The 139,508-nt window shown below is 58.2% G+C and overlaps 1 protein-coding gene across 2 annotated transcripts; it reads left to right on the plus strand.

Annotated features, from left to right (window-relative positions):
* The first annotated feature begins 16,738 nt into the window (after positions 1-16,738).
* Positions 16,739-81,799, plus strand: FBLN2 (fibulin 2). Of its 2 annotated transcripts, XM_043442657.1 has the most exons (18): positions 16,739-16,848; positions 36,742-38,036; positions 59,761-59,872; positions 61,241-61,370; positions 62,651-62,831; positions 63,808-64,017; positions 64,581-64,694; positions 65,401-65,502; positions 67,543-67,683; positions 71,843-71,977; positions 73,842-73,979; positions 74,431-74,574; positions 74,751-74,879; positions 75,188-75,313; positions 76,993-77,109; positions 77,791-77,919; positions 78,706-78,829; positions 80,950-81,799. In XM_043442657.1, the coding sequence occupies exons 2-18, from the start codon at positions 36,797-36,799 to the stop codon at positions 81,305-81,307; spliced, it is 3,630 nt and encodes a 1,209-aa protein (XP_043298592.1). In that variant the 5' UTR covers positions 16,739-16,848; positions 36,742-36,796; the 3' UTR covers positions 81,308-81,799. The 2 variants fall into 2 exon arrangements, with proteins under 2 accessions (XP_043298592.1, XP_043298593.1); XM_043442658.1 differs by lacking the exon at positions 67,543-67,683.
* Positions 81,800-139,508: the final 57,709 nt, after the last annotated feature.

A 139,508-nucleotide genomic window follows, 5' to 3' on the forward strand; every position in this document is an offset into this window, starting at 1 on the left:
CTGTGGGATGAAAAATGCAGATTCTTGGGTACTCTTTTGCCCCCTTCTGATGCCTATGTCAGAAGCTTTCTCTATCTCCTTTATACTTTAATAAAACTTTATTACACACAAAAAAAAAAAGAAAAGAAAAATGCAGATTCTTAGAGAAATGCTTGCACTTGGCGGGTGCACATTTTTGTTCAGACATTAAATATTTCCATTTCATGATTAAGAGTGAGGTGTTCAGCAGATATCGGCACACCCACGTCTACAGCGGTATTCTTCACAGCGTGTTGTTTTCAGTCGCTCAGTCGTGTCCAGCTCTTTGTGACCCCAGGGACTGCAGCACGCCAGGCCTCCCTGTCCATCACCAACTCCCGGAGTTTACTCAAACTCAGGTGCATTGAGTCGGTGATGCCATCCAGCCTTCTCATCCTCTGTCGTCCCCTTCTCCTCCTGCCCCCAATCCTTCCCAGCATCAGGATCTTTTCCAATGAGTCAACTCTTCGCATGAGGTGGCCAAAGTACTGGAGTTCCAGCTTCAGCATCAGTCCTTCCAATGAACACCCAGGACTGATCTCCTTTAGGATGGACTGGTTGGATCTCCTTGCAGTCTGAGGGACTCTCAAGAGCCTTCTCCAACACCACAGTTCAAAAGCATCAATTCTTCGGCACTCAGCTTTCTTCACAGTCCAACTCTCACATCCATACATGACCACTGGAATAACCGTAGCCTTGACTAGACGGACCTTTGTTACGTGTATTTTACTACAATTATGTGTTATGTGTAAAATGACTACAAGTTAAAGGCAGTGGCCATGAAGTTCCCCACGGGCGCCGGGGCCAGTGCTGCCTGCTCCCAAAGCCCCGGGGCGCCCAGCGCTGCAGCGGGACTCGGGCTCTGCACTCACGGCCCAGCTGCCGGGGACCCAGGGCTGCTCTGGGAGGTCTGTACGGTGATGGACCCGGCCGGGAGGTGCCCAGTGAGCTGCTGTCTGGGAGGGCGATCGGGGTTGGGGGTGACCCTAGACACTGGCGTGGGCTTGTCCAACAGCTCTGCCTTCAACCTGCCGCAGTGGAATCGATACATTCCTGCACTTTGGTCACTCTCCACGTCAGTCTGCGCGAGGACATTGCCTTCGTTAAGCCCTGTTCTCGGCGCCCCCTGAGACGACGGCATGGCCTCCCGTGTCTCTGTCGCCTCGGTAACGGGTCCTCCTGCCCTCCAGGCTTGTGGTCCTGCTTGGGACACTCTCACACGCGATGCTTCTCTCTGCGGAGGCGGCTGGGTTTGCTTTGCTCGCCTTCGTTCGGGACCTTCGCGTCCGTGTCTCTGGATGAGGCTGGCCTGTGCTTGTCCTTCCTCCTAGCTGGGGGTCTTCCATTTCTCAGCCCCCTCCCTTGCCCCGGCCCCGGCCACGCTCTCACAGCTCGTCGGGGCTCCAGGACTGAGGTGCAGGCCATGGCTGGGGGTGCTGCTCCCGGGGTCTGGGGGGCCTGAGCCCCTCTGTGTAGCCTGGGGGTCCTGGGGTGGTGGTCCTGTTGTCTGAGGATGGTGCCCACCAGCAAAGTCACCAAGCGGGCAGAGGCTTCCTCAGTTTGCCGGGCATGTGGGGGTTTAATGGGGGGCTCCTGCAGCTGAGCTGCAGCCTGGCGCCCCACGAATCCCCGGTCTCTTCCTTCACGAGGCCCAGCTTCCTAATTCACCGCCACTGGCTCAACGAGCAGCCTGCACTCCTGGGCGGACAAGGCAGAAAGTTCTTTTCCTTCCATCCTGGCTCTGCTGGCCGGCTGTTCCCTGATCCCCACCTCCGGCAGAACCCAGAGGGGTCAGCCGAGGAAGGCAGGTTCAGGACAGCGAATCTCCTCCGTCGTGTGCCCTCCCAGGTGGGACATGGCCTGTGGCCTGTGGCCTGTGGCCTGGGACAGGGTGGGGCGGGTGCGGCGGCCTCCCCCTGTCCCCACCTCCTCTGCGTCCAGCCCGCGGAGGCTGGAGGTTGCAGGGAGCAGGCCAGTGCCTGCCTCTGCTGGCCGCTTACTGCCGTCTCCGCAGCCCCCTGGGCTGCCCTGAGTGGCCGTCAGGGTCCCTGGCATGGCCTCCGTCCCCACCATCACATTCGTGGGCACGTGAGAACCTTCCAGAAGCACTGTTGGGGAGAGGCCCCATCTGCGGAGAGCGCTGACCCGAGGGCAGCTTCCCCATCCTCTCCGATGCTGCCCCAGCAGGGTGCCCCGGGCCAGGCGTCCCTCCAGCGTGGGGAGCTGACCTGACGGCCCGGGCCTGGCCCCCTCTAGCGCTGACCATCGCGGGCACCAGGACTGCTCTCTGCCCGCCTCTCCCCTGCACACCTGGGCCCGGGACCCGGGGCTGCCGGGATCCAAACGAGAGTGACAGGCCTGCGTCCTGGCAGGCCCACACGGTCTGGAGATCTGGCTCTGGGGGCAGGTTTGGGGGTTGCCTTGACTTCTGGGGGAGGGAAGTGCGGCTCATGTCCTAACAGCAGAGCCCTCCCTGGTTGTTGAGCCCCCAGCCCCGCCATCCTCCCGCTCCACTACGGATTCAGATGCGTGGTGGGTGCTCCTGTGCGGATGGCGGGGCTGCGGCTTTCCGGCTCTCTTTAGAATGGGGGTTTGGGACTTCCCTGGGGGCCCAGTGGCTAGGATTCTGCGCTCACTCAGCCGAGGGCTTGAGTTCAATTCCCGGTCGGGGAACGAAGACCCCACATGCTGAGTAGTGCGGCCAGTATAAAAAAAGAAAGAAAAATATGCAAGAAATTCATAATCTGAATTTATCATAGAACGTGGGCTTCGGCGGGCTTCTTTGTCCTTCACTCTGGGTCCTGGTTACTAGTTTCTGCAAAAGCCGCTGTCAAAAAGCAAAAGCGGCTCAGATAAGGCAGTGACTCAGCCCTGGCACATGCGGTCTCCTGATTAGATCTGAGGGGCCGCCTGCCTCCAGATTCCCAGATAGGGTAATCCCTCCAGCCGCCCTTTGGTTCCACATCTAAGGACATAAAAGATGACTTGGAGCAAGGATTCAGGCAGGAGGGGTGACCCAGAAAGCTCAGAGGGGGAGGGGAGGGGGAAAGTCACCAGCAGGGGCGCGAGTCACCCCGGGGTAACTGGGGCACAGCCAGCCGGGGCCCCCGACGTGACTGCGCAGGGCACTCCTGAGAACTGCTCCGGTGGGCACCGAGGAAGCTGGGTGTGTGCCCAGCCATCCTGCCCCTTGCTGGCTGAGGTTAACGCCGCAGCACTGGGGCGGCCCTGCACACACACACGGGCCAGGTGCAGCCCTGAAGCCAGAAGCCACACGTGTGTGCAAGGCTGACCAGGAGGGCTGCCGTGACCTCCTGCATGGGCTGAGGGCAGAAGGCAGGGTGTTGTCTGCCATTGGGCCACTCCGCTACCCTCTGGAGACCTCATCAAAACTCACATAAACAGAGCTGGGGGGACATCCCAGCTCCCACGTGATCCTGTCTTGGGGTAACTTCTTACGCCCCCCACATCAGGCTGAGCTTGCTGGATTTTCATGAATCACCGGCCCCCAGGTTAAGATTCAGAACCCAGGGACTTCCCCGGCGGTCCATTGGCTGTGACTCTGTGCCTCCAACACAGGGGACACAGGTTCAATTCCTGGTCAGGGAACTAAGATCCCACATGCCATGCGTGTGACCAAAAAAAAAAAAAAAAAAATCCAGAACCCAAGAACCCTTCAGAAATCGCCTCCGTGCCACCTCCCAGTCCTAACTACCCTGAGGGTCCCGCTCCCAACTTCTAGCCGCAGAGATTACTTTTGCCTGTTCCCGAACCTCATAAAAGGGGCCTCCTCTGCATGGTGTTTGCGCCTGACTTCTGGGGCCGCGTTCCTGAGCGATGTCCATGTTGTCCCATGTGTCTGGGAACTGTTTGTTTTCACCATGATACCGTCTGCAGCTGTGCGGAGGCGCCCTGACCCCCGTATCCATCCCTCTGCGGTGGGCATGCAAGTGACTTCCAGTTTGGGGAAACAAGGGCGGCGCTGGTGGGGACCGTCTTGTCCGGCCGCTGGCGGACACACGCCCACCTCCTCCACAGGGGAGTTTCGGGTCATCCAAGTTCAAGTGCTCAGCTGTAGCCAATTCTTCCAAATGGTTTCTGAGATGACCGTACCGCGTCAAGCTCCCACCCGCGGCGGACAAGGATTCCAGCTGCGGCTCCTCCCGCCCACACTGCAGACTTACGTCTTTGTCCTTCTACCAACCTAGTGGGCGTGGGGCTCATCCACAGGCACCACGTCCTCCTGACCCCTGCCTGCCTCCTCCACGCTTCAGAGACGAGACGGAGCAGAGGCCCAGAGAGGGAGGCCCCGGCCCCACGTCACACAGCGTGCGGGCAGCCGGCCGGGGCTTGAGCCAGGCTCTCGTGGGACGCCTTCTGCCAGCCGGCAGGAGGCGGGTGGAGGGGACGTGGGTGGAGGGGACAGATCCACATGGGTGGATGCTCGGCAGATTTCCGGACGTGAGGTGGTTATCGGCACCGAGGCCCACTCCTCCCCCAGAATCCGTGCAGCCAGCCGGGTGATGACAGCTGCCCCTGCCCGTCCTCTGGTCAGCCGACAGGAGGGCACTGTGCCCCATCTTCCCAGGGCAGGACCAGGGGAGGTTGGGTGGACGACACCCCCGCCCTGGCTGCTGAGACCCCAGCAGGGAGCCTCCGGGCAGTGCAATGGTTTGCAGTCCAGCCTCTGCCCCTCCCAGCAGCATCCCAGGACCTCTGACCACGACCTCCAAGCCTCTCTAGTTCCCTGTCCGCTCAGCAGGCCATGGGCACGAGCCCTGCATGTGTCAAGGTGGACAGCGCGCCTCCTCCAGCGCCCTCGGGCCCACGGGAGCCTCGGACAGCGGGGCCTGGAGGCCGAGGGGGGCTGGGGTGCTGCCCGCCAGCAGCCCCTCCGGCCGCGTGTTGGCACGTGGCTTTGTTCAGCTGCAGCCAAGCTGCTGAAAGAGCCCAGAACACGGCCTCTGTGTTTGATCCCAGGTCTGCCTGCCCCCCGAGACTGAAGTTGTGGGCCCGACCTCGGGCTGGCCACCCACGGCATGACCTGTGATGAGAGGAGAGCCGGGACACCCCTCTGTGAGACGGGGAGACACAGAAGACAGGAGGGCGCCTGCAGAGCTCCACCCGGGAGAAGCGGAACCCAGCCCAGTGCCCTCCCCTCGTCCAGCCTGGCGGCCCCTGGGTCTCTCCCGGGGTCGCCATCAGTGCCGCCGCCTCCTTAGACGTCCCCAAGCTGCCCCTGTCCATCTGAGTCTTCCACGGAGTTTTGCTGATCTGCTTCTGTGCAGCTATGTTCCCGCTTAGGAGGCATACACTTGTGAGCAAAGCGGTCATGCTCTTGACCCTCGGGGAGGCTCATGAGCCTGTTGACAGTTATGGCACAAGAACAGTGCCTGGAGACAGGCCCAGCGGCCCCACCGTCTGGGTAGGGGTGGGCGGAAGCCAGGAGGGCTCCCTGGAGGAAGTGATGTCTCAGCTGAGACGCGAAGGCCGAGAAAGAAGCAAGCAGGTGAGGTGGGGCCGGTGGGGAGCGGGAGGGTGTTTCTGGCCAGTGTCACAGCACAAGCAGGAGCTGGGAGGTTGCAGAGAGCAGGGTGTGGACAAGCAAGTGGACACAGCCCCACAGGCGCAGAGAGGAGGGGGAACTGGGAGAGGAGAGTGAGAAATGCTCGGCTCCTACTGAGGGTAGACGCTGATCAGAGCCCAACCGCTCGAGAGCCTTGCCGGCCTGGCCTCGGGCGTGGGCTTTGCTCCAGGGCCCCCAGGGAGCCATGGAAGGGCTTAAAGGCGGGGAGTCACATGGCCAGACTGCGCTTTACAAATCAGTGATTGCGGAGAAGAAAACAATATTTTGGGGTGGGGGGGGCGAAAGGCCTGAGCGGAAACTTCACTGAAGAGGAGATGCAGACGCCTGGCAAACACGTCAGAATCCTCATCCTCATTAGTGACCAGGGACATGTAAATTAGAACCACGCTGAGACACCATTTCACACCTGCTACACGGGCCAGCGTTAGCAAGGGTAGGCCAGGGGATGCGGCGCCCCCGCCGCGGCAGCAGCTGGCGGGAGCCTCTGTGGGTGCAAACACTTGGAAACAGCAGTTTGGCTTGAGCTGGTGGACTTGCAAACGTGCACACCCGTGACCCGGGCTGGACGCTGGCCCTGGAGGACTAGTACAGATGTCACTGGAGCTGCCAGAGCCCCGTCACGCGTAGCAGGGAAACCAGACCACAGCCTGGGACCTCCAGACAGCAGATTCAGCCTGTGTGCTCAGCCAGGGGTGGTGGAATATTACACAGCGCTGAAAGGAAGCGCAGACCTCCTGTGGACTAACATGCGTGTGCTAACTGATGCAAATAGGGACGTTCACAGGGTGTCTGTTTAGGTCCAGTTCAAAAACAACCCAAACGGCATAACCATTTAGGGATGTACCCAGAGCTGGCCACTGCGTTTAAGGAAACCCAGGGAGATGCTGCAACCGGGGAGGGGCCTGGGAGAGGCTTTCTGGATCTGGTAGACCCCGTCGTCCACAATCCCCCCCTTCTGGTATTTTCACAAAGTGGGAATCAGCCACTGGGCTCGTGTCACATTCCCTCCTGCTGGCTTCACATTTTTGCAATGGGTGTAACCTGCTTGTTTTATTATTAGTCACCAGCCGCAGGCGACGGCATTCCTATCAGGCCCACGTTTGTTTCCACGGGGCTGCCGGGGATCCTGGTACCCAGTCCAGCCGCAGTCAGCGACCACGTGAGAGGCAGGAATCTCTGCGCTCTCATCGGCTGGTGGCTCAGGGCTTCGTTGGCTGAGAGCCAATTGCTGATGAGCTTGATGAAGTCCCCAAAGTGTCTGCTGGGGATTTTACAGAGAACACGCTTCAGAAATGTGTGCTATTATCTGACAGCGTCTGAATCGAATGCAGAAGAAATCAAGTTCAAACCCAAAAATGCAAATGCAGTCACCCTGTCAGGGTCATTCACGGATTCCTCTCCAGGATCTGGCAACGGCCCCCAGTTTCCATTGAGAGGCTCACTCCCACACCCAGGCTTTTGGGAGAGCATGATCGGGGCTGAGCCAATCACCACAGCCTGTTCCTCTGGCTGCAGTGATTGGTCCAGGGCTGAGCATCCGACTTAAGCCCCTCCATCGGGAGGGAACCTTAAGGCCAGTGGACTATTGCTTCATTTCGTCTAGACGTGAAAGGTTGTGGGCTGGAAATTCTGGGAATCTTGGTCAGCAGGAGAGATGCTTTGGGTGGAAAGTGGAGGAGAGGAGGGAAGAGCTGAGAGACGAGGGGGAGAAACTTGTTCCTGGAGACATTTGGGCACCTGGATCCAGCGATGCCTGAAGTCCTCCTCTCTATATTGTTCCATTATGGAATTCGCTACCTCCCTTTTTTCCCCTCTTTTTGGCTTCAGGCCCCTGTGAGTCAAGTGTTCTGTGACTTGCAGCAGAAAGTGCGGACCAGCACCCCTCCCAGCTCATCAGTGACACCTCTGGGACCAGAAACCCGGGAGTCGCCCCACCCCTCCCTCTCCCCAGCTCCCAGCGTCACACTAGCCGGGGTCGTCTCTCTCCTCCGTCTCTCTCCAGTCCTCCCACGTCCTCACGCCACACCCCTCATCCGAACTGCATCATCTCCCACCTGAGCTCTGGCACCCAGCTTCTCAGAGTTTGCGTGCTCGGCTGCTTCACTCCTGTCTGACTCTGTGAGACCCCCTGGGCTGCAGCCCACCAGGCTCCTCTGTCCACGGGATTCTCCAGGCAAGAACACTGGAGTGGGCTGCCATGCCCTCCTCCAGGGGATCTTCCCAACCCAGGGATCGAACCCACGTCTCCTGCATCCCCTGAATTGCAAGAGGATTCTTTTAACTGCTGAGACATCAGGGAAGCCCCAACCTTCTCAGGATCTCCCATGAAAATCCTCTGGCAGTTCCTCATAGCTCTCTGAATAAACACCACATTCTTCTGACAGCCCCCTGGGCCTGTCACCACCCTCTCCTCTCACCACCCTTGCTTCAGAGGACTCCTCGGCTTTGTATGGTCAGCCAGGCAGCTGAGGGACACTGCGGTCACTGTGTTGGTGCTTCAATATGGTCACCCTAAATAACTGCCTCCAGCGTGGGTCACATCACCTGAGGTCTAAAGGTTGGAATGTGGAAGGTGAAAATTCTCTTTGGACCGTGTAGACAGCCTCTGGCCCAGCCCTGGGAGAGGGCCAGGCTGAGTTGGTCACAGGGTACTGGAGAAGGTGGGGTCGGTCAGCTTGGAGAACAGGCTCCTTGGAGCTCTGACTGAGGAGTAGCAGAGAGGTCTGCAGGGACCGGAGGGCAGGGCTGGAACCCAAGAAGGAGTTGCCTTCCCGCTCTCCACACCTAACAGCCCAGTTTCTGGCTCCTTCTTTCGGATTCAGCTGGGACAGGAGGATCTGGGCTCCTCTACTCAGGGAAGGACGTTCTGGGCCCTTTCCCCCGGCATCGCTATAACCACCTGGGGTCCAGGGGTCTCAGAGCTGGAAGAGGAAACCCAGAGCCTGCTGGGTTGTGTCTCTGGACTGGGAGACCTAGACTCAAGGGCTTGGGACTCCGGGGTGCGGATGGGGTGGGCACAGAGCTCACATGAGCTTCCTGATGGGAAAGAGAGAGGCGGGTTTGCATCCAAGCTCAGGTCTGAGTCTCAGCCGTGTGGTGGAGAAGGCCGCAAGAGAGGTGGTTGTATCAGAGGTTCATAAGCTACATGAGCTGTGGACTGTGTTTTTTGTTGTTTGGTCACTAGGTCGTGTCCGACTCTGCAACACCACAGACTGTAGTCCACCAGGCTCCTCTGTTCATGAGATTTCCCAGGCAGGAATACTGGAGTGGGCTGCCGTTTCCTTCTCCAGGGAATCGTCCCGGCCCAGGGGTCGAATCCACGTCTTCTGCTTTGTAGGTGGATTCTTTATCGCTGAGCCAGCAGGGAAGCCCGTGACTATCTTAATTACTATCTTTACCATTGTTCCCAAAAGCTTCAGCCAGGACGAGGGAGCCCTCAGCCACTTTCTGCTGGGGGAATCCTGGGTCTTGCTGGAGTTATCCTGTGTGAGGCGTTGCCAGGGCCACTGAGAGCATCACCTCCCTAAACTCCTCGGTACCCACGGACGGGTCGGGTGGGTGGAGCCCTGCTGGGTAACTGTAAGTTATTTGGAGCCTCAGAGGCCAAACTTAATGATTTAAATAGAGATGTGTTTTCCCTCCCACGATCCCAGAAGGGGAGGCTTCAAGTAATTACTGGAAATTCCTGTCCCTCAACAAGTCATTGTGCTGAGGGCCCAGCCACCAGGGATGTGGGCTAGGGCGGCCAGAGACCCAGGGGTTAGATACGAGAGTAACAGTGGATGAAGCCTGGATGAATGAAAAAAGAGCGGGAAGAAAGCACAGATTGCTTGCTAGTCCCTCTTAGAATGGAGAAATCCTTCCGAAGCACAAAGGAAAATACTGGAAAGTTGTTCTACATCAAACTTTACAAGTTAAAAAAAACTTGACAAGTTCTATGTGTTAAAAAAGAAACAAGCTTAAAACAAAGGTGTCTGCAGCAGGTACTCGGCAGACAAACGGCCAGCACTCCCACTATACAGAAAACTCTCAAAAATTATTAAGATGAACACCTCAATGGTGAAAGCGAATGAAGAACAGGTTCATGGAGTTCTCAGAAGATGCACAATCATTTACAAAGGCGATCAACTTCAGACAGTGGGAGAACGCCTACGCCTGGCAGAGGGCCTAGGACCTCAGAAGACGGGTGGTCCCCAGACGTGGTGACTGGGTGAGAAGCAAGCGTCCTCACGCGACTGGGGGGAGGAAATCTGTGTGACTTTCCAGGGATCCTTTGGCAGGATATATCGCAAGCATGTACATGTCTGCACACCCTTGCAACTTCTGGATGGTGGACGAGTGCCCCAAAATATAGGTTTGAAGATATTCTTCAAATCATTTTTCATGATAAAAAAGTTGGAAATGATGAATGGAGGATCAGATCAACCACGGTAACAGTAGACAGCGGAATACTGGGAAGCTCTTGACTGTAGTTCAATAACCTCAGATATGCAGATGACACCACCCTTAGGGCAGAAAGTGAAGAGGAACTAAAAACCCTCTTGATGAAAGTGAAAGAGGAGAGTGAAAAAGTTGGCTTAAAGCTTAACATTCAGAAAACTAAGATCATGGCATCTGGTCCCATCACTTCATGGGAAATAGATGGAGAGACAGTGGAAACACTGTCAGACTTTATTTTTTTGGGCTCCAAAATGACTGCAGATGGTGACTGCAGCCATGAAAATAAAAGACGCTTACTCCTTGGAAGGAAAGTTATGACCAACCAATACAGGATATTAAAAAGCAGAGACATTACTTTGCCAACAAAGGTCCGTCTGGTCAAGGCTATGGTTTTTCCAGTGGTCATGTATGGATGTGAGAGTTGGACTGTGAAGAAAGCTGAGCGCTGAAGAATTGATGCTTTTGAACTGTGGTGTTGGAGAAGACTCTTGAGAGTCCCTTGGACTGCAAGGAGATCCAACCAGTCCATCCTAAAGGAGATCAGTCCTGGGTGTTCATTGGAAGGACTGATGCTGAAGCTGGAACTCCAGTACTTTGGCCACCTCATGCGAAGAGTTGACTCATTGGAAAAGATCCTGATGCTGGGAGGGATTGGGGGCAGGAAGAGAAGGGGATGATAGAGGATGAGATGGCTGGATGGCATCACTGACTCGATGGGCATGAGTTTGAGTAAACTCCGGGAGTTGGTGATGGACAGGGAAGCCTGGCATGCTGCAGTCCATGGGGTCGCAGAGTCGGACACGACTGAGCGACTGAACTGGACTGAACTTGACTGTAGTTATGTAGATACATGTTTTGATGTAGGAAATGGCCACAGAAGAAAGTGTGTGTTAGAATTTGAGTGTGGGCGTACATATGGACTGGCTTCCCAGGTGGCCCTAGTGATAAAGAACCCGCCTGCCAATGCAGGAGACACAGGAAACCTGAGTTCGATCTCTGGGTCGGGAAGATCCCCTGGAGGAGGAAATGGCAACCCACTCCAGGATTCTTGCCTAGAGAATCCCCGGGACAGAGGAGCCCGTGGGGTCTAAAGTCCACAGGGTCACAGAGTCGGACATCACTGAAGCGACTTAGCATGCATGTATGTGTACATACGTACACTCATTCACGCAACTACTAGTATATATAAAACAAAAGGGGTTGGAAGAGTTTCTCTTGTGAAGGTAGATTTGCTAGTGTTGAGTGTTTTACTATGCATTTCCTAACTTAGTAAAATCAGAACCAGCCTCTCCCATTTCACAGATGGGAAAACAGGCTCAGAGCAGACAGGAGACTTGCTGGGAGCAGCCTCCCGTCTCTGGGCTGCCCCAGTAGGGAAGGGGTGCTGAGACCTAGCTTTCCAGCCCTCCAAGGAGGTCCTAGCGCCCCGAGCAGAGCACCCCTGGCCCCTTCCCTCCCCTTCCCCCTCCCAGGAAAGCTGGCCTGATGGGGAGACTGGGCCAAGTCTTGTCTAGGGTGACCAGAACTTTTCAGAAGTGCCAGAAATTTCATCACAGCAGGCAGAGGGATGGGCGGGGGTGAGTCATGAATGAGCTAGGCCACAGGAGGTAGGGTCTGGCCATTCCCAGATGGGAGGCGTCAGGCCGGGCCGCTTTCCTGGAATCAGCAGACGGCTTGGGAAAGGGGAGAGAAATCCTAGAGTGGGAGAGGGATTGTGAAGTCTTCCTCCAGCTCCTCTCTCCACACAGCCTGCTCCACACAATCCAGCGCCTCCAACCACTCTGCCAAGGGGTCCCCCGGCCCCTGCTCATGCCCCGTGGGTGGGGAACCTACTGCCTGACCACTGGGTGCTCCCCTCCTGCCTCTGAGAGGGCAGGGAGAGCGTGCGGACGCTGGCTTAGACCGCGCTGGGCTGGGGCCTCAGCTGTGCCATCAGGCCTCGGTTTCTTTGTCTGTGAAACGGGGGTGATGACACCTAGTCCTTCAAAGACGACTTTGAGGATCAAATGAATTAATCAGTGTAGGGTTCCTGTTAAAGGCCTGCCGCTGCTGTTCAGTTACTAGGTTGTGTCCGACTCCTTGTGACCACATGGACCGCAGCATGCCAGGCCTCCCTATCCTTCACCAACTCCCGGAGTTTGCTCAGACTCATGTCCATCGAGTCGGTGATGCCATCCAACCATCTCATCCTCTGTCGTCCCCTTCTCCTCCTGCCCTCCATCTTTCCCAGTTATCAGGGTCTTTTCAGATGAGTCAGCTCTTCACATCAGGTGACCAAACTATTGGGAGTTTCAGCTTCAACATCAGTCCTTCCGGTGAATATTCAGGGTTGATTTCCTTTAGGATGGACTGGTTGGATCTCCTTGCTGTCCAAGGGACTCTCAAGAGTCTTCTCCAGCACCACAGTTCGAACTATTAAAGTATATGATTAACAGATTAATAAACAGAGTTTATTTTTCATTCCAATCAGTATCACCTTCATTTAAGGCAGAGCATCCTTGGAGATCATGAAAAACAGATTCCTGATGGCTAACTAATCCGGTGTCCTAAGTGGGCCTGGCCACTGCTGGGAGGTAATGCTGCCACAGTGAAACACAGGCTATCAGCTGAGGCTCTTGGGTGCAACTAATAAAGCCCCAGTTCAGATTGGCTGAAGCCCCAAAAGGCATTTAGTACGCCCGGGAACAGGGACTGGGCTGGCTTCAGGGCTACAGACCCAGGGCTCAGCGTATCTGAGAGCTCATTTCTCTTGCAGGTGAAGGGCCAGGCCAGGTTCGGTGACTCCACGAGGCTCAGGGATGCTTCCACCCCAGCGTGACGTCCCCTGATAGACAAGGGGCCGCTCCAGCTCTGTGCCCAATCCCAGGCCCTCGCTTCAGCCAGCAGGAAGGGGAGAGGGTTCTTGACCTTCTTCAGCTAGAAGAGTGGGGCCACACAGAGGCCGCGCACGATCAGCTTTCACTGGGTTGACGAGTAGGATGCTGGGGACACAGAAAGGAGCACAGACGGGCAAAGGGGCTGGAGGGACAGGTGGAGTCCAGAGCAGAGAGGGCTTGAGCGGGGCTCCAGGCCTGACTCTGAGCCCAGACCTGAGCTCCGTCCAAGCTACCTGCCAGCAGCGGCCCTCGGCCACCCCCTGGGACTGGTGTGTGTCCACCGCGGCCACTCCTAGGGGCAGACCGTGGGACTCGGCAGCTGTTTCAGCAGGGGATTCCAGGGCTTGGGGTGAGGCACGGTGGGCTCCAGGCGGCAGGGACACAGTTCTGCCAGAAGGCTACAGGGAGCCTGTGTTTCCCCCACTTGGCAGCACCTCCAGGCAACTGGGACTTAAAAAAAAACAACCCTAGCACCTGGCTGCACCCTCCGGAGACTCAGATTTAATCATTCCAGAGTGGGGTGATTCTAGACAGCAGCTTTGTCCTAGAGCTGAGTTCCCAGGGGTGGGGCCACCCTGGGTCTGTCGGACAGAAGTCTGGCAGGCAGCGCCACTCTGGGGAGGGCCTCTGTCTGAAAATCACTGTCCGTCCACTTTGAATATCTTTCCCGTCTGTAGGAAATATTCTGGCTGGGCCCGGACTCTTCAGTGTCTGTGCTGCCCAGTCACTGCGAACGTGAGGCCAGAGCGCTGAGAAAGCTGGCCCAGGGCAGAGCTCAGGCTTGGGAAAAGGAGTGGGCTCCCCGTGACCCCCAGAGGCAGCAGCAGGTGGATCCTGGGGGGAGTGAGCAGCCCCTGCACCGCCGGCACACAGGGGTGCAGGGGGATGGCGGCCGGCTCAAGCTGGTGCAGACTGCGTGCAGCTAGTAACAGCGGACATTTAATTGAAGGCTCATTCACGTGCCAGACACACCGTAGGCATCTTCAAAACAATCCCACGGGGCAGGAACTATTTTCCAGACGAGTCCATCAAGGGCAGAGGGCTGAAGCCACCACGAATGTCACGCAGGCAGACGTGGCTTTAAACCTACCCTCTGGCTGCAGACCCCGTGCGTCCAGACCTACGTGACTGTTGTCTAAGGTTATCACTGTGGGCACTCTCGTCTCTCACGCACCAGGAGAGTCACGGGACCTCCTCCTGCCTACGCAGCAAGGATATAGACCCAGCAAGCTCAGTAGGCTTTCTCCGCCCCACCGGGGCTGGCAGAGGGGTTCAGGTGAGCCCCCACACCCGCCAGCCCTGGCGCCTTGACGCCCGGGAGATTGTCACTGATGTGAGCCCCCTGCGCACTCTGAGCATTCTGTCTCAGCCTTATCAGCCCAGAACTTCCTCCAATCCTGTCTTGGCCGGGCCCCGGGCCCCAGATTCCTGGTGGGTGATGTGCACTCTGTTTGCGATAACGGCCCTGGCAGGACTCTGAGGGGCCGGCTGCCTTGGCTCATCTCCAGCTCAGATAACAGGGAGGTATCTCTGCTTTATCTTCTGGAAAGCTGGCCAGGCCTTGGGGGCGGGTTGGAAGGTGAGGCCCAACCTCACTGCCGCCCCTCCTGGCCTGGACACCTGGGGAGGAAAGGGAGTGCATTGGAGTGCAGAGAGCCGCCCAGTGCCTTCCATGGCTGTCTGCCGACAGAAGGAAGGATTCAGTTCACCACTGACCCGATCAATGGATCACCAGATATTTACTGAGCTCCCCCCTGGGGCCAAGCCCTGTTCAAAGTGCTCTTGGATTTCAACTCTAATCCTCCCCAGAAATCCCATGAGATTGGCCCTGATGTCATTTGGCTCTTTTGACAGTTGAGACAATCAAGGCCCAGGGAGGTCAAGCAACTTGCCCAAGGTCACACAGCCGGTGGATGGTGGAGTCCTTACCAGGCTAGCTTACCTAGAGTTACTTATAAACGGACTTTAAAAAGGCATCCAGGGACAAGAACTCTGAGGAATAGAGCAGGCAGAGAGGGACGGAGGGAGGGGCAGTTGCTAACTCTGCTGGGGTTTCAGGGAGGGCTCCCTGGAGGTGGGGGGGGGGTGACATCCCATTGTATGGGGATCTGGGGGAAGGGCATTCCAGGCGGAGGGAACAGCAAGTGCAGAGGCCCCAGGCAAGAACACGCTCCAGGGGAAAAGGGCCTGCAGAGAAATGGCCTGGCGGGGTTATGTGGGAAGCCACCGGCCTGGCCCCAGGCTCTCAGCACAGATCTGGCCCCTCCATCCGGCTCTGGCTCCTCTGCAGCCGGTCCTGTCTGAGTCCCTCGGCACTCTCTGGCTTCACCCCCTCCCAGCTGGGTGACCCTGGGCAGGCAGCTTCCCTTCTCTCTGCCTTCGCCCTTGGCTGCCTCACCCCAGTCTGGGCTCTGCAGGCCCCTGGGGTGGGGGCAGGGCCCACGGCTGCTGCTCAGATGTGAGGCGGCGAGACCGCTGGACCACACGTCTCCTGGCAGGGACGGAAGGTGCTCCCAGAGGTCGCTGGGCTGAGAGAGCCACAGAGATGAAGGACAGAGTCAGAGGGAGATGCAGAGACCGAGAAGGATAGAGAAAGACAGAGACACAGGCGGAGACGCAGAGAGGAAGAGACAGGGTCGGTGGGGAGGGGGAGACGCCCCCAGAGAGCCTGGGAGACCTGGACCATCTGCAGAAGACACCCAGAGACACAGGGAGACGCTGACCCACAGCAGCAAAGAGAGATGGAGACGGGTGCGCTAGCAGATAATGAGAGAGAAAGCAGTGACTGTCTGGTCGCCACTGAATGGTACTTGCCATGGTGAAATTTCATGCTCTGTAAATTTTATAGTGAAAAGGGAGACAGTGATGGAAGGACAGAGTTCTGGGATCCTGACTCTCTCTGGGCCCTAAGTTGGTGGTGGGGAAGGGACCGGGGGTGGGTCCCTGCGCCAGAGTCTAGGCCTCCAGGGTCGGGGATTTGGGGGCCAGTCCCCCTTTCACCGGGCTGCCCTGTATCTGGCAGTGGCTGGTTTTGCTTATGTGGGCTTTGGGACGGGGTTCTGAGCCTTTGGCCAGGAGACAGGGCCTGGGAGGTCTTGGGAAGGCAGCCTGTCCCTGTAGGTCCTCTCACCAGGCTCCAAGGCTGCCAATCCCAGTGAGTGGGGGGCCAGACGATGCGCCCTGCCTCGGCTGTGGGGGTCGGCATCAGGGCACTCAACCTTCTGACAGCTGGAGTGCTCACTGCCTGTTGCACCCAGCCAGGAGGGCATAAATTGGGGTTCTCCGTGGCTCCCCACCAACAGCCTAGGATATGACTGCTCAAGAGATGAGAAGCCTCGGCTCAGAGAGGTCAAGGGCCTTGGCTGAGGTCACACAGTGGCCACAGGCAGCCGTGTGGGCTGGGGGCTGGGACCGGGGGCCAGCAGGCCAGGGGTGGTGTGGGAGCCCCCAGGACGGGTAGCCAGCGGGTGAGAGGCGGCCAGGCCCCTCGGGCCCTTTCAACGTGCTCTGGGAGGCCGGCCCATCTTCCCGGCGGGGACACTGAGGCCCAGCTGGCCGAGGTGGCCAGGCCAAAGCCCCCTGAGGGCTGCAGGGCCAGGGCGGGGACTCCGCGCCGAGACGGGGCGCGCCCAGGGCGCTCGGGGCTCCAGGCGCACGCGCGGCGCGGCCACGTCCGGCCCCGGGGGCGCGGCGGGGCGGGGAGCGGCGGCGCGCGCTCGGCCCCCTCCCCGGCCGCGGCCGAGACCCCGCCCCGGAGGCGGAGGGGGCAGGGCGGCCCGGGGGCCCGGCGCCCGCTCGGCCCGCCCCCCGGCCCGCCCTCCGGCCCGCCCCTCGCCGCCGCCGGGCTCTCCCAGCTCTCGACGCGCCGACGGCTGGACGGACAGACGGGCGGACGCGCCGGCGGCCGGGCGAGCGGAGCGCAGCGCGGTGAGTGCACGCGGACCCCGGCCCGCGCCCCCGGGCCCCCCGGCTCCCCCTCTGCCGCGCTCCCCCGCCTAGTCCCGCCCCCGGTCCCGGTCCCCGGAGGGAACGGGCCCAGGTCGGTCGGCACCGCTCTCCTCCTCCGCGCGTCTCTCCACCGCGGGCGGCCCAAGTTCCCCTGCTTCCGCGCACGCCCACCCCGGACCCCCTGCGCACGCCCGGCCCCTCACACTCTCTCACGTCTCTTGTGTGCGCGCAGGCTTCACCCACACGTGCCTTGCACACGGGCGGCCCCGGACACGCACGCCCGCCTCCACCCCGCTGCCTGTGAAGCGCGTGTGCCCCGCCGCCGTGCATGCGGGTGTGCCACACACGTGGGTCTGTCCCACACGCCTCTCCCGTGTGTCAAATGCATACCTGCGGTGGTCAGCAGATCCCCCCTCCCACACACGCTCCATGAATGCCTGCACAGAACAACAGCTTCCTCCTCGGGGGACCCCGGCCACCCCATGGGCACCCTGCTTCATGCCCTCCTGACCCGGTGGGGGCCCAGGCAAGCCCTCAGAAGCTTTGTCGCTTGTGGGGTAGCCTGGGTGGCTCCCGGGAGCGCAGGCCGGGGTGACTGACCCTGCCGACCTCCCCCTCCTCTTCACCCGCTCCCCCCATCCTCTCCTCCTGCCCACTCTCTGGGCAGGGGTGCCCGCTTGCCCTTTGCGGTCACAGGGTCTCATTCCCACCTCAGTGTGTGCCCACCACTCGGGCTGGTCCAAAGCTGGCCTGAGCCAGCAGGTGTCGCCGTGACCGGCCAGACTTGGAAAAACGGAAAGAACGTTTGGGTGCTGGCCGTCACCCCGAGCCCCTCGGATCAAGGTGCTGCTGCAGGGCCCTCCTGGAGCCAGCCGGTGCCTGGGCCTGGCCCGAGTCTGTGGCTGAGTGATTGGGACTCTGGGCGTCTCCGTCCCCATGTGCAAACAGGGGTGAAGATCCCTGTCCCCCCTGCCCCCCCAGGAGGAAGGGAGGGCCTGGGAACTACTGCTGGATTGACTGCCCACCCCCACCGGGTCCAGAGCCTTGGGAAGGGCAGTGGGCAGGGCGTGGATGGAGTCAGAGGCTCGTACGCAGGAGGCGCGGACTTGCCAGCCCCCACCGAGCCTGGCCCTGGCTGTTTGGTTTGGCGCTCACCATGTTAGTATTATTTTTAAAAATTTAATTAGCTGTCAGCATTTACAGATCGGTGAGCTTCACAGAAAAGTCCGGATTTCCGTCTTGTGAGAAATCGCAGGGTTCCGGAGGCTTGGGACCCATGTCGCCGGGGGGTTGGTGCCCCTGGGTAGTTTGGCTAGCCTGCCGCCCCTGGAGTCGGGGCTGGGGCCCGCTTGGCCGTAGTCCCCAGCTGGCCACTTTCACATTTGCGGCTGCCCCTCGATCTGCTGTATAATCTGAGGTGTCCTTGCAGCAGCAGCGCCCACCCCAAGCGGGCCTGGGCCGGTGGACACGCTTCCTGCTATGGCCTTGCCGTCACTGTGACCCCGGGACCGCCAGGCTGAAGACCCCGAGTCCCCCAAGGCTGCAGGGCCTCCGGAGGACCGCGGTGTGTCCTGCTGGGCATCAGGATTCCGTGTCTGCCTTGCACTCGGCCGTGGCGGGGAGCAGTTTTTTCCCTTCCCCACCGTTGGCCGGCCTTGGAGGAGGAGGGCACGCTCTGCAGGGCGGGGCTCGGGCCTGGGGACAGGCTCCCAGCTCCCACTCCTTGGCGGCCTCTCCCTGGGTGGCGTGGGGCGGGGCGGTGGCTGCATTAAGGCCTGGTTGCTGTGACTCTCTGCTCTCTTTCTGCCACATGGATGCAACTCAATTCCTGCGAGCCAAGTGTGCCTGGGATGGGTGGCCTCCTGGACGTTTGCTGACTGACTGACTGAGGGCCGGCCCTGTGGGCGGCACGCGGGACTTGGGGGTGGAGGGCAGCCCCGGCCCTGTCCCTGCACCTCCCGAGGTTCCCGTTCCTGCTACGGAGGAGGGTGCCAAGGGCCTGTTCCGCCCTTCCGTGGCCCTGTGTCTTCTCTTCTGTAAAGCGGGTTCTGGCTGATGGCTTCCCAGGGCTCATGGTCCTGAAATGGGGTGTTGGGGAGGGGAACCTGCAGCCCACTGCCCAGGAGGTGGCTGGGTGTCTCCCCTCTCTGGCTTCTTGAACCCTGATGTCCCACCTCTCATCGCCTGCCCCCGCACCAACCTGAAGGCCTGGCCCTGGGATGTAGTTCCAGCCTACCAGGTGGGCTGACTCAGGCAACAGAATTGAATTGGGTTGACTTCAGACAGGGGTAGTTGCTGTGAGGCGCTGCAGCCGGCAGCCCAGTCGGCTGGGAGGAGAGGGTCCTTGGAGGGGGGGGTCTCTGAGCTGAGGTGGGAGCGTGCAGGCGAGGGCGCAGCTGGTGCAAATGGCCTTTGGTGGGGTCTGCGAGGCTTGGTGTCCAGGGCGGAGGCTGGAGCCGGAGGAGGGGCAGGGCAGGGAGTTGGAAAGCTGCAGGGACGTGTTTATCCAGGGAGCCACGAACTCTAATTGCCATTTTAAGGCAGCCTTCTAGGTGGCGCGATCTGGAGGCTGTGTGCCCCCACCAAGAGGATGCTGGCAGGAGCGGGGAGGCCCTGTCCCGGCCTGGGCCCGAGGGCAGGTCTCCCCCTTGAGAAGCTACCGGGTAGGTGAGGAGACAGGGCCGTCGACAGACCTTTGAGATCCAGGGTGATACGTGCTAGTGAAATAGGTGTTGGTGCAGCCTTCCGATGGAATCCTATGAGGCTGTAAAAAAGAGGCTGTGATCCTCGAGATGTGTTGAGAGAAGAGAAGAAGGTGCTGAAGTGTGTAAAATGCAGTTTCTTGTGTCAACTAAGAGCTGTGAATCCGCATTTGCTTACATGCTCGTAGGCAAACGCTGGGAGGAAGCCCTGGGGTGAGTTACCTGTGCTTTACCTGGAGGGCGTGTGCAGGTGGGGGCCCAGGGTGTAAGATCAGGTGGCACTCCCACCGCATGCCTTGTGTTTCTGGATTTCGAGCCATACCACTGTGTTCACTGTTTAAGCATCACATTAGAGTCAGACGCAGCTGAGCAGTTGGTGGGTGAGTGAGCATTTGTGAGTTTTAAGTTCAGTGTTTAGGGACGGTTTCTAAGTTCCTTGCTTTACCGAACAGACTGACTTCTTCCTGGCACAGTATACAAAGGTTTCCACTGCAATTAAAATTAGATGCGAGCAAAGTCACGTTTTGCAAAGTTTGGCAATTGGACAAAAGAAAAAATGCCCCCCTTTTCTCTGCCCCTTTTCCTGTAAGAGTTTTCGTCTCCAGATTTGACTGCTGGCTCTTCCTGGGGTGGGCACCATGGCGCTTAGCGCCCCATCCTCAGCCTGCTTCCGCAGTCTGCCTGCCAGCCGGGCCAGAGCTCAGCAACAGGTCCAGACCACAGGGGCCTGCTGGGCCCAGGGAAGTCCCCGCCTTGGCGATGTGCAAGGCTCAGATCCCACCAGGCTATGCTTCCTTCGGGACAGGACCCCCTCTTGTCAAATGGTGTCATAACCCATCTCTTAGGGTTGTTGGAAGGAGGAAGGAAGTGATACCCAGTGGGTGCTGGTTGCTGTCCTTGGGGAAAGCAGTGCCAGGACCAGCTCCTTTGCCCCCCAGAGAGCTCGCTGTCTCAGGGAGACAGATGGATGCTCACTGTGAAGTCCCGAGCTGGCCGGGTGCACCCGGGACCGGGCTGGGGGTGGGGCTGCGTAGGTGGGACGTCAGCGGAGGCCAGTGGGGCTCGGGGCAGGGGGCACAGCAGGGACACATAACCCGGAGCAGCTGGAGGAAGGACCCCCGTGAGCATGGGGGTGGTCAGATCTGGGGATACAGGAGGGCTTTCAGTTTTACCCTGGCTGTGATGAGAAATCAGGGTCAAATCCCGATCTGATTGGGATTTTCAGGGTTTTTTTTAACCTGGCTGCTGGGAGTGGGGTCGTAGCCTGCCCCCGGGAAGGTTGGGAACCCAGGGTGGGGATTGTGTGGGAGCATCTGGGAGAGGCTGGCCGGACTCGGGGTTCCTTTGTATGAGGGACCTTGAGTCCCCTCCTCACACAGCACTCAGGACGGCCTCTGGTGTGGGCCGGCCCGTGGCCGCTCCTGTAGCCATCCTGAGGGCCCCAGGGACCCACGAAGGCAGTTCTGAAATGCTTCTGTCAGAGCAGTCCTGGGGGGAGCCCGGGGCCTCTGGGAGTCTGGGCCTGGTCAGGGAGGGCTTCCTGGAGGGGGCGATACTTTCTCTGTACTGTGGAGGCTGATGGGTGGACGGGAGAACACTGGTCCCTCTCGGATGAGTTGGAGGGGAGGCGGGATGTGAGGCTGGCCTCACGCCCTGGACCAGAGAGGGAGGACCTTGAGTCCTGCTCCGAGGGTGGCGGGTGGGCAGCCTCGGGCGTTTCTGAGCGGAGCGGCGGGGCCCTCTGGCAGCGCAGGGGTGGGACTGGGGGCGGGGGTCCGCCGGCCAGCAGGAGGCCTGGGCGGGCGACAGGGCAGGGCAGCAGGCTCAGTGTAGGTGGGAGGCTGGCTGCAGTCATGCAGTAAGTGAGGACCAGGGCTGGGCGGGGGCCAGGTCTGTCCACCTCGCGTCCTGCCCCGGGCGGGCTGGCCCTGGGTTATGGGGTACCGTGGCGCACACGAACCACTGATTCCTTTCCTTCGGGCTGGTCCCTTCCCGGGGCCCCTGTGGGGTCAAATCATGCGTCATTTTGTACCATTGTCCTCGGGGTTGTTGGAATCTGGAAGCATTGCAAAAATGCCCGTCTTCTCATATATGGAGATTATTGCAGAGAAAGTCCTGCTTTGGGGAAAGGTTATTTCCTTCCTCCAGGGTGGGGAGCCTGGCTTTTTGGGGGGGGGTGCTGTAATGTGGGCGGCCGGGGCGCCCCCACCTGGGTCAGCGTCGGCAAGGAAATGCTCTGCCTGCCCGCCGGGGGTGGGGGGCGGTGGTAGTTGGCAGGGAGCGTCAGGAGCCTCTGTGTGGCCAAGAGGGTGGGGGCCAGCAGCCCCCATGTGCCCAGGCGTGGATGCCTGCCTGTGGCCATGGAGGCCCTTGCCTTTGAGCAGACCCTGCTGGCCTCAGGCCGTCTCGCCTCCTAGGGCCTCAGTTTCCTCATCTGCAAACTGCAGACAGCCCTCCTGGCTCTGCTGACACCGGTGCCCAGGCACGGCCTGCAGTGTGAGAAGAGGGGTCTGAGGTGCTGGGTGATGGTGGGGGTGAGGACCCTGCCCGGCCAGGGTGCCGATGCATCAGCCTGGGCCTGGAAAGTGGGGAGTTGGAGATTGGGGGTGAGGCTGCAGGGTCCTGACCTCCAGCCCAGACTTCCTTACTCCACGTGGTCAGGACTCCATGCACAGGGCACAGGGCGGGCAAAAAAGGCAGCTGTCACCGCCCAGGAAAGATTTCCTGGCAGAGGGCATGCTGAGCTGGGTCTTGAGGGTTGAATAGGAGTTTGCTCAGGCCAGAAGGGTGTGCCTGGCAGCGGGCCCAGAGCAATGGGCAGACCTGAGGAGCTGTGAGCTTGAGAGGAGCTGAGGCAGGTCCTTTATTGAACGCCTGTTGTTTGCCTGGCGCTGTGCTGCGGTCTTTATATCGCCTCTGGAGCCTGCCCTTGTTGCTGGGAGGCTGTTGTGTTTGGGCTCCTGAACAGACAGGAGCGGGTCTGCTCTGGGAGCACATGCTCTGAGCCGCCCACAGCCTCTGGGGAGCTGGGCTCACATTTGAACCCTGACCTCCAGGGTCCAGGGCTTGATCCTACTTGCTGCCCATCTCTGCTCCAGTAGAGTTGGCTGACAGCCTTGGGGGCCCTTTGGGGATAGCTGTAAGAAGTTTCTAAATTTCAGGGCTGTGCAAGTAGACAGCGGTGCTGGCCTGGCAGAGGCCCCAGACGGTCACAGAGCCTCCCTGGCTGCCCCACCTTCCGGACGCTGATGCTTCGGAGGGTGGTCCAGGAGCCCGGGTCTGCTGGGCTGGCCCCCTGCCCGTCCGCTTCATCGTACCTCCTGCCCATCCCTGTCTGTCTGTCTGTCTGCCTGCCGCTGCTCCCCTCTCTGTCTCTGTGTCTCTCTCTGTCCCCGCCCCCCACCCCCAACCCCAGAGTCCGTCCCTGGCCTCCGAGAGGCTCAGAGGAGGACCCAGGAGACGGGGCTTCTGTGTGAAGGGTGGACACTCACCGGTGGTGGTTACGGTATGACCTCCCACTTAGCCAGTGACTTGCCAGGTGACATCAGGTGAGTTTTCCTCCATTGCTGGAGGCCCTTCTGGGATGAGTGTAGGTGACACTCCCATTGAGGACGCATCTCATATCCTGAGCTGGGGCTGGTCAAATGAATCGGGCCACCCGTCCCCACTATCCTGCCCACCAGCAGCATCAGGGCTGAGCAGGAGAGCCGGGTCCCTGCCTCCGGCACATCCATGGGAGAGGTCAGCTCCCAGCACAGGGAGGCAACCTGCCCGCCTTGGCCCCGTGAGCATCTGGCCCGTCTGGGTAGAGGGGAGGTGGTAGCAGAACCAGCCTGCCCTGGGCACCACGGGAGCCCGGAGCGCGGCGATGTGGGCAGAGCTGCCCGCGCTGAGGTCAGACAGGACGCGGGGTGTGGTAGGCGCTGACACCCCGGTCACACGAGTGCAGCTGGGAGCCCAGTGGGCAGGGGTTCACGGGCTCACACTCACTCACACGTACTCCTGCATGCTTAAACGTGCCTCGGGGCACACACCTGCCCACACGCGTACTCACTCAGATTTCACGTGCACGCGGATGCTCTTCCCTCACGCCCCTCTGCCCCAACACTCCTGCTCACACAGACCCTCAGGTAATGGACATGCATCTCTCGTGGAGGGACCCTTGGTCTTTCAGCTTCCCTTGTAGATATATGTCGCATCCGAAGGAGAAGAAAAACAGGAAGCCGGAGGCGGTCTGCGTGAGCCCAGAGGTAGGGGGAGAACCGGGTCCCGGCCCCCTCGGGGACTCCCCTCTCCTCCTCCAGAGGTTTCTCAGCGTGCATGGACCCCCGGAGTCCAGGGCCTGGAGGAGGGCCCGTGCCTGGTTTGGGAGGCTCTGGAGGAACGGCGGGCCCCAGAGTCGATCTCCTACCTCTGCGTCCCTTTCAGGGGAGAGACACTGGGCTCCCAGGTGGCTCAGTGGCTGAAGAGTCCGCCTGCCGTGCAGGAGACACAGGAGACGTGGGTTCGATCCCTGGGTCAGGAAGATCCCCTGGAGGAGGGCATGGTAACCCCACTCCAGTATCCATGCCTGGAGGATCCCATGGACGGAGGAGCCTGGAGGGCTGCAGTCCGTGGGGTCACATAGAGTCATATATAACTGGGCATACACGCGCACAGGGGAGGAATTAAATCCCTGTAAAGGCCAGTTTATTCTGTGTGTGTGTGTGTGGGGTGATGGGTGGACCCATTCTCGATGCCTGGCACGGAGGGTCCCCTCCAGTGGGGACCGAGTAGATGATCTGCTGTACCAGCAGCCGCTGACTTCTCTCAGGGCTTTTAATCACGAAATGTTGAAGATTGAGTACCATCCATTGAAAGGATCACATAGAATTTGTCTTTTAGGGAATTGCCTTGATTTTTCAGTGTTGTACGGCGCTTGCATTCCTGAGGTAAACCCTGTTTGGACACGATGTATTATTAGCCCTGTAATATGCTGCTGGATTCAATTTTCTGATATTTTACTTAGGGCTTGGCAGCTGGATTCATAAGTGAGGCTGGCCGGTACCTCGCTCTTGTCGTGTCCACGTCTGCTTTTGGTATCAGGACTTTTCCTAGTCTCATAAAACGGGAGGAGGAGGCCCCATTCTTATTGTAGGCGCTGGAACAGTTTTTAATAGAGTGGGAATTATCGTCAGCTCTGACTGAACCAGGCCTTGGGCTGGCCTCTGCAGCTACGTTTAAATTTCATTCCACAGCGCCCTGCGAGGGTAGCGTGTTCTCCTCACTGGATGGATGGGGAAAAGGAAGCTCAGAGAGTTGGAGCCTCTGGTCTGTGGTCAGACGGCAGGAGGTGGCTCCGCTGGGCTGTGAACGTGAGCCAGTCTGACGCCCGCCCCGAGCTTTGCACGCTGTTCACCGCAGTGCAGGGGAGCCGTGGGCCTCGTTCTGGGTCTCCCAGGGAGGCTGGGAGGAGCGCTGATGGAGCGAGAACTCCCCTCACTTGCTCACGGTGAGCGCCCGCCACCACTTGCTCACTTGCTGGCCCACCCGCCATCCAAGCATCCGCTTGTCTGCTGACCCGTTCCCTGCCCAGCCAGCCCGTTGTCCTTCAGCCGTTCGTCCCTGTGATGCCCCCACTGTTAACCCACCCTCCCATCCACACTGCCTGCATCTCCTCACCCATCTTTCCACCCACCCGCTTGCCCATCCATCAGACATTTATCCACAGGCTGGTTACTCCTCCATCCACTGATCCATCTTCACATCCATCTGTCTTCTATCTGCCACTCATTCACCCAGCATCCCTGATCGGACCACCATCCATCAGACACCCGTCCATCTCTTCATCAGCTGTCCATCCACGTGCCAATTCACTTACCATCTGCTGGTCCACCTTCTCATCCCCCTTCCAGCTGGTGCCCACCCAATCATCCATCCACTGATTCATGCATCCATCTGTGCCTTCATCCATGCATCCATTCATCCATCCACCGCCCTTGGTCTTGGCCTTAAGGTTAGATTTGGGTGTGCAGAGATTCAGGAGGGAGTTTGGGGTAATGATTTGTTTGGCGTAATGATACGCGCCAAAAGGAGCGGTTGGGAACCAGAGTCTTAGAATTTAACGGGAATTACGTATGTGGAGGGCGACTGAGAGAAATGCAGTAGGAAAGATAGGTGGGAGTTGGACGGTGAAGGACTTTGAAAGCTAACCTTAGGAGTTTTCACTTTATCCTTGCACCAGGGATATTCAACCCTGGTTCCATGAGTCTCAGAGAGTCTCTGAGACTCCTAAAATGATAGGCATCAGGTGTTTTTTTTTTTTTTTTTTTTTTATATATAAGCCTATATATCTGTTAAGACTTTTGGTTGCAAGTGATGGAAAGCTTAAACAAAATGGGTTCATGACATTGCAAAGTTCAGCTTATTGGTTAGCTTCAGGTATGGCTGGATCCAGGAGCTCACCAGCTGTCACTGTGACTCTTTCTCTTTTTTCTGTATCTTGGCTTTTCATTTTTTGTTTTTTTTGAGTTGACTCCAGCCTCAGACAGTCTCCATCTGATGACAAGATGGCTTCAGGGACCCTCAGTGTTAAATCAGTTCATATCTAATATGGTGGGAACAAGAGAGGCCGTTTGCCCAATGTCTCACCTGAATTGGGCCTCATGGGCTCAGGTTGGCCTGGTGTCCATCCCTGGGCCAGGCATTGTTGCAAGAGGAATGAGAAGCACTGGTTGGCATGACAGTTGAGTGCTGTGGACCTCGGAATGAAATCCAGGGGCCCTTCTTGGAAGGAGGGTGAGTGTACGATGGGTGATGAGAAGCCGTCCCATGTCCAGTGAGTGCTCATCTCTGCTCACATTTTGCTTCTGTGGTGGAGATGGGTGGATTAACCAAGAGACTGGGGGTGGTAGAGAGCCATCAGAATTTCTAGCAGCTGGGAGGCAGTCTGGCAAGAAGTCCTCGGCGGGTAGGACCACGGGCAAGCTGGATGCCTGTCTGTCTGCCTGGGGCCGGGTGGAGGGCGTGGGGACGCAGGTGGGGAGGGTGATGAGCTCAGCCTTGGCCGCGGGCAGGGCCATTTCTCACCGCTCCGCCCAGTGTGTTTCCTCTCTCCAGAGTCGTGACTCCTGGGGAAGGAAAATATCAGCTCCGTCCTGTGCCAAAAGCAGCATTTTCTTTTCTTGAGGGTTGATTGTAAGTCACGGGTGTTCATCTTTGTCATTTTTTACCTACTTATGTTGATAATGAGATTAGCGATTATATATGAAGGCTCAACTCTCACTCCGGATTTAAGGAGGTTTTAATCATTTTACTTCCTTTTTTTTTTTCTCTTTATGAGCAAAGAGAGGGAAGGGAGGGGAAAAAGTCTGGCTGTTAAACTGGAAGGAGGATCTTCCCGGTGTTTGCACAAGCTCACCCGTGGAGGGTCTCCAGGGCCATGAGTGTGAGCACATGGACCCCAACACCCACTGTGCCTTCCACCTGGGCCCCCCTGCCGTCAGCACGTTGCACCCCGGGTTGGCCCGAGACCCGGGGTCCCCTGCACTCTCCCTCTAGTCCCCCTCCACCTTGGGGGTGTCAGGCGAGTCCCCTGTGCCCTCAGCCTTGCCCACTCTCCCCTGGCCAGACTTGTCTTTTTGCAGATGACGGCATCAATTACTGAGATATCTTCCCATGAGAAAGGGAAGGAATATCAGCCTTTAAAGATGGAAGCCAGGCCTAATCACTTTTCTTTGGGTGATTTGTGACTATTTCTCATATCTGTCCACTTCGGTCCATTTCTCCTGCCAATAGCTCTCTGCTTCCTTTTTCTGGACTGTTACAATAGGCTCTTTTCTTTTAAAAGTCTCTTCCCTTGTGAAAAAACACACATACCAAAATGTACCAAAAAGTCCATGAAAGCCAGCATACAAGTGAATAAACGCTCCTGTGACCACCGCCACCTCTGGCCCCGGAGGACAGCCCTTCCTTCCGTGGTCCTTCGCCCACCCCCGCCCGGCACCCAGGTACCCACCGGCCTCACTGGGCCTGGCTGTCTAGCCGTGCCCCCTGTGCTTGCTCTCCCTCCTTGATGAGGACACAGTTTGACCCGGCTCCCTGCTTCCTGTGGCTGGAATCTTCCTCCGGCTTCCTGACGACTTCCTAACGTGCTGGGACCCGCCACCCTGTTGGAACAGTGTCCACGAAGACACTTTGCCACGTTCTCTGGGGCCCTGGGCATGGGTGACTGACTGGTCTCCTCTCTGACCTTCTCTCCGTCCTCAATTTTCACACCCCCACCTCTTTTCCATCTTGCTGTTCCCGTCACATCCTCTCCTTTGGTTCTTTGTTTCCCTGCATGCCGGCCACAAGGAGTGTAGCTGGCTCAGGCCACGGGGCCTTTGCACATGCTGTTACCACCTCCTGGCTCGCGTCTCCCGCATCTTAGCCAGGAGACTGGCACTTGTGCCAGGCGACTCTCAGCCCAAGCATCGCCTTCTCAGTGAGGCTGTGCAGCCCCGTCTTGCCAGGGTCATCCCTCACAACCTAGCATCGCCTTCTCGGTGAGGCCCGTGCGGCCCCGTCTTGCCAGGGTCATCCCTCACAACCTCCTTGTTCCCGCCTTACACGTTACTTGTCTCTTCCATCCACCAGGATGTTGGCCACACAAGGTCTTGGCCGCTGGGGTTCTTGTTCATGTCCGCGTCCCAGTACCTGTTGTGGGGGCTGGCAGGTGGCAGGTGGGCAATGAATTCCTGCAAAGTGGAGGACCCAGGCTGTGCTCCCTGGCCAGGTGGATCTGCCTTCCGATATCTGAACCACCTTTTCCTGTTGGTGTCACTGTGGGCCCGTGTGGGCCCGCGTTTCCTTATCTGTCAAGCATGGTTAAATAAGATCAACACGCTGGAAGTTCTCAGGCCAGTGCTGGGCATTCTGTCGGTGCTGAGGAAGTAAAGGTTAATACGAACCTGATCAACAGCTAAAATCCCTCCTGACTTTCTGTGCCAAGAGCACGTTTATTTTTCCCAGAGAATTAGATGACTTCCTCTTATCAGACAAGGAGCACCGGGTCATCCTCCAATTTCCCTTTTGGCCTTGGCTGCCAGGAAGCTTACTACAACGGGGAGGTCTCGGGGGCACCCTGGCTTCCTGTGGGTCTTCAGCACAGCACTTCTTTTCCTCTGCTCTCTCTGCTCCTTGACTCTGCACTTTGGCTCCATAGCGCACATGTTTTATTACTTCTGACTGTAGAAGACATATATAAAACTGGCCCACTGAGCCATTTTTGAATGGACACCTCTGTAGCGGTAAGTCCCTTCCCACTGTTGTGTGACCGTCCCCACCATCCTCTCCAAAACCTTCCATCTTCTCAAACCGACACTCTGCCCGCTTAGACACGCGCCCCTCCCACCCCCGGCACCCCCGTCTTGCTTTCCGTCTCTGGAGCTGACTTCTGTAAGGACCGCACGTGAGCGGGTCGTGCCGTCCTCGTTCGTGCGTCTGACTTGTTCACTGAGCGCAGTGTCCTCCGGGTTAATCCGTGTTGTCACAGGTTTCAGAACTTCCCTTTTACGGCTGGACAATACTCCGTTGTGTGTAGGGAACCATACAGTGTTGATCCATCTGTCTGTTGATGGATGCCTGGGTTACTTTTGCCTAGTGTGAATAATGCTCCTGTGAACATCGGTGTGCAAACACTATTTTCAGGACACGTGGTTGTTCAGTCGCTCAGTCGTGTCCGACTCTTTGGGACCCCGTGGACTGCAGCACGCCAGGCTTCCCTGTCTTTCACCGTCTCCCGGAGTTTGCTCAAACTCGTGTCCATCGAGTTGACATTTTAGGACATTACTTCTTACCTTTCTGAGCCTGGGGTGATCCCAGCCCAAATTATATAGAAATTGAAGCTAGGTTTGGGGGTGGTTTCTTGGATTAGGCTCCCTGACCTGCTCTTGTGCGCACGCACGCGCGTGTGTGTGTCTGTGTGTGCGCGGCAGAGCCTGTGGTCCCCGCTGGTGCCCAGGCTGCTCCTGCTCCTGGCTCACGCCTGCACCCTCTCCAGACGCTCACCCTTGGCCGACAGTGTCGCCCGCCCCCGCCCCATCCGCAGGCCCAGGAGGTGATCTCCGCTATCCTCCCTCCGCCATCGTCAGCCCATGACCCTCTGACGCGCCTGACGGGGGTGAGCCCTGGATGCTCCCCGTGGAGTCAGGCAGATGTCAGACTTGGGCCGAGACGACTCCATTGCCATCGTGTCTCCTTTGCCCTTCTCCCCAGGGTTCTTCCAGTGACCCCGGGCTCAGAACCCCACCTCAGGCTCTGCTTCTGGGAGGCGCCCGCGCGTCACTCCTGCCTTCCCTCCCACGCTCGTGTGTCTCGTGTGGCTGCGCGGGTGATGTCGGATTCTCACACCACTGACCTTCCAGGCCGCCTGGGTAGGAGCGGGCTCCTTGGTTGTTGTTTAGTTGCTCAGCCGTGTCCGACTCCCTGCAGCCCCATGGACTGCAGCACGCCAGGCCTCCCAGTCCTTCAGTGTCTCCTGGAGCTTCCTCAAACTCACGTCCCTTGAGTCGGTGACACCATCTGACCATCTCATCCTCTGTCGTCCCCTTCTCCTCCTGCCCTCAGTCTTTCCTAGCATCAGGGTCTCTTCCAGTGAGTCGGCTCTTTGCATCAGGTGCCCAAAATATTGGACCTTCAGCATCAGTCCTTCCAATGAATATTCACAGTTGATCTCCTTTGGAATGGACTGGTTGGATCTCCTTGTAGTCCAAGGGACTCTCAAGTCTTCTCCAACACCACAGTTTGAAAGCATCATTTCTTCAGCACTCAGCCTTCTTTGTGGGCCACCTCTCACATCTGTACCTGACTGCTGGAAACACCATAGCTTTGACGATACAGACCTTTGTCGGCAAAGTGACGTCACTGGTTTTTAATATGCTCTCTAGGTTTGGAGGCTCCTTGGAGTGGACTTCTTGGAGTGGGCACGATTCCCTAGCTTCCACTTAGAGAAGAGACAGTTCCTAGCCCAGAACACTAGGCGGTTCAGGTAGAGACTCTGGGCCGGAAGAAGCAGGGACCCCCACCTCCCCCGGGAGGAGGAGCCTGTGTGTAGACAGGAGAGGCCCGGGAGGGTTCCAGGGGATAGAGATGGGGCGCCGGGAGGAGCCCCATGATGTCAGTGGACAGTGAGCGTGGACCCACCGTGGACCACTGAGGCCCCGCTGTCAGGCCCAGCTTCAGGTTTTCCTAGAGAAATTGGAAATCCAGGTTGAGTGTAAAATGTTCTGATTTTATGTGTCGTAACATTAAATCAATTATGTAAATTAGTAACACTGCAGTGTTAATAACAACAACTAATTTCAGAAGCACCATGTGGGTTCCAAACACACTCCGTGGACGGACGGTGGGGTGACTGGTTGGCACTCACCCTCTGCTTGGACTCAGGGGCAACGGGCCGTGGTCTGGACAGGCTTCTGGGAGACGCTGGGGCCAGCGCTGCTCTGGGAGGGGGCGGCCGGCAGGCCAGGTGGTCCCGATGACTCGCGTGCCTATAACTGGTGTGTCTACACGGGTCCTGAGTGTTTATTTCCCTTCTGTCATCCCCAGCTGCTTGAGAGCCTCAGTGTTTGGCTGTGTCTGCCTCGGGTTTAAAAGAAAGATGCCCCACAGATATTTTTAAAGTTTTGAAGCCACACCAGCATCAACCTGAGACTTTGTTCTCGTCTGGGGTTGCCTGGTAAAGATGTAGGATGCCCGGTTACGTTGGAATTTCAGAGAAAGGATGGAATAAGTATCTCCCAAATATCGCACAGGACTGACTTAGTCCCAAACAATGATGCCTTGTTTATCCGAAATTCCTCTGTAACTGCATGTCTTGTATTTTTATTGGCTCGCTCTGGCAAGCCTGTTCTTGTCAGAATCGGAAGGCTCAGCGAACTGGAGAAAGGAAGAATTCCCTTATCTGTGATTCACTGTCTGTCACGTGAAGCCAGACCCCACGCTCGGTAGTGGTGATGAGTTGATGCCCCGCGTGGGGGCATCCGGGTGGCCTTGCCAGCTCAGGGAGTGTGAGTCCGGGGCTTCTGTGGACGGGTGCGCTGTGGTCCATTTATGGGGGTGGGGGTCATCTGAATGGAGGAACGTGTGTCTGTGTTTGGGGCGGCGGGTAGCAGTGAGGGTGGCACAGACAGGAGCTCGCAGCCGGGCAGTGAGGGCAGCGGGGGTGTGGTCAGCGTCACCAGCCCCGTGTTCCCCGGGCGCCCTGTGGATGCGGGGCTGTGGGACGGTAGGCACGTCTCCCTGGACACCCTTGGACGAGAGCCTTGCTGAGTGAGCCCCGGCTCCACCCTGCCCACACCCCGCTTGTGAGACCCTGACCCCGAGGCTGCATCAGAACCCCTCCCTGGCAGAGCTGTGGTCAGCCCCGGGCCACCCCACCTCCCTGCTGCTGCCCCGAGCCTGTCCTGGGCCCGCAGGGTGGGATGCCCCCAGCCGAAGGCGCCTCCCATCTTCCCTCCATTCCCTGTCTTGCTGATGGAGCGTGAGGCCCCGAGAGGACGCCCAGATGCCCATCACCGGCCATCGCCGCGGGCTACAGATCCCTCGGGGGGGGGGGACCCCACGGGTCAGGAGAGCCCGGCGCCCGCCCCGCACGCACGAGTGCCCCTTTCGCGGTGCCCGCTCCAGGGCTCACGTAGGCTGGCTGGCACTGTGACAGTCGTAGTCTTATCATCACCGTGCGTGCGTTGCCCAGCTAGGCTCATCTGCGGGTGTTGGGAGAGCCTGGGGGAGCCTCACCCTGCGTCTGCCTGGTGCCCGATGAGCACCTACCTCGGGCCCGGCGCCCCCCAACCCCAGCCCAGCCACAGGCTCTCCGTGTGTCCCCCCACTCTCTGGCTGCAGGAGGTGAGGAACCCTTTCTCAGCCCCTCCCCTCGTGATTCCTCTTTTTAGGTTGGAAGGGGGCGCCTCTCTGCAGAAGTCAGACATTTGGGAGAACAGCAGCAGGCACCCCCTGGAACGGCACGTTTGGATCCGAGAACCAGCCGTGTAGAGATTGTGCCCTCCCAGGCCTCTCTCGCGTGTGGGTTCCCGGTCGGCGTGCTCATCTCTGGGGGGAGCTCCCTCTGCTCCCTGCAGCCCGGTCTGTCTCTGACCCGGAGGGGCTGCCTTTGTCTCCCCATCTCTGTGGTTTGTCCTGGGGATCTCGGGCCTCCATGCTGTGGGGTCTTCCGCCCTCCTGAGGGGACGTGGGGGTCAGCCCTCGCCCAGGGGCTCCCTGGCTTCTGGCCCCACCCAGCCATGCTCCTGTCCTCGGCTGCATCCTTCCCATCCTCCCCTGGACCATCTCCGGGCTTCTCAAACTCAGCCTGGCCCAGTCTGCCCTGCACGTCCATGGCCCTCCTCCATGATCTTCCCTGCCCGAGGAGGCCCCAGCTCCATCCATCCTTCCTGACTCTCAGGCCCAGACCTCCGCTTCTCCTGGACTCCTTACCCCCAGCCCAGGCTGTCAGCCAGTCCCGCCCCGTCCTCTCCCCCGCCGCCCATCATTTGCCCAGTTTCCTGCTCTCAGCGCTGCAGCAGAGGAACGCTTTAAGTCGAGCATCCCGTCGGGTCTTTCTGGGCTCCGGGGCTCATTGGCCGTTAGCACCCTGGCCCTGGTCGCTGGGCTCCACCGTGGTGGGTGGACCCTGCGGGTGGGGGGGAACCCCTCCCCCGCCCCGGTCCCGCCTCAGGCCCTTTGCACTCGCTGTCTCTGCGTCTGCCGAGCTTTGCCTCCGGAGAGGGACGGGGCTCAGGCCTCCGCTCAAATGTCACTTCCTCAGAGAAGCCTTGCTCGACTTCCCTGGCCGACACAGCCTCTCCCCCGCCCCGGCCTCTTCCTGTCCCATTTCCTGGCTTTCATTCATTTATGTCTCCATTGTCCTCACGGCTGCCTGGCGTTCAGTAACCTCCAGAGTTCCTGTGGGCTGGCACCTGCCTCCCCACACTGGGGCCACAGCGCTGGCGGAACAGGCCCTGTCCTGGAGGGCGCCGGCTTGGGGGCCTGTGCCCTCAGCCCTGGCTGACCGGCCGCGGACGCAGGCTGCTGCTCCTGCTGTGTGGCCGCCGCGCCGCTCTGCTGCCGCCCCGCTGGACGGGCCCCTGTGCCACCGTCGTGTTCTCCTGTGTGGTCATGGCGTTCTCCCGTCTTCTCTCGTGGGTTTCTCTCATGGTGTTCTCTTACCGTGTTCTCCCGTGTTCTCTCATCTGTTCTCCCGTGTTCTCTCACGGTGTTCTCCCGTGTTCTCTCATGGGTTTCTCTCATGGTGTTCTCTTACCGTGTTCTCCCGTGTTCTCTCATCTGTTCTCCCGTGTTCTCTCACGGTGTTCTCCCGTGTCCTCTCATGGGTTTCTCTCATGGTGTTCTCTTACCATGTTCTCCCGTGTTCTCTCATCTGTTCTCCCGTGTTCTCTCACGGTGTTCTCCCATGTTCTCTCATGGTGTTCTCCCATGTTCTCATCTGTTCACCCATGTTCTCTCACAGTGTTCTCCCATGTTCTCTCATCTGTTCTCCCATGTTCTCTCATGGTGTTCTCCCATGTTCTCATCTGTTCACCCATGTTCTATCATGGTGTTCTCCCATGTTCTCTCATGGTGTTCTCCCATGTTCTCTCATCTGTTCTCCCATGTTCTCTCATGGTGTTCTCTCATGGTGTTCTCTCATGGTGTTCTCCCGTGTTCTCTCATCGTTTCTCCCGTGTTCTCTCATCTGTTCTCCCATGTTCTCTCATGGTGTTCTCCCATGTTCTCATCTGTTCACCCATGTTCTCTCATGGTGTTGTCCCATGTTCTCTCATGGTGTTCTCCCATGTTCTCATCTGTTCACCCATGTTCTCTCATGGTGTTCTCCCATGTTCTCATCTGTTCTCCCATGTTCTCTCATGGTGTTCTCTCATGGTGTTCTCTCATCGTTTCTCCCGTGTTCTCTCATCTGTTCTCCCGTGTTCTCTCATCATTTCTCCCGTGTTCTCTCATGGTGTTCTCCCATGTTCTCTCATGGTGTTCTCTCATGGTGTTCTCCCGTGTTCTCTCATCTGTTCTCCCATGTTCTCTCATGGTGTTCTCCCATGTTCTCATCTGTTCACCCATGTTCTCTCATGGTGTTCTCCCATGTTCTCTCATCTGTTCTCCCATGTTCTCTCATGGTGTTCTCTCATGGTGTTCTCTCATTGTTTCTCCCGTGTTCTCTCATCTGTTCTCCCGTGTTCTCTCATCGTTTCTCCCGTGTTCTCTCATCTGTTCTCCCGTGTTCTCTCATCGTTTCTCCCGTGTTCTCTCATCTGTTCTCCCATGTTCTCTCATGGTGTTCTCCCATGTTCTCATCTGTTCACCCATGTTCTCTCATGGTGTTCTCCCATGTTCTCTCATCTGTTCTCCCATGTTCTCTCATGGTGTTCTCTCATGGTGTTCTCTCATTGTTTCTCCCGTGTTCTCTCATCTGTTCTCCCGTGTTCTCTCATCGGTTCTCCCATGTTCTCTCATCTGTTCTCCCATGTTCTCTCATGGTGTTCTCTCATCATGTTTTCTCATGGTGTTCTCCTGTGTTCTCTCATCTGTTCTCCCGTGTTCTGTCATCTGTTCTCCCATGTTCTCTCACGGTGTTCTCCCGTGTTCTCTCATGGTGTTCTCTCATCATGTTCTGTGTTCTTTCGTGTTCTCCCACATTCTTTCGTTGTGCTCTCCCCAGCTCAGCCAGGAGGCGGGCAGCATGAAGGCTGTTTCCTTTCTCTGTTAAAAACTTAATAAAGTGAAGTCCATATCATTATATTTTTTAGGTGTGAAATTTACAAACTTAAAATACTAACGATGTCACTTCATTGTGTGTTTCTAAATCGGAGAACTTTAGCAGTGACTGACGGCACAGCTTCAGGGCGGGGAGTGGGTGGAAGGGGACCCCTTGTTTCTGACCAGGAGCATGTGCCCCCGAGTTGCGGCAGGTCCCAGGGCTGTGGGACCAGTGACCTTTGTGAGGATGGAGGTGAGGGGACGAGTGAGGACCCCTGAGAAGGTGACATTCAAGTAGCTTGTAGAGGAGGCTGAGGAGGGGCTGTGGGGGTCACGTGAGGGCCCTGGAGGGAAGGTAGGGGCGGCTCCCACAGGGAATCCAGGCCGCTCCTTGCTGGCCAGGAAGCCGTGGGGTCAGCTGCTCTCAGAGCACACTGGCTTTGCAGAGAAAGGGATGAGGGGAGGGAGGCGGCAGGCGGCTTCCAGGGTAGCTGGTGGGGGAGGGGGGTGCGAGCAGGGCTGTGATGGTGGAGGGGGGCGGGGAGGGGTGGGTGCAGAGGGCGGCGGGCAGAGGCGGGTGGAGGGGCTGGGCAGGGGCGGGTGGAGAGGGGCAGGTAGGGGCAGGGAGCTGTTCACAGGGCCCCGTGAATGGACAGCATTGACATGCGTGTGCGTGTGTGCGGGACAGTGTGCGTGCAAGGTGAATTCTGCGAACGGCGGTAATGTCTGCTGAGGAAGTTGGCAGAAGGCTGCCCTGCAGCTAAGCTTGCAGTCGTGGGGGGTCTGTTGGGGGTTGTTCCCGAGCCCTGGGGTCTGAGGGCCGCAGTGATGGGGGGCTTGGCTGCTGAGTGAGACCTGGGAGGGCCTGGTTCCTGCCCCACGTCCACCTGGCCAGGTCCTCTGGCTGGCCGCCCCAGGCCTGTGGGTGCGTGGCTGGGGATCAGCCTGGATTTCGGGGGGAGATAAACTGGGTGCTGCGTGTGCACGTGCCTGGGACCATGTGTGCAAGGCCGCCCACGGTGTCCCGGCTCACGGGCGAGGCTGTGGTGGGGCCTCTGCCTGCCCGTCACACGCGTGCCTGCAGCTGTGTGCCCGGTGAACACGTGTGACGTGTGTGTGTGCGTGCGTGCATGTGGGACTGGGGGCAGAGGGTCCCACTCAGGGACGTGTCAGGAAGGAGGTGAGGGTGGGGGCCACGGCCCTGAGTTGGGTGCTGGCGACCCTGTACGTCACCCACGTGAGAACCACGGTGACCTGTCCGTGCAGCGTCCAAGCAGGCGGGAGTGTGTGTGAGGGGACGTGGGGCGAGTTGCGCGTGTGAACAGACGGTGAGGCTGCCCAGCCATGCCCCCGTGCTGGAGGTGTGTGTGCTGGGCGTGCACGCGAGTCCCCCTCCCCGCCACCGTGCGGTGCTGATCGCTGTCCTTTCTGATTCCCCCAGGGCCTCGCGGGAGAGGACAGTCCGTCTGGAGGCTGCACGTGGCCGGCTGCGGGGCATGGCACGGCGTGGGGAGCCCGTGGGAGCCTGGCTGGCGCTGGCCCTGGGCCTGGCCCTGGGCCTGAGTCCCGGCGGCGCAGCGGCCCCGGGGCAGGACTGCACGGGCGTCGAGTGCCCCCCGCTGGAGAACTGCATCGAGGACGCGCTGGAGCCGGGGGCCTGCTGCGCCACGTGCGTGCAGCGGGGCTGCGCCTGCGAGGGCTACCAGTACTACGACTGCCTGCAGGGCGGCTTCGTGCGCGGCCGCGTGCCCGCCGGCCAGTCCTACTTCGTGGACTTCGGCAGCACCGAGTGCTCCTGCCCGCCGGGCGGTGGCAAGATCAGCTGCCAGTTCATGCCCTGCCCGGAGCTGCCCCCCAACTGCATCGAGGCCGTGGTGGTGGCCGACAGCTGCCCGCAGTGCGGCCAGGTGGGCTGCGTCCGCTCTGGTCGCAAGTACGCCGCCGGCCACACCGTCCGCCTGGCGCCTTGCCGGGCCTGCCACTGCCCCGACACGGGCGGCGAGCTCATCTGCTACCCGCTGCCCGACTGCCATGGAGACGCCGCCCCCGGAAACGCCTCGGACGCCGAGGAGGCGGACCCTGAGCGGCACTACGAGGACCCCTACAGCTACGACCAGGAGGTGGCCGAGGCGGAGGCCCTGGCGGGCGAGCTCCAGGCGGGCGCTGGGGGCCCGGCCGCTCTGGGAGGCGGGGGTCAGCCGCCTTCGGCCCTCCAGGCCACCCCCTGGACGGCCGCCCTCCCCAGGCCCACGGCGGCCGCCGCCCTGGGTCCCCCGGCCCCCGTGCAGGCCAAAGCCAGGAGAGTGACGGAGGATGGGCAGGAAGACAGGGAGGCACCGGCCGTCTGGGAGCAGCTGGCTGCAGGCGGCCCCCGGGGGCTGGACGAACGGCCCACGGCAGGCCCGATCCCGGGTCACCCTGTCCGGGAGGAGGGGGCCGAGGCCAGGGCCGGGGTGGAAGAGAACCTCATCCCCGACGTGCAGGTCACGCACCGCAGCGCCGGGCCCCCTCCCACGCTCAGCGTGCCTGACATCCTCCCGACCGAGACCACGCAGGGCCCCCCCGAGGGCCCCACGGAGCCCAGTGCCCGTGCCGCCCTGACCACACATCACCAGGAGACAGCCCGCACCCTGCCCACCCAGGAAGTGCCCAAGCAGCCGGCCGGGCCCCGGTCCCGGCTGGAGGAGGAGGAGGACCCCAACTCTGTGCACTCTGTCCCGAGAGGTGGTCTGGAAGGTAAGACTCTTCCCTGGCGCCCCCAGGGGCGCTCGGCCAGCGGAGGGCGTCCTCGGGGCCTGGTGCTGGCCCAGGTCTGTTCTCAGCTAGAGAGGAGGATGGGGGGCGGTGGTCTGTGGCCGAGGCCCACCCCTCTGAGGGAGCCATGGGGACCTGTTGTCTGGAGACCTCTCTCCACGGCAGGGAGTCCATGTCCTGTCCCATCCTGGGTCGTTCTCTCTGAAGACTCTCACTGGGCATCAACTGTGGGCAGGCCCTGCGGGACCCTGGGGAGGCAGGCATGGGCCCGGCTGACCCTGGTCCATGGGCTGTGAGCAGGCCACCCCTGGGTGGGGTCCAGGAGGGTTTCCTGGGGATGGGGGGCCCGTCTCTCCAAAGCTGTGGTCCTTGCTGGGCGTCCACGCTGTGCTAAGGCTGAGACTGCAGACCTCCCCGGCCTGACAGCTCCTTCCCTCCATCCTGCTCCCAGTGGACGGACACAGAGCTCGCCCTCACCGAGTGCCCACCCCATCTGTGGCTCGATCCCCCCGCAAGTTGGGCACTGGGCTCCTGATTTTCAGCTGACCAGGTCGAGGGTGGAAAGGTGTGGTTCGTCGAAGCGGGTCGCACGGCGGGAGGTGGCAGGTTGCCACCAGGGCAGCAGGCTTCTGGGGGCTCCTCCTCACCCAGGCCCCCGGGCCTGCAGGAGGCGGGGAGCGTAATGAACTCCACGTGTGCCCGAGCGGGCGGGCTCGCAGGCCTGGCTCCCGAGTCTGTGCCTGCAGCCTCCGGGGTTTCCAAAATAGACACGGCCCCCCACCCCCTCTGTTCGCTGCCAGAGGCCTCTCTGTGGCTGTGGGCCTTGGAATCCTAGAGGGTTGCTTTGTTCTCGGGAGCCCCAGGTTTTTTCCTCTGCCTGGGCTTTCTCAGATGGGCTTTGGGGTGTGGCTGCTGATGCGGTCGGCCGGGGGGTAGGGGCCCCTGACTCAAGGGTTGTCCTGGCAGGGGACAGTGGAAGGCGCGGGCAGGGCACAGGCTGGGTTTCTCTGTGCTCCTCTGGGGAGGGAGGTGTGGACAGTGTGGGGGGCAGGCGGGGTGAGTTTCAGTGGGACCCAGGAGTTTGGCCCTGGCTGCGTGAACAAGAGCTGACCGCCGCCCATCGCCCCATCTGTCTCGCCGCCTCCTCCTCACCCTGAGCCCTGACCCCTCTCCTGACCCCTGACCCCTACCAGTTCTCTCGCCCTGTAACTCATGCCGACACCACTTTGTGGCTCGCTTTCTCCATCTATAAGCGCAGGGAAGGCCCTTCATCGGGGGTGGGGGAGGGTTCGGAGGGTTAAATGAACTACTTCGTTCAAGCTCGGAGCGGGGCTCAGCCCTGCTGAGTGATTAGAAATGCTCCCGGTGATTGTTCACCATCTGTCTCTCGATCCGCCCACTCAGTTCCTACAACAGACAAGTAGGGAACAGCCTCTCTGCACCAGGGGTCATGCTGGTGAAGCTGGGCGGGCACAGCCTCTGCCCTCTGTGGTCTGGTGAGGGCAGAGGGCGTGCGTGGACGGGCACATGGAGTTATCCATGGTCACCACCATGCACTCAGTGTAGGGGCGGGGAGGCCTGGGAGGCGGGGGTCAGGGGTCCGATGGCACCTCGCCGGGGCAGCCAGGGCCTCGGCACCTTCTGGCTGCTGTTTAGGGGGGCGGCTGGGGGATCCCGAGGGAAGGAGGGGCCCTTGGGTGAAACTGGGGAGCTGGTAGCTTGGTCCTGCTTGCCCGTGGGACCTGCTGAGAGGTGGGTCACGGGGCAGAAATGACCCTTGGCCATGTTGCCGAGGCAGCCCGGGTCTGGAGAAGGTGGTGCCAGCCATTGCCCCAGGCCCAGCTCGGGCAGGTTTCCGAGCCTTGCCAGGGTTCCCGGCCGCCTCTGGGCATGTCCAGATGGAACCTGATGGAAGCCACATGCCCGACTCCCCTGCGGGGAGAGGGTCTCTGACATCTCCTGTCACTCGGGGGCTGCTACCGCTGGGCTGGCAGGATGGAGGGACCTGGGGACCACCCCACCCCGCCCCCCTGAGCAAAAGGGAGGGAGCCTGGGGTCAGGGTGGCCCTGCTAGAGACAGCCCCCCTCCTGGAAAAGGACCCCAGCGAAACCTGTGGGCCCTGGGACCCTGTGGGAGGAGGAGCCCCCCACCCCTGTCAGGGCTTCATGCCCCCAGATTCTGCCAGGCAGGGATGTGTGAGCGGCTCGATGTCCGGTTAATAGGGGAGCTTTGGCATTGAAATGGCTCAGACACCGTAGCATTCTCATGGTCTGTGCCTGCACTGTCGTAAGCCCTCTGAGATCAGAGGCCCCTTCAATCATCACAGCCGCCCCCTCGGCACACGGCGGAGGAATCGGGGCCGCTTCCCCACCGACACATGTGCAGGAAGTGGCAAGCCCACCCCACCCCCCGTTTCTCCACGTCTTCACCCCGACAGTCACTTCCAGTGCCCGGCCTGCCCGGGGGCTGTGATGCATGCCAGATGTACAGTGTTCACCAAAACCCAGCGTGGCCCTGCCCCCGGGACTGTTAGGTTTAGCGGAGGAGAAAACCTGGGCGTCGTGGGAGCGGAGCAGATGTGATCTGTGAGCCTGTCCGGGGGATCTGATGGCCCTGGAGATCAGGGAGGGCTTCCTGGAGGAAGGGCTGTTTGAGCAGGAGGGGCTGTTGACTGGGTGGCAGGTGGGGAGCAGAGAGTGCGTCCGGCAGAGGCCACAGCAGGTGCAGAGGCCCTGCAGGTGGAGGGGAGGTTGGGTTGGGATGAGGCTGTGGCTGAGGTGAGAAGAGGCCCAGGAGGGGCAGGGACTGGGCCCAGGGCAGCTGTGTTACCCTCAGCACGAAGACTGGGGCCTTTCCTCTGGGGCAGGAGGCGTCCCTGCTGGTGTGAGGCAGGAGCTGGTACAGTCTTACTTGGTTCATGGAATGCTTCCTCTGGGTGCAGGGGGCAGAACGTGGGGCCTTCAGCATCTGAGGTTCTCCGGGGTCCACCAGAGTCACTGGATTATGGGTCCAGGCAGCAGAGAGACCGGCCCAACCTCTGCCTGGTCCCTGGACGATCGCCATAGACCGTCCCCTCCCGTGTCCGCTCCAGCCCGGGCATGTGGGAAGTCTGAGAGGTCCCCTGGCACGGCCAGGGGACCCGAGGGAGCCAGGCTAGAACCTGGACAGCTGAGCCCACGTACTCTGCCAGAGCGCCTGGCCCTCCCGGAGCAGCCTGGAGAGGGGGCGTCCCCCCCCACCCCAAGCCGAGCTTACAGGCAGGCCAGGTGGCCCTGCCCTTCCTCAGCCCCGGCCCACGGCCGCTGAGAGCCGCGCGAGGGGCAGACCAGGGACCCGGGCCGCCCCCAGCCCCTGCTCGTCCACTGTGAGGCCCCAGGTGACGCTCCGCCTCACTCCTCGCGTGACCTGAGGCCTGGGATGGCGCCTTTCTGAGCCCCAGGTTCCTCACTGACCCCGGGCAGCCGGGGCCAGCCCCCGCCCCGTGTTGTTTTGTTCAGTCGCTCAGTCGTGTCCAAGCCTTTGTGATCCCTTGGACTGCCGCACACCAGGCTTCCCTGTCCTTCCCCATCTCCCGGAGTTTGCTCAAGCTCCTGTCTGTTGAGTCGACGATGCCACCAGCTGTCTCATCCCCAGTCGCCCCCTTCTCCTCTGTCTGCTGTTGGGCTAAGGGTGCACGCCAGTGTCACGTGTTAGCGTCTTTCTGCAAAGCATCTTCGTCAGCCCTCGAATCTTGTTGCACACATTTAGAAGACATCATGTGAACTTGAGCTTCCTGGCTTTTGTTGGAAATTGGCAGCTGTGGGCCCACCAGGCCCCTGTGTCCTGGGGCAGGGGATCTGAGAAGGTGCTGCGTGCCCGTTGGGGTGCAGGGGGAGAGCTGGATTGTCCTGGGCCAGTCTTCCTAGGTTTCATCACTGGCCTGGCTGCGGTTGGCAGCTGGGGGATGGATGGGTCCTCTGCAGGGGGTGCCTGTCAGGGCACTGAGATGTCCTGTGTGGTGACCTTGGGAGGGTCTGTGTGGTCCTTCTATCCCATGGAAGAGGAACTGGGGTCCTGAGAGTGGAGGGGATGGGAGCTGCTTTTCTAGACGTCATGGTAGAGCTGAGCAGGGGGCCCTCGTCTCCCAGGCGAGGGGTGGGCTCACAGCTCCCATGGGGCAGCGGGGGCAGGAGGAGGGGGCCCCGGCTTTGGCTGCCCCAGAGCCCATGGCACTTGGAGGAAAAGGGCGCATTTCACAGCCGCTCCCCAGAGTGAGGGTCTGGGGCCAAGGGCTGGCCTGAGTGGGGGTTTCTTGGCTTTAGAAAAACGGTTTCCTTCCTGCCTGCCTCCCTCCCTCCCTTCCTTCCTAGACAGCTTTATGAGACATTGTTCGTGCACCATTAAGCCTCCCATTTAAAGCGTACAAATCCAGCAGGTTTTGTCAGGGTCGTGAAAACATCATCGGAATCTAATTCTAAAACATTCTCATCACCCCAGAAAGAAAGCCCACACCAGTAGCAGCCACCTCCGGCTTCCTCTTCCCAGCCCCCAGCAGACTCCGGTCTCGTCCCCGTCTCTGTGGATTGCGTGTGCGGGACATTCCTGGACGTGGAATCACGGAGTACGTGGTCTCTGGGGACTGTCCCCGGTTAGTTACTCAGCGTGACGCTTCGGAGCCCCCTCTGTGTTGCAGCATGAATCGGCTGCATTCCCTCTCGCGGCCGACATTCCAGTGTGTGGATGGGCCACGTCTTTGTTTATTCATTCGCCGGGTGGTCAGCACTGTTGGCACCTGTTAGCTCCTGTGAGTACCACTGCTCTTGGTATTCATTACGTATCTTTGAGTGGACATCTGTTTTCACATCTTTGGGGAATGTACCCAGGAATGTAGTATTGATGAGTCATCCGGTAACCGTGTGTAACTGTCAGATGAAACACCGAACTTCTAACCCACAGCGGCTGCCCCACTGTCTTCACCAGCACTGGTTGTTGTCTGTATTTTTAAAGAAATATTTATTTGGTTTTTTTTTTTCTTTTCGCTGTGCTGGGTCTTAGTTGTAGCACATGGGACCTGGTTCCCCAACCGGGGATTGAACCCCAGCGCCCTGCATTGGGAGCTCACAGTCTTAACCCCTGGACCACGAGGCAGATAGTCCCCGTCTATCTTTTTGAATGTGATGTGTTGAAGTGTTAGGTGATGTCTCACTCATTGGCATTTCCCTGAAGGCTAGTGAGGTTGAGCACCTCTTCTCGAGTTTAGACGGCCCTGAATACGGAAGTCTGCATTCTGTTAGCCATCAAAGCGATGCCATCATCACTATGTCACGTGGTTTCGGGAAGATTCCACCGCCTACTCGTAGGGGAAGGGGCACGAAGGAGGCCACCAGTGTTGTTCTGAGAGCAGGCCTGACCCCGTGGCTTGGTCTCAGGGTCCCCAGGGCTTAGGAGCACGTCTGGGAACCACGGTCTGCCATGCCCCATGTGTCTGGTGTGCCCACTGTTTTTCACAGATTCAGCGTCACGTGTGCACCTTTCTGTCCTCTGCTTTCCTCCGTGGACGGCCCACCTTGGGGCTCTCTGTCGGCACGTGGGAGGAGCTCAGCTCTCTGCCCGCTGCCGCAGTTACTCACTGTTCCTCCTGGCGGATGCTCAGTTGTCTCCATTGCTGCAGTGAACGTCTTCCTGTCCTGGTGGGAAGTTGCCGGGTCCGTGTCCACCTGGGTTTCTCTCTTTTCCCTTGGTGAGCCGTTTATCCGATATAGTCAGGAGACCCTCTCGGAAGCATGCTCCTAGTCACTCAGGTGTGTCCGACTCTGCCGTTTGCTCCTCCAGGACATCCTCCCGACCCAGGGACTGAACCTGCGTCCCCCTGTGTCCCTGCGTCCCCTGCCTCGGCAGGCGGGCTCTTCCCACTGCACCCCCTGGGAAGCCTCAGAAGCTTGCAGCTCAGCAATATGTCTCAGAGGTGAACGCCCGCCTGCCCAGCACCCGGATCGTGAAGCATCATCCCGAGATGACCAGGGTCCCCTCGTCTGTGTCCTTCCCCAGAACCGCTGCCCTGACCGCAGACAGCTCTGGGGGTTTTGTAAACGGGGCCGTGTGGTCCGCTGTCTGGGCTGCCGACCTGCGCTCAGCACAGCACTTTCAGGCTCGTGGGCTGTGGGCGCCGCGGTTGGCGCTTTCTGTGGCTGAGAGCCACCCCATGGTGAGGACAGAGCCCATGGTGGTTCCTTCCCCTGCCAAGGGCTGTGGGCTTGTCTCCCGTCTGGACCCTTGCGGGGAGGGCCACTTTGCACATGCCGCACCTGTGTTTTGATGGCCGCCTGCACGCTCTTCTCCAGGGAGGCGCCGGCCGGCTGCCATGGGCTCTGCTGGAGAGACCGTGGGCTGTGTGCTTCTGACCGGCGCCTGCCAGCTCCCCTCCACCGTCGGTACCAGACGGTCCTCACACCTGCCGTGTTCGAGAACGCCTGTTTCCCCAGGTTACTGAGTCAGCAGATATTTCTGAGTGCCTCCTGCACAATTCTAGGTACCAGAGAGACAGCTGAGATCACAAGTGAATGAAGTTGGCACCCCTCCCGGGCCTTCCACCCTGTGGGAGGGGATGCCCACAGCCAGCCGTGAGAACACGTCCGATCTGTGTCGGATGCTGAAGGGCGTCTAGGGGAACGCTGTGCAGGGCTGGGGGATGCCTGCGCCTCGGCTGGAGGGACGTGTCCCTCAGGACCGCTGGTGTGTGCACGACCCCCTGTCTCCCGAGCTTCGGCCGAGGGCCCCCCGGGGGGTCTGCCTACACGTCTGCCAGCCCCGCGTGGGGTGCGGGGTGGTCCCTCTGCCGTCTCACCAAACCGGTGACGGTCCTTCCTGCGGGGGACGTGCCTCAGTCACGGAATGAATGAATGTGTGGTCTGTTGCCACAATAGTGTGAGTGGCGGGCGGCCGCGGAACCTCTGTGGTGCACCGTAGGCATTTCTTGCCGATCCCAAGACCACGGGTTGGCCCGGCTCGCTGCCCCAGGCTGGGCGTGGCCGCTGGGAGTGGGTGCTTTGGGAGTGGTTGTTTCAGGACGGCCCCCACCAGGGCGGCTGCCTCCGCCCCACACGTTCGTTCCTGTCGTGGAAACAGGGCTCCCAGGGAAAGATGAGACGCGCACGGGGACTCTGAGACCAGGCTCGGAACTGGCTCAGCCACCGCTTTCTCCACGTCTGCTGCCCGCCGGGCAGGGCGCCGGCCTGGGCTCAAGGGTCCCTCCTGATGGACGTTCTGGGGGCTGTGTGACTTCAGGCAAACCGCTTCTCGTCTGTACGGTGGGCTTCCTGAGGGCTGCCTGCTAGAGCACGTTCTCAGCTGGGAGGAAGCTGGTGCCGCCTGCGGGGGTCTGCCGCGTTGCAGGCTGCCCTCACGCCGGTGTCCTGGGCGCTCCACTGGGAGGGCAGCCCCGCTGAGCTCCAGACTGCTTCCCGTTCACCCACTGAGTGACTCTCCCAAGGCTGAGCCAAGCCCCCTGGGCCTCCTGCGCCCCGAACCTTCCAGAGCCCGGGTGCCCCCGTGACCTGCAGCTCAGAGGTGGGGGCGGCGGGCTTCCCCGGGGGAGTGTCAGCCCTGTCATCCTCCAGTGCCTCCTGCAGGCGGGGCCGGGGTTGTGCAGCCTCGGGCCCCCAGGTACTTCAGTGTCTGGGGCCTCCAGGAGGAGCTTCCATCCAGCCAAGGTCAGCTGTGCGTGGACCAGGGGTCTACTGGGCCCTCCCTGCCTGCTCCGGGGTCTCCGCGCAGGGAAGTCGGGCGTGGGGGCCAAGTTGTGCTGGCCACGAGCCAGCTTGGCCCTCCGAGGGCGAGTCCCTGGGTGTGGACCCTGCCTCTGAGGCTCTGGCTGTGTGACCTCAGGTGATGGACGCACCCTCTCTGAGCCTCAGTGTTGGCATCGGTGAGACGAATGGGTAAGCTCTCCCCACCGAGGATCCCTGACCGGAGGAGAGAGGGGATGACCGCCCACCCAGAGTGGCTGCGTGGCCTGAGCCCCGTTCTTTCCCTGCCCCAGGGCCTGGCACTCTGGGCGGTGGGCTGCGGGTTTGTTTTTGCTTAAGTGAACAGATGTGGCCTTTTCTGGGGCCAGGACTTGTCCCTCTGGTGAAGAGGCAAAGGGGCTGGGTCTCGTAGGGTTGGCTGGGGGCCTTCAGCGGCTTTCTGCCTGCTCCCGCCCCTGGTTGTCCCTCCAGCCGTCCCAGATGTGTAGAGGCCACCCCCGCACTCCCCACTGGGCTGGCCTCTGCACTGCACCTTCGTTCCAGTGCCCGCCCACGGACTCAGCCCCTGTGCTGGGGCGGTGGAGGGGGGTCCCACTTTCAGTGGCACAGCCTGGCCCTGGGACTCACATCCCAGAAACGGGGAGCGTCCCCTCCTTCAGCCTCGGTCGGGCCGCGTGCGTGTCCCGTGGCAGACGCTGCGGTCCTCCCTGGACGTTTATCGATTGGGGTGTTACCGCCCGGGACACCCGTGGCGTGGGGGGCCGTTGTCCCCATGTCAGAGCCGAGGCGCCTGAGGCACAGGGAGGTGAAGTCCACGTTTGGGGTCGCTGAGGGCGGTGAAGCGGATGTTTGCCGACCGACCGCCGATGGCGCCTCCTGGGGTTCGTCCAGCTGCCTGGCCTGGGTGGGGTGGTTCTCCCCGTGGTCAGAAGATCGAGGCTCCAGGTCCCCAGCTCCAGAGTGCTGCAGAATGAGGGGGGATGAGGAGGCATGACCTCTCAGTTTAGATTTTCCAAAAGATGCCTCGGATCTGGAATTGTGAATCAAGTCTGCAGATCTGTAAATGTATATCAAGGCCCCAGCACAGCGTGCAGTGGGCACCAGCTTGCTGCCGTGGTTTAGACTCACAGAGCGCCAACTGCCCCTAATTATATGTCTGGGACACACAGGCTGGCAGGGGGCCTGGCAGACTTCACAGCGAGCTCAGAGGGTGGGGTCCCCAAAGCTCCGACGCCCGGCCCAGCGGAATCCAAGTCCAGAAAACAGGCTCTAGGCTCCTGGAGAGGGTGACCGAGGGGGCTACAGAGTGAGGGCACTGCAGTGGGAGCGGTCACCGCCGGCCTGGAGGGGGCTGTGACCTTAGGCGGAGGCGGCCGTGCCCGAGCGGGGACCCGGCCCGTCTGCAGGGAGCAGGCTGGGCGGTGGGTCTGGGACGCATGGTGCTAGGTGGCAGGTTTGGTGGCATCAGGGCCAGCTGGACGCCGCCTCCCAGCCCGGGAGTGGCATGTGCTTCCTGAGACCGGCACCCCCCAGTTGGTGGGCCAGGGCGGCTTGCGGGTGGCGGAGCTGCGGGAGTCGGAGCGGAGGCCTGGGCCAGAGATGGAGACGCTCAGAGAGGGGAGCGGCCGGCCGGTTTCTTTCCTGCCAAGTTGGCCCCACCTGGTGAGGCAGGCGGCCTCGGGGGTGGTGGGTGGTCGCTCAGGGAAGGTCCTGTGATTCCTTGTCCATCACCGCCTGGCCCCCGAAGCCTGGAACCCGGAACAGAGAGGCTGAGGGTGTTGTCTGCGGTGGCTCAGCCCGTGGGAGGCAGAGCAGGGTTCTGACTTCCCAGCTCCGCTCCCAGTGACGTCCGGTTTAGGGTCCTCAGTGGGGGTGGGAGTCTTACCCATCTCTCCCGGGCCCCTTCACTTTGAATATTCGCCAGATACTGCAGACTGCCAGGGATGGGGACAAAGGATGGAGATGTTAGCTGGTGGGGTGGGGAAGAGATCTGGCCAAGATCTAGATCGGGTCGGCCACGTGTATGGGTTATGAGAAATGGAAAGTCGCTGGGCGGGGTCCCTGGGAACTTGGTTCCGGAAGGACCCCAGCCTGGCCCAGTGGCATCCCACTTGGGAACTCTGGAAACCTTGCAGCCCCAGAGCTTGCCCAGTATGCGCCCCCCACCCCCACCCCACTGCCTCATCTGAGGACGGACCCCAGGGTGCCCGCCGCCCCCTCCCCAGGCAGGACTTTCCACCACTCTGCTGATGCCCTGCTTTCCGTTTGCATCTCAGAACAGAAAAAAACTTGTCCAGTTTTTTATGTGATTTTTTTTAATGTTTTTGACAAGTCAGTTTTATTAAGATGGAAGTTGAAATTATATTTACATTTCTCTTAGAGTAAATACTGGCTGGGGAAAACCCAAATTGCCTTATAGATAAACATCTTCTCTTATTAAACTGTGTGCATGTACGATGAACTGGTAATTAAACTATCTGGAAAGAACAGGAAAATACAATGATGCCGTTTACAAGGTTTCGTCTATAAAACGAAAAGCTATCCCAAGAACCGGAATGCCATCAGACTCTAGTTTGAGCCAAAGCACCGTCTCGGGTAGCGGCCGTTTCTGAAGCTCATAATGAACAAGAGCGAGTTCACAGTTCTTTCTAAGGAGGAACGGAGTCTGTGTCGGATGTCTTGGTTTTTCTGCAGTGTGAGTTACACTGCAGGCCTGTGCTGGGGTACGGGGGTCTGCAGAAGCCTCTAGAAGCGCAGCAGGAGTGCCCCCACATCTGGAGCCACCAGGAGCCTCGGCAGGGGGTGGGCTGGCTGGTGGCCGAGGTGAGCCTGGGTCTCCTTCCAGACGAAGGCCACTCTCATGGGCATCCCGCCTCGGTCACGTGCCCTGCGTCAGAAAGAGGCTTGCAGTGGTCTGCTTCTAGACTTATCTCCCGGTGACTCGTTCATTCTTAGGGCGTGCGCTGTCCACTCCAACGTCCGAGTGCTTGGGTCCCTTTGTTCCGTCCTTGTTTCTGGGAAAGTATCTTCTCAGAACACGAGGCTGGTCCCGTTGCGTTTGTCAGCATTTGCCTGCAGGTTCCTTGTGCCCGGTGGCCCTTTCTGGGGTGGCATCCGCTGACCGCGGTGCCGGGGCCGCGCGCCCCTCTTGAACAGAGCAGAGCCTCTCAGGAGTGTCTGCCCGGCCCCGGATCGGGGCGGCTTTTCTCTTTTTCCAGGGCGTTGGCTTCCTATCGATAGTGAGGGTACCAACAGCCCTGGCCCTTTAAAATGCCCATGACAGACTCACACCCCTATTCCCTGGGAGGCTGGGAGGGTAGGACTTGTACTGGTCATCCGACCACCCCCCAGCACCTTCCAGAGTTTCCCAGGACTGGCCGGAAGCCTGACACGGCCCGTCCACATCAACAAAACCCACCGTAGAGCCTGCAAGTAACCGTGGCTCTGCCAGCCACAGCAGAGAGCATCTCAAGTGCCACCTGCGACTGCAGCCCCCACCAGGCAGCTGGGACAGACCCTTGAAGTGGCCTGGGCTCGGGAAAGAAGTCTCAGTCCCGTAATTGTCCGGGGCTTGTTCTTCTTTCTCTGGTTTCAGTTACAACGTGCACACGCGTGTGTGATGGACCCGGTTCAGTCTGGCACAGCTTGTTGCAACTGAGAAATAAAGACGTCTCTCGATACGTTGCTGCGTGCTGTGGTCCTCCACCTCACACAGTTGCTAGTGCCCTACTGTGTTACTGCTTCTCCGGGGGTCCCCACAGTGTCGCCTCCAGTCCGTTTTGTAAAGTAGTGTCTAATCAGGGACGATGAGATCTTTTCCGGTTCATGTTGTTTTATTTCTTGAATTTCCTTCTTTCTGGAAGCTTTTATTAAAAGAATACCGTAGAGGGTCTGGAGCATCTTTTCATCTAGATTAATTTAATAGTACTCCCTTAAAACTTTTTTATGTCTTACTATATAGTTTTATAAAGTATTACATCTGTAAAGCACACGGATCTTCACAAAAAAAGCTCAGTAGGTTCCAGGCAGCTCCACCCAGATTGAGACTCAAAACGTCTCGAGCGCTCCAGAATCTTCCCGGTGCCCCTTCTCGGCCAATTCTGCTCCCCGTCCCCCCACCCCACCCCCACCATGGAAGCCACAAGGCTGACTTATCACCATCAATGACTCCCGCCTATTCTTGAATTTACTGTGTGTAATGGGAACCATATGATACGATTTCGCTTGCGTTTAACTTCTTGAGCTCAGGACCGTGTGTTTGAGAGTCATCCAGACTGCTGCGTGTAGCAGTAATTCATTTTAAAACGCTGCTCTTCATTACTCGTCGTAGGGATAAATCATAGTTTATTGATCTGTCCCGGTGCGGATGGAGGTTCGGGCTGTTTCTGGTGAGCAACCGTGGTGAGGACCATGGCTGTGGACATTCTGGGTGTTTCTGAAGGGTGTTCACCCAGCAGAGGAACTGCTGCTTCGGAGCCGTGGCCAACCCTGCCGGTTTTCCAGAGTGTCACCGGTTTCTGTCCCCGCCAGCCCTGAGCAGGGCTCCAGCTGCCCCCGTCTTTGCCGACACTGGATGTGGTCTGTCTGTTTCATCATCGCCATCCTGGTGGCCTCGTAGCTGGAGTCTCGCGGTGGTTCTGATTTGCATTCCCTCGCGTCTGATGACGTTGAGCACGTTTTCATGTTACTGTCGCGTGGTTTGTTGTTCCTTGCCTGTTTCTAAATTAGTTTCTGCGTCTTGCCAGGGTCTAGGAATTCTTGAGATGTTCCGAGGATACATCTTCAGCTGGGTCACAAATGCCTCATCTCATTCCCTGACTTTTCTTTCCACTCTCATGATGACATTTTCTGATCGGCACATTGCAGATGCTGTCTTCTGAGAAATGAAGACGTCTCAGTTTAGTGAAATGCAGTTTATTGATCTTTACTTTTATGGTAACGTATTTTTTGCCCTTTTCAAGAAATCTTTGTCTACCCTGGAGTCATGAAAATATTTTCCTTTGTTGCATTCTGGATCTTTTAACTTACTTCACCGTCCACATTAGATCTCGTGTGTTTCTCTGGGTGGCGTGAGGAGGAGTCAAAATTCCTTCCTTTTTCCGTACAAAAGCTTTTAAGTTTAAGTAGGTCCCACTTGTTTATTTTTGTTTTTATTTCCGTTACTCTAGGAGGTGGGTCATAGAGGATCTTGCTGTGATTTATGTCATAGAGTGTTCTGCCTATGTTTTCCTCCAAGAGTTTTATAGTTTCTGGTCTTACATTTAGGTCTTTAATCCATTTTGAGTTTATCTTTGTGTGTGGTGTTAGGGAGTGTTCTCATCTCACTCTTCTACACGTCGCTGTCCAGTTCTCCCAGCACTAACTCACTGAAGAGACCGTCTGCCCCGTTGTCTATTCTTGCCTCCTTTGTCAAAGATAAGGTGCCCATGGGTGCGTGGGTTTATCTGTGGGCTTTCTATCTTGTGTTTATTTACTGTCTTGATTCAAATGGATGTTCAGTTGCCCCCAGTCTGGGTGTTGAGAAGCCCGTCTCCCCGCCGCCCCCACTGCAGTGCTTCCTTAGTCAGGATCAGGTGCGTGTGAGTAGGTTTTTTCTGATCTCCCTTTTCTGTCCCGTGGTCAAGCTGTCTTTGCACACTGCCCTGAGTTACTGGAGTCCCTTGGGAACTTGCTGTCTGGCTGCCTGACTGCCCCTGGCTGGGCGTGTGGTTGGACTGCTGTCCGCTCACCTCTAAAACGGGGCTGGGGAGAGGACCCTCTTCCTAGGGCTGGAAGGAGGGGGCCGTGGCTGCAGGCTGGCGCCCGCCAGGCCAGAGATCTAGCCGGTCAGCCGGGGAGGCCAGGCACCTCCCAGGTCAGGCTGGGGTAGTCAGCCGGTGGGTGGGGTGCTGACTCAGGTGGGGGGAGGGAGTCAGTGGGCATCCCTAGGGAAGCTAGGCGGTGAGGGGTGCAGTGGGGGGTCGGCGGTGCTGGGGGCCCTCCTGCCCTGGGTGAGGGATGGAGGCATCTCTGAGGGGCTGGATGGCCTGGGCCTGGCAGCTGGGCTCAGCCCAACCACTCCTGCTGGTTCTCAGCCATCGTGTCCGGGATCCTGGGGCGGGAAGAAAGCGCTCAGAGTCCTGTTTCTCTGTCCATCTTCAGTCGTTGTGAAAGGCCTTAGGCACAGCCAGGGCCTGCAGGTGACCCCTCCCCCCAAGAACACGGAACATCGGAGCCGCAGCATCCCCCGGGGCTGTTTGCTCAGGCCCCACAAACATCCTGTCCAAACAGGGCGCTGGTGGAGGTGGCCGCCCATCACCCCGCAGGTGGACATTTTTCTGCAGCATTTCCAAAGCCACCGTTCTCTAGGGCTCTGCTGTCTGGGAGAGGGAACCCTCTGGAGGGGTCACGACCTCCAGGCTGGATTGTTCTAGCCTCCCCCCCCCCCCCCATTTCCTGTGATCAAAGGAGGTTAGAGTCCCCAGAAGCTCAGGGTCTTTTTTATAACAGCACTTTTCTTCAATAGGCAATACCTGCCTGTGATAAGGAAAACACATAAAAAGCACAAAAGAGGCAGACAGTGAATGACAGGGTGCTGCCTCCTCGCCAGGGCCAGGCCCCTCGCTGGGGCGCGCACTCTTATGCCTTCCTGAAACCCTCCATGTGTGTCCATGTCCCTTTAAAGTCGTGCTAAGCCATGTCCGACTCTCTTCGATCTCATGGACTGTAGCCCGCCAGGCTCCTCTGTCCGTGGGATTTTGACAGGCTCCTCTGTCCCAGGTTTGAAGAGGTCAGCAGTGGCTTACCAGACACTGCTCAGCGTGAAGCCTGTCTTCTTCACTCTTTGTCGTCTATTGGGAAATTGCTCCACGGAGTTGCATGAAGATCTAACACCGAACGTGTCCTTTTTGACGCTTGTGTGCGATGTGGCAGTCATGACACCAGCTGTTCCATCGCTGCCCTGTTGGTGGGGTTGGCTGGGTCTGCGTCTTTGCTGTCATGCATTGCGGGGCAGCTGGTGTCCGGGACTTGCACGTGAGTGCCCCCTGTAGACCTGTGAGCTGTTAGATTTCCCAGAGGGGAGGCGCTGCATCACTTCTTGGTTTTTACGCGGCCGTGCGTTACTTTATTTCTGTTGTGGTAAACGACACATCGCGTAGCACTGGGCGTGTAACTGATTTTAAATGGACGCATCAGTGGCGTTAGCTGTGTCCCCCCATTATGTAACCATCACCACCCTCCACATCGTCCAGCTCCTGAGCGTATTCTCTTCTTCCCAAACGGAAGCTCTGTCCCCGTGAAACACTGACCCCCCCTTCCCCCTCCACCATCAGTAACCTCTTCTGCTTTCTGTCTCTGGCAGTAGAATCCTATGTAAGTAGAATCCTCTGTGTAAGGAGAATCCTATCACACTTGGTCTTTGGTGTGTCGCTTGTGGCACTTTTGGGGACAAAGTTTTTCAAGACTCTCTGCATCTTCAGTCTGAGAATTTTCTAGCCAGAGGATCTTTTCCAGTAATGGCTTTGTTACGGGGTGTTTGTGAGGGGAGTAGAGCATGGGGCACTTGCTGGACGGTGGCGGAAGGGCTCAAGGCGGGTACCACCCACCACAGCATCAGCCGTGGGGGCAGAAGCTGCGGCCGCCCTGCCCGCCTGCCCGGTCGCCGCCTCAGCGGGCACTCTGCTCATCTGGGTGTTGGAGCGTCCCCTGAGGGGAAGCTCAGTGTCTGGCCGTGACGGCGGCTCCCTCGAGGCTGTGTCTTCGCATGTGGGTGCCGTGCGCGCCTTCGCACCGCATGGACCTGCCCTCATGTCCAGCTTCTCCTGGCCACAGATTCAGAGACAGGAAGCAGAACAGGGGTCACTGCAGGCAGGGGCAGGGGGTGGGGAGTCCACGAGGGTCCTGAGGTTGGCGCAGGGACGACCCGGGGAGAGGTGGTCCGGGGAAAGTCAGTTACTGGACAGATCCTGGCCGTGGGGGCGCCGGGGGGGCCCCGGGGTGCTCGCTCAGCCACGTGTGTGCGGGAGCGAGCCCGGATGAGCTCAGCAACCAGGGTGTGGACGGACGGAAGAGCCCTGCGGCTGGAACTGTGTGGGCTTCGTGCCCAGGAGCATAAAAAGACCCCGAGAGAGACGAAGCCTGCGACCTCAGAGGGGTGATGGGGGGGCGGGGGGCCTGGGGGTGCTGGGCTCTGGACGAGGAGCCGGGTCCACACCTGGTGGGCTTTGCTGGCCCTGCCTCCCGCTCCCATACCGTGGACGGTGCCGGGCAGCACCAGGCTGGGCCCCCGAGCTGATCCCCCACCAGCTCCAAGTGGGTGGCCCTCCCGGCCTCAGGGGTCACGCCCCTGAGTTCCTTTGTGTGAGAAAGGGGGGAAGCCAGCGTGGGGAAGGCCAGGAGAGAATGGTGGGAAGGCTGCCAAGTGCGGGCTGGGACCTGGCGTCTGCTTGGGGGTGCAGGGGGGGCAGGGGTCAGGAAGGGAGCCTGCTCTGTCCACAGGGCAGAGAGCCTCCTCCCGGGCTGGCTCTGAGATTCGCAGACAAGGGCCTCCAGGATTGGCTGCATCAAGCTGCCCAAGCGCCCAAGTGCAGAAGCTGAGGCCGGAGAGGGGAAATTGAGGCATGGGACGCCCAGCTCCCCGCCTGATCTCGAGTGGGCCTGACAGCGGTTCCCACCTGTAATAAATGCCTGTGGAGATCAAAGTGCCTGACTCCCGCCTGGCTTGTGGCCGGACCTGCGTGCATTCCAGCCGTTAGTGTTAACCTGATAAGGCGCCCGTCTCCTGCCATCTGGCTGAGCCCCAGGGGTCTGTTGCAATCTGCTAATCTTTAAGGCCGTCTTGGAGAAGGCTTAAGAAGAAAGAATTCAGTCCAGTGAAAGAAAGGACATTGTGTGCCGAGCTGGGCGGACCGGGACAAGCTGCCTGTGTGGAGTGAGCTCCCCACCACCAGAGGTGTTCAAGCGACTCCCATGTGCCTGGAGTGTGATGGGAGAGGATGGAGTGTGGGTGATGGTATCACTCTCAGGGGCCACAGAGACTCAGGTCCCTGCTCTGAGGGGACGAGACAGACAAGTGGAAAAGGAAGCTCATAAATAACAAGAGGGTTTCACATCGTGATAAGCGCTGTGAGGAAACGGGAAAGTGAGTGATGTAATAAGATTGGGGCTGTGTTTTACCATCAGGTGACTTCAACTTTTATCCGGTTGCTTGGATGAAGGTTTTCCTTTTTGCCTGTGGATTGTATTTTCTTTTTTTCCCTAGCTTTACTGTTGTTCAGTCTGTGAGTCGTGTCCAACTCTTTGTGATCCCACAAACTGCAGCACGCCAGGCTTCCCTGTCCTTCACCATCTCCCAGGGTTTGCTCAAACTCATGTCCATCGAGTTGGTGATGCCATCCAACCATCTCATCCTCTGTCGTTCCCTTCTCCTCCCGCCTTAAACCTTTCCCAGCTTCAGGGTCTTTTCCAATGAGTCGGCTCTTCGCATCATGTGGCCAAAGTATTGGAGCTTCAGCTTCAGCGTCAGTCCTTCCAATGAACATTCAGGACTGAGTTCCTTTAGGATGGACTGGTTTGATTATTGAGATATAATTGCTCTATAATATTGCATGGATTTAAGGTGTACGATATGATGCTTCGATACACACGTAAGTAGTGAAGTGATTATTACAGGAAGGTTGGTTAACATATCCGCCGGCTTGTATAGTTCCCATGGTTTGTGCTTGTTTGGGCTGAGAACATTTCAGATCTACTCTCATAGGAGCATTCAGTGTGTAACACGGCTGGTAACTATAGGCACCGTGCTATGCGTTAGATCCTGGAACTTACTCGTCTGATAACTGGAAGCTTGTGTCCTTAGACCAACATCTCTCTGTTCCTCTAACTGCTCCCCTCACCACCCCACCCCAGTTCTTGGCGACCGCGCTATTCTATCTCTGTGCGTTTGGCTTTTCTAGCTTCCATATGTAAGTGATATCACAGTATTTATCTTTCTCTATCCGACTTACTTCACGTAGTGTAGTGCTCTGAAGGTCCGCCCCGTCGCTGCAGATGGTAGGATGTCCTTCTTGTTTATGGCTGAGTAATGCTCCTGTGTGTGTGGGTGTGTGTGTGGGTGTGTGTCGTGTTTTCTTTATTCACCCGCTGATGGACACTCAGGTTGCCTCTGCGTCTTGGCTTTTGTAAGCAGTGCTGCCGTGAACGTGGGGATGCATGAATCTCTGAGTCCGTGCTTCCGTTCCCTTCAGATAAATGCCCAGAGGTGGCATAGACGAGAGCCCTTTTTCGAGGTGGCTCCTCCTGCGCCCACAGTGGCTGCCCCAGCTTGCATCCCCACCGGCAGCGTAGGAGGTTCTCCCTTTTCCTCACGTCCTCACCAACACCCCCGTCTCTTCGCGTTTTGATGATGTAACAGCCACCGTATCGGGTGTGCGGGGATAGCGCGTCGTGGTTTTGACTACGTTTCTCTGATGACGAGTGACGTTATCACGTTGTCACCTACCTCTTGTCCACGTCACGTCTTTAGAAAACTGTCTCTCTTGGTCCTTTGCCTACTTTTAAAATAATTTTTGGTTTGCTGTTGACTTGTATGAGTTCCTTATATATTTCTTGTTAACTCTCTTATCACATATCTGGTTTTTAAATGTTTTCTCCCATTTCGTAGATTGTCTTTTCATTTTATTGATTGCTTCTTTTGTTGTAGAGAGTCTTTTTAGTTTGACATAGTCCATTGATTTTGGCTGCTGTTGCTTGCGCTTCTGGTGTCATTACCAAAAATTTGTTGCAAAGACCAGTGTTAAGGATCTTTCTCCCCTGTGGTTTCTTCTAGGAGTTGTATGGTTTGAGTAAATTGTTTTGAGTTGGCTTTGGTATATGGTGTGAGGTAAGAGTCCAATTTAATTTGGTGGATTTTATTTCTGAAGAAGCCTCTCTTTATCCTAAAGTTATTTCTGTAGGTTTTCTTCAAATACTGCCCTTACAGATGGGGAATTTGTCTTTGTGTGTGATGTGGGGTAGATACCAACACCAGATATTCCATCCTTTCCCCACTGGGTGTGAACGCCACCTTTATCATATACTAAATTCCCACAGACACATAGTTCTGTTTCTGAATTTTATTCTGCTGCATGCATCTCATTGTCTTTTTAATTATTAAAACTTTAAGGTGTGCTCCTCTTTATTTCTTTTCATGAATTTTCTTGGGTATTCTTAAGACTTGTCCTCTTTGGGATGAATTTTAGAATCAACTTGGTAAATTTCATGACGAACTATTTTGGAAGTCTGGGATTCCACTGAAGTTGTAGATCAAGTAAAGGAAAATGGACATCTTTACGGTATTTACTTCTCCTCTAAATACCTAGTGTATATTCTAACACAGTAGATGGTTACAGCTATGGTGGTTGTTCAGTCGCTGAGTTGTGTCCGACTCTCTGCGACCCCCTGGACTGTAGCATGCCAGACTCCTCTTCCTCCGCTTTCTCCTGGAATTTTCTCAAATTCATGTCCATTGAGTTGGTGATGCTATCTAGCCGTCTCATCCCCTTCTGCCCCCCTTCTCCTTTGGCCTTCAGTCAAGGTCTTTTCCACTGAGTTGGCTCTTACCTATTAGGCGATTTTTTTTCTTCACATGGATTTAGTGTGTTTACTATAGATTTATTTCCAGGTTCCTTTCTTTTTAGTGTGGGACTTTTTTTCTTTTACCTTTTCTATTTAATGGTTACTGGTGTATGGTAAAGCCACTAACTTGTATGTGTTGATTTTTTTCTACCAAATAATAATAATAATTAGTATTCATGTTAGTACTGTGTTAACATTGATTCCTTTGGATTTTCTAGAGAAGTGAAACCATGACATCTGCAGAGAATGACAGTCATGTCTTCTGATATTTCTGCTGCCTCTTTTTTATTTTCTTGCTTTATTGTGTCTGCTAGCATCTCTCAGCGTGAAACAGGAGTGTCAGTAGATACTTTTGTCGTATTTCTGCCTGCAGTGGGGCACCTGTCTAACGTTTCACCACTGGATGTGATGTTTGTTACTTGTTTTGGTAGACACTGATTTTCAAGAATGTTTTGCATTCCTCCTGGTGCCTCAGGTTGGTGTCGAAGCTTATTCCCCCTGCTTTCAGAAGGGAAATTGAAACTCAAAACAGCTCAGTGACTTGAAATGCACGCTAAGCCAGTGACGCAGATGGCTCTGAGTGAGCTCTCTGTTCCCGGAACCTTGCAGGCTGCTGACATGCCTTGCTGCCTGTCTTCCTCTGCCCTGCTGCGTTATGTGAACCGCTCAAAGACATTTAGAGGTCCTCTGGGCTTTGGTGGCTGTGCCGCTGTGGGTCTCCATAACAGAGCAGGGCGCTGAGTCTCAGGGAGGAGAGGTGACTGTAGATGGCGGCCCCGAGGTGTGGACCCAGGTACAAAGTGATTCTCTGAAGCCGTGCTGTCCTCAGCACATACGTAGGCGTCCAAGTTGGGCTTTACCTTTGAATGTCATTTGTTTTCAGACCTGGGAGGCAAAGGGTTGCATTAATTACCTTCCTCATTTCCTGGTTCCATATCATCTTACCAAGACTCTCTCTTGTTTTATTTCCTTATTTATTCCCGTTTATCACCGACTTGATGAACATGAGTTTGAGCAAGCTCCGGGAGTTGGTGATGGACAGGGAGGCCTGGCGTGCTGCGGTCTGTGGGGTTGCAAAGAGTCGGACATGACTGAGCGCCTGAACTGAACTGGTCCCCTCTCCCCGTGGCCAGCTCTCCCTCTCTGTCACCCTGGGCAGCGGTTCTCTTCCGTCTGTCTGGGTTTGTTTTTGCGTTTGTGTGTTCGCGCACAGGGTACATTGGTAATTTTCACGCAGTCTTTCCAGCTCCTGTTCCCGCTCAGCACCCTGTTCCACGCCGCTCCCTGTCTCCGTGTGTATACGTGTCCAGGTGCAGTGTCCTGGAAACACCTCGTCTGCTGTTTCTGACAGCCGTGGGGTCCTCCGTGGAGGACGTCTGCATGTTCTGTTCACGACTCCCACAGTGACGAGCACTCAGGCTGCCTCCCCACCGCTTCCCTAAGCCTCACTGCAGGGAACGTCCTCCTGCTGGTGGAATGTGGGTCTGGGCGATGACGACTGTCCTGCCATAGACACGGGGAGCAGGGCCGCTGGGCCCGGGACGCTGACGTGTCTAACTGTGTCCCAGGGGCCAGGTCTCCGTCTGGGCTGGCTGCTGCGGTCACCTCTCCTGCCCCCAGGGCACCAGGGTTCCCGCTGGTGCCTGGCATTCATCACTGTTTCCCATTTTTCTGGTTTCACAGATACTCTACTTTGGGGGTTGGTTTCTTCCATGTTTATTTCTAGGAGGTTACTGTATTTCTCAGGAGCAACTCTCTGTCAGCGTAGACGCTCCAAAAACACCTCCCAACCTGTCAACAGTCTGTTGTATCTGTCCACAGAGTTCTTGGTTATTCAGGGAATGTTGCTTCTGAGGTAGGAAAAGGTACCCATGTTGTAACCTGAGGTCTGTGCCTTTAAGACCTCCTCCCAAGCCCCAGCCCCTCCCGGCCTCCCCAGTCACAAGCGTCCTCCCCGAGAACGTTCCTCGATGGTGCTGCTGCCCCTCCTCACGTGTTGGCATCTTATCTGGTCCCTCAGAGGCACAGTCTGGGTTGGAGGTTCTTGGGAGCATTGTGGTTCGTTTGGAGAAACTGCCCAGGGCGGGGCCCAGGGAAGGAGCCAATGATACTCCTGGTTCCACCTGGCTGTCCCTTTGGGGATGGAGTGGCTCCGTGGACCCCGCCCAGCTGGTGGTCGGCTCGCCTCGGCTGGACTTACCCGCCCAGGCAGCTTGCGAGCTGTGGGCGGGTGGCGGCCCGCGTGGCAGCAGGTGGGCGAGGCCCCAGCCCAGCGACGGACAGGGATCTGGTTGGGCGCCGGCAGCCTCCCGTGCCTGCCGGACCTGCAGGCCTGGGCACGGCGGGCCCCTCTGGGTGCTGACTCTGCCCGCGTTGCCGCCCACAGTGTCCACGAAGGACCTGATCGAGACGTGCTGCGCGGCCGGGCAGCAGTGGGCCATCGACAACGACGAGTGCCTGGACATCCCTGAGAGCGGCGCCGAGGATGACGTGTGCAGGTAGGACGGGAGCCGGCTCCGCGGCCCGTGTCCTCAGCCCCGGACCCCGCACTGCCCCGGGAGCCCGCTGCACCCACATCAGCTTCCCGCAGGCGCCTAGAGGTGGCTGCCCGGCCGCTCTCCAGGTGTGGGGAGCTCCAGACGCCCCGAGAGCCAGCCCACCGTGCAGACTGGCAGCTGACCGGTGAGACGTGGGCAGCTGGGAGCAGGTGACGGGCCCGCCGTCACCCGGGAGCAGCTGGCTGCTTCTCACCAGGTGCTGCTCCTGGGCCCTGCTCAGCCTTGAGCCTTGATCGCTTCTTCTGACGGTTGTTCTCGGCAAAGGAAGCCTTTTACCCACGCCCTCCCTGTGCCAGGCCCAGGGCACGTCCTCTCAGACATTCACCCCCTCTTTATTCCTGGGATGCACCATCTCATCCAGCCTGCTCCTCTTGCTACATAAGGTTCAGAGAGGGCATATGAATCACCCCGAGCCACGCAGCTCATTGGAGACTGACCTGGATTAGATGCCGTGTTTCCTGCTGTCCTCGTGGCTCAGATGGTAGAGAATCTGCCTGCTCATCTGACAAACACACACCCTTTCCTGCTGTCCACCCACCATGCGTCTGCTGGGTGCTGAGTTGCTGAGTCGTGTCCCACTGTGTGCGACCCCATGGACTGCAGTAGCCCACCACGCTTCTCTATCCATGGGATTCTCCGGGCAAGAATACTGGAGTGGGTTGCCATGCCCTCCTCCAGGGGATCTCCCCGACCCAGAGATTGAACCTGAGTCTCTTACCTCTCTTGCATTGGCAGGCGGGTTCTTTAACCACTGAGCCACCTAGAAAGCCCTCTGTTAGAAACATTCAAATTCTAGCCTTGTCCCTTTGTTTTTGGGCTGCCTAGGAGTTAGGGCATGCAGTATTCATGAGTCTTGAACCTAGCGGTCTAGTGCTTGCTTGCATTCCTCCTGTGATGGGGACCTCACTGCTTCATAGGCAGCCGTTTCTGTCACCGGATGGCCCTTGCTGGGACATGGCCTTCCTCAAGCAAGGCCGAAGCCTGCTTTTTCATCCCCCCTGTCTTGGCTGCTGGTCCATCGGCTCTCTCAGCCTTACAGTTACTGGAGGCAGGACCAGGGACCCCGACCCCCGCCCCTGGTCAGGGACACCGAGCCCGGAGCCCCGGGGGGCCCAGGCCCGAGTCACCCTGGTCAAGCTGAGAACAGAGCTCGTGTCCCTGGGCGGGGATGTGCCGTGCGGCTGCTGCCTGGCGCCCACAGGGCACCTCGGCGGGGCTTCCCTTCCCTGAGCCGAGCGTCCCCCGGTGGGAAGCGGGGTCCCTGGCGGGCGGGGTGCTCGGTGGGGCTGAGGTGTGGCTCTGTTGCAGGACGGCCCAGAAGCATTGCTGCGTGTCCTACTTGAAGGAGAAGAGCTGCATGGCCGGCGTGTTGGGCGCCAAAGAGGGCGAGGCCTGCGGGGACGAGGACAACGACACGTGCGGCGTCTCCTTGTACAAGGCAAGCTGCCCCGGGGCTCGCGGCCTGAGCCCGCAGATCCTCGAGGGCGGAGGGAGTGGGCAGGCCGTGGGCCCCACTCCTGGGGGCGGCGTGGGGGGCGCCCTGCACCTACACAGGAAACATCGCCAGTTACCGATGGACCCATTCATTCGGGAACATTGATGGAACTCCAGTGTGTGTTGGGCCCTGTGTCACGCGTTAACAGCACAGAAATGGACAACACAAAATTCTCCCTGCCCTCACAGGGCTTTCTGTTCTTTTTTGGTCTGTTTGTACCTGCTATCAGCCAATGGCTCTGCTGGCTAGATCTAGGATGGCTGTCGCTGGGACAGTGTTTCTCTGCTCCATGTGGTCCCAGCATCCAGCAGGCTACCTTGGGCTTGTTCAGGTAGTGGCTGGGCAGGTCTCCAACACACGGAATACAGGTGTGCAAGGTCTTTTGCAGCCAGGGCTCAGAAGGGCACTCTGTCACTTCTGTCTCCTCTTGTTGACTGAAGCAAGTCATGAGACACAAGCAAGAGACTGGGAAATGAACCCTCTCTTTCATCAGGAGAATCTGCACTATCACACTGCAAAGACAGAGGACACAGTGAAGAGTGAACAACTGGGGCTGTTACTGCAATCAGTCTGCCACAGTAGTTTAAACAAATTAAAGGCTTTGATTTTGGAGGCAGGCAGTCTGGCACAGTGAATCTAGAAATATCTTTGAGCACCCAAGCTTCTGTATTTCTGCTTGATTCTTTTTAGCTTGTAGTTTCCATCTTTAAGGTCACCTCATGACACAAGACAGCTGCTAGAGCTCCAGCCATCACATCTGTTCCAGAAAGGAGGAAGTAGGAATGCAAAAAGATGTATTTTCAAGTTGAGTTAACCCCAGTTAAAAGCTCTCCTGAAAACTTCACCCAGAGACTGCTGTCTCTAACTTCAAGGGACCATGGGAAGTGCTGTCTTTTAGGAGCCAGAATAGAATTGGAGTCTGCTGGTAAATATAGAGACAGTTAATGGGTGTGACCAGGGGTTAACTTGTAGTTCTTTTCATAAGAAGTCATTTATGAATTATTACAAAGCACTTGCACTAGCTGAGCCAGACGCAGGACCTGGGGACAGGTGGCACTTCTGTCCCTGGAGAACACGTCCTGGGCAGAAGAAACAAGAGGAGGGGGAGTTTGCTCCCGTTTATCAGCCCCTCCTGTGAGCCTGGGGGCCCGGCGTGAGTCCCGCGGGCTCTCAGGCCATGGGAAGGCCTGCAGGCTGGGCCCTGAGCGTGCGTCTCTCTCCAGCAATGCTGTGACTGCTGCCGCCTGGGGCTCCGCGTGCGGGCCGAGGGCCAGTCGTGCGAGTCCAACCCCAACCTCGGCTACCCGTGCAACCACGTCATGCTTTCCTGCTGCGAGGGCGAAGACCCCCTCATTGTGCCCGAGGTCCGCCGGCCTCCAGAGCCTGAGGCTGTGCCACGGAGAGGTGGGTGCTGCTCCCCAAGCCAGGCATAGGGGCTGGTGGGCGATGGGCGAGAGCTGCTGGGGCTTCTCGACAAGGCTGGTGTCCTCTGGCCTTCTGTGGGGACCTCGGTCACCTTCCCAAGGTCTGCCCTGGACAGAGTTCTTCTGTGGCTTCCCATGATAGACTCCTATTATTTTCAAGATGGTGGTCTCATTCACTTTGCTATTTAGCCATCCATTCTGCACAACTGCGTACCATCCATCTCCCTCCCCTCTCCACCCACCCACCCTCCAATTTGCTTTTTCACCTACACGTCCATACTTCTTCTTCCCCATCCACCCATCCGTTTCACCTAGCCCCCGCCAATCCTCTGGTCCATCTTTCTACCACTCATTCCCTCATCCTTTCATCCACCCACCCCTCCATCCATCCACCAAGACAAACACTCACCTCTCCATCAACCTGTTCATCTACCTGCTCATCCACTTACCCATCCACCCACCCATCTACCTACCCCTCCATCCATCCACCCAACCCTCCATCCACCCACCCGTCCATCCATTCATCCATCTACCCACCCACCCCTCCATCCATCCATCCATCCCCCCATTCATCCATCCACCCACCCCTTCATCCATCCATCCACCCACCCACGCACCCCTCCATCCACCCACCCCTCCATCCATCCATCCATCCATCCATTCATTCATCTATCCATCCATCCATCCACTCCTCCATCCATCCACCCACCCCTCCATCCATCTACCCACCCCTCCATTCATCCATCCATCCATCCATCCACCCATTCATTCATCTATCCATCCATCCACCCACCATCCATCCACCCACCCCTCCATCCTACATCATGCTGTCTAGCTGAGCACATGGAAGGTTCTGGGGAGGACCTGATGAGATTTCCTGAGGGCCTGTGGTGTGGTCTCCGCCTCTCGCTGGGGCCGGCCTGGCTCTCATTAGGGGTGTGGACCCCCCGCCCCAGTTTCAGAGGCGGAGTTGGCGAGCCGGGAGGCCCTGTCGCTGGGCGCGGAGACGGAGCTGCCCAACAGCCTGCCGGGCGACGACCAGGACGAGTGCCTGCTGCTCCCCGGGGAGCTGTGCCAGCACCTGTGCATCAACACCGTGGGCTCCTACCGCTGCGCCTGCTTCCCTGGCTTCTTGCTGCAGGATGACGGCCGCACCTGCCGCCCAGGTGAGGGCCCGGGTGGTGGGGGCAGGGCGTGGGGCTCCTGGGATGGGGGTTGTAGTCCCGCCCCTCCCGCCAGGCACAGGTGGGAACCCACAGTTGCCAGGGCTCCCGAGCGATCAGTTTGTGAGCCCAGGCAGACGGCTCCTTCCTGGAGCTCCATCTACAGCTCCATCCATCCCGCTCTGGATTCAAGCTCAGGGCCAGGACCCCGGCCACAGAGGAGGCCCGCATGTCCCCAAACTGTGTCCCCAGCACGGGGCCCGCAGAGGTCAGGTCCCAGCACCCGGTCCAGGAGGACTTTTCTCCCTGCCAGCTTCCAGGGTAGAGTCATCTGAGTCTGGAGACCCTTTCCCCTCCCTGCCCCCGACTCTGATCAGCTGTGAGATGGATCTTTCTTGCCTGAGATGTGTTCCTCTCTGAGCTTCCGTTTCCTCTGCCTTGGGATGGGCAGGGGGTGTGTGTGAAACGACCCCACCCCCACTCGAATGCCCCAAGTGACCTCTGTAAGGGCCTGAGGTTGACTGCAGACTTGAGATCCCCTCGCGTGTCTGCTCTGCCTGTGACAGATGACGGCGCCCCCAAGCCGGAGGCCGCCGAGGAGTCTGCACAGAGGCCCGAGTCCCCCCAGGCAGCCCCCAACACCATCGCGCTGCCCGTGCCGCAGCCCAACACCTGCGAAGGTAAACCCGGCCACGGGTGGGCGGGGAGCCCTCCGGGGCTGGGCGTGAGCAAGGTGGCCCTGCCCAGGGCTGCTTCTGCTTGGGGGGTTGGCTGACCTCGCTGTCTGTGCTCTGAGAGGTGAGGTGGGGGACACGGCCTGGGATGAGCACGTGTGGCCTCCGGACGGCCCGTCAGCTGCCTTCAGCCTCAGTTTCTGTAAAACCAAGAGCGTAGAATCCCCACCTGCCCGGGCACCCTGCGGCCTGCGTTCAGCGACGCGCGGGGAGCTCTCTGCATCCTCCCCTCCTCCCTCCCTGTCTCCTTCTCCCTGGCATCCCTTGGTGCTTGAGGGAGGGCTGGGGAGAGGTGGCAGAGCCCAGACACCAGCAGGGTGTGAGCAGGGGGGGAGACCTCGTGGAAAGGGTCAGGAGCAGGGTTCCCTGGCTCCTGGCCTCTCCACGTGTAGGCTGGAGCCGGGGGTGATGAGCTGAGTGGTCTCTGACTTCCGTGTGGTTTCCTGGCAGACGGTAAGGCGTCTGCCTGCAGCGCAGGAGACCCAGGCTCAATCCCTGGGTCGGGAAGATCCCCTGGAGGAGGGCATGGCCACCCACTCCAGTAGTCTTGCCTGGAGAATCCCATGGACAGAGGAGCCTGGCAGGGCTGCAGCCCGCGGGGTCGCGAAGCGTCAGACACGCCTGAGCGACTGACGCGTCCCTCTCCTGGCAGACCACGGGCCCTGCCAGCAGCTCTGCAGGGTGATCGGGGACGCTGCTGTGTGCTCCTGCCTGCCCGGCTACGCCATCATGGCGGACGGAGTGTCCTGCGAAGGTGAGTCCCCGCCGCGCACCCGCACACCTGAGCGGCCCCAGCCGGGGGAGGTGGTCCAGGGCCGAGCCCTGCCGTGCCGAGAGCGGGGAGCAGGCGCGGCTGCCGCGACCGCCGGCGGCACGGGGAGCGGCCGAGAGCGCTGCCACCCCGCGGGCCGGCTGTGCGTGCAGCCCCGGTGGGCACGCGGGGTGACTGCAGCCCCCCTGCTCCCGGGAGTGCGCCTTCTCAAACTTCACCGTGCAGCCGGTCCCCTGGGGGCCTGGGACCACGCCGATCCTGAGAATGCCACCTGGCCCCAGAGATCCGACCCAGTAGGTCTGGGGAGGGGCCCGAGGCCCCCTGGACCCACCTCCGACTGGCTATGTCCTTGAGGGCCACCCCGCATGAGTGGCCTGTCTTGGCTTGTGACTGCCTTGCCCCTGTAATGGTGAGCACTCTGGACTCTGAATCCAGCAATCCGAGTCTGTATCTCGGTGGGACCTTTCTTTTAGCGCTGCTGGTGGCTCAGACGGTAAAGAATCTGCCTGCAACGCAAGAGACCTGGGTTCGAGTCCTGGGTTGGGAAGATCCCCTGGAGGAGGGCATGGCAACCCACTCCAGTATTCTTGCCTGGAGAATCCCCATGGACAGAGGAGCCTGGCAGGCTACAGTCCATGGGGTCGCAAAGAGTTGGACGCGGCTGAGTGGCTAACACGTCTCCTCTTGCTCACAGCCCCTTTTCCAGTCATGGGTGAAGCCAGGACAGCGGGCAGTGCCTCCCACTGGCCGCTGTAGGGAGCAAGGCCGGGGCGGGGGCAGCCGCAGCTGCTGGGCCTGCTCTCAGAAATCACAGAGGCGTATGGGTGTCGGTGACGCTGCCTTCATATGGGGCTGGAAAGGGTCTGAAAGCGCGTCCCTTTCTCACCTGTGAACCTGCTCAGTCTGGGTCTGGCACCGAGGCGAGGGGTCTGCCCTGTGGGCTGGGCCCTCCCTCTGTGAGACGGGGTCATCAGGGCATGGTTCCCACAGTGAGCATTCCCTGGAGCCCCTCCGTGTCTGGAGGTGGCGCGGGCACAGTGCGAGCCGATGGTGTCGGAGGTGCTTTAGTTCACGTTCAGGAGACGCTGGCGGGGGTCCTGGGGGGTTATGTCTGTCTGGGAAAGACCCCCATCCCTGTCAACAGCCAAAACCTGCCTCCAGTTGCTTGCCCGAGACCGTTCTGTTGTGGGCGGAAACCATCCACATGCCCAGAAGGGGCAGGAGACTTGCCCAGGGTGCCCAGACGGCGGTGCCTGGCAAGCCTTTCCCTCAGATGGTGGGGGCTGAGCTGGCTCTGCTCCCCGTCTCCCGGGACCTGTGTCTCTCCTGGGCCCGTGTCCCTACCCCTCCAGGCCCCCGCTTCTCTCTGCAGGGCCCCCAGTGGTGAAGGCTGTGGTGTCCAGGTCAGGGGGTGCATGCAGAGCATGTTCCGTGGGTGCAGCCTGCCCTGGAGGGGAGTCCTGCTGGGCTCCACCCAGTTTAAAATCATCCACCAAGTGACCAACAGTGAAAGCTCGAGAATTGTTTTTAAGTGTCCAAATTTCAGGTTTTTCTCGGGTCTGTGTAATATCCGTCTTTATGATATCAGAGCCCACAGCCCCGATTCCCCTTTGGACAGAGCAGGCAGTGCTCTGCAGTGCCCACGGAGACCCCTCGGCCCCTGCTCCTGTGGGTGTCCCCAGCCTGGCCCCCTAAGCCTCAAGTTTGCAGCCCCCAGCATCTGTGACTGCCCTGGCTGCCCGTGGAGGTGGAGTGTCTCCGGAGCATGGGTGGGGGACAGCCTCTGGTCCCGCCCACTGTGTGACCCCAGACAGGCTGTCTGCCGTCTCTGAGCTTCAGCTGGCCACCTGTCCTTACCAGGGCTCCTGCTCCCTCATCCTTCGACCACACAAACTCAGACTTGGGCCCAAAGCCCAGAGGGACCGCTGATGGACGGGCTGAGAGGCCCCGGGCCCCATCTGTCACCGGAGGCCACACCTGTCTAACGGCCCTTCTGTTTCTCCTCCCGCGACTTATCACTAGACCAAGACGAGTGCCTGCTGGGCGCTCACGATTGTAACCGGCGACAGTTCTGTGTGAACACCCTGGGATCCTTCTACTGTGTCAACCACACAGTGCTCTGTGCCGAGGGCTTTATCCTCAACGCACACAGGAAGTGCGTGGGTAAGCCGGAGCCCCGCCCGCCGCCACGGCCCCCCGCTCTGCTCCACGCCGCGCGCGCCATGCCCGCAGCCACATGCTAAAGGGCCCGACCTTTGCATGTGAGCTCTCAGCACGACCCCCACGCTCCGTGTCCTGTCCTGCTTCTCCACTGACCCCCTGGGAAGCTGCTCTCCCCAGGGATGGGCCTGAGTCAGAACTGGAGCCGGGATGTGACCGGGCGGCTCCCTGCAGAGAGAGGGATTGAGACGCGTGGGCAGCAGGACAGGGTGTGTGGGGTCTGGGCAGGGGGGCCGGGGTTCAGAGCGGGACCGCCTGGGATCTCTGGGGTCTCGCGCTTCCTCTCGAGCCTCTCTTTCATCGTCTGTGAGAAGGGGGTGCTCAGGGCACTGCCCCCTCTTTGGCGATTATGTGACATGTGCGTGACATAGCCAGAACACAGGGCACAGTGAGCATGTGACCTCAGCTGCTGAGATTGCACTCCGATGCGGCCAAAGTCCCTTCCGAGGCAAATGGATGGAGCTGGGGTCCGGATGGTCCGGATCTGGATACCCCAGCTGGGTGTTCATTTGCTATGTGACCCTGAGCCGTGGAGCCCTCCTGTCTGGGCAGCTGGTCTCCCGTGGCTGGTGGAGGGGGGGATCTGAGGTTTTCTCGCAGGAAACATCATGGACCTGACTAGAGAGGGACCCAGGGCAGCGGGGCACGGGGCAGACTGGGAGATGCTATGGCGGGGGCACAGGCTGAGGGGGAGGCCATTCCAGCCGGCAGCGTGTGGACACCCTCCCTGGAGAAGGCGGCATGGGCACAGGTCGCCAGGGACGGCAGGGACGCAGGAGATGAGAAGGGCATGCAGGGCGGAAGAGCAGCTGCAGGAAGCACGTGGAGGTGGGAACGGCTTGCGCCCAGACCCCCCAGCCCCCGTCGTCTCTGTGCTTGGGGACCATGCCCAGCCTGGGCATGTCCGCTGTCTCACCCGCTGCCACTGGGCAGCCGCGTGGCCACTGCAGACATGTTTGCCCCCGGCCCCGGCCGCGGGCACAACATGAGCCCTGCGGAGCCTGCTTGTGTGTGTCTGGGAGGATGGTCCACGGGGCCTGCGAGCACCCTCCCAGGATGCGGTGTGCAGGTTTTCCTGGCGGCCTGGAGAGACGACTTTGTCCTCAAAGGGGTTGCCGGGCAGCTGGAAAATGGGTTTTGGGGTTAAGAGCAGAGGTGCCTCCATTCAGCAAGGTTTATGGTCGTTCCCTCAGTCTTCCCCTCCTTGTGATCCTGCCTGGACCCCAGCCTCCTCTTCATCCTTGTTCCACGCACGTGTTCATCTCGTCTGTGAACACTCATCCTTTGTATCACTTGTCTGTCCACAAACGTGTTTTCTGTGGTGCATTTGTAAGCTCCAGGCGTGTTCTGTTAACCTCGGCTGGTGAGATGGGAGATGGGTGCCCGGGTGCAGAGTGTAGACTCTGCGGCCAGACCGCCTGAGTTCAAGCCCTGGCTCTGGCATTTTCTATTTGTAGGACCCAAGGCCAGTCGTTTAATCTCTCTGAGACTCAAGTTTCTTCACCTGTGAAGAGAGAAATAGCATCCACCTCCAAGGGTCATTGTGCTGGTTAGATGAGTCCATGTAAGGAGTTTGCTAGAGTTTGATGTCATAGTCATGACTCAACAAATGTGTTATACTGAGGCAGCCTGCATAGGTAGTGAGCTCCCCGTCACTGGAGGTATGTAAGCCAAAGTGGGACAGGACTGAGGGGTGCCAAGTCCAGAGGACTTCTGACAGGCTGGTGACCTCTGTGGGGGAACCCGCTGTGCTTTTCTGTTGGCCTGTTGGGCCCTGTCCTTTGAGGACTGTCGTGGGCCTTGGGGAAGAATGTTCCAGGTGGGCCGGGCTTTGGGAAGATGGGAGCCCCGGCTCTGTGGCCCACTGTGCGGGGTGAGGAAAGGACTGGGCACTCTGGGCTCTGTTCTTGCTGTTGCCACGGGCAGGCTGCGAGACTTTGGTCCAGTCCCATCCCCTCTGTGAGACCTGGTTCCCTAGCTGGGAAGGAGTGTTCAGGGTCATGGAAGGGCTTTCCTCTAAGCCAGAGGTCTGCACCCTTTTTGGCACCAGGGACAGGTTTTCCGTGGGGAGGAGGGGGATGGCTCAGGCAGGAACTCGAGCGATGGGGAACGGTGCCCGATGGGGAACGGAGCGGTGCCTGCTTGCCCACGGCGCACCTTCTGTACGGCCCGGTTTCCGACAGCCCGCAGACCGGTGGGGTTGGGGGCCCCTGCTCTCAATCACCGGATCCCTAGTGAGCCCTGCAGTCAGCGGTGTCTGCTGTCATCCCTCAACATGCTTCCTCCCAGGCTCCGGAGCAGGGTGGGGATTGGGGGGCCTCCTGACCCATGACATTTCTGGGGTCCTGAGAAAGTGTCAATCCAGCCTGTAAATCAGAAGTCTCTGTCTCGCCAAGCCAAGCCTTTCTTGGAAACTTTGGGTCCAGAACCCCTTTTTCTTCTCCCTCATCCCCACCCAACCAGGCTTGGCTCGGCTTATACACCAGTTGGCTCACCTGGGAGTTTGGAAGCATTTCTTTTCCAGTGGCTCAGAAAATAAAGAATCTACCTGCAATGTGGGAGACCTGGGTTCGATCCCTGGGTTGGGGAGATCCCCTGGAGAAGGGAAAGGCTACCCATTCCAGTGTTCTTGCCTGGACAATCCCATGGACAGAGGAGCCTGGCGGGCTGCAGCCCGTGGGGTCTCAGAGTCAGACATGGTGGAGTGACTAACACACACTTGCCCCACAGCCCGGTACCCCTCCTCTCCACCTTGCCCCCGTCCTGCTTGTGGGATCAGCTCTGACCTCAGTGTCCCCCAGAGCGACCCTAACATTCCTGCCCCCGAGCAGGTGGTGCTCCCGAGACCGTGCCACCTTCCTCCTGGTGTCTCCACCCACAGCTTGGGGGCCGAGGCTGTGGCCCCCACACGGCTAGGCCACCTGGGCTTAGCACAGAAGAGGTGCTTGTTGAGGTGTGTCCGGGGAATGAATCAATCAGCAAGGTCTACTGCGCCTCCGCGGCCGGGTGGGGTGGGCACGCGGTGCCTTCCACGCGTACTTAGCACCCGCCTGCGGGACGTCTGCGTTGATCACCGCTCTGGGTCCCCTCTGCCCTCCCCCGGGCTGCTTCCCTGTCCTTTCCTGGCATCTCCCCACCACCTGCTCCTCCCAGGAGTCGGTCCTTGGCCTCTGCTGCCTGTCCTGTGCCCCAGGTCACCTCAGCACCCACCACTCCCAAGTTCTCGGCTTCACTGAGACCCCTTCTGTGAACTCCGAGGCAGGACCCCGACTGGCCCTTGACCCTCAAACTCAATGTCACCTCCAGCGCTCCCAGCCTTCCCCTGTGAGCCTGCTCCCCTCAAGGGCCCCATCCTCACCTGCCCAGCTGCTTGGCCAGGAAGCTTTGGCAAGACCTCTTGGCTTCTTTTTTCCTCTCTCCGTCATTTCATCCGTCATAGATCTGTCCACTTGACCTTCACACAGTTTTTGGAACCTGACTGTGTGTCCTCCCCTCCACGGATGGCAGCCTCAGCCCCTTCATCTCCTATTCTGTGAGCCCCTCATCCCTGGAGTGCTCACACTCAGCCAGGGGCCCCTGTTACAGACAAGTCAGTCCGCTCCTCTCCTCTGCTGGAACCCGTGATGGCTCCCGCCTTCCCCCGCGTCTCCTGATCCTCTCGTCTCCCCACACTGCACCATCTGGACCCTACCCTGAGCCTGCCCCCTCTGCCTGGGATGTGTGTTTGGCTTGTCCTGGCGTCTCCTCAGATGATTGCTCAAGTGCCCTCTGCCCCAATGACCCTTCGTGCCCCCCATCCCCACACTCCTGGGCTCCTCCACCCCACTGTTTCTTCCGTGAGACTCCAGACCACCCTCCCTCTTACGTGTATCTGTTGGGCTTCCTCTGAATGTCCCCCATGGCAGGGCTCCTGTCTGTCTTGTTCACCAGGTACCCTGGGGCCAAGCACAGTGCTGCTGGCGCCAGGCACGTGCTCCATAAATCTTTGTTGAATGGGTGGTGGCACAGAGCCTGCTGCTCTCTGGAGGGCAGGGCTGGTCGGTTGGCGCTGTCCCCAGGACCACCCCGCAGCCCCTGACGGCCTGGCCCTCCCTCCCCGCAGACATCAACGAGTGCGTGACAGACCTGCACACGTGCAGCCGCCGCGAGCACTGCGTGAACACGGTGGGCTCCTTCCACTGCTACAAGGCGCTGACCTGCGAGCCGGGCTACAGGCTCCAGGATGGCGAGTGCACAGGTGAGGAAGGCTGGCTGCAGGCCCCGCCCCTCGCCCTGCTCCGCCCCGCCCACCCCTCCGCCCTGTTAAGCCCCGCCCCTTACCCTGCTCCACCCCGCCCCTTTATCGTGGCCCCACCCCGCCCACCCCTCGCCCTGTTAAGCCCCGCCCCCTTACCCTGCTCCGCCCCGCCCCCTGGGCCGCCCAGAGCTTGCTCCCTCTGGAAAGTTCCAAGCTCCAGGGTTTCTGGCCAGTTAAGAGACCCCCACAGATGATGGTGTTTGGGGGCAGAGGTGGCCTCCAAACTGGTGGCGGGGGGGAAGGGGCGAGGTAAACGTGTCAGGGTCACGTTACTCTCCTCCATGCCTCCGTTCCCACAGAAGGGTCATTTCTGTCCTTTTTAACCAGAAGATTCTAATCTCAGAAGAGAGAGAAGTTCCACTGAGCCATTTCAACAGCTGCTTCGTTTATGGGCCTGGCAGGGTTCTGGGTGGTGGAGGTGCCGTGGGGATGTGTTTCCGTGTCTGGTCTCTTGACGAGGGAGGCGGGGGCTCACAGGCACACCGGGATGGCAGGGCTAAGGCTGGGTTTTGCTTTGGGGTGGGGGTCCAAAGAGGCCTGCCCCTGTAGGGGTGATATCTAGCCCCCTACTGTAGGGGACCTACAGAATGCAGAGCCCCTGGGAAGGGTGCCAGGAACACAGGTGCCAGCCCTTAGGGGAGAGGGGAGGAGGGGTCTTGGTACAGGAGCAGAAGGGAAGTCTTGACTGAGGGCATACTGCCTGTGGAAGACAGGTGCCAGGTTGGCAGGCCCAGGTAGGCAAGGACTTGGGAGTCTATTTCACACATGATGGGTGGCAGTTTACTTTTAACTGAAAATGTCCAGAAGGATGTCACCCAGGAGGTGACACCCAGAGCAGTCCTCCGCTGTTGCAAACCCAGAAAATTCCGATGGGATGCCACTCTGAGGTCAGGCGTGAGCTCAGGGAAGCGGCTGAACACACTCCGTGCCAGGCGCTGAGCTGGGCTCAGAGCAGGGGTGGAATGAGCTGAGAGGAGCCCAGACCCCTCGCTGCACACCTGTGCACACCCACGCATGCCCAGGGCACACGCAGACCAATGGCGAGTCCCCTATAGAGAACCCTGAGCCCTGGGGAGCGGTCCTGCCTCCCTGGATGCTGGGCACCCCTGGCCCTCTGCTCCCAGGTCCGCCTCCTTAGACCAGAGCGGCTGGGCAGAGGCTGTGTCCTCAGGCTTCCGGGGGTCCTTGGAGGGGGTCCTCGAACCCAGCATGGGACCCCTAGAGACTGGGCTGCTGTGGAAACCAGAGGGGGTGGACGGATGGACAACAGACGCACGAGGTGGTCTGCCATCAGGAGGCCGACGGAGTCTTGGCCGTGCCACGAGCCCTGCCTGTCGCCTTTCTGCTCCGTCCTCGGCTTCCTCATCTGGGGAAAGAGCCCGCCGTGCCTGCTGCGGCGAGGGGTGGGGGGCACAGGCCGGCGCTCTGTAAACTGTGGGTGCTGGGCAGTGGCGGGGGGTGGACTGTGACCTGCTGGGGCCGCACGGCAAGTGGGGACAGTGGAGACGCAGTCTGGCAGCTCCATCCTTGGAAGCCCGAAGCCCGGCTGCCCGGGAGCAGCGCCGAACTGTGCCCGTGCCTGTTTCCCCCGTGCGGGGTCGTCTTGGCCCCTGCCCTGGGTCCCCGTGTGTACCGAGTACGTCTCGGAGTGCCCGGCAGTGAGGGGGGTGATGTCATCATCACCGCTGTGCGGGCTACGGCAGCCCCCCGCGATGCGGGAGACCTTTGTAACGTCAGGGTCGTGGCGGGGATGTGCTTGCGGGTGCCCGCCAGCCCCTGACGTGCGGCCTGGTCTCTCTGGCAGACGTGGACGAGTGTGAGCTGGGCACGCACGACTGCCAAGCCGGCGCCGTGTGCCACAACACCAAGGGCTCCTTTTACTGCCAGGCTCGGCAGCGCTGCCTGGAGGGCTTCCTGCAGGACCCCGAGGGCAACTGCGTGGGTGAGCGGGGACTGCCCGGCTGTGTCTGCTGGCCCGGGACGGGGGTGGGGGTGGTCTTCGGGAGGGGTGGTTGGGGGGATGGGGTCTGAGGGCTTTAGGGATTGGGGAGGCCTGCGTGGCCCTTCCCTCCCCCAGCCTCCATGCCCCCTGTGAATGTCAGTGCCTGGGCCCCAGAGGCCTTTGCAGACAGAAGCTCCTATAACCCCGAGTGTCTGACCATGGCCGAGTTGCTTCTCTCCTGGCCTCAGTTTCCCCCATCTGTGGGACTGGGCTGGATGAAGGTGTATCACATCTGTTTTGACCTGGTCAACAGCGCCCGGCTTCTGGGAGGGAAAGTCTTGGGTCCTGGGACAGGCACTGGGGGGTCTGACCTTCTGGCCCTGACCTGGGCTGGCCTGGGGCTCCGAGAGGTGCTGCACCCGGCTCCCTGTCACCCGCACCCCGTCCGCAGACATCAACGAGTGCACATCTCTGTCCGAGCCGTGTCGGCCCGGCTTCAGCTGCATCAACACGGTGGGCTCCTACACGTGCCAGCGGAACCCGGTGATCTGTGGGCGCGGCTACCACGCCAGCCAGGACGGGACCAAGTGTGTGGGTGAGGCCCGCCCCCACCAGCGTCCGCCCTCCGCCCCCAGCGTCCGCCCCCCGCCCCCCACCAGCATCCACCCTCCACCCCCCCGCAGCGTCCGCCTCCTGGGGCCCTGGGGCGTGGCGGCTCCTGCAGGGGGCGGAGCTCGGGCCTCAGCGTGCCCCGCTGGCCTCCCCCTGCAGACGTGAACGAGTGTGAGACTGGCGTGCACCGCTGCGGCGAGGGCCAGGTGTGCCACAACCTCCCCGGCTCCTACCGCTGCGACTGCAAGCCTGGCTTCCAGCGGGACGCCTTCGGCCGCGCCTGCATCGGTAGGTGGGGCTGGTGGCCGGGACGGCCCCCGGTGTGTGCCTGCCCCCGGCCCCAGCCAGCCTTGCTCTGACCGCCCGCCCGGCCCTGTCCGGGCGTCTGCCCAGCTGAGGCTCCCCTCACGGATCCTGTCGCCCTTGTTTCTTGCCCTTTGGCTGTGTCCGTCCGTGTGTCCCTCCGTCTCCTGCCCTGTTCCCTCCTCCCGATCGCTCCTTGCGGTCCCTGGGTCCCTCCTCTGCCCGGGGTGGGGGTGGGGGCTGGCGTCCAGGCCCCTCTGCCCCCTGAGGCCCCGCGCACCTGCCGCCCGCAGACGTGAACGAGTGCTGGACGTCGCCCACGCGGCTCTGCCAGCACACGTGCGAGAACACGCTGGGCTCCTACCGCTGCTCCTGCGCCTCCGGCTTCCTGCTGGCGGCCGACGGCAAGCACTGCGAAGGTAGGCGCGCCCGCCCGCCCGCCCGCCCGCCGGCCACCGGCCGGCCCCCTGTGCCCCGGCCTCAGCTGCCCGCCACTTCCTGCAGGAACCCCGCCTCAGAGCCGGGGGCTGGCTGGCTGGCTGTGCTGTCTGCACGCCCAGAGGTGGGAGTTTCCCTGCGTGCAGGGCCGGCAGTCTGGCTTCTGCCCCTTGTCAGGCTCTGGTTCCCGTCACCACTGCGGTGCCCTGGGGTCCGGGCAGGGAGCCGAGTGAGCGAGACAGGAGACAGGCCCGCAGCCACACAGCACCCGGGGATGCCACCCGGCCGTGTGCTGTCCAGGCGGCCAGTCATGGCTTTCAGATCCCAGCACCCGAGATATTTATCACGCATAAATCCTGCTGGGTTTTACACATTGCTGAGGTTGAGGGGGTGAAGGGGTTGTGGGGTCTCCAGCCCCTCCTAGCTGGAGGGTGCTCTCCCAGCACCTCCCCCGGAGGTGTTCTCCTCACTTCCCTCCTGGAGAGGTGAGTTTGCTGAGATCCCCAGGAAGGCCAGGCCCCTCTGTCTGATTGCCTGGCCTGGCTAAAGAGCCGGCCTCCCTGGGACAAGTCCAGCCCCAGGGGCAGCCGAGCGTCACCAGGCCTGGCTCCACCGCACAGCACTTGGATGGGCTCCCAAAACAGACCCTGTCGCTGCCGTTCATTTGCTGGTATTCCCGTCCCCTTTGAGCCCCTCCGTCTGGCCAGGTGGGTGCAGAGAGCTGTGGGGGGCAGACCATCGACCCCAGCCCCGTGGTGGTCCATTCTGCCTTCGCCCACCCCCCTTCCCCACCTCAGCCCACTTCTCTCGGGCTGCAGAGCAGAGACTCGGGGATGGAACCAGCGTGGGCTCGGAGCCTGGTAGGGGAGATCAGGCATTTATGCGTGCATTCGTGCCTTCCGTCATTCCGTGTGAAAGCGGTGTATGCGGAGAGGCCGTGAGGATCACGGGTCAGGCGGTGGCCTCAAGGGCAGTGCACTGTCACCCCCACCCCCGCCACGGGTCACCCTGCTCTGACCCCAGCGCCCCCCCCGCTCGTGCACAGGGCCCCCCCAGCCCAGAGCCTGTGCTCTGTCTATGCCTCATCAGCTCCACGGGGTGGAAGTGTTTGTCCGTCTTCTTCGGGGCCACGTTTCCAAGCTCGGCACAGACCAGGTGCTTGTCAGAGCTCAGCAGGTCTCGGCTGGATGAATGAGAGACAAGTCCCTTCCTGCAAGGAGCTTGGGGTCCAGCCAGTGCTCCCCTGACTGTCCTTCACTCACTCCCCGTCTCCCGCAGACCGGCCTCGCTCTCCCTCAGCCCCACGAAGGGGGTCGAGGGCAGGTCCCTGTTAGCACCTAGGTGACACCTCTCAGAGCCACCTGTTCAAGCTGCCGTGGACCCTCAACAGGGTAGTGTCTGGTTCCCCGTGGGGGGAATCCATGCGCCGCTGTGGCTGCCTCCTCCAGGCAGCAGGCCAGGACTCCACCATTCCCGCCCCTGCCTTGCTGCATGTCCCCGGCCGACCCCTTGCCTTTTTCTGGACCCCGGGTTCCCCATCAGCCCCAAGGGGAGGCTGGAACTGATGGTCTGTCCAGAGAAGGCGCCACGTGAGCGAGACCTCGGTCCCGTCTCTGGTCCGGGCGGGCGCCTCCGTGACCTCCGGCCGGTCTGTGTGCAGACGTGAACGAGTGTGAGGCCCAGCGCTGCAGCCAGGAGTGCGCCAACATCTACGGTTCCTACCAGTGCTACTGCCGGCAGGGCTACCAGCTGGCCGAGGACGGGCACACCTGCACAGGTATCTCTCCCCCTCTGCCCAGGGCCCCCCCCACCCCACCGGAGGCACCTCCCGCTGAGTGTCAGGCTCGGGAGTCCCCGCCGGGGTCGGGGGAAACACACCGGCACACAGAGGCCTCAGCGTCGGAGCGGCGGTCCCATCCCAGCCGTGCGGTTAACTGGCACCTGGACAAGTGCTTCCCAAGCCTGACTTCAGGCGCCTTCCCTGCAAAGCAGAGACGATGGTCGTGACCTCAGCGGGGTGAAGGGTTAAGTTACTCAGTTGACCTTGAACCCTACAGGGCTCAGGGCCTCCCCTCCCCTGGGGTCACGTGTAACTCGTCCTCTGTATCCGTGTTTCCACATGGGTGACTGACCCAAGGGTGGATCGCACCGTGTTTATTGAAAAAGGTCCCTGGGTAAGTGGACGCACGCAGTCCAAACCCGTGTCGTTCAGGGGTCACCTGTGCCTGGTCCAGGCTGTGTCTGGTACCTAATGGGGCCTCCGCCAGCCGCAGCAAGCCCGGAGCGGCCCCGGGGGCAGGCCCCGGCGTCAGGACCCGGCTTGTGGGTCCCATGTGGCCACGGGCAGCTCTGTCTTCTCTCAGCCTCGTCCTCATCTGCAAGAAGGGCCCCCAGGCTACCCGGCCCGGGCAGGGACGGGGTGACCCAGGGTTCCTGAGGGCTGACCCTCTCTCTGCAGACATTGACGAGTGTGCCCAGGGCGCCGGCATCCTCTGCACCTTCCGCTGCATAAACGTGCCGGGGAGCTACCAGTGCGCGTGCCCGGAGCGCGGCTACACCATGACGGCCAACGGCAGGTCCTGCAAGGGTGAGTGTGGGGTCCACACCGGCAGGGCCTCGGGCAGCCCCCGAGCAGGTGCAGAAAGCCCTTCACAGCTTGCCGTGTGCCCGGAGCTGCGACACCCAGCGCGTGAGCGCAGAACAGCTGATGCCGCTGGTGGCCTTGTTCACTGAGGTCCACGCCTGGGATGAGGAAGGTGGCGGTCTTTCTGCTGCTTGACCCAGCTGAGAGTCTTGGAGGCTTGGACTCCGCTCCGGGCCCTGCCTTGCGAGCAGGACGGGGATCCCAGGGAGTGGTCCTGAAGGCAGGAGACCTATCCGGGGAGAAGCCTGCAGAGGGGAGCCCCAGGGCTGGCCGGGGCTTCCTGGCTGCAGAGTTCTTACTATTATTACTATTTTAATATTATTAATTAAAAAAAAAATAACCAGTCTGGATTCTGTAAAAGGCGAGGATGTCTCCTGCCGTAAACAGCCAGGTGGGAATAATGACTTCACGTGCCTAGAGTGTGGTTTCATTCTGGAAGCCGAGGCCGTGTCTGCCTGATGGCGGAACCCAGAGGGGCATCTCTAAGCTCAGACGCTGCAGTGACTTTGGCTCTTGAAGGCTCTTCAGGCTGGACACCTGTTTCTGTTCAGACTGTCTCCCCCGAGCCTTCCTCCCCGATGCCAACCCCACAGAGGCTCCGGGCCCTGACTGCTGTCTAGAGTGGACGAGATGGGGGCGTGTGAGCTGTGCGCCCACAGGACCAGCTGCTCCGAGACCCAGGCCCCCAGGGCCCCCGTAAACCCACCCACCGCCCTCTGTTCCCCATAGACCTGGACGAGTGCGCGCTGGGCACCCACAACTGCTCCGAGGCTGAGACCTGCCACAACATCCAGGGCGGCTTCCGCTGCCTGCGCTTCGACTGTCCTCCCAACTACGTCCGAGTCTCCGAAACGTGAGTCGTCCCCCACACCCCGCCCCCTGCGCCGGTCCCACACTGCCCAGGGCAGAGGCCAGGTGAGCGGGGCGCCTGCCTTCACCGCCTCCTGGTCTCCACGGGCCCCTCTGTCTGGCGTGTGGTCTGACTAACCATAAGTGGTGCAGAAAAAAGCGCCTTCCAGGAAGTCTGGAGCAGAGAGAATGAAAGAAAGAACTCACACACATAAAAAAACCTCCGTCTTGCTCTCAAATACGTACACACGTTTATATTCTGCTGTGTAACGAGTTTTTCCCAACACGTAGCATCTTAACAACTATGACGAGTAGCTATCATCCTCCACGGTGTTTGGAGGGTCGTGATCCAGGAGCAGCTGAGCTGGTGCTTCTGCTCTGGGCCTCGTGGGGCCACGTCCACTGGAGGCTTGCTGGGGCTTCAGGGTTCCGCTGCCCACTTGTGGCTCTGGGCGGGCGGCCCTGGTGCCTCACCACCTGGGCCCGGAGCACCCCAGCCCGGGGTCACTGAGAAGGCAAGTGATGGTCCTTTGTGACCCACCTGCTGTTAAAACCGACGTTATCATCACTTCTGCCACTGGCCACACAGTCCAGCACTGTGGGTGGGGGTGGGTAGGTGTCACCTGGGAGGTGACCCACTGCGGGAGGGGGGTGTGTGGGGGCCGTCTCACAGGCTGGTGACCATATTCCCCCATGACGATTCTTGGCATTTTGCCGTATTTTCCTGTCTTCTCACTAAAGAAGACAGGGCTTCCCTGGTGGCTCAGATGGTAAAGCGTCTGCCTGCAATGCAGGAGACCCGGGTTTGATCCCTGGGTCGGGAAGATCCCCTGGAGAAGGAAATATGGCCACCCACTCCAGCGTTCTTGCCTGGAGAATCCCATGGTCGGAGGAGCCTGATAGGTTACAGTCCATGGGGTCGCAAAGAGTCAGACATGACTAAGCGACGTCACTTTCCGTTTTCTTACTAAACACGTTTCCATAAAGTGCTTGCCGGAGCATCCAGCGTCTCTCCTCCGCGCAGTGCTGCCACGCAGACGTGCCCGGTGGTTCTGAGCTTGCTTTCTCTGCTCTGCCGGCCTCTTTTGCGTCTGTGCGCACAGCCCGCCTCGGGCGGCCCTTCCTGGCACGTATGCACCCATGGTTTACTCCCTGGCTGCCCTGCTGACCCTGTGCCATGCTCACTAACACACAGTGCTGGGGGCGGGGTGGTGTGCAGGCGTGGTTGGGGTGTTTAGCTGAGTGTGTCTGGGTGGCCGGTGGCCTCCCTTCTCTGGGTCTCAGCTGCTCCGCCTGCAACACAGGTGATGGTAGCGCCAACCCCGGGGAGCGTGAGAGCACGTGATGAGCAAAAACACATCATGAGTTTCACAGGGCGTGACGTGGCCTGTCCTGCCTGCTGTGGTCCCCCCCCCCCACCCCCGTTCGGGAACTCTGCTCAGAGCATCCCCTAGAACTGGTGCCCATGCTGGAAGCACTGAGCTTTAAGACGGGGGTTTAGTGATGAAAGAGACACAGTCTCATTGTGCCAAGAAGAGACCAGCTTATTGCTGAGCTTAGAAATTGAGTCGGGGGCCCCATGGGGTTGGATCGTCACCCTGTAGTGTGGCCGGGTTCCCCGGCTTCCTGTGGAGCAGGTGTGACTCAGAGCTCTCTGATGCTCGGAGAGGGACAAGGGCGGGCCATCCCAAGTCAGTGGAGGAAACGGCTCAGAAGGAGAGTCAATCGCGGGAGAAGAGGGAATCTGAAAAACGATTAGAGTGATAGGAACACCATGGCCAGGGAATCCGTGCAAATAATGTAGGAAGGAAGAAACTAGAGGTAGGGAGGTAAGAATGAAGGCAGACAGGAAGGCGCGCGGGGCCAGGGAGAGCTGCTCCCAGACGCTGTGCGCACTGTGCTGCGCGCCGCCTGTTTTATAACCCACCTCCTTCCGCCAATGACACCGCGCGGCCATTAACCCATCCTGCAGACGGGACAGCTGAGGTCCAGGGGGGTCAGGTGACCCGGCTCAGGCTGCTGTGGGCTGCCGAGGCGGAGCTGCGGATGGAGGCTGGGTGGGCGTCGGGTGGGAGCGGCGAGCAGGGGCCCCCCTCCGCTGACGCCCCCGCGTGCGCCCTGCAGGAAATGCGAGCGCGCTCTGTGCCACGACTTCCTGGAATGCCAGAACGCGCCCGCGCGCATCACGCACTACCGGCTCAACTTCCAGACCGGGCTGCTGGTGCCCGCGCACATCTTCCGGATCAGCCCGGTGCCCGCCATCGCCGGCGACACCATCGCGCTGACCATCACCAAGGGCAACGAGGAGGGCTACTTCGGCACGCGCCGCCTCAACGCCTACACGGGCGTGGTCTTCCTGCAGCGCACCGTGCGCCAGCCACGCGACTTCGCGCTGGATGTGGAGATGAAGCTCTGGCGGCAGGGCTCCGTCACCACCTTCCTGGCCAAGATGCACATCTTCTTCACCGCCTTTGCCCTGTGAAGCACCGCCTGCCGTGAACAGCGCGTGGAGCCCGGGTCCCCCCGCTGGTCCGGCGCCCCGGCCGCGCGCCCACCTCCGCGCTCCCGCTGGCCGCGTGGGGTACCGGCGCCGTGGCCGCTTTCCTCCGACCCTGTAAATTAATTTTGCTGACGTCGCTCTTCGCATTCTGGCCTCTCCTGGGCCCCGGACGGAGCTTTGAGGGCAGTTACAGGCCATCACTGGTGTCCCGTGGAAGGGGTCGGAGGATCAGAGCCTGGACATGGCGACCAAAACTGGAAACAGCGACCACGTTGGAGCTTTGGACTCAACTGGGTGACCTGTCCCCAACGATGATATTCTGTTTCATGTTACACTGTGATTAGCTCTTTACTTTTTTTTTAAGATCATTTTTGTGTTTTTGTTTAATTATAAAAGTAGCACATGTATATTGCAAAAATATATATATTCAAATAGTTCCAAAGGGTTATAAAGTAAAAAAGTGAAAAAAGAAAACCTGCTTCCTTTTGTGAAGTGTTTGGGATGATGTTCGTGAGTGTCCGAGGTCTCCAGCCTGGCGCTCACCTCTCGTTGTTGGAAGGATGGCAGTGGGAACACGCTCACTTCTGACTCTCCTCCTCCTGACCCGTTTCCCACTACCCACCTCTCCTTCTCCCAATGTGGACCTTACCTGGCGTGTCACCCTGGACATCACCCAGGAACTGGACATCTCTGTATTGTTTTGGGACTTCCCAGGTGACGCTAGTGGTAAAGAACCTACCTGCCTATGCAGGAGATATAAGAGATGTGGATTTGATCCCTGGTTCAGGAAGATCCCCTGGAGAAGGAAATGACAACCCGCTCCAGGATTCTTGCCCAGATACTCCCATGGACAGAGGAGCCTGGCGGGTTACAGTCCATGGGGTCGCACAGAGTCAGACATGACTTCACATACAGACGCGTGGGTAGTATTACTTTTTTGACCTCTTAACCTACCACTGTTCGCACCTTACAATGAACGTGTGTGGGACTGTTGAGCAGAGAAATCAGCTAACGATTAGGCAAGTCCAGTTTCTCTCCCGGGCCAGCCGTTTTCCATTGGTGTCTTCCGTCCTTCAGAAGCTGTGGCTCAGAGTCCCCGCGTGTCTGACCGTGTCACTGCATTAGAGCCTCGCCAGCGGCACCAGGGCTGCTGGACTCACGGCGTAGGTGGGAGTCACCTGCAGAATGAGACTGAGGCTGGGGTCCCAGCTGTCATTGGCGATTCACCCACCGCATCGCCTTGTGTGACCACATGTCCGCCGGGTCCCCAGCCTCCTTCCACCTTGTCAGGCTCCAGAGGTAGGCGTGATCTTGGCTCCCCGCTTTCAGACGTCTGCCGTGATGGAGCTGAGAGATGACATCGTCTCTTTGTCCAAGCCCCCTGAGATGGTCACGCAGTGCTGGGCAGACGTAATACTGCGTTTCCCTCTTGCATAACCATCCTTCCTCTCCCCTTGGCTGCGACTCCCCGTTTGTACCCTGATTCTTCACCTCTGGAGTGGACATCGCCTTGGGCCACGGTGCTGGTCTAGACCAAAGGCAGCGAGTGCCTCCCCCGGTCCACTCCGTCCCTCAGGGTCGCAGACACAGAGGCAGGGGTCGTCTCGACCAGCGGGCCACACGGCTGCAGTCACTGTCCACCTTGGTCTTGCCAGAGGGGTTGAAGGCATCGCCCAGCCGGTCAGGCCCTTTGGAATACTGCCACCAGGGTTTAAAGTCTTAGTTTCTTGCTTAGGAATCAGGCCACTGTTGCAGCCTTGTTCCTGGCATTAGATACAGAGAAAGAAGATTGAGATAACAGCATGGCAGTGTCCTCCCGCCATGGGAAGAACTGTGCATTCGTAACAGCATTCCCTGCCTCCCCCTCCATCGCTCCAGATCACCTAGAAAAACCGAGGAATCCGTCTAGCAGGGACCTGCCTCGGTCCCCCAGGTGTTGAGCGTGTCCTCAGGAAACCTTGAAAGCCGGCACTTCACGGCTTTATCTCCCCCACGCCATGTTAGACAGCCAGTGTTTCGGATGCCAGTCTAACTCTCTGTCTAAGCAGCATTCCAAGAAGCAGGTCTCTCTGCCTGTCATTGACACTGTGGCTGTGATGTGTGAGCCTTGGTCTGAAGAAGCGCGATTGGGTGGTTCAGATTGGCACACTCTCCTGTGCCCAGGCTCTTATAGTATCTTGAACATGTGCGTCTACCACTGGGCTAAGTCGACTCAGTGGCCACGAGTCTGAGCAAACTGGGAAATGGCGAAGGACAGGGAAGCATGGCATGCTGCAGTCTGTGGGGTCACAGAGAGTCGGACAGGACTTACTGACTGGACAGCAGCAACAACTTTTAGGCACCCCTCACTGGGCTTCCCAGGTCCAGCGGTAAAGAAGCTGCCTGCCCATGCAGGAGACACAGGTTTGATGTCTGGGTCGCGAAGATCCCCTGGAGAAGGAAATGGCAACCCACTCCAGTATTCTTGTCTGGAGAATCCCATGGACAGAGAAGTCTGGTGGGCTGCAGTCCAGGGGGTCACAGAGAGTCAGACACGACTGAGCAACTGGACACACAGTCTCCAGTCCTCATAGTGATTTCCGCAGGGCATCCGTATGGCCATCTCTATAGTAGATGGCATTACTTTGCCGACAAAGGTCCGTTTTGTCAAAGCTATGGTTTTTCCAGTGGTCATGTATGGATGTGAGAGTTGGACTATAAAGAAAGCTGAGCACCAAGAATTGATGCTTTTGAACTGTGGTGTTGGAGAAGACTCTTGAGAGTCCCTTGGACAGCAAGGAGATCAATCTAGTCAATCATAGAGGAAATCAATCCTGAATATTCATTGGAAGGAGTGATGCTGAAGCTGAAGCTCCAATCCTTTGGCCACCTGATGCGAAGAGCTGACTCATTTGAAAATAGCCTGATGCTGGGAAAGACTGAAGGTGGGAGGAGAAGGGGATGACAGAGGATAAGATGGTTGGGTGGCATCACCGACAAAATGGACATGGGTTTGAGTGAACTCAGAGATGGTGATGGACAGGGAAGCCTGGTGTGCTGCAGTCCATGGGGTCGCAAAGAGTTGGACACGACTGAGCAACTGAACGGCATTGTAGACCAGGTGTTCATTGCCCTCTGCCTGACTGTATGGGCCAGGCCGTTGACCACTACCCATGAGTCAGTGAAAAACCCAACATGGGGCCAACAGAGCGGTCTCAAAGTATCCAGCCAGTAATTGTCTCAAGTGGAAAGCCTCTGGTCCCAAATCCAAGTTTGGCACATTGCACAGTTTGAGGGAGCAATCCCCTCACCACTGCCCTTGCATGTCAGTCAGAGTAGCCTAGAGAAGCAGAACCTACAGTATATATGTGTGCGTGTGTGCATATAGATAAAATAGAATTGCTTCCACAGTTACGGAAGCCAACAAGTCCCACCTGCCGCCCGCACGCTAGCGGCCCAGGAAGGCTGGTGGGGTGGTGCGGCGTGGTCTGAAGGCCTGAGGACCAGGCACATGAGAGGCAGAAGGTCAGCATCTCAGCTCAGACAGTCCGGCAGGGAGTGCTGACTTCTCCCTTCCTCTGCCGTGTTGTTCTGCTCAGACCCTCAACGGACTGCACGAAGCCCATCCACAGTGAGGAGGGCAAGCGACTTTCCTGCACCTTCCTGTTCAAATGCTCATTTCTTCCAGAAACACCCCCCCCCCCCCGAATGTATACTCGGGAAAAAAATGTTTAGCCAAATATCCAGTCAAGGTGGTGCATAAGTTAGCCATCACATCCTCAGACACCAGCTACAATATCCAAGGACCACACTCACTTCAGATCAGCTGCTAGCTCAATCTGTGTTCCCTTCCAGTTCAATAATTCGCTAGAATGACCCACAGAACTCAGAAAAGCTCTATACTTTGCAGCTTTGTTACAGCGAAAATCAGCTGGGGAAGGAGGCACACAGGGCACAGTGCAGGGGCGTCTACACACAGCTTCTGGTCATGCCTGCCCCATGGAGTCCGGGTGCATGATAACCTCCTCCCAGCCCCAGTGTGGGAGCGTTGCCCAGCGGGAAAGCCCCCCACCCCGGCCTTGAGTGTCCAGCGTCCAGTGCCGTCCACCTGTGCAGGTGCTGTGTCTGAGCACCCCTCGTGGGTGCCCCAGGCTTGCTTCGTCCGAGTCACTCAGCTCCCCCACACTGGGGCCCCTCCCAGCGAGCCAAGGGCCCACGTGCTCCATGGCATGACTAACACCATCTTTAGAAAAGCTTTGCAGCAACATGTAAACGTTGAGAGTTTTCACCCAAACTTACAGGTTTTCAGCTTTTCGGGAAACCCCAGGCTTCCTCGTCCACGTGATTTCCCAAGGTAAAGTTGTTCTTCTAAAATGTTGATTTGGTAGCCCCTGTGGCCCCTCATGACCTCATTCAGTTCAGTTCAGTTGCTCAGTCGTGACTGATTCTGTGACCCCATGGACTGCAGCACGCTAGGGTCCCTGTCCATCACCAACTCCCGGAGTTTACTCACTCATGTCCATTGAGTCAGTGATGCCATCCAACCATCTCATCCTCTATCATCTCCTTCTCCTCCCGCCTTCAATCTTTCCCAGCATCAGAGTCTTTTTCAATGAGTCAGTTCTTTGCATCAGATGGCCAGAGTATTGGAGTTTCAGCTCCAGCATCAGTCCTTCCAATGAACACTCAGGACTGATCTCCTTTAGGATGGGCTGGATTGATTTCCTTGCAGTCCAAGGGATTCTCAAGAGTCTTCTCCAACATCACAGTTCAAAAGCATCAACTCTTCGGTGCTCAGCTTTCTTTATAGTCCAACTCTCACATCCATACATGACTGCTGGAAAATCCATAGCTTTAACTAGATGGACCTTTGTTGGCAAAGTGATGTTTCTGCTTTTTAATAAGTTGGTCACAACTTTTCCTCCAAGGAGCAAGCGTCTTTCCTGGCTGCAGTCACCATCTGCAGTGGTTTTGGAGCCCAAGAAAATAGTCTGTCACCGTTGGCATTGTTTCCCCATCTACTTGCCATGAAGTGATGGCGCCTCATCTAACCTCATAGAACCTCGTGGCTTCTGCAGAACCGGCCACAGCAGAGCCGTGGCAGCCTGCCTGTGGGTGGTGAGCGCCCCGTCGCAGGAGGTGTGCAGTTTGGGCCCAGAAGGCCCGCTGGGCACGGGATGGGGCCCTGGAGGTTCCAGGATTTTGTGAGGTAAGTGCTCTCCCTGCTGCTCTGCCAGCCGGTGGGATGGAGGAGGCTCCTTCCAGCAGGCCGGACATCCCAGGCACGTCAGCCGGGCAATGGTGCCCCCTCGTGGTTGCAGCCCAGCCCGGCAGCGCTGCCCACAAGCTGTGGAGCGAGAGGGATTTGGACAGGTGGGGTGGGGGAAGGTGTTTCTGGTGGCGGGGGGCCGTGCTGGCTCATGGGGACACACGAGAGGCCCTGACCACGGCCCCGTGTGGCTGGAGGGGGGTGTGTAGTGTTAATGGAGGCTGGAGGTCTGGGGGAGGTCAGATGGGGGGTGCCTGGATGCAGAGTGAGGGGTGGTCCTCGAGGGACGTGGGCCTGGGTAGCGCCCGGCAGAGTGATCACCCTTCGCTTGAACGGCAGGTGTGTCCCCCGGCCCAACGCTGAGGTCTCCCGGGGTCTGCTCATCTACTGTATCTCTGGGACCAAGAATTCCCACCCGCAGGCATCTTCCTGGGAGACGGGTTTGCTGCCCTGCCGTGCCCTGCCATAGATGGGACCACCGTTGACAGCCAGGTGCTTTAATGGAGGAACTGGGGGCAAAGGGCGCCCCCCAGAGAACTGACATGCCTGGGCTCCACCAGCATCTACCAGGAGGCGCCGCGGGGGTTCAGCCTCTGTGCTTGGGGCTCTGCGTCACTAAGATTGCTTTTCATCCCGCTGTGACCTGTGAGGGAGGGCTGCTGCTCCCGCGCCACAGAAGTGGAAACTGAGGCTCAGAGAGAGCGTGGGCCTGGCCGAAGGTCATACAGATTCCGACCCCCGCGTGCCTGACTGCAAAAGCTCATGGCTCAAGAGAACCAGAGGACAAGGGACAAAATGCTGGCAGAAGACATACGCAGAACAAGGACAGTTCTCTAAAAATACGGAGAACTCAGAAATCAACAGTAAGAAAATGAATAACCTAACTTAAAAATGGAAAGATTTGAACACACACTTCACCAGGAAGACCTACAGATGGCAAGGAAGCAGGTGCAAAGATGCCCTGCCGGGGTCCAGCCTCGGCAGGATCCAGGGGATACCGTTAGGATGAACGGCGTCGGCAAGAGAGAGAGGGGGAAGACACGTGAGACCAGCTTTGATAGGGCCAAGTCTCAGGATGACGAGAGAGAGAGAGAGAGAGAGAGAGAGACCAGACAGGGGTGTTTACAGCAGGGTCTGGCAGGGTCTGGCAATGCTTTATTTTTTACCGTGGCTTTTAAACCCTGAGTTAGTACATTTCTAAGGGGAAGATAGTTTAACATTACATCAGCTTGTTCTTCACGAAACCAGGGTGTTTTCTGCATACTTCTTTGTTTATGAGGGTCTTGTCCATTATCTTCTGGCCTTGGGGCCTATTAACATTTTATGCAAGTCAGGTGAATGTAAACCTATTTTCTCTTTCTATGGTGACCTTAACTGAAAGGTAGCAGTCTCACAGGGCAACAGTGCAGAGTAGAAGTATAACTTTGTTAACACAAAAATTAATCCTTCTGCAGAAGTTGTCAGTTGCATTTATCTAAGAAGTTTACCCCAGACTGACTCTGCAGCTTCGGTGAGGCAGCCTCTGCCTAGCACTCCTGGCTGACAATTAGCAACCATCTCATTGGTACCACACTAGGGCTAAGTTCTTATTTCTCTAGATCTTTAACTATATTAACAATGGTTTCTATAACACAACCTTAGCACATTAAAAGCAAAAACACAGCAAGCAAACATCAACCCAATAACCACCTTTAAAATAATTTTTCTTATGTTTTCTAATAGGACTCTTTCACCCCTCAAAAATGCTCTATGTCTATTAGGGCCTTTATATAATCAGGTTCTTTATGCTACTTTATGATTAGGGTATTATAAGCAATCATGCATATTAGTACCAAAGGCATAAATGCATTTGGCTAACAAACTACCAGCAAAGGAGTTTAAATTAAAACATTCCTTTCACCCTGAATAATCTCATAAAATACCACCACCTGGGAAACTTATTGATTAAAGTTCTAAATTGATTCTTATTTGGGAAGAGATCGGGGAAGGCCTTCTGCCTGTGTCACAGAAATTAGGGAGTAGTCTATTGAGGCAGGCACCAGAAAGACAGATACCATCTTTAAGGTGAGCGCCGGGGGCAGCTTTTCGGAATCCCTGAAAACCTGATCTGCCTTGCCTGTCAGGCTTTCTCCTCGTGACCTTGTCATGGGTAGGGTCTCGTGTGTTGGCTCCCGGCAATGCCCCACATTGTATGTCATCAGGGAACTACAGATCAAAACGCGGACCCATCACCACACACCTGGGAGGATGGCTGAGATCTTGATGCAGGTGGCGCCCCCTTCTGGTGAGCTTGTGGGTGATCAGGCTTTCTCATTCCCTGCTTCTGAGAACACAGAATTGTGCAGCTACTCCTCAAGATGCCTGGCAGTTTCTTTCAAAATTAAAAATACTCTTTAGCATACAAGTCAGCTGTCACCATCCTTGGTATTTACCCAGCTGAGCTGAAAACTTGTGTGCACACAAAAAATGCAAAGATGGATATTTATAGCAGCTTTATTCATACTGCTCAAAACTAGGAAGCAACCAAGATGTCCTCCCGCAGGTGAGTGGATAAATAAACTGGTGCCTCCAGACAATGGGATATTATTCAGCACTGTAACGAAATGAGCTATCAAGTCATGAAAAGACAGGCAGGGAGGAACCTTCAGTGCTTGTGACTCAGTGAAAAAAGCCAATCTGAAAGGGCTACAGACTGATTCCCACTCTGTGACATTCTGGAAAAAGCAAAACTGTGAAGAGAGTGAAAAGATGAGTAGTTGCTAAGAATTAGCAGGGAGGGAGGGAGGGGTGAACCGGTGCATTCTGGAGGATGCTTAAGGGAGTGAAACTATTCTTTATGATATTATAACGGAGGACACGTGTCGTTATACATTTTTCTAATCCAGAGGACAGGCACCACCGAGAGTATGAACTGTGGACTTTGGTTACTAACAGTGCAGTGAAATGGGCTCATCAATTGTAACAAACACCCCACGGTGGTGGGGCGTGCTGATGGCTGGGGAGACCGCACCTGTGTGGAGGGAGGGCGGATGTGGGCACTCTGCAGTTCCCAGACAGTATTTCCATGAACCTAAAACTGTTCTGAAAAAGTAGTCTATTAAAAAAAAAGAAAAATCACCGCATTTCCCTAACCAGCTCCTGGAAGGTCCCAGTCTGGTGGGAATTGGACACAGAAATAGTTAGGACTGTTCGGACAGTCACTGCAGTGATGAGGAAGCCGCGGGGGGCGGGGGGCGGGTGGGCTGTGAACACTCAGAGGAGCTGTTACACCGCATCAGGGAAGGCTTCCTGGAGGAAGCGTCCGGTGAGCTTTGACAGCCCAGCTGCAGTAGCAGGGCCGGCGTTAGGGACGGAGGGACCAGCACGCGGGAAGGCACGGGGGTGCGAGGTGTTGGGGGACACAGCAGAAGTTCGGGGTGCATAGTGTGTGCGGAGTTGAGTCGCAGGAGGCGCCCCCAGCCTGGAGGTCAGGTCTCTGGGTTCGTTCTCTGGCTTCTCTGGGCCAAGACGTGTGCGTGGCGACATCTGGCGGTGGCGCGGGGGACTGCGGGCGGCCGCGCAGGCGCAGACCGCGGACAGTCTGTGCCGACCTGCGCGGGCAGGCCTGGGCAGAGGGCCCGGCGGGGTCGTGGAGCAGGAATCAGGGGCATCTGCGAATACAGACGTGCAAAGATGACATGCTTTGTCTGTCACTAACCTCGACTGTAAACGGAGCGTTTGCTTTCGGTAGGAGCGCAGGCAGGAGACCTCAGTAGCATTAGCTGTGTTCCCCTCTCCTCTCGGGTATCTAAGAATAGCGCCGGGGCTCATCAGTACTTAGAAAAAATCACCACCTGCCGCCCGATGGTGTTATTCGCGGTGCTAGGAAGCAGGCCCACGTTGTGCCGTATTACAGACTTCTTTTTAGTGTTCTGAGAACTATAATTTCAATCTAAATTGGCGTTTTAAAAACCAACAGGCTCCTCTAGACTGCCAGAGGCGCCTCTGGGACACACGTGCACACACAAACATGCACACGCAGACACACACACACAGTGTTTGAGACCCGCTTCCCAGGAGAAAGGACGACACCAGCGAGGCATGGCTGTATAATCGATCGTCTGGATCTGCACTTTGAGGGAAATGGGCGCAGTGGGTGGGTGCATGGCCTCCCCCTCGCACGGAGGGCTTAAGGGGCCTCCGTCGTTGCGTCTCTAGGTGAGTGAGCCTGAGTGTGGAAGCAGCAGAGAGCATCTGAGGGGCGTGCAGTGTGTGTGTGTGTGTGTGTGTGTTCAGGGGGTCTGATCTGGTGCCCGGGCTCTGGCAGCCGCCTGACCTGCAGCCCCATGTTCAGCCAGTCGTTCTCAGATGCCTCGCTCGGCTGTCCCCAGGGGTGGTGTTGGGAGGGGCTTTCAGCCCTGCCTCCTCTGAGAGAGACGGATGGACAACGTGTGTCACCCTCTTGCATCACCAAACTCATCCTTCCTCCCATGAAAGTGAAAGTCGCTCAGTCGTGTCTGACTCCTTGCGACCCCCATGGGCTATACAGTCCATGGAATTCTCCAGGCCAGAATGCTGGAGAGGGTAGCCTTTCCCTTCTGCAGGGGATCTTCCCAACCCAGGGATCCAACCCAGGTCTCCCACATTGCAGGCGGATTCTTTACCAGCTGAGCCACAAGAGAAGCCCAAAATATAGAGATGTACTTTTTGGCATAAATTTATGCTTGGTGGTGGTTTAGGTGCTAAGTCGTGTCCGACCCTTGCAACCCCATGGACTGTACCCCGCCAGGCTCCTCTGTCCATGGGATTTTCCAGGCAAGAGTACTGGAGTGGGTTACCATTTCCTTCTCCAGGGGCTCTTCCTGACCCAGGAATTGAACCGGGGTCTCCTGTACTGCAGGCAGATTCTTTACCAACTGAACTACGAGGGAAGCCCAAGAACAGTGAAGTGGGTAGCCTATCCCTTCTCCGGGGGGTCTTCCTGACCCAGGAACCGAATCTGGGTCTCCTGCATTGCAGGCGGATTCTTTACCAACTGAGCTATCAGGGAAGCTCCTCCTGTGACCACCCCCATTTTACAGATGCAGAAACTGAGGTCCAGGGAGGCTGAGTATTTTTGGGCAGGCCACACAGGAAGCACAGCTGTGGACGACGAGGGGCGGGTCCTCCTGAGCCTCTGCATCCCTGCCTTACTTTGGGAGAGGGGGCTGTGAGGCTGGGCTGGAAGGGGGCGCTTGGCACCAAGCCCTGTCCCGTGCACACCCCCACCCAACTCCTCATCCTCGTCCTCCCTGGATTCACGTGCACGCTCCACGCCCGCTGCCGCTCTCAGCCCACCCCGGTGCTCCCGCCGCCCCAGCCCCTCTGTCCCATGTCAGGAGTGCCCGGCGGACCCCCTCGGCCTGCGGGCTCCGCCCCGCCCGCCACACACAGAGGGGCGCATCCTGCTCTGCACCCCACGGCCTCGGCACAGCCCCTCGCAGGAGAAACCCCCACAGACACCATCTCCGTTTCCCCAGCTCTCAGCAGCAGGCAGGCACAGAGCAGGCTCTAAGTAATGTTTGTTGAGTGAATAAACAAACATCTTTGCGCGCCCCCCCCCCCCACCCAGGAGAGAAAGGCGGGGTCCTTTCCGTCTGTTCAGGTGGTGATCAGAGTTTGCCCAGCTGTCCAGGCTGAGTCAGAGCTGCAGGAGGGGCAGGGACCGCTGGGATGGGGTCCCAGGCGGGGGTCCGTCTGTGAGCTTCACGGCCCCCCTAGAACCTGAAACATGGGCTCCAGGTTCCCGTCAGCCTGATCTTGAGAGGGGGGTTCCCCCGGAGGGTCTCCCAAGGGCTTGGCCCTCAGCGGCTCTCTCTCAGCCCTAAAGGTCAGCACTGGGCCCCGCCTCATCCTCTCCTCGGTCCATTTATCAGATCGGAAGCTCAAGGCTGGTCCGGTCTAGCTGCCCCCAAGGTTACGTGCTTGTCCTCCGCACCCAGCTGCCCTGACCCTGGGGAACTTGGCAGGAAGGGCGGGGACAGGAAGGGGACAGCGGGTCTCTGCGCCGGCCCGGGACGCTGTCAGCTGCGTGAGGATTTATGCCTGAGAGCTGGGCAGCGGGCTGACGCTGCTGGGCTGACCCTGGGCCGTCCCTGCAGAGAGCCTGGCCGGGCCTGGGTGCCGGGACTTGGCCTGGAGGACGCAGCAGCAGCAGAGGGGTCCTGAGACCCCCAGGCGCCCGGCATGCTGGGCCCAGCCTGGGCCAGCTGAGACCTTGGCCAGGACATCCCGCCTCCCTGGGCCTCAGTTTCCTCAGCTGTGCCTGGGCGTGAGTCTCCGTAGGCACTCCTTGGCCCCCTCAGACAGTATGTGTCCACTGGCTGTTGCAGGGGCGCTGGCTGTCTGTGTCTGCTTGGGGGAGCCCCTTCTTGTCCCAGCCCCCTCGTATGCCTCCGGGGGTCTTCACTGACCACCTTCCTGTCCCTCCCTTCAGACGAGGGGAGCTGATGCGGAAACTGTCATCAGGGGTCCTCAGGCACTGGCGGTGGATCAGGTGTTCAAGAAGTAAGGGGGAAGGGGGTTTTGGGGGGCTGCTGGCTGCAGAAGTCACAGCAGATGGGAAGAAGGGCCCGGTGAGCCACAGGAGGATCACGGGGTGCACGGGAGGTGGCGCCCCAGGCCCCCTGGGGTGTCTAGTTGGGGACCCAGAGTAGCCGGGCTTCTCTGTGAGCCCCGGCATCCGCGCTGTCAGAGTCCTGCCTGCGGACCCTCGGAACAGTCCAGAACCCCACCTCCTCTGCAGCGGCCCCTCTCGCCTGCCTCCCCCTGAGCCCTGCCCCGCCCGCCTGCCCAGCACCTTCTCCTCACCCTAAATAACATGCCGGTTCTCTGTTCCTTCGGTCCCTACCCGCGCCCCGCCGTGGGTTTGCCATCGCTCCCAGGAGGAGCGTCCGTTCCTTAACTGTGGCCTCTAAGAGGCTCCGAGTCCTGGCCCCCGACCCCCGCCTGCATCACTTCTCCTCTCAGCCTTCTACATTTTCCATCAAACCGCATCACTCATGCTGTCTCACATGTTCAGCTGTGTGATCGCCGTCTGGGGTCCACACCCGCAGACCCTGTGGTGTGATGAGTGCTTTGCGGGGGGCCACGCGGAGCAGGGTGCGGACCCTCTCCAGGCCTCAGTTTCCCCTCTGCACCCGATGGCCTGGGCCCTCCCTCTGGCGGCGCCCTCCGCCAGGGGGTGTCTGTGGGTAATTCTGAGTCTCCGCCTTGTCCTGGAAGAGGGGTTGCCATGGAAACAGAGGCTGAGGCTCCAGCGCGAGGGAGCCTCCCCCGCCCATTGTTAGACCCGGAGCGGGCTGCCTTGGCGGGCGGGGGTTTCGGGGAAGAAGGCCGCCTGAGGTCTGTGCTCCTCGAGGGCCGGGCCGGCCACCCTCCTGACCGACCCTCCCGCCGGTCGCTCGGCCCACCAGGTGACCCCCGATGAATGCCAGGCCGGGTGGGCGGGGGACGGGGGACGCGGGGGTCCCAGGCGTCAGGACCCACCCGTGTGTTCAGGCGAGCCCCCCGCCCTCCCCTGCACCCCCGGCTCGGGCATTTCCATCAGCTGGCTGCACGTTGAAGATGCACCCTGAGCCCTCGGGAAACCCGGCCCTGCTTCCTGGCCAAGCACGCGTGGCCGGAAGGTCCCCGACCTCCCGGGCTGGTCTGGGGTGTGACTGCAGGTCTTCCTGTCCCGCCGCTGCCCGGCCTGGGGGGATGGGAAGCCTGGGCCCCCCGGAAGGGCTCCCCCTGCCCCCTGCAGGTGGCGGGGCTGGCACTTGGAGTCATCCCCTCCCGTTGTTGCCCGGAGCCCCATCCCTGCTCTGCCCTCGGGGCTCCCTGCTGCCTGGCACCCCGGTCCCCCCCGGGCCTCTGCTCTCCCCCCACCCCCGCGCCCCTTGTACCGAAGGAAGGTCGGAGCCGATCGGCCAGACGCCGCCAGGGGGCGCGCTCACCCCAGGATCTGGCCGCTCATCGCTGCCCGCGGGGACCCCCCGGCGGCTCAGAACCCAGCAGGCCTCGGCTCCCGCCCGACCGACTGGGCGCCGTTTAGAGGAAGCAGCCCCGGGGCTGGGAGGGACCTCGCGGCGTCGTGGGCCGCTTCTCTGAAGGGCAGGTGCGCCCTTAACTGAGGTCTCTGGGCGCCGACGTGGTCCAGGAGAGCTGAAGGCTGAGGTGTAGAGAACACCCCTCAAAGGAAATCTTTTAAGGACTTCCCTGGCGGCTCAGCTGGTAAAGAACCCGCTTGCAATGCAGGAGACCCTGGTTCGATTCCTGGGTGGGGAAGATCCCTTGGAGGAGGATAAAGAACCCGCTTGCCAATGCAGGGGACGTAAGGGACACAGGTTCGATCCCTGGGTTGCGAAGATCCCCTGGAGAAGGGAAAGGCTACCCATTCCAGTACTCTGGCCTGGAGAATGCCATGGACTGTATAGTCTGTAGGTTTGCAAAGAATCGGACACGACTGAGTGACTAACACATACCCAGTGATGGTGGGCAAGCCCTTAACTTCTCTGTGCCTCAGTTTCCCCACCTGGGAGATGGGCACACACCCACCTCTGTCGAGCAGGGCTTACTGCCACTCATCACAGCGTGATTGACTTATGGGCTCAGAAACCGGAGACACAGCTGCAGGTGCAGAGAATTGGGAAGTTGAGACAGAGATGTGGGAACCCTGTTGGCGGGGGCCAAACCCAGACTTTTCTCCTTCTGGGAAGAGAAGGGCAGAGAGAGGCCCCAGCAGGTGGAGGCAGGGAGGGTGAAGTCTGCGTGGGGCCCAGACTGTGGCCTGGGGGACACCGGCCAGCTGGGTGCTGTGGGCACCTTTGAGGAACCCCGAGCCCATCTCCCTGCCGGTAAATGGGGTGCAGACAGCTCTCGCGTGGGTCGGAGGAGGTGCGTCCGGGGCGCAATGTGGCCCGCAGGAGGGCATCAGTAAATGTGGGCGGCTGCCTGCCCCAGCTCTGCCACACCCTTGGGCTGGGGCCCTTGGGAAGATAGGGCCCAGGGCGGTGGGGGAGTGCCCCGATGTGAGTCACAGCTGCCCCGTAACCGGGGTGAGCATGCTGAGACAGCCAGCAGGGAGGATCGCTCACGCAGCTGTTGGATCAAAAGCCATTATTGAGCACCTACTGTATGCCAGGCACTGGCGCTGACATGAATTTTGCTGGAGAATCGCACAGTCGGCAGATAACCAGGGTGTGATGGCGGGTGGTGGCAGGCATGAAGATGAACCGCAGAGAGGAGTCGGGGCAGAGAGAACGCGGGCGCCTGGGTTACCGGGCGGAGGGCTCACAGGGCCAGACGCCCAGAGGGTGAGCAGGTGCTGCCGTGTGAAGGCCAGACGGGCCCCGGGCAGAGGCCCCCACGAGGGCGAAAGCCAGGGAGTAGGAGCGTGCTGGTGTGGCTGGGCTGGGGTGGGTGAGGCTCGAGAGAAGGGCTGAGCCCCACGCCCCTGGGTCCGCTTGTTGTCTGCCCAGCCACACCCCTCCACGCCCCAGCGGGCTCCGGGACCCCAAAACTGTCTCCCAGAGGCTGCGTTGACGCCTTCGGCCACACGAGGGCAGCAGAGAACAGCAGTGGGAAAGACCCCGGCGGCTGGGCGGCCGCTGAGCGCCCTGCGGGCTCTCGGAACCCGCTTTGGGAACCAGGGCTGAATCCTGGACCCCCACCAGGACCGGATCCCCCACCCCCGCCTCTGTGCTCCCATCCTGCTAATCTCTCCCCACGCTCCTCCCTTCTGACCTGCAGGACACATGCTACAGCGGGGCGTCAGCGCTTCCGGTACGGGGCAGGGGGTCCCCCTGGAGCCTGGAACCCGCATCTCTGAGACGGGAACAGAGTCCCACCTCCAGGGGCGCAGCGGTCGTGGTGACGGTGTTTGCCGTCACACGTGCCGCGGCCAATGAGCTGGGTGGCCTTGGGCAACCCGCTTGCCCTCTTTGAGCCTCAGTTTCCCCGTCTGTGAGATGGGGATGGTGGCCTCTGGCGTAGGAATCTTGTGCAGGGAAACTGACAAACCGCATCACATGCGCCGGGGACTCTGCACGGAGCCCGGCTCTCAGTAAATACGCTCCACGGTGACAGCTGGCCATGACCAGGGCATTCGTGACTGGGGAGAGCCCAGCGACCCTCAGTTCAGATCAGAAGCTGGAGCTTGTCAAGAGGAAGGGTTTACCCAACGTCACTCGCCGGGAGCGAGGCTGAGAGCCCCCCAGGACTGCCCATCGGCCTGTCCAGACCAGCCTTTGCCCACCCAGGACGGGAACGTAGGCCGCCTGCTTTGTGGCCTCAGCTCGCCCGCTCGGTCCGGAGCCTCCGCCCACAAGGTCCCTGTCCCCAGCCCCTCGCGCAGCCCTGGACACTCCTTCCCGCGGTGACCGTCGGACCCCGCCTGTGCACCCCGGGAGCTCACCTCCCGCCCTGGCAGCGGGTGCGGGGGTCTCTGTAGAACTCCAGGGAGGAGCTGGCGGGGCAGGGGGTGCTTTTCAGGCTGTGACCCCTGGATTCATGGTCTCCCCAGCCTCCCCTGTGCCAGACTGTGGGGGCCTCGAGACTGGGAAATCTTGGAATGCCACCTTCTTGGAAACCTGGTCCCTTCCAGCCTGGGAATTCTTCGAGCTTCCTCTTAGGGGTGGGGCCCTTCAGTTTCCCATGGAGCTTGTGGGGGGCCGCCCCTTGAGTTTGATGTCATTTGGGGTGAAGGAGGTGTTTCCGGAGGCTGGGCCATCAGAGGGGGGGCGGCTGAAGGTAGGGGTGGGAGTTGGGGCAAGCGCAGGAGGGGGTGTGGGGAGCACCGCGTGGACCCCTGCGGGGTAAACCCTCCTGCCGGTGGGCGCACCTCTCCCCGTGGCACGGAGGTGGGGAGCGGTCTTCCGAGCCCCCTTCTCTCCACCTCCCCGTGAACCACCGCAGCCCTCGCGGAGTAATTCCTCTGAAACCTCGAATACCTGCAGCGTCTCCCAGGGTATTTTTCTTGTGGTTAAGGTGGTATTTACAGTGAAAACAGCTATTGAAGCGAATCGCGAAAATAATGTCAGTGTTTCCACTTTTGACAAAAATGGGAAGGCAGGTGGTTTCTTGTCTGTGATAAGCGCATCTGCTCCTGCAATAATTACTATTTGAGATAATTATGAAAAAGAATTTAAACACTTAAGGCATGCACAGGGGCCAGGACAACTTTCTTTTGCCTTATTCATAATTTCTCCTGCAAGTCGGAGTCTTGTCCCGACGCGGGCCGAGGGAGGGGCCCTGGGAGGTGGAGGGCCAGCGCTCAGACCCTCTCCCCCTGCCCGCTGCTGGGGTCTGCTCCAGAGCAAGGGGCAGCTGGGGGCAGGACCCCTGGGTTGTAGCTGGATTTGTCAGGGGAGGAACTGTGGACAGGTTTCTCCAAGTCTCAGCTTCCCTATCTGTGTTAAGTCACTTCAGTCGTGTCCGACTCTTTGTAACCCCATGGACTGTAGCCTGCAAGGCTCCTCTGTCCATGGGATTCTCCAGGCAAGAAAACTGGAGTGGGTTGCCATGCCTTCCTCCAAGGGATCTTCCCGACCCAGGGATCGAGCCCACATCTCACGTCTCCCGCATTGGCAGGCGGGTTCTTTACCACTAGTGCCACCTGGGAAGCCCTTCCTTACCTGTGAAACGGGGCTAGTACTTGGGTGCGCCTTCGAAGACAGTGATGAAGCAGCCCTCGGTAGGGCACACAGCAGGCGCCGCGCGGGCCAGGTCCCTCCTTGCGTGTGGGAGGCCTGGGGCCGCTCTTGCAGCTCCCTTGCCTACATGGCTGGCAACCAGTCCTTGAGAAGCCCCGCCGAGCTGGCGTTGCCTTCCTCTGCTGTCCTTCGGGAAGCAGACGCTCAGGACCTCGGAGCGGAGCAGCCTCGGAGAGTCCTGGTCTCCATGCCCAGATGAGCCCCGAAGGTCGCCCACGTGGCCCAGTTGGAGCTCAGCAGGGCTGGCCTGAGCTGGGCTGTCGGGGAGGAAGGTTCTCTCTGTGACTTGGGGCGTCCCCGCAGGACCTGAGTGACCATCTGCCGGGGCGGCCAGGGAGGGACAGGGCTTGGGCTGGAGGTCCCCTGAGGACCTCTGGTCTTCAGATTTCAGGGCAAACCAGAGCCCAGGAGCCCTGGGTCCTGGGGGAGACTAGAGAAGGCAGGCGTGGAGGGTAGCAGCCAGGACTGACCAAGCACGCGGGGGGCCTTGCCCAGATTCACGGAGGTGCCCTGGCCGCCCTGTGCCTCCACCCAGGGCTGCCTCTGGGGACCTTGGGATCACCACGGGTGAGAGTGAGGCAGCAGGCTGACCTGGGCAACCTTGAGGGGAAAAGGTCTTGGGACCCGTTAGAGCAGAAACCAGAAGAGCTCATAGGAAGACAAGGTGAGTGCTTCACTTCACACTGGCCCTGCCCTGACTCATCTTCTGGCCTTGCACAGGTCCATGCCTGACTCTAGTCCACTCGCCCCCATCTAGGCAATGAGAGGGTTGGACTGTAAATGAAAATCCCAAAGAGCAATGGCTTAAATAAGAGAGAAGTTTTTCTCTCTTTCATATTTAAGCCTAGGAGTATGTGATACAGGTTGCATAGGAATTAACCTACTTCTAGCTGCTGGATGCACCAGACCAAGGCAGAAATCTGGTTCTTCGGGTCCAAGAGGGCTGCCAGAGTTCCAGCCATCACATCTGACTTCTAAGTAGGAAGAAGGAGGAAAGAGGGAAAAGGGGGCAAAGTGTGGGTAACAGATATCTTTTAAGAAAGGCTCCTGGGAGTTGATGCTGGACGCTCTTATATTCCACTGGTCGGAGCCTAGATGTGCAGAGGCTAGGAATGGGATCTTTGTGTTGGGAGCCCAGCTGAAAATCAGAGAGAGAAGGGGAGGTTGGTGCTGGGGGCCGCCAGCTTATTCTGCCATAAGGCGATGTGGTGCAGCCTTTCTGCTTTGACTCTTGAGGGGTCTGTGGGTCTGGAAATACGTAATCTGCCATGTCTCAGACTTCCAAGGAAAGGACATGGACTGATAATAAGTTTTCAGAATTTTGAGATTCTGGCATTTCCAAATGGAGTGCGCGCGCGCGCGTGTGTGTTTGTGTGTGTGTGCGTGCGTGCGCGTGCTTGCGTGTGTGTGTGCGTGTGTGCCCAGGTGCCCAGGAGCAGGGCTCAGGTAGCAGGTTCGGACGCTTGGGGCCGGGGCTAGAGGTGCCCCACGGTGGGCAGCCTCTGCGCCCAGCGGGCTGCTTCTTCGGCTCCTGGAATCCCCTCATGCTGGCCTGTCTGCACACGCGCCCCGTGCGCGCCCGAGGCCCGGGGCAGGGGCGGCGGGAGGGGGGCGCCCAGGAATGCCTGCTCTTTTTAAGGCCGAGAGGTCCCTGCAGCCTTCCTCGGTCTGGCACCGCGGCGGGATCCGGCGCTGGGGGGCGCCCGAGAGCCAGCTCCAGGCGCCAGTGGAGTCCGGGTGGGGTCAGAGGGGGCGGACTCAGGTGTGCTTTGCAGCGGCTCCAAGTGAGGCTCTGTCTCAAGCACGGGGCGCTCCGCAGAGAAGCCCCCTCCCCCCCGGGAGCTGCAGTCACTTAACAAAAACTAGAAGTGCATAAATGGGAGCCAAGCCAGCCTAGGAATGGGGAGGGGGGGTTGGTGCCTGTAGGGACTGCAGGCTTAGGTCTGGGTGGTCAAGGAAGGTGGGACGGTGACGCTTTTGCAAAGACCTGAAATGGAGGAGGGAGTGAGCCCAGCAAGCATCCAGAAGCGTGCGGGTCAGAAGGCACAGCCTGAGCAAAGGCCCTGAGGCAGGAGCCAGGTCAGGGGGGCCTGGAAACCAAGATAAGGACTTTGGCTCTTGCTGGGTGTGAGGCAGGAGCCATGGGAGGTCTGAGCAGAGGAGGGTCACTGTCTGACCTAGGTCCTCATGGGGTGCCCCCTGCTGCCATGGGGAGAATGTGGCTGAGACGCTGGTGGTAGGTTTCCCGCAGGCTGTCCCCACTCCCCCCGCAGCACTGAGCTCCGTCTTCCCATCCTGTCGTCTCCTGAGTCTTCCTCCTCCCGGGCCCTCTGCCTTCTCTGCCGCCGCTGTTCCAGCTCAGGCCTCAGCTTCTCTCACCGTGATTCTCTTGCTCCCTTCATTTGTCACCCCCCTCACGATGGCAAAGTGGCTGCAGGGGCTCCAGGCCTCACATGTGGGATTTCTAGCAGAGTCAGCAGAGGTTCTGGCCTTAGCAGGGATTGGGCCACTTCTGTGCCGATTTGCTGGGCAGGAGAATGCCTTGCTCTGGCTGTCCTCAGGGATCTGGATCAGTTGTTGAGGCAAGTCACATTGACCCTGGTCCTCCTCTTTCTTCTCCCTTTTTGAAGGACTGCTGTGATTAGTTGTGCCCACTTGGATAACCAGGATCATCTCCCCTCTCACCATCCATAAGGTAACCATGTTTGCAAAGTCTTTTTTGCTGCATGTGGTAACACGTGCGGGGGCTCCAGGGTTGGGACGTGGACATCTAGGGATGGGGGGCATGATTTGCCTGCTGACGACCATGTCCTCTCAAGGCCAACGTGTGGACCCTGCCCACCACTGGCTGTGGTTCTCAGGGGAGTCTGGGCTGGTATGAGTGAGGTACATGGTGGAGGGTGTACCCTGAGCAAAAGGCACGGGACCCAGGATGGAAAGGTTGCCTTAACTGCCCCCCACCTCCTCACAGCAGAGCATCCAAACTCCAGTCTGACTTGCTGTGTGGCCTTCGGTGCTCCCTTGACCTTGCTGGGCTTTGGTTGGCTTCCCCACTAGTGAACAAGAGAGGGCAGGTGGCATGTTCTTTCAGAGGGTCTCCAGCCGGGCCCTGAAATGCAGTCTTGAGCTTTGCATATATCCCTCCCAGAGCATCCACGGTCCCATCTGTACAGTGAAGTCCTTGGTCCCCACACCTCCCCTTCACTTTGTTGCTGCTCAGAGTGATAACGGGCCATGTCCTTGAACATGCTTTATTAAACTCCAGGCTGAAGCATCACTGACTCAATGGACATGAGTTTGAGCAAACTCCAGAGGATAGTGGAAGACAGGGAAGCCTGGAGGGCTGCAATCCATGGACTTGCAGAGTCGGACTCAACTTAATGACTGAACAACCATGGCCCAAAGGGAGCATTTACTGAGCGCCTACTGTGTTGCCAGATGCCGTGTTGGGCGGTAGAACCCCACGGCCTCTCTGTAAGCTGGATCCATCACCTGCATTGACGTGCAGAAACCCAGAGCCCCAAGGTGGCCGTGTGTGCCCCCTGGGCAGGAGATGGGCACGGGGTCTGGATTTGCACAGAGACTGCCTCCTCCTACCGGCAGAGAGCGCAGCCCTGGGGGGCCGCTGGGCAGGAGAACCGGTCTGCGCCCCTTGACAGTCTCAAGGTCACCTGCAGCCCGGCTCCGACCCTGACTCCCTGCCTGGGAGCGTGAGGCGGGTGGTGGGTCCGTGTGCCGCTGGGGAGGGCCGCTGGGAGGGGCGACAGGAAGACATGGGGCCTCAGGCCCTGCCAAGAGGTATTGATTCCAGGCACCAGGCGCTGCGCTGGGGCTGAGCCAAGAGATGAGGTCATGAAGGACAGCACGGTGACTCCGGGGGCCGGCGTCCCCGCCGATGACGTGATCGCTGGACGTGAGGGATCTCTCTCTGCCTGGAAGACGCAGGCCCGCTCCTTCCATCTCCTTGACAAGCCCCGGACTCCAGCCTGCGGCGCCGGGGAGGGCGGCCTGGGGACCCTGCCTTGCTGCTGGGCTGTGTGACCTTGGACAAGTCACCTGCCCTCTCTGGGCTTCCTGCTGGGACCCAGGGCTCTGTGAGCTCCTGCCGTGGACAGTTTGATCAGTTCCCACTGAAGATCCCCAGGCTCTGCAGGGTCAGGCAGGGAGACCGGGGTGCCCCAGAAGGGGGTGATCAGCGGCTCCCAGCACCCACCCACGGCTGCCTCCGCTTCCTCACCGAGTCCTTGGGGGCATGAGGTGGCTGTCTCCCCAGGGCCCTCTCACCTGTTCACGTGCTGGAAGCTGGAGTGTGCCTCGGGGTTGGAGCCCCCGGCTCTGCCTCCTCCGGGCTGTGTGGCCTCTGAGAAGTCGCTTAACCTCTCTGTGCCTAGAGCCCCATCAGGAGGCCGTGGCGAGAGCTGAGGGGTGTTGAGTGGACACCTGGCTGTAAGCTGACCCTCTCGGCCTGTCAAACGTGCTCATAGCTTGAATTTGCATCCTGGCTTTGGTGCTGCTCAGCTGTGAGACCCAAGCTAGGTTGGTGCCTTTCTCAGAACCTCAGTTTCCTCATCTGTAAACTGGGGACCACAGTGTCACCCAGATCGGGTTGCTGGGGACACAGGGGAGGCTGTGTGGGGCGAGCTCTGACCCAGGGCACCGCCCCGTGGGTGCTGATCACTGAAGTCCTGGCCGCACCCCTCCCCTCCCCTCGGGTCTGCTGGGGGCTCCCTAAGAGGGTCCTGTTTGAGAGCTCACCTGGGGGTCACCGGCCAGGGTTGCAGATGGTGGACTGGGCCGTGGAGGTGACTGCCATGTCGGTCACGTCTCCCAGCTCCCACCGGGTGTAGAACCACAAAGCTCTGCCGCTCTTTGCAGCTCCCTTTCTAACTCAGGGGAATTGAAGGAACCCCCCGGGGGAAAACCCCAGATGAACAAAAGGAAGCCAAGAAAACTTGCATGCAGTTTCCTCCCCAGGAGATGGCCAATGGCATTTCCAGTCTCTTCTGCTGTGCCTGTGTGTATCTGTATTTAGAAAAAAGGGACCCCCCCCTCCATTTTTCCTTTTAATGAAATAGAGTGCCTGTCTTTCTGTGTTGGGAACCATTTCTCCGAAGCATCATCTCACAAAGCCTTGATGCTGTGTCGTGATCCACACAGCCAACCCATCGATGGACACAGAATGTTTACCAGATCACTTCCCCTCTGCCCCGGCTGTAATTAAATGTGTCTGATCCCTCTTGCAGCTAAAATTGCCTGGTCAGAAGATGTGCATTATTAACGTTTGAATCTTGATACCAGTTCGTATTCCCAGCAGCTGCATGTTCTCTCTTACCCGCACAATGTTCTGGGATCAAAAGCGATTGTGTTCTGTTTGTTTCCTCCTTCAAACATGATCTCCCCTGCTCTGGGAGGATTGACGCTGCCTGGGAGGCAGACTTCATTCCTGGGGATCCTCCTAGTCTCACGCTCTCTGCCCCTTCTGGTTCTTTCTAGCTATACTGGCCGCCTTGCTATTCCTCCAAGCACATGCCTGCCTCAGGGCCTTTGCACCTGCTTTTTTTTTTCCTCTCTGGATTCCTTTCCTCAGACAACCATGATCCATCTCTTCCTCAACAACTTGGATTGTATTTTCTGCAAGGTCTTCCTTGGCTGTCCTAGGTAATAAATACATGCCTGCCCTCATCTCTTTATTATCCTGTTTTTCCCCATCATAGCATATTCGCTTCTGGACTTTGTCTTTTTTAGGTGTCTGTTTTCCTTGCACAAGGGGCAGTTAAAGAAGGTAGCAGTGGACTGGCTGGAGGTCAGCCCAGGTCTCCCCAAGACAGACAGAGCAGGGCCTCCCTTGTTCCCCTCCCCAGGGTCCCCCAAGAGCCCAGTGCCTGGAAGTGGGAATGAGGATGACCACCAGCCGGGAGGTGGGTGGGCAGTGCCCTGAAGAGTGGACACTCTGGGCTGTTGTTCAGCAGGATGCACAGGGCAGTTTGAGGAGCGCGGAGGGCAGCTAGCCTGGCTCTTTTTCCGAGTCTCAGTTTCCCCAGCTGTAAGATGGCAACAATCCTTTCTAACTACCACGTGCTTCGTGAGGCAGAAAGGTGGCCGCGTATGTCAGTGCCCGGCGCCTTCCTTGTCTGGTACCCAGGGGTGGAAACGTGCATGGTTCTGGGCCGTTTCCACGTCTGGGGTGCTGTTCTCTGCACCTGCCATGGGTTACCTCATTTCATCCTCAGAACACCTGGGTAATATGTGGTTCGTCCTATAATAAATATCCCCACTTTACAGCCCAGTAGACTGAGCCCAGAGAGGTCACTGGCCAAGGTCATGGAGGCTGGAGCTGGTATCCCACTGTGGAAAGCAGCCCTGTTGTCTACCCACTCACTACACAGCCCTGCCTGTTCTGTTTTTTATTTTCATTATATTAATTGTTTTACTTTTATTTATATTTATTTTAACTTTTTATTGAAGTATAGTTAATTTGCAATGTTGTGTGAATTTCTGCTGTACAGAAAGAAATTCAGTTATACATATATTAATGCATTCGTTCTTTTTAAACATTCTTTTCCACTGTGGTTTATCAAAGGATATTGAACATATTTCCTGTGTTTGCTATACAGTAGGACCTTGTTTGTTCATTCTGTGTATCAAAGCTTACATCTGCTAACCCCAGCCTCCCATTCCATCCCGCCAGCCTCTATCCCCTTAGTAACTGCAAATCTGATCTCATGTCGTGATTCTGTTTCCGTTTCATAGATATGTTCTTTTGTGTGTTAGTTTAGATTCTTCGTATGAGTGATATGTTTGTCTTCCTCTTTCTGACGTGCTCCGCTCAGTATGATAATTTCTAGTTGCATCCACGTTGCCGCCAGTGGGGTTGTTTCGTCCTTTTTCATGCCTGAGTAGTACTCCATTCTATATACGTGCCACATCTTCTTATCCATTCATCTGTTGACAGACCTTTAGGTGGTTGCCTTATCGTGGCTTTCGTGGACATAGGGGTGCATGTATCTTCTTGAATTATCGTTTTGTCTGGACACATGCCCAGGAGTGGGATTGCTTTTAATAAATCATGGTAATTCTATCTTTAGCATTTTGAGAAACGTCCATGTGTTTTCTATGGTGGCTGGACCAGTTTACATTCCCAGCAGCAGGGAAGGAGGGCTCCCTTTTCTCCACGCCCTCTCCAGCATTTGTGATTTATAGACTTTTTAATCATGGCCATTCTGACGGGTGTAAGATGGTACCTTATTGTAGTTCTGATTTGCATTTCTCTAAAAATTAGCAGTGTTGAGCATCTTTTCAAGTGCCTTTTGGCCATTTGTATGTCTTCTTTGGAGAAATTCCTGTTTAGATCTTCTGCCCCCCCCCTTTTTTTTTTGATTGGATTGTTTGTTTTTTTCTTGTTAATTGTATGAGCTGTTTGTATATTTTGGAAATCAGGCCCTTGTCAGTCATATCATTTACAGGTACCTTCTCTGGTTCTATAGATTTTTTTTTTTTTTGCTTCTTTTGTGGTTTTCTTTGCCTTGCAAAAGCTTGTAAGTCTGATTAGGTCCTGTTTGCTTTTGTTTTCATGTCTGCAGCCCTGCATGTCTGGCGGTGGGGCTGCCCCGCGGAGGTGGCGTCTGGTCTGGCCCTTGACGCTCTAGGAGACCTTGGGTGAGGAGCCTGTTCTCCAGAGGCCTCAGTGTCCCCGTCCACCCATGCGTGCTGGTGGTTCTTGGGGGAGGAGTAGGACTGAGACCTCGGGAAGCCTCTGGGAGATGGGGGCAGGGAGCTGCAGCCCTGAGTGTGAGACAAGGGAAGAACAGAGGAGGGAGAAGGAAACACTTGGGGGTGTTGAGGGTCGGGTTCAACTCAGCCCCTCGCCACCAGGACGCTGCCCTGCCCTCTGCCCCCAGCGCCCCGTGGGCTGTGCCTCGTCTCCTGGGAGAGTGCCACCATGCCCTGCCTTAGCTGAGCCACGGAGGCCCAGAGCCGTGGACAGACTCAGGGGTCGGAATGGTCTCGTCACGCTGGGGGAAATGGATGGGGCAAAGTGAGTTAAATTAGAAATGAATGTCAGTTCCAGCGCTCGCATCCCCACAGCAGGTGGCATGTGGCTAGGATCAGAGGAGCTGGCTTGGCGCTGTCCATGGTGGTCAGGGGCTCCGTCCCTGTGCAGAGCAGACGAGCCCCGGGTCGTAGGACCTAAGCAGAGAGCCTAGAAGGAGGAAGGTGGTTGCTGCCTTCAGCCTGTACTTTGCAGAATTCCTTAAGTGCTGCAGCTGAGATCCTTGAGAAGAGGGCGGGTGTAGGCTGGGGGTGTCTGGGGGGGGGCAGCCAGACAGTCATTCATCCATCTACCCATCATCCATCCATCTGTCCATCTGTCTGTCCATCCACCACCCATTCATCCATCCATCTGTCCATCATCCATCTGTCCATCCACCACCCATTCATTCATCCATCTATCCACCGTCCATCCATCCTTCTGTCTGACCATTCATCTGTCCCCCTGCTCACCAATCCATCCATCCGATATTGATCCACCCACTTTGCAGTAGGCTGGGGTCACAGCAGTGGAAACAGGCTCCTTTTCTGCCCTTGCAAAGCTCACAGTCTGGAGTAAAGACTGAACAGGTAGCCATACCGAGAGGGGTGAGTGTCGGGAGAGCGGGCGCCCTGACCGTGGAGGTGTGAAGGAGGGTGGAGAGACCGTTTGCTGGGGAGTGGGGATTAGCTGTCACACAGGAGCGGGGGCAGGATGACCTCGGGGTCTGTGTGAGGGAAAGGACCTGTTGGTCCTTTCAGACCGCATGGCTGAGCCCCTGAGGCCGTGGAAGCGTTGCTCCTAGGGATCTGTGTGGGTCCCTGGACACCCCTGCTCGGATGCTCGGAGCAGGGCAAGGTGATGCGTGGATGGGTCCTGGGCCCCCCGATTGCCTCTGCTAAAGTGAGCCGCGCTTTCTCGCATATTGGGCGTTGAGCACCCATCTGAGCTGTAGTTTGAAGTCGGGGTTTTGTGCTTCCCCGAGCTGGACCCCACATCTCTCTAGGGTCCTCTGTGGGTGTGGTCTTCTCAGCACCCACATTGCCTTCTTGGGGGACATTTATTGTCTTTGGGGGATAATGCAAGTTGATGGGGGAGTGGATTGTCACTCCAGGCTTCAGACTTGAGCCTGAGACTTGGGCCTGGCCAATCAGAGAAGAGCCGGTCTTGACCACACCTACTGGGGCTCAGGGGTGGTCACGTGACATTAGACGCGTGAGGTCACATGGCGGGTCCGTCAGTGCTAGCGTGGAGATTCTGCCTGGGCGAGGGGTGGCTTCCCGGGACTTGGGGCTGGTGGCCAACATCTTGCCACTGCAGGGGACACCCTGCCTGAGGACAAGCCACACAGATCAAAACGGTGCTGCCGGGGGTGAGAGACCGCCCGGAGGACACTTTGGGAAAGCGTCCGGGTCCCGAGTCCGTCGCTGAACTTGCCGTTCACGTGCGCCAGTGTTCCCCACCTCTCCACCTCTCAGTGTTCATTTATTTTCCCAGCTCTGCTGAGGCACGATTGACAAATGAAACTGATGATTTGCTGAACGTGAACATGGCGCCTCCCGTCTGGTTGATTCACACACGGTCACCGCACGCGTGCGTCTCTTCCTGGTGTGTGTGTGAGAACATGGGAGTTCTTCAGTCTTAGCAGATTTCACTCACACGGCACAGTGCTGTCCACACAGGCACCCCGTGCTTCGTGGATAGATCCTTGTTCATCTTCTGGCTGGAAGTGTGTGCCCTTGGACCACCCTCTCCCTAATTCCCCCATGCCCATCCCCAGGCTGCTTGTCAGCTTTCTGTTTCTGTGAGTTTGCCTTCTTTTTTTTTTTTTAAAAGATTCCCCATATAAAAGAGATCATGTGGTATTTGACTTTCTCTGTCTGGTTTATTGCACTTAGCATAATACCTTCAAGGTCCATCCATGTCGTTGCGAATGGTGGGATTTCCTCTTTATCATGACTAATATTCCACTGTATGTATATATGTGTATATATCTATTAGTTCAGTTCAATTGCTCAGTCGTGTCTGACTCTGCAACTCCATGGACTGTAGCACGCCAGGCCTCCCTGTCCACCACCAACTCCTGGAGTTTGCTCAAACTCATGTCCATCGAGTCAGTGATGCCATCCAACCATCTCATCCTCTGTCGTCCCCTTCTCCTCCTGCCTTCAGTCTTTCCCAGCATCAGGGTCTTTTCCAATGAATCGGCTCTCCATTCATACACCACACCTTCTTTATCTGTTCATCCATCGATGGACACTGGCATTGTTTGCATATCTTGGCTATCCTAAATAATGCTGCAATGAACATGAACTGATGGTGTCTCTCTGAGATCCTGTTTCCACGTCCACAGCCATTTAACAGGTGGAAAAGCAGGCTCCAGACAGAGTCAGGACTCTGCCAGGGACCCTCAGGGGCTTGTGAGGCGGCCCTGGCTCAGGACTCCGGTTTCCTGCCTCCTCCCACAGCCTCGTGCTCCAGGCCTGCCGTGTGACACCCGCCGGGCTCCATGCCCTCTCTGCGCCTCTGTGGGGTCACGTGGTCTCTAGGCGCTCTCCAGCCCCGAGCTTTGCTTCCCTGGCCGCCTCCTGGGTTCTCCTGTGCTCACAGCCACCTTCAGCGAGGCAGGAAGTGATTTTGTCTTTACCGAAAGGACGGATGAATCAGAGGGTTGATCAGCAAGGGGGGAAGGCCAGCACCCCAGCTGGCTTCGTCACTCCTGTGTGCCTTGAATGAAATTCCTCTTCTATACGTGCCTTTCAGAAAAAAAAAAAAAAGAACATAGGGTAAAGAATTCAGAGAGATGAATTGACCCTGATAATATCAAACAGTTAATTTCTGAGCTCATTCCTGTGCTGTCAGGGGTCTGGAAGGCTTTCTGTAAGCCATAAATAATGCATTTTAATAACGGGGACTTTGATTCCTCTCTGGGGGCCGAAACCATATTGTGATTCGGGTGACGGCTTGTCAGGGCACCCGCGCAGGGTTTCTCCGGGGCTTATTAAGAGATTACATATTTTGGGCATGTTCGGGTCTTCATGGTCTACTGGAAACCCATCCTGCTGAAAAGCTTTTGACCCAAGAAAAGGGACTTGTGGTGGAAAACATTTTTTTTTCTCTCCCCCCGCCCAGCTTTCAAGTTCATTGTTTGCCAATTGCACCTGATTTTGGTTGAAAGTTATGGTGAATTATTTTCCCTACTCCCCTGACCTTACAGCAGCTGCAGGCCTCAGAGGTGACTCCGGACTGCCACCTCACTGGGACCCACGCATAAGGCTCCTGTGGATAATGAAATATCAGTGTCTCAGGGAATGAGAAAACCTGCCTCGGACAAACTTCATGGCTGAGATCTGTCCAGACCAGGTTCAGTCTGAAATGTAATCTTGAACAGATCCAGGCTCTAGCCGTTGCCCTGGATTTGCTGTTTGATCTTGGGCAAGTCACATAACATCTCTGGGCCATCTCCTCCTCCGTGGACTAATGACTTTAAGCCCAGTGACCGTGTGGTTTGATGTTTCTGAGTTCTGGAGAAGAGCTGCTTCCTCTCCTGTAAAGTAGGTATAATGCCACCTGGATGCAAGAGGCCGTTGGTTCGTCTTCAGGGGACTGAAGACAGAGCTACAGACATAGAGCTTATCGCGACCCTGAAAACTGCAGGCTCTTACGCTCCATTCCAACCTCTGTATGCTTTTTAATTCTATAAAGGATGAAAGAGAAAAACATGGATAACCATGGCAGATAACTGCCGTGTCCCTAACCCATATCCATACCCCACTTTTCTCGATAACAGGGCTGTGATTTTGTTCAGAGCTGCACTGTGTGTGTGCTAAGCTGATTCAGTCATGTCTGACTCTGTGACCCCATGGACCCCATGCGATCCTCTATCCATGGGCTTCTCCAGCCAAGAATACTGGAGTGGGTTGCCATTTCCTCCTCCAGGGGATCTTCCCAACACAGGGATCAAACTTGTGTCTCCTTATGTCTCCTGCATTGGCAGGCAGGTTCTTTACACTAGGGCCACGTGATTTTGTCCAGACTTGCACTAGGCCAGTGCAAAGAGCTCCGTTTCTGGGCTTCCCGTGCAGCTGGAGTGGTCCTTGGAAACAGTCCTAGCCAGTGGGTTCTAAGCAGGTGGCATTGGGAGCGGCTTCTGCGAAACTCATTTGGCTGCTCATCCTCTGCCAACTCTTTTCCTTTCTGCTTGGGATTTAGAGGTGATGGTTGGAATTCTACAGCTACCTCATGAGCATGAGGACAAAGGGCACGCCTGGAGGAAGGCAGAGGGCAGTGTGGGCCTGGTCTGTATGCCTCCTGGGTTTTAGTAATAAGCGAGAAAAACAAATCGGCAGCATGTTTTAAGCCACAGTTATATTTAGATTTTCTATCAAACACAGCCCCACAAAGAAAAGCAACGATGACCAAGAACTTCCAGGCAAGGCAAAATGAGAAGAACCTTTATGAAATCAAGTCTGGGAAGAAAGTCAGAATGTGGCTACATGGAGCACAGAATTCTATGCTGTTTTAGGGGCTGGCCTTAGAATTTGGCTGTGAGCTTCCTAATAGCCAAGTAAAGGAGGGAGCGCTGACGCTGACGTGACCCCCGTGGTTTCTGGCCGCCTCTGTGGGTTACCCGCCTCTTGTCTTGAACCCCCTCTCTCTCCTCGCACTCTTCCTTCCCTGGAAGTTTCTTTTCTCCCTCTCCCCATCCTTCCTGAAGGAGTCCTCTATGCCCCCCTCTCCACTCTCCACCCTCACCTTTCTAGACTCCTGGCCTAACTCAGAGAGGACCATAGCAGGCCTCTCACCTTGGCCCTCACTCATTCACTCATTCATTCAACAGATTTTCACTGACCACTTACTGTAGCCCAGGAGTAACCGCGGTGAAGGGAGCAGACCCTAGTTCCCACCCCCACCGAGCCGACGGACGCACCAGCACCTAAAGTCTGCTCCTGTGTCTGCTCACACCCCCGCGGGGACGGATGGCAACCGGGCTGAGGGCGTGCACTGCGGCAGGAGGGGCCGGATTATATTCTGTAAGGTAGCCAGGGAAGACCTCACTCCAGCAGGGGAGGGAAGGACCTCCAGGAAACCTGTTGCCTTAGTGAGCACTGCAAGTGCAAAGGCCCGGGGGTAGAAATATGTTTGGCTTGTTCAGGAAACAGCACAGAGGTGGAGAGGCTGAACCTTGGGAGAGAGTAGTTGAAGATGAAACTGGACAGGGAATGGGCTGGGGTCTTTGGAGCCTCAAAGGTGCTGTGAGCCTCGGAGGGTGTGGAGTGGGGGAGGGGCGTGACCTGGCTTAGCCTCTGTCGGGCGCCCAGCCTCCTCCTGGAACCCTCTTTGCGTTTACCCCCTGCGTTTCCTCTGACCTCTTTCTCTTTCCTCTGGGCTGGTTCCCTTCCCGTCTCTCGGGTAGAGTCCAGGGGCCTCTGTCCTAGGTGCTCTGTGCCCCGGCTCCTTCCCCCCACCTCTCCTCATTCCCTAGATCACCAGGACTGTCTGCCCCTTTCTGCCTCCCTCCTCACCCGCTCACCTCCTGCCACCCTGGCCCTCCCCAGGCCTCACGCTCTCCACTGCCATCCAGCCTCCTCCCTGGCCTCCCTGCCTCCACTCTCTCCCCACCAGCCCGTCCCTACCCACAGTTCACCCTGTAACTCAAAACCGACTGTTTCTTTAAAAAACGCTCCAATGTTCTGCCTCCCGCTTCCCCCCACGACCTCCCACAGATGGAGACAGAACAGCACGTGGCCCTGTGTGCCAACCCGACCCCTGCCAGCTCCGGTAACAGCTCCGGCCACCCCTCCGCCAGGAGACTCTCCTGGTTCCCAGGAGGCAGCATCCTTTCCCACACGTCTGTGCCCACACACATCCTGTCCTTTCTGCTCGGAATGTACCTGTGCATCCAGGGGACCTGGAAAGCTCTGACTCACTGGTGAATGAGAGTCACTCAGGATGATTCTGACTGCAGGAAAGCTGGCCAGCGAGGACATTGAATTTCACCTTGTGGAAGCCTGCAGGGGAGGGAGGCAGTGTGTGTTCAAGGGCTCTCGACACACACATCAGAGTTCTGCTTATCTCCAGTCTCCCACGTGGACTCCTCTGCATGTTCACTTTCCCAGCAGGGTTGTGACTCACGGTCCCAAAACGGCTGCCATGGCACCAGCCACACACAATAGATCCACAGCAGGAGGAGATCAGGCTACCAAGATACTTTTTCCTCATGTGCTAGTCTCTTATCGTGAAGGGAACATTTTCCCAGAAGCCCCCAGCAAACCTCTCCTGATGTCTCATGGCCACTCCTTGACCAGTCACAGGCAAATAATGATAAGAGTGTCATGATTAGCATGGAGCAATCATCCTTTGTTCTCTGGGTCAATGCATTTTAGCAAAAATGAGAGTCTTGTTACTAAAGAGAGAGAAGGAATGATGGTAGGGTGGGACAACCAACAAAATCTGCCACGTGAAGTCGGGTTTAGATGCCCCCTCCCCTGTCACCTGTCTTTCCCCCCGCCCCCCTCCCCCCACACCAGGAGTTGGTGAGAACCTAAACTCCAGATCCTGTTCCAGTGGCTCCTGGCCCTGGAGTCAGTATTTCCTTGGCCCTATCTCATGTATCTACTTCTCTAAGCCCTATCACCCCCAGTTTACAGAAGAGGAAGGTGAGGCCCGGAGCTGGGAAGGATAGGTAGGCATTGAGGGTCAGAAGAGAGGAGGGGCTGGCCTGAGGTCTCGCATTGAGTTCCTACTGGAAATCGGCTGGCGAGAGGGGCTCTCTGCAGGGATGGAGCTGTTACACGTCTGCACTGGCCGTGTGGGCACAAGCCACACAGGCTCCCGAGAGCTTGAATAGCCACCCGGTGCGGTGCTGGAGCCAGGCCTGGACTTTCGGTGCTGCTGCTGACGGGAGGGGGCCGGCCGCAGACGGACCATGGCCTCACCACGAGTGAGCTGGAGTTGGCCACATCCTGGCCCCCACTGGGGGCTAGGCACTGTCCCTAGAAATGCAATTAGTCTTGGAAAGGGGTGGCAGGGCGAGGAAATTATTCACCCACCCAAATGAGCTCTGGAAATCATTTACAAGGAGAAACAGGGCCCTAAATTTGTCCTGCTCAGAGCATTTGCCTCCGGAGTCCAGTCCATCCCACAAGTGTCAGGCGGTGAGCTCCAGTCTCCCACCCAAGATGCTGACTGGTTGATCAGGACCTGAGCTCTGAGCACTGGGTGGGGGTCTAGAGATGCCATCCAGGCAGCCCCTCATATCCTTGCAAGGGAAACCGAGGCCCAGAGACAGCTATGCTACCGATAGGGGAGGTGGTAACTTACCCAAGGTCTGTCATAGGGCTGGGCACTGGCCAGGGCCCTCACTGCAGCCACCTCAGCACCCAGCCCTTCTTCTCTCCCTCTAACCTGTGGTCCTGAGGGGTGGGAGGTCACTGTCTGCACCTTAGCTCGGCCATGGACATTCCCAGCCAGTAGGCACAATCCCACCACTTTTCTCACAGCGATGAACCAGTAATGAGGGCCTAGGCCAGCCAGTGCCTGGGGACAAGTCACCTTGAGGGCAAAGTCAACATCCAAAGGACTGTCTAGAAGAAAGAGTCACAGAGAAACAAAGTTGGAGCCTTGATTAAACCATGCCTGAATTCATCTATTTTGGGGATTTCCATTCTGTGATCTAGTAAATCCCCCTTACAGGTTGTTACTGTCCAGTCACTAAGTCACGTCTGACTCTTTGTGGCCCCATGCACTGCAGCACGCCAGGCTTCCTTGTCCTTCACCATCTCCTGGAGCTTGCTCAAACTCATGTCCACTGAGTCGGTGATGCCATCCAACCATCTCATCCTCTGTTGCCTCCTTTTCCTCCTGCCCTCAATCTTCCCCAGCATCAGGATCTTTTTCAGTCAACTGGCTCTTCTCATCACATGGCCTAAGTATTGAAGCTTCAGCATCAGTCCTTCCAAAGACTATTCAGGCCTGATCTCCTTTAGGATGCACTGGTTGGATCTCCTTGCAGTCCAAGGAACGCTCAGGAGTCTTCTCCAACACCACAGTTCAAAAGCATCAATACTCTGGCGCTCAGCTTTGTGGTCCAACTCTCACATCTGTACGTGACTCGTTAAAATAGGGTTTTCGGTTACTTGCCACTGAAAGCATTCTTCCTGATGCCACTTCTGACATCCCTTGTCATGCACCCCACCAATTCTCCTGAGGTAGTGGTGATTAAGCCCAAGCTACACGTGGAGAGGTCTGGAAAGTTACAGACAGGGACACTGAAATTTAGAGATGGAAAGGGACTTGCCCCGCTTCTCACGATGATCCTGAAGGGGGCTGAGGCCATTAGCAGTTATTCTGAGCCCCAGTTTAGAGGTGTCATGTGAAGAGCTCTGACAGCACTCTTTTCTTGTGTGAGAATGCTCTAATTGTCTTTGCGAGGCTGCTGTGGAAGTGTGGCTTCTTCTCTGCATCTTGGAGAACTTGTACCTAAGGGGCCGGATGGATGCTTTTTAGTTGGGGGCTGCACTGAGGTGACCCTCTGGGTCAGTGATCGTCACATAAGAAACCACCCCAGAAGTTAGCGACTTGAATCCAGAGCCATTTATTCTTGCTGTCCAGTCCTTGGTCAGCTGGGTGGTTCCCCTCTAGACCAGGCTCCACTCTGGGTGACTTGAGAGGAGGGAGTTTAAACTGAAGGGCTAGTGGGGCTCACAGAATCACTGGAGTCAGGAGGACCTAGTTTGGAGTGTGGGCCAGAACGTGTAGGAATATTGATGATGCACAAACTCTACTCCCCAGGTGATACCCACTCCGAGGGAATTTCTGGCTCATATTTCTTGGCAGTGTGAGACATGGCTGCCCACTGCCACCCGTGGTGAAATTGTATCAGTCAGCTGTTGCTGTGTAACAGAACAACCGCAAACCCGTCTGCTGCAAACATGAGCTTGAGCTGTTGTTCTCGAGTCTCTGGCTCACCTGGGCAGTTCTGACCTTTTCGCATTTTGGAATAATCACATAGCTGTTAAAATGAATGAACTTGAACAACAAATGTCAGCATGGATAAATACAATGTTGCACCTGAGAAGCCTATGCAAAAAGGATACTTATAATGATACGTTTGTGCAAAATGCAAGGACAGTGTTTATAAAAAGGGGAGAATCCAGCGGACTCTCTGGAGAGCTGGCAGAGACCCTATGGTCACTTCCTGACCACGTGCCTGCCAGCTCTGCTTTGCACAGACTTTGTCAGCTGGTGGGCCTTCCCTGGGCAAGAGAGGGAAGCTGGTGGTAAGAGGTGGGTGTTCCCTTCTGCCAAGAGGACCCCCAGAATGGGAAAGGGGAGGCTCTGGAGGACGTCTGGGGACATTAGGGGAGTGTGGACGCTGTCTGCCCCAACCGAGAGCCCTGCCTTCCCCCATACGCAGGTCCCTCACCCTCTTATCTCCATCTTCCCAGAAGCTTTTAACCCTTCTGACTCGGCGCCTCTCTCTTCTGGGCTTTTCTGGAGTTCTCTGTCCTCGCTTCCTCCCTTAGGGTCCCCAGACTTTTGAGCTGTTCTGTGTGCATCAGATGTGCTGTCATCAGGATTTGGAAGGTGGAGGGGCTGAGAGACGGTCTGGAAAGGGACTGATGGAAGGGGGAGGGCAGGATCTCTGCAGCACCCCAGTCCAGAGATGGCTGCCTTGTCTTGGGGACTGGCTGGCCATGGGATTTCTTCAGGGCAATGCTGACCGTCCCCTGAATTTCCTTCCAGTTGTCACTGAATGTCCTTTGACTTGATGTCTGCTGGCACTCCTGGAGAGTAAATGACCCCAGTCTGTCATTGCTCCTGGGGTGTGTATGGGATGAGCAAAAAGGTTCCTGGCACTTACTTTCTAGTCTTGGGGTGTTTCCTCAGTAGAGGCGTGGCTGTGCACTGAGGGGCTCACATCCCCTTGGTCGGCGGATGGGTGCCACCTGTTAGGGGGGAGCCGGTTTTGACACCAGCAGCACCCACGACCTTCGGCTGCAGACTGGGCATCGCATCGCCTATGGGAGCATGTATCATGGGGGCAGGATGGGGGCGGGAGACCAAGAAGCGGGCAGCGGTGTGGTCCAGGTGCAGAGCGATGGTGGTTTGAACGGCGGTGGTTGCCGTGGCAACTGAGAGCTGGGGCCGGATCGCAGAGAGACCATCCCGGAGGGCTCGGCGGTGGTCGGCTGTGGGGCCAGGGAAGCTGGGCAGGGCAGGTGCTGGCCGGGGTCCTGGGCTGACTCACAGACGAGCAGGTGAGGGTCCTAGAGGGAGCCTCGCCCCCAGCTGCCCCCAGGCCGGCCGCGTCCAGCCCTGCAGGGAGAGCGTTCACTGAGCCAGACCGGAGCGCCAGGCAGCGAGGCCTCACTGTGCCTGGGGCGGGGGTGAGCAGCCCGCCTCCGGGCACACAGGCACTGAGGCCCGTCCGGGGCCGTGCAGTCAGGCTCAGGGTCTGAGCCAAGACCACCTCCCCTGTGCTCGCTCCCATGAGCCCGGGAGCCCCGGGACCCCAGGGGCTTAGGAGCCAGGCCCTTCCCGCCGCCCTCAAGGCCCTGGAGGCCGCTGGGCTGAGCCAAGCGCGCTGACGCGGTCCCGACTCCACCTCCTGAGCGGGCTTCTGGGCTCTGCGTCCAGGAGATGAGCTCAGGGCTATTCCTGCCTGGTGACGTCGCCTGGCCCAGGGCTGTCCCAGGGGCTGAGACCACAGCCCTCGGACGCCCCTGTGTATGTGCTCAGTCGTGTCCGACTCTGCGACCCCGTGGACTGTGGCCCGCCGGGCTTCTCTGTCCATGGGGTTCTCCAGGCAAGGATCCTGGAGTGGGTTGCATGCCCTCCTCCAGGGGATCTTCCTGACCGGGGATCGAACCCGCATCTCTTTCTCCTGCACTGGCAGGCGGGTTCTTTACCACCAGAGCCCCTGGGAAGTGCCCGGATGCGCCCGCCCGTCCCTGTCACACTGCACACTCATGCACGCTCATTGCTCTCACACGCTGTCACACTCACACCGTCTCACGTACCACAGGAGCCCACGGCCTCCCACACCTGTGCTTCCCTCTTGACACACCCTCAGGGTCCTGCAGTGCACGCACGCACACACGCTCACTCGCACATGCACACCTTCCTAGCTGCACACTCTCCTCAGACCCACATGCTCATGTGCTGAAGGCCACCCAGGGTCACACACACCACGCTTGCTTCTGCCCCCCACCCACCCACGCGTCCACCCGTGAGTCCACAGCCCTGAGTCCAAATCTCCGCAAGTACCCTTGTGCCCGAGTTCACGCCTGCAAACCGGTAGGTCTCCCTTGAACCCCCACCCCCGCCCCCGCCAATGGCTCTGAGCCCATGAGAGCTTCCCTAGGGAACTCTGTGGATCTGTCTCTGCAGGAAGGAGGCAGCCCGTGACCCCGAGCGGGGGCCAGCCCAGAGCAGCAGAGATGGGTGAGCCCGCCCCAAGCCTGTGGAAGGGAGAGCACCGTCTGGGTCAAGCTGGCTGAATGTGGGAGTGGGCTCCCCATCACAGGAGGTGTGCAAGCAGGATGGAGGCCCCCTCGTGGGAGAAGGGGCGAAAGGCCCTCAGCCCAGAGACCCTGGAAGGCAGAGGGGCCGGGCGGCGGGCTCCAGGGTGGTGGAGGGGCTGGCCGGGGCAGGAAGGGGGCAGGCGGGACCGGAGGGGCATGCAAGGGCGGGGCCGGCCGGCCCAGAGGGTGAGGGCTGTCTCGCTGTGGCCGCCATAACTCAGCTGGGGTGGACAGTTTCCTTTCTCCTGCCTGATTTACTGCCTGCTTCGGAGGGGCGAGGCCCATTCTTTGAACTTCAAAGGGAGCAGGGAGGGAAGCCAGGGCGGCGGTGACAGTCCGCTGAGCCGGGGGCCTGTCCCCAGCTGGCCAGGAGGCCCCCGGGCCTGGGTCTGCCGGCCACTCGCCCAGCCTTGCCTCCCGGTCTGGGAACGGGGGCCCAGAGAGGAGGGAGAAGGGGCCAGCCCTTCTCGTGTTTTCAGTGTGGAGGGCGTGACACCTGGGGGCCTGTCTCGGGGTCCCAGGCCCGGCAGGCTGCCCAGGACCGAGGTGGGACCTGCCCATCTCAGGCTTTTAGCCCTTCTTCACAAAGACAGAGGTGAGAAGCCGCATTCTTGTCTTTTCTCTTTTCCCAGTTTGCAGGTGGGTAAATCAAGGCCCAGAGACCTTAGGTGTGCTTGCCAGCCACACAGCAAGGCCTCTGGGCCCAGTCCCTGGTATCTCCCACTAGCCGCCCCAGGGCTCATGCCTGGGTGCAGAGTCAGGCAGCCTTGGTTGGGTTTTCCATCTCTCTCACTGAAGGCCTGGCTGCCTGGGCTCAGCTGCAGCAACTGTGTGACCGTGGGCCGCCGTTTCCACTGCTGGGCCCTGGTTTCCTGCTGGGAACCCCAGGCTTCGGAGCAGTGGCCTCAGTGCCTGGGTCAGATGAGCAGGTGCGTTAGCTCTGCCCTGCCCTGTGTTACATCAAACGTTCGGAGCAGGTGTGGGCCAACCTTCAAAAATCGGTGTCTCACAAGACGTCTGGGTTTCCACCTTCTTTTGAAGAGTCAGAAACTTGGATCATGCTGGCCTGCTCCTGCCTCCCTGCTGACCCCTGGCTGGCTGGAGCTGACAATGACTCCCTCATCCAGCCATCCACACCCCCTTCCAGGCAGGGCCCCTAGGAACAGGCTTTGCTGCTCGCTGGGACACCTGGATTGGAGACCCACAACTTGCCTAAACTGACCTGCTTGGAATCCCTGCCCCCATTTCTTCTGTGCTGTGTGACCTTGGGCAAGTCCCTCAGCCTCTCTGATCTGCAGCCTGAAGCTCCTGGTGCCTGCAGAAGGCACAGCACAATCGGCACGTCATCTGTGCTTCGGGGACACCGTGGCCGACGGCAGCTGAGCTGCCGGGGCGGGTGGGCAAGCTCAGGGCTCCCCTCAAAGTGCACACAGGAGGTGAGCGGCAACGCGGGACATGTCAGAGGGAGGCGGTGAGCGTGGGGAATGGAGTGGCTGGGATGCCAGGGCGACGTGGAGTTGAGTCCTGCCTCCAGCACGTTCCAGCTGTGTGACCTTGAGGAAGTGACTTAACCTCTCAGAGACTCTTCCCTGGAGCCCACCTCTCCGGGTGGATGTGGGGATTTCGGGGGTCGGTGCGAGAAAGTGCCTGGCGTGTAGCTGGTGTTTGAGGGGTGCTGGGGAGTTGGGCCCCCAAACACTGAGGGGGACCGCAGGCATCGAAAGGACCTCCTGGGAGACCAGGGATCGAGGAAGGTCTGGACAGGAGGATCTGAAGATGGGGGAACGGGAAAGAGAGAGGGGGGTGTCTGAGAAGCCTGCAGCTCGTCTCCGGGGGTGGCTGTTGGGGGGGCCGGGGGCTGGCAGGGGGCTGGGGACATGGCCTCAGGTGCCCAGACCCCTCCAGGGAAGCCACGCGGTTCTTGGGCGCAGGGGGCACCTGCCTCCCTGTGACGTCAGCTGTGATGTGAACGGATGAACTTGCCCCCGCGTCCCTCCCGTGGCGGGGAACACAGAGTCTGTCTCAGGGCTTCTGCCTGGCACCGTGGAGAGGGCAGGGTCACTGCAGCCTGGGCCTGGGAACTTGGGCTCAAATCCCCGCCCGCCCGCCTGCCCGCCACTCAGCCCCACCTGGGGCACCGCGTGCTCCCTGAAGACCCGCTGGGGTGAATTGAGCTGGGCCTTTGGGTTCACGTGGCGAGCAGGGGCCACAACCCAGCTCCACCCCGTGTGGCCCTGGTGGGGTTCCCTGACGCCTCGAGCCTGGGTTTCCTTCTGCATGTAGCTCCGGAATGAAGGTTCTGGAAGCTCATGGTGCCCTTTCAGTGCCGAGGGGGAGTGTTTTCATAGAGGAAGGGAAGGACAGGTGCCTCCAGCCCTGCGGGTGTGCGAGGGGCTCGAGCTGGGGTCCCGTCTGTGGGCCGGCTGGGGCGGGAGAAGGGGACCATCACTCGCGGTCGCTTGGCGTGGCCGCCGGGCAGACACAGAACAAGACGGACGTTCATCGAGCGCTGACTACAAGCAGGGACCTCCCTGGGTCCCAGTCGACCAGACGCTTCAGGCGGAAAGGCGTGACCAACACCCCGGACGCAGCTGCGTGGGGAGGGAGGCAGGTCGTCCCAAGGAAAGCCCTCAGTTGGGAATGTGCGCTGTCTCTCAGGAATGATTTGGGGGCCATAAATTTTCGGTAGCAAGGCAATCTGCGGAGTTTTCATAACGCTGAAGAGTTTAGACTTGTCTCGAGGGGTAACAATTTCACCTGGGTAATACACCAGCTCCAGCTATTTGTTATTGCAAAGGTGGATTTTTTTTTCCCCTTAAGGTGGAATCCTCCTCAGATTTCATGCTCTGCTTTAACTTGTTTTATTTCACCCGGAATATGAATAAAAATAGCCCACGAGATGCCGGGCTGAAGGAGGAAGGAAGGGCATAAGGCGGGCTGAGCTCTGGGTTGGGCCTGGGTCGGGCCTGGGTAGGGCCTCGCTCCGGCCTCCGCAGCAGCCCCTGAGCCGGTCGGGGTGGGGTGGACCCCCCTTCGGCTCCTTGGCCCTCAGGACAGGTCCCCTAGATGCAGCCCGATCACGGACCAGGGCAGGGAGCCTCCGGCTGAGCCCCACAAGTGGGCCTCGCGGAGCGAGATTCACACTCAGGGCCGTGCGACTTGGAAGTGTGTTTTGGGAGCGGAGATCTCTTTGGCGGCCGATCTCTCGAAGCCCTGCTTGTCTCCAGGGGCCAGGAGAGCTCTCTCTCTCTCTCTCTCTGTGGCTGGAGTGCCGACGTTGAGTGTGGACGAGATCGCAGGGAGGGGATGTTTCACACACTTGGTTCCCGGCTCCTCGAGCACCCTGGAAGCCCCGTTGCCATGCCGACCGTTGCCACGCCGCACACAGGCGCTTTCACCCACTCACCAGGGCAAGCCCTGAAAGCACGCCGACAGGACACTTGGGGCTTAGAAGTGGGTTGTTTGCATGTCATTTGCATACCATTTGCATATGCCGTGATATCGGGGCTTCTCTCCAGACCGGGCCAGCTGACGCAGGGAGCGTGTTGTCTCCGGAGCCTGACTTGACGGCATAAAGGGGTCAGAGTTCTGCTGTGTCGACAGAGGGGCCGAGGCTGAGCCGGAGGAGGGCAGGCGCGGGGCCCTGTCGCGGAGCCCAGGGCTCTGCGGGCTCTCCTGCAGGGCAGGGTGGAGGGGGGCCCCGGAAGGCAGAGTGCTGCCCAGTCACCCGGAAGCTTCTCTGAGCAGGGCTGTCACGATGGAGTCCTTCGCTTCTGCGCTTGCTGGAACCCTGGGTGGTTTACAAGCATTAGCTCCGTTCTCCAGGGGACAGGGAGGCTTTGTGTTCCTCCAGGTGCAGGAAGCGGCTGCCGTGTGCTCCATATCCGGCAAGAGGGCCCAGGAGAGACAGGGTGTGTTAACAAGCTGGGCGGGCAGGCGCTGGCGAGCTCAGGTGGGGAGGAGGCTGCATCAGTCAGCTCTGGCTGCGTGACAAGCACCGCACGCTGGGCGGGCGGCCTCTCGGAGCTGCAGGCTGCAGTCTGGAATGAGGACTCCGCGGGCCTGGCTCTCCTGAGGCCCCCCTGCTCCCTCCTCGGGGGCGCGTGGACGGCCACCTTCCCGCTGTGCCCTCACGTGCCGGCCCCTCTGCGTGGCCAACGTCTTCATCTCCTTGAGCACAGACACCAGTCAGACCAGAGTCTGGCCCTCCGCATGACCCCACGTTGACTTCATGACCTCTTCAAGAGCCCCGTCTCCAGATCCAGTCTCGTGCTGAGATCCTGGGCTGTTGAGGACTTCAGCATGTGAATTTGGGGGAGCACATCTGACCCCCAAACAGTGACGGTGGTCATGGGGGTGTCTGTGGAGATGCAGGGAGGGAATGAAGGAGAAAGAAGGGGGGATGAGGGGTGAAAGCCGAGTTTGGGGAGCTTGGGGTGCCAGGCTGAGGGGGCGTGTGGCGGACGCCTGGCCGCATGCCCCAAAGCAGGGGACTTTAGGCTGCCAAGGACCTTTGGAGCCAGCCGGGCTGGCGGAGGGCCTGGGGGAGTGACGTCCCTTCCAACACGCGGCTCCCGAGTAGGTCCTCCTGAGCAGGCAGCTTCCTCGGGGCTGTTGGACCTTCCAGGACAGGGAGCGTCACTTGGTCTCTTAGCCTGGGTTTCCCCCCAAAAGCAGAGCCTGAGGCAAAGGTTTAAGGCCCGGTGGTTTATTTTGCGGTGGGATTCCTGGTACCAGGAGTGAGAGACTGGGGTGAGGCCGGGGACGGGACAGGCTGTCCAAGGGGGCACGCTGAGCCGGCTGCTGCTCTGGCCACCAGGGCCCATCCTGCCGGGGTTGTGCCCCGAGGGGTGGAGAGGGGCTCCGTGCGGTGGTCTTTGTCCAAGGGCCAGCCTGGTGCTGGGTTGGCCATGCCCTGCGTGGCAGCTTCAGGAAGCCAGGGCAGCTTGTGAGGGGCCCCGGTCACACCTGTGTGGAGCTGGGGGTCAGGCCACGGCCCGAGTGGACATGTGGCCAGAGCATGCGAGGTGGGGTCTGGCAGGCTGACAACACCTTCCAGGCTGGCAAGAAGCTCAATGGATAGAACCATGTGCTTCAGGGAGCCAGTCCCCACCGACGTCCGTGTTTTTGACCGAGGTTGACAAGTGCATCTCCCTGGCTGGGCTGCGTGCTGGCCTCCTGGGGCTGATGGGGGCTTGGGAAATCCGCCCAGGGGGCTTAGCGAGGAGCGGGGAGAAGTGATGCCCGCCACTCCCAGTCTGACCCGGAAGAGGCGGCGGTGTCCATGTGGTTCGTGTCTGCTCACCGGCCGGATGAGGCCAGGCCCCCTCCAGGACACCCAGGTGCTCGTGCCCATGGTGGGTCCCCAGGTGAATGCGTGAAGCTGAGCTCCTTGGCCGACCGCAAGTGTGAGAAGAGGTCTTTGTCATGATGAGACTTCGGGGCTGTTGGTTACAGCCGTCAGCCTTCCCTGACTGAGGCAGAGACCGCTCGTCGGAAGCACGGGGTGAAGAAAAGGCCTTGAGGATGGGCCGTCGTCTTGGCTGTTGCATGACAGAGCATGGACACTGACCGGTCTATGAAACCCGGCGTCCGTGTGATGAAGCGCTGAGCCCTTTGGGCGCAGCCTGCAGGGTAACTTGGAAGGCTGAGCACGTGGGCACTGAGCCTGGAGCTCCGGGGGAAGTGGTTGAAAAGAATTAAGGGATTAGCGTGTCTTGGCCACTACTGGCTGCATTTGGCAAGCTGCTGCAGAAGAAGAGGGAGCTCAATAAGCAGAAACAAAAGGGAACGGAGGGAGGTTTTCAGTGCTGGGAGAGCCAGCGGCTCGAGGACCTGAAACGGTAGGAGACCAGGCTGAGGAAGAAACCTCGGGCCGCCTGAAGACTAGCTGAAGCATGTGGCGTTGCCACGCGAATGCAGGCCGCAGGATTTGTCAGGACCAAGGGGAGGCAGAGGGGCAGGGCAGCACGGAAGCGGGAAATGACCGGGCTCGACAGTCAGTCCAGGAGAGAGCTCGGGCCTGGTCGTGGGCACCCAGAAGGGGCTGGAAGCAGACCAATTGGAAGCCTAGTTTCGGAGAGAAGCGTACTGCTAAAGAGACATTGATCCTGGACTAAACAGAGGCTCCGACCGAAGCTTAAAATCGCCTGTGTGGGCCCAGCGCTCTGGGAGCTCGTGGAGGAAAGGGGACCCACAGAGCAAAGCTGGGTCTGCGTGGCGGGGGCCGTCCTGCGTGACCCCTGCCCCACAAGGACCCGTAGACCCTCCTGCACCCTTCACTCCGCCCAGGCGGAGCTTTCACTGTTGTCTTCGGCTCACGCATGGCCTATGTGTGGGCGGGGCACAGACACGTTTCCTCTCTAGTTCGGAGGCCACCAGCCTGCGCAGTGACTGCATGGGATCTGGGTGTCTCCTTGGGGAGAGGGTGAGATTTTTCTCTGTAGGAAGGACACCGATGGACGTGTGTTGGCCAGGGGTGGGGAGGGAGGAGTGTGGCAGAGACTAAGTGTGCGGAGACATCCGTGTCACTTCCTGTCCCCCGGGGGCTCCGCGAGGTCACCCCCCCTTTTGTGAGCCGGAGTCACGTGGCAGAGTTATGGCCGAAGGAGCGTGGGCAGAGGGGTGTGCACGTCCTCCGGGCCTGCCCCCACACCTGCTAACGTTATCCTGTGTCCCCGCCCGGCCGGATGAGGCCAGGGTGAACTTGGCAGTGACATGCTGAAAGCCGGGGGTGCATGGAAGGAAAGGAGCCAGGGTTTCCAGGTGACCACACGGAGCCGAGTCCTGGGCCCCTGCCCGAGCTGACACGATGGAGAAGGATGTTACTTGGGGCTGTTTGTTACGAGGCTGACACGTCCTGACTGATACACACACCCGTGTTGCCTGTCTCCAAGCCCGGCTGGTCTATAGAAGCCACACTCTTCTCCTGCGGGAACCTTGGGGATGGTTCTGTTGCTCCCGGGGCCATCACGTCCCCTCATCACAGCCCCTGGGCCTGCAGGCAGCCTTCTCTCTTTCTGACACTGTGTCCCCTCTTGCCACCAGTTGCTTTCTGTTTGGGTTAATCTTTTTTTAAGATTTTTAAAAAATTTTTGATGTGGACCATTTTTAAAGTCTTTATCGAATTTGTTAAAATATTGCTTCTGTTTTGTGTTTTGACTTTTCGGCTACAAAGCGTGTGGGATCTTGGTTTCCCGAGCAGGGATCAAACCCACAGTCCCTGCACGGGAAGGTGAAGTCTTAACCCCTGGACTGCCGGGCAGTCCCAGGCCCGCCCTTGCTTTCCCGCAGCCACGCTGTGCTGCCGTCCCCCCCAGGCCTTCCTCCGGTGCCTTCTGCCTGGAAAGCCCCGGCTCTGCTTCGGCATGTTCACACCCCTGCCCGTCAGGTGGCGGCCCGATGTCACACCGTCGGGGAAGGGTCCTGGTGCTCGCATGCTGGATTAGGTACCCACCCCCCAATGTCAATGGTGGATCTGACCTAAGATCGCCCCACAGCTGCCCTGGCTCGGGCAGAAGTGAGATGTTCTGGAAGCTGTCCTAATTAGATGCGGCCAAGTGCCTCCCAGGCCCTCCCCGCCTCCCTTCCCAGACTCTGGCCGTGGGTCCCCGTTCTGCCGGATGTGGTGTAAGTGGGAGTCTTCGTGGTGGGTTCTTAAAAGGCTGTTGTTTTCCTGAAATTCTCAGCTAGGCCTCCTCCCGCCTCCTGTCTTCTTCCTGCCTCCTCAGGGATGGTGGGCAGTGACTGGCCAGTGTGCCCTGGGCGACTTCTTCCAGCAGCTACCCCAGCCCCACCTGCCGCCCTTCGGAGGAACGCAACCTGTCTGGGTGGGGTGGGGTATTAGTCACTCAGTCAGGTCTGATTCTGCGACCCTGTGGACTGTAGCCCTCCAGGCGCCTCTGTCCAGGGGATTCTCCAGGCAAGAATACTGCAGTGGGTTGCCACTCCCTTCTCCAGGGGATCTTCCCGACCCAGGGATTGAACCTGGGTCTCCTGCATTGCAGGCAGATTCTTTACTGTCTGAGCCACCAGGGAAGCCCTGACCCCGTGTGGTCCTGTGTGCTAATGAGACTTTGTTACGTGCTGCGGGACGCACCCTACCTGCTGCAGAAGGCTTCTAGGGGCTCACCAGAATGGACCGGGAGGCCGGAGAGCCAGGCCTGGGACTCTCGGGACCCAAGGCCATGGCGGTGAGAGCACACGGCCTCCGTCAGGGCCTCAGGGACCATGTGGCGATGCTGCTCCTGGGTCCCGGGATGAATCTGAAGCTCTGTGCCTCTCAGGACACATTTTCTGGGCAGGCAGTCCAGTCCTGCCCCTGTCAGGGCAGGGGGAGGGGACGCCCGAGTCCCTGGTTCCTCCAGTGGATGGCCAGGGCCTGACCACCCCCTGGTTCATTCTCTGCTAACTTGCTGTGTGGCCATCGTGGTGATTGTAAGACAAATTGTGAGGCTGGGGGGTGGGCACTCACCCCATGAAGGGGCAGAGAAAAAGGCTGAGCAGGGGAAAGTGCCCCGGAGAAGTGAGGCCTGAGTGGGCACACTGTCTTAGTGTAATTGACATATAACATTATGTTTGTCTCATTAGCACAGTATGTGTGTGTGTGTGTGTATGTGTGTGTGCGTGCTCAGTCGTGTCTGATGCTTTGCAACCCCATGGAATGTAGCCCTCCAGGCTCCTCTGTCCATGAGACTCTCCAGGCAAGAATACTGGAGTGGGTTGCCATGTCTTCCTCCAGGGGATTTTCCCGACCCAGGGATCTAACCTGCATCTCCCGAGTCTCCTGCATCGGCAGCGGGTTCTCTACCACTGTGCCCCCCTGGGAAGCTGTCGTACAACGTGGCGATTCCGTGTTTGTCTGTGTTGCAAAATGATCCCCACACGAAGTCTAGGTAGGATGCATCACCACAGTTGCAAATTCTTTTTCTTTTGATGAGAACTTTTGAGACTTACACTCCTATCTTCTGTCAGATAAGCAATGAACTGTCGTCTCCATGGTGTGCCTCACATCTCTGGGACTTCTGTATCTTATAACTGGCAGTTTGTACCTTTTGATTCCTTCACCCGTTTCCCTCACCCACTCCCTCCTCCTGGCAATCACCAATCTGTTCTCTATTTCTATGAGTTCAGCCATTTTTTTTTATTCCATATGTAAGAAGGATCGTGTGGTAAGTGTCTTTCTCCGTCTGACTTATTTCCCTTGGCCGAGTCCCCTCAGGTCCATCCGTGTTGTCATAAATGACAAGATGTCATTCTTTTTTATGGCTAAGTAACACTCCATCGTGTGTGTGTGTGTGTGTGTGTGTGTGTTTGAGAGAGAGAGAATTCTTTATCCACTCATTTGTTGACAGACTCGAGGTTATTTCCATGTCTTGGCTGTTGTAAATGCCGTGGCGATGAACTTGGAGGTGCAGGAAGCTTTGTGAGTTCGTGCTTTTGTTTGTTGAAGGTAAATACCCAGAAGTGGGATTGCTGGATTGTATGGTAGTTCTAGTTTTCGTTTTTTGAGGAACCTCCGTGCTGTTTTCCACACTGATCGCACCAACGTACCTTCCCACCAACAGTGCAGGAAGCTTCCCTTTTCTCCACACTCTCCCACACGTGCTGTTCACCTTTTGACGACAGTGTTTCTAGAAGGTGTGAGGCGGTATCTCGCTGTGGTTTTCTTTTGCATTTCACTGACGATCAGCGATACTGGCCATCTTTTCATGTACCTGTGAGTCTTCTTTGGGCGCATACAGGTCCCCTGCCACTTTTTAATCGGGTTGTTCAGTGTTTTGCTGTTGAGTTGTTGAGCTCTTCCATAGTTTGGATATTAGCCCCTTTTCACGTATGTGATTTGCAAACGTCTCCTCCCATTAGGCAGTCTGCCTTTTTGGGTCATGGACGGTTCCCTCGATGTACAGGAGTTTTGAGTTTGATCTGGGAGCTCACCTTGAATGCCCACCTGCAGCTTGTGCTGCAGCCGTGTTCCTGAGACCACCCCGGGGAACCCTGCTCTCCCTGGGGCTGGCTCTCCTCACTCGCCTGCTGGCCCCCAGAGCCTGTCAGCCCCACAGGCTTGTCCAACCTCCACGCCGAGGTTGAGGTCACGGGGGGCCCTGGATTTGGAGACGGGTTTGCCCGACCCTCTGGTTCTCAGAAGATGAAGTGGGGAAGGCAGAATCCAAGGGCGGGGAGGCTGGTGGCGGGGCATGTGGCCCTCCTGGCTGTGGGTCCCAGCCCTGCGGTGGGCCCCGTGGAAGCAGCGATGCTCACGCTTAGGGAGCCGGAGCTGCCAGCACCTGCTCTAACCCTCAGTGGGATTTCCCCCCTCGGGGAGGCCGGGCCCCCAGCTCTAGGGGGGCTGATGGGCCCTGTAGCAGACGGCGCCTGGCCTGCCGCCCCATGGGAGCAGTGGCTGGCAGGGTCTCTGGTGCAGACAGAGGGCTGGCCTGGCAGGGAGCAGGCACGCAGCTGTGTGGGAGAGCTGCTGGCCGGCGGGGCCTGGAGGTGGGCCGGGGGTCCTCTCAAGACAGCGCCCGACTGAAGCGTGCCCATCTCCGGGCTCTGGGAGGGGAGGCGGGATGTCCCCACGCTGACTGCAGCTCAGCTTCTGTCAGAGGAGACCTCAGAAATGAATTGGAGATATCGGAAAGTCTTTTCAAAGCGTCTTGACCCTCGAGGTTGTGGAATAAATGTCATCCAGGCTCTGCACTCAGTTGTGTGGAAGATTATCACTGTTTCTTTGTGGTGCAGAGGCAAAACGGGGTTGTGTGTGTGCGTGTTTGCTCTGATGTGCGTCTGCACGTGTGCGTGCGTGCGTGTGCGTGTGTGTGTGTGTGTACACACCCGTGTGTGCGCCTCCCCAGTGGGTGGTGAGTGTGTGGCCGGCACCCAGCCTGGCGGTGCCCAGCCCCCGCCGCCCTCCCCCCGCCCCAGCCCCCAGGACCTGCTTTCTTCCCCACCCTTTCATATTCAAATGCCCGCCTGGCTCCCAGCATCCCGGGATTTATGGGCTGATTGTGTATTGTGAGCAGGGTGACTGGGTGAGCTCATCAGTGGCTTGTGATGGTAATTCCTGCCTGAGCCGGAGACTGGGGCCCCCAGCTGCCTCGGAGGGGCCTGCCCACCCCCAGCCCCCCCATGCCCATCATTGCCTGGGTGCCGAGCCTGCTTATTCAGCCCAGGAACAGGGAATAAAGCCCGGGAAACAAGAGGAACAGCAGTGACGGTTATTCCTGGGGCTGACAGTGTGGGTCACGGTTCTCGGCCCCGTTAAGGTTCACCTCACTGCAGCTCCATCTGAATGGACGAGCGGAAGCCGCCTTCAGGAGGCCTGGCCGGGGTGGGGGCGCAAAGGGCAGGGCCTCTGGGAAGCCAGACCCTCCCCTGGTCTGCAGCATTCTGCATCACGTGGCTTGCTCTGGCCCGGTCTCCTCTCCGGCGTGCAGGCCCCTGGCCCAGCCTCGGGTCTGGCCCCTCTGCCTCCTGGAGGCGCCCCCATCCTCAGCTCAGCTGCTGGGATGTCCTTCCTAAAAACCCCCTCCACGGCCGGGCTCCTGCCTTGCGCCATGCCTTGCCTCTGTGCTGGAGCCGAAGCTCAAGTTTCTCCTGGCACTCAGAGCCCTCAGGGATCCGGTCCTGCCGGCCAGCTTCCGCAGGGCCGTTCTGGAGCGGGTGGAGCGGGCAGAGGGCAGGGCTGGGGCCAATCCTGAGCTCCCCAGTGGGAGAGGCATGTAAGTGGGGCGGTGGCTGGACTTGGCCCTGACCCACATGTCCACCTGGGGGGTTGGCCACTCAGGCAGGAGCGAGCAGCTGTCCCCAGCCTCGGCTGTAGGGGCACCGGGCCGGACCCTGCATAGCCTGGGCCTCTCTGAGCGCAGATGCCCTCGTTCCAGCCCTGCCTGCAGAGGGAGGAGATGGGCTCTCCCCAGGACTAGGCTGTGGGCCACAGAGGAAGCCAGAGATCCATGGACACACGGGGCTAGGTGGCCTCTCACCACGGGGTGGATGGAAAGGTGGGGAGGGATGGAGGTTTGGAGTCAGAGATTCCCGGGCTCCTCTCTCTTCTCCACCAGCTGCCAAGTCAGGAAACCTCTTGGCTCCCCAGTTTCCCTATCCGAGAAATGGGATAGACCTTTGAAACACAGTCACTGCTAACACCCAGGTTTTCACTGGAGACGGGCTTATGTTTTAGGGCTGTTTCTTAGTGGCATTCCTACAGTAGGCAGCGTGACCTGTGCACTTGGGGATCCTCCTTTTCTCAGGGGGATCCTGGGAAGCTGTCCCTTTTTGCCAGTGTATCTCAGACTCAGCTGTCCCATCCATGAAAAGGGCATAATGATGGCCCCGGCCTCCTTAAAGGGCTCTGAGCATTACCCAGCCAGCCTGCCTGCCTCTCTCCCCAACCTGGGGAAAACACTGAGGATCCTGTTACTGTCGGGCGGGTCTAGCTCCCAGACAATGGGAATCGCATTAACCTTGGCCGGGGAGATGGCCATCTGTCCAAACAGTGGGGACCAGGCGGCCCGCTGCCCGGGTGTCTGAAGCACCAGGCGGCATCACCCATCGCTCCCAGATTCTGACCCCACACTCTTGCCTGGGACCCACCCTCCCTGGGGCCCACCCTCCCTGGGGTCCATCCTCCCTGGGGCACTCCGTCCCTGGCCTTGGTCCTCCTATCTGCACAAGGGTCTTGACAGGTTGTGCCCGTTTGCAGCCCCGAACGGTTCCACCCCAGCCCAACAGATCGGATTATTTACTTCTTCATTCATGTAGACCTATTTTCTGCTCATCCAGTGCTCTCAGCTGAGGATCCAGGGCCAGACCCTCAGCTTCTAACCAGAAGTGTTCCCCATCTCGTTAGGGAGACAGAAAAGCCATCACTGATGGTGTGAGGTGGTGAGGGCTGTGATGAGTACGAGGACCATAATTAATAAAATACGATAATGAGAAGTCACGGGTTCACCATATCCCAGGGTGTTTCTAAGCACTTTACACATATGGTCTCGTGTAATTCTCACAATAGCCCTGGAGAGTCTTGTTCTTCTCATTCCCATTTTGCAGTGAGGAAACTGAGGCACAGAGAGGCTAGGAGACTTTCCTTGGGTCAGAAAGCCGGTTCATGATGGCTCTCAGAGCAGTGAGGGAGCCTGGAGAGGGGGTTGATGATATCCTTCAGGAGGCAGGAGAAGGTTTTCCTTAGGAGGGGCCATTTGAGCTGGCCTTTGAAGGGTGTGTAGGAGCCCACCAGACTGAGAAGCAGCTGGAACGTGTGCAAGCCTGAGGCAACAGGAAGAAGCTGGAGTTGGCCCAAGCAGGGCCATCGTTCTGGATCGTTTCCAGAGGTCTGCCTTTTCCACCAGCACAAGAACCGTGCAAGGAGGGAATCACAGCCTGAGACAGAAATGCAGGGCCACGCCGTGGGCTGAGGAACCGTTCCTGAGAATGATCCCTGGGCTAAGAGGGACGCCGTGGTGGTGGGGCTCAGACATACCCCCCCAGCCGCCCCAGGATCCTGGCCCTCTGTGAGGGGCAGCCCGCCCAGGAGAGACACGGAGGCCAGTGGAGGAGAGCGGACAGGGGACTCAACTTTGGGAGAGCACGACTCTGTTAGAGTCCCTGTGTCTTTATTTAATGTTTTGACTGGGCTTCCCTGCTGGCTTAGTTGGTAAAGAATCCGCCTGCAATGCGGGAGACCCGGGTTCGATCCTTGGGTCGGGAAGATCCCCTGGAGAAGGAAATGGCAACCCACTCCAGAATTCTTGCCTGGAGCATCCTGTCGACAGAGTCTGGTGGGCCACAGTCCGCGGGGTCACAAAGGATCGGACACAACTGAGCGTCTGAGCGTATTGCTTGTATTATTAGAGGGCCTGTGTAGTTTTTCCTCTATACTAGGGCAGTTTGAGCCCAAGTGGGACCCTGTGAATCGTCCCAGTTTGAAGATGATCTGTCAGCATGCATGATCACACCACACAGATGTCACCTACCATGCGCTTTACCGCTATTAACGCATTTCCTTCTCCTGACAGACGTCATAAAGGGGGTTGCTGTTACCCCCTGCTTCGTTTTCCAGATGAGGAAACTGAGGGGCGGGAAAAAGAGACTCATCTACATGAGCACCCAGGCTGTCTTAGGCGCTGAGCTAGGCCGTTTGACAGAAGTCTGCGTCACCCTGACGGCAGGTACGTCCCGGACGTTTGGGAACCCCATTTACAGAGGAGGAGACTGAGGCTCCGAGGCCTGACCCGAGTCCAGGAGATCCCCGGTCTCAGCCCCTCTCACTGCCCGGCGGGGGCTCCCTTGCTGCGACCTTCCAGCCCAGATCTCCTGCCTGCCTCTGCCTTTTCTGTTCCATCCCCCCACTCCCTCCATGGATTGTAGCAGGGGGCAAGGTGTGGCCAGCAGAAAAATGCGTCTGCTCTTTTAGGTGAGACGGGAACAATGGGGTGGAGGGGCCTCGCTGCGTGGGCCGGGGCTCAGGGTGGAGCCGGGAGTGGACAGTTGGCGGTGGAACTGCTGAGCTGGAAATCTGGGCTCAGGAGTGGGGCTGTGTGTGCACACTCACGCACACACTCCCCCCACCCCCAAAGGAAGCAGGTGCACAGACAGCACCCGTGTGGACCAGCCCATCCCTTCTGCGGCATCCCATCACCCAGGGCTGTGTTCTGACTTCCTGTGTGTCCCGGCTGTCGCTGACTCGCAGTGTGACTTTGGGCCGGGCCCTCCCGCTCCGGGCCTCCTTGTCCCATTTGTACTCCAGGGGCTGAGAGTCAAGGCCCCGTTAGAGCCTTGGCCTCTGCAGGTGGCTCTGCAGTGGTCAGGAGCTCTGGATTCAGCGTCCGGTGGCCGAGGTTCAGATGCGGGCTCTGCCTTTCCAGATGTGTGTCCTCAGGTTCGTCACTGAACCCACGTCCGTGTGCTCACCTGGATCACGGGCTGATGACGGTGACGATGCTAGTAGTGACGGTGATGAAGCTGTTGACGAGGGTGGTGACCCCACGGATGGAGGTGACGAGGCTAGTGAAGAGGGTGATGGCGTGGCGCTGATTGTGCCTGGCACAGGGGAGGGGCCGGGCTGAGTTCGCTGTCACTACCTTCTGGGGTGAACTTGAGAACAGAGACTCTGAGGGAGGAGGCAGGCTGCCCTGGACGGGATCTCATGTCAAATGTTGACGGGTCGCTGCCCAGGGCTTGGGGGCCTGGGGGTCTGGGCGTGCGGACGGCAGGGAGTGCCTGGCCGGGACAGGTGCAAGCTGACCCGTCTCCGGACAGACAGGACATTGTGCCAAGGAGCCTCGCCCAGCCCTCCCTGCGGGACCCAGAGCCGGTGGAGGGGGGGCATGGGCTGTGGGCCCAGTATTCTGACCCCACCACCGTGGCCAGAGCTGGAAGGGACCGCCGCCCCTGGCCAGCCAACCTGGCGACTCTGCAACCTCAGCCGTGCGGGCGCCACCTTGGAGATTTTTGCCCTGTGAGTGAGCATCACTGTAATTTATTTCACGCTTGTCTTAATTTTAAATTTATTTTTTCATTTAATTTTTGTGGGGGGACCTGAGTTACGCTCACATGGTTCAAAAATCAAAAAGTTTCGTGAACGCTCTGGGGTGAGTCTGCCTCTGGCCGCCGTCTCCCACTACCCCGCCCCGCCCCTTGGGCCAAGGCTATTATTCTACGTCAGGAAATACAATACAAAGTATGTATTTGATGTACTTTCCCCATTTTAAAGACAATCCAAAAGCATGCGATGTACACCATCGTACAGTGTGATTTTTTTTTTCCTCTTAGATTATTTTTAAAATCAACTTTTCTACGTAAATGAAAACTATATCCCACCACCTCGTATCAGCGGAAGGTAGCCACGCGACGCGGGAACAGAGCAAGGCTACTGAACCCTGGCGCGGTCCTGTTGTTGGTGGGGACGCTGCCCTCGAGACCTACCTGCTGTCTGTTCCAGACAGACCAGCAAATGTTAGGGGGAAGCGGGGACATCTCGCAGCAGGCTGACACTTTTTTTTATGTGTGTAAGATAATCAAAAGAACTAAAAAGATTTGGATTTCCACTTTGGAATTTGGGAGTCTTTAATGCAGCGTTGTCATCCCATCCATGGTATAAGCTCACACTTTGGGAAGATTTCATCTGGTCCAGCAACGTGGTCATCTGAAACAGGGGTAAACTGAGGCTCAGCAGGTGGGGAGAACTTAACACGACCCAGCTCGTTTGTGGCAAAGCCTGAGAGAGACCCGAGGTCTCCAGGGCTCCACCCACACTCCCTGGGATGGGGTGAGTGGGGTTCTCTTGGGAAACCTGTGCCCATTCCCTGCCCCCGCCAGCGCCCCCCCGCCCCGTCCACCTCACAGCTTCATTTAGCCAACCTCTGCTGTTTAAGTCATCTCGTTTGCTGGTATACAAAGATTCATACTATTCCATTTTATTTCTGTGCGGTTGGTAGGAATGTCCCCTTTATTTTTTTTTTTTAAACAGGAGCCCTTAACTTCTAAATTACTTGCTCCTGGCCGTGCTGGGTTCTCGCTGCGCACGAGGTCTGTCTCTAGTTGCGGTGGGCGGGGGCACGGTCTCGGGGTGTGCAGGCTTCTGTTGGTCCATCTTGCTGCAGATCGCGGGCCCCAGGGCGTACGGGCTTCAGTAGTCGTGGCTCCCAAGCTCTGCTCTAGAGCTCCGGCCCACTGGTGGCGGCCCACGGGCTCAGTTGCTCTACGGCGCGTGGGATCCTCCTGGACCAGGGGCCCAGCCTGCGTCCTGCATCGGCAGGCAGATTCGTCATGACTCAGTCACCAGGGAAGCGCCCCCTCTTTCATTTCTGACTCTAGTAACTGGGTCCTTCTCTATTTTTTTCTGGTCCATTAGTCTAGCAGGTTGTCGATTTTGTTGATTTTTCTTTTTTTTTCTTTCCAGAGAACCAACTTTTGGTGTCATTGCTTTTCTCTACTGTTTTTCTGTCCTCTACTTCATTAATCTCTTTTTTAACCTTTATTATTTCCTTCCTTCTGCCTACTTTAGAAGAGTTTGTTCTTTTATCAGCATCTCAAGCTTGATTAAATTATTGATTTGAGACCTTTCCTCTTTCTAAATCTAGATATTTACAACTACGAATTTCCTTTCTTGACTTTAAGTCTATTTAGTTTGATTCTAATGTAGCCACTCTAGCTTTCTGGACTGCTGTTTCTGTGGTATATATATGTCCATCCTTTTTCTTTCAACTTTTTTCTCTCTTTGCATCTAACGTTTGTCTCTTGTCAACAGTTAATAATTGGATCTCACCTTTTTATCCAGTCTGACAATCTCTGTCTTTAGGTTGGGATGTTTAAACCATTCGCATTTAGTAGATTATCAGTACAGTTAGATTTAATTTTGCCATTTTGCTGTTTGTTTTCCACGTCTCTTATCTTTCTTGTTTCTCTGCCTTCCTTGACCACTGTCCTTTGTGTTAAGTAAATATTTCTTAGTGTATATTTTTAATTTTCCTGTATATTTTTCCTCTACATTTTTGAGTTATTTTAATGTTTGCTCTAGGGATTTTAATATGCATCTTAACTTAAAACGGTCTCCTTCAAATTAATACAGACTTAGTACTAGTAAAACATAGAAGATTTGCTCTAGTAAAACTCTTTTCTCTTCCCCCATAGATGTTACGTCTAGATACGTAAACCCAACAATACAACATTATTATGTATTTCAAAGGCAGTAAAAGATGATGAGAGCTATATATGCTAATAGAGTCCTTTATTAAATCATATATTTACTATTTCTAGTGTTTTTTTTTCTTCCCATGGATTTGAATCAGTCTATGGAGTCATTTAGTTTCAGCCTGGAAGACTTCTTTCAGAATTTAAGATAAGCCAGTCAGCGATGAATTCTGTCAGTTTTTGCTTATCTGGGAATGTCTTAATTTTGCCTTAAATGTTGAAGGATAGTTTTGCTGGTGATAGTAAATTTTGGCTGACAGCATTTTCCTCTCATCACTTGGAATATGGCATACCACTGCCTGTGGTTTCCGTCATTTCTGGTGAGAAGTCAGCCATTCACTTACTGTTACGCCTCTGCACATAAAGAGTCATTTTACTCAGACTGTTTTCAAGATTCTTGCTTTCTCCTTTTCTTTCAGCAGCTTTAGTGTGACGTGTCTATGTGTGAATATTTTTGTGTATTTCCAACTTGGAGTTTGTTGAGCTTCTTGGATGTGTGGTTCAATGTTTTCCACTAAATTTGGGACATTTTGGCCGTTGTTCTTTCCAAAAAATGTTCCTGCTTCCCTCTTTCTTCTCTTGGTGCTCCTGTTACATGTATGCCGATGTGCTTCATATCGCCTGTGGGTCTCTGAGACACACTTTGTTTTTCTTCAATCTTTTTTGCTCTGAGTTCTTCAGACGGGATAATTTCTATTGATGTACCCTCAAGTTCACCGGATTTTTCTGCCATCTCAAATCTGCTATTGAAGCCTTCCAGGGGATATTCTTTTTCATTTCGAATATTGTTCTCTCCATCTCCACAGTTCGATTTTGATTTTCCCCCCTATAATTTGTATCTCCTAATCAGTAAACTTTGTGTTGACTCATTGTTATCATGCTTTCCTTTCGTTCTTTAAATTTGGTTTCTTTGGTTATTTGAACCTGTGTGTAGTGGTTTCTTTCAAGGAGTTTTCTGCTAAATACAGCGTCACTTGACACAGAGGGTCTTCCAGGTAAGCCAGGGTGAAGGGGGCTCCGTCAGTCTGGAGCTGTGGGTGATGCCCGTGCCAGTGGGCCCTGGCAATAGAAGTGATGCTGTCAGAACTGAAATAGCAAGAAGGGTCAACGACTCTTGTCCTAAGTTGTGGTGGTTGTTGGGGTAGACATATCCCTGTCTGAGACCACACAAGTGAAGCATAGAGTGGACAAGGGCCAAGCTAGTCACACACTCCTGGCCACCTGATTTGAGGACACAGGAAATGTCCCCAACACAAAGGCCACTCAGGCTTCTACGTTCTTATCCGAAACTCACAGCTTTTCAAACAGAAGAGCTTCCTGCCTTTGGGGCAGTGAATGTGGGTGGGAGAGGCGGGCAAGTAGGTGCCCTTAAAGACCCACGTGATCTGGCCTTCCTGGAGAAAAGAATTCCAGGTGATTTGGCTAGAGGGTCCCTCGCTGCCCCTTAGGACCATGGATGCCATTGGTGTACCCACAGGACTGAAACCACAGCCGTGGAAACTGAGGCCCAGGCTGGAGAAGGGGGTGCTGAGCAGGACACAGAACTAGGATGCTGGTTGCTCCCCCAGGCCAGGGACCATGTCCATGGCAACTGTGAGCCTTGGCATCTCTGGTCCATGAGAAGAGCAAGTGCCCCTCCTCCCTGGCAGCTGGCACCCTCCTTCAGCGTGGGTGACGCTGCCCCTCCGCTCCTTGGGGTCAGGTCTCTGTCTGACCCCACACTTGCTGGGCTCGTCCAGTTCCCGGGCCTCTGCACCCGCCTCTACCGGCCTGGGTACTCCTGCCTCGCCCTCTGCCAGCCTCCCTTCCAAGCTCCTGTGCTCAAGACACCGTCCTGGCCGCCTGGCATAAAGTGTCCCCCGTGTTCTCCATCCCAAATCTGGTTTCCCTTCTTCTTACGTCTCTCATCCCCACCTGCAGTTACTGACATTGTTTATGGGTTTGCTTCTGGTTCGCTTCTCTCTTCATGAAAGGAATGTCCCTAAGCCCGGGGACCTCACACACAAGTTGCTGGCGCTGGGGCTGGCGAGGAGGCAAGTCACACCCGTGGCTGTGGGGTGGGCGGGGGGAAGGCTCAGTGGGGAGGGAGATGCTGAATGCCGTTCCCCCCGGACTTTCCTGTGAAACTCCTCTGTGAGGAGTCAGCCGACGTGAGAGGAGGACGGTGTGGAGCTGAAGCCTGCTGAGAGTGGGGAGGCAGCTGTGTCTGTGTGAACCGGCCTGTGTTAATGACGCAGAGTGGGGCTCTGCTCACTGGGGGCCTGTAAGATGCCGGGAGTGAACAGACCTGATGACCTTTGCTGCCGCTCTGTCCACGCAGGATAGAGAGCCCCATTTGCGGTATCATTTAACATCAGATATGACAACTATTGTTTAGTCACGCGGTTGTGTCCAATCTTTGCAACCCCACGGACTGTAGCATGCCAGGCTCCTCTGTCCTCCACTGTCTCCTGGAGTTTGCTCAAGTTCATGTCCATTCAATCAGCGATGCTGTTTCTCTCATTCTCTGCTGCCCACTTCTCCTCCTGCCCTCAATCTTTCCTAGCATCAGGGTCTTTTACAATGAGTTGGGTCTTTGCGTCAGGTGGCCAAAGGATTGGAGCTTCAGCTTCAGCATCAGCCCTTCCAATGAATATTCAGGGTTGATTTCCTTTAGGATGGACTTATTTGATCTCCTTGATAACAACAGTTAGAAATAAAACAGGGAGATGGAGAAAGTGTTGGGGGGACCAGCTGCAGTTTAAAGCAATGTGTGTCCAGCGAAATACTCTCGAGCCTCAAGAAACAGGGGAACCTTGCCATTGCAACAGCGTGGATGGCCCTGGAGGACTTTATGCTAAGGGAGACAAGCCAGCCAGAGAAGGACAGACACTGTGATGTCATTTGTACGTGGAATCTAAAAAAGCGTCACGCATAAAAAGAGAGAGTAGAGGGGTGGTTACCAGGGGCTGCAGGTGGGGAAACAGGAGATGTTGTTTAAGGTACAAACTTGCAACCAGTGGATAAATAAGACCTGAGAGTTGATACACAGGGGATCTCCCGACCCAGGGATTGAACCCTGCATTGCAGGCAGATCCTGTACCTTCTGAGCCGCCAGGGAAGCCCGATGCACAGCAGACTGGTGGTTTTAGTCAACGTGTGTGTGTGCTAAGCCGCTTCAGTCGTGTCCATCTCTCTGCGACCCCATGCACTGCAGCCCACCAGGCTCCTCTGTCCATGGGATTCTCCAGGCAAGAGTACTGGAGTGGGTTGCCATTCCCTTCTCCAATGTGTTGTGATAGAAGTGTTGGCAAAGACCACTCCTGTTCCCGGCTGCAGAGTGGGAATGTACCCGGACCAGCACTGGTACATCTCAAACTTGCACAGGGTTTATGTCCACTGTATCTCAACTAAAACCGAAAGTTGGGAATTCCCTGCTGGTTGAGGCTCCAGTGGTTAGGACTCTGCGCTCTCACGGCCGAGGGCCCAGGTTCAGTCCCTGGTTGGGGAACTAAGATCCCACAAGCTACGTGGTGAGGCAAAAAAAAATAAACAGAAGAAACTCATCAGTTAATGCCTCCCTGAGGTTATTACATTCAAATATAGTAATAGGTAACACATGTGTACCGTGTTCTTTCTATCTAATGTTATAAAATGTATTGTGTCATATTTATACATGTTACAATGTTGCATCTAGTATGTGATACCATATGTGTGGTCATAATATAAAGTTGTATCATATGGTAAGTTATGTGGTGGTTGCACATATGTGATTTTCACATGTAACAATATCACATATTGTGTGTTAAGAGTGGTCAGAATTGGAGAGATGGCATAATCGTGACGCAGTCATGTCCCCTCTCACACCTCACTGGAGTCAAACGTCATCAAACTTGCTGATCTTATTTCATCCTAAAGTCGAATCTGTGTGTGTGTGTGTGTGTTGTGGGGGGTTAGGAGTCAGGGGGTTACCTGGAATAATTTCAAGGAAAGA

This window comes from Cervus canadensis, chromosome 22, assembly GCF_019320065.1.
Source record: "Cervus canadensis isolate Bull #8, Minnesota chromosome 22, ASM1932006v1, whole genome shotgun sequence".
Classification (NCBI taxonomy): domain Eukaryota; kingdom Metazoa; phylum Chordata; class Mammalia; order Artiodactyla; family Cervidae; genus Cervus; species Cervus canadensis.

Excerpts from the sequence above, each read along its gene's own strand:
- FBLN2 (XM_043442657.1), top strand. The coding sequence starts at position 36,797 with ATGGCACGGCGTGGGGAGCCCGTGGGAGCCTGGCTGGCGCTGGCCCTG. Across the intron at positions 59,873-61,240 it reads GCCGAGGATGACGTGTGCAG|GACGGCCCAGAAGCATTGCT; the intron begins GTAGGACGGGAG and ends GCTCTGTTGCAG. Across the intron at positions 62,832-63,807 it reads TGAGGCTGTGCCACGGAGAG|TTTCAGAGGCGGAGTTGGCG; the intron begins GTGGGTGCTGCT and ends CCCCCGCCCCAG.